General features: G+C 38.2%; 4 protein-coding genes across 4 annotated transcripts; 2 read left to right on the forward strand and 2 right to left on the reverse strand.

Annotated features, from left to right (window-relative positions):
- Positions 1-926: 926 nt before the first annotated feature.
- On the reverse strand, positions 927-11,204 carry LOC139116115 (uncharacterized). The gene is made up of 2 exons (XM_070678663.1): positions 11,079-11,204; positions 927-4,688 (listed from the first exon to the last, which is right to left on the reverse strand). The coding sequence occupies exon 2, from the start codon at positions 4,644-4,646 to the stop codon at positions 2,358-2,360; it is 2,289 nt and encodes a 762-aa protein (XP_070534764.1). The 5' UTR covers positions 4,647-4,688; positions 11,079-11,204; the 3' UTR covers positions 927-2,357.
- Positions 11,205-16,899: 5,695 nt separating this feature from the next.
- On the forward strand, positions 16,900-36,017 carry LOC139116126 (uncharacterized). Its single transcript, XM_070678673.1, has 4 exons — positions 16,900-17,008; positions 17,793-17,857; positions 28,542-28,606; positions 29,958-36,017. The coding sequence occupies exons 3-4, from the start codon at positions 28,604-28,606 to the stop codon at positions 33,693-33,695; spliced, it is 3,741 nt and encodes a 1,246-aa protein (XP_070534774.1). The 5' UTR covers positions 16,900-17,008; positions 17,793-17,857; positions 28,542-28,603; the 3' UTR covers positions 33,696-36,017.
- Positions 36,018-42,184: 6,167 nt separating this feature from the next.
- On the reverse strand, positions 42,185-50,275 carry LOC139147369 (uncharacterized). Its single transcript, XM_070718442.1, has 2 exons — positions 50,165-50,275; positions 42,185-45,704 (listed from the first exon to the last, which is right to left on the reverse strand). Exon 2 carries the CDS (start codon positions 45,662-45,664, stop codon positions 44,045-44,047), a length of 1,620 nt encoding a protein of 539 aa, XP_070574543.1. The 5' UTR covers positions 45,665-45,704; positions 50,165-50,275; the 3' UTR covers positions 42,185-44,044.
- A 10,763-nt stretch (positions 50,276-61,038) lies between these two features.
- On the forward strand, positions 61,039-90,590 carry LOC139116138 (uncharacterized). The gene is made up of 3 exons (XM_070678683.1): positions 61,039-61,112; positions 84,004-84,068; positions 84,503-90,590. The coding sequence occupies exons 2-3, from the start codon at positions 84,066-84,068 to the stop codon at positions 88,229-88,231; spliced, it is 3,732 nt and encodes a 1,243-aa protein (XP_070534784.1). The 5' UTR covers positions 61,039-61,112; positions 84,004-84,065; the 3' UTR covers positions 88,232-90,590.
- Positions 90,591-106,682: the final 16,092 nt, after the last annotated feature.

The raw sequence follows: 106,682 nt of genomic DNA on the forward strand, positions 1-106,682 counted from the left end.
TTTGACTCACAGTATCATTACGCCATAATGTTTCCATAGGATTCGATTTTTCATTAATTGTCACTCTAAAACAGAAGTCGACCTCATTCTTTTATCTCCAGCTGAATTTACATATCGTTAAAATCAAGAACTGAATATACGTATCATTCATTTCTCTATTAGATTGGACGAAATCTTTGGAATTCTGTGGAAAGCCTACATGACGAAATGATAATGAATACAGGACAAATCGATAATGAATGGAACAGAAATTAACCGTAATGATAAGCAGCTGGCTATTTGAAATATGTCTTATTGGCCTTAAAGTAGAATGCGCCTCGGGGCAGATATTCGGACTCTAAAATTTCTAAAATTCTTTCCTAATCTATCACTTTGAGGGAGGGGATCATTTTAAAGCTCGAGAATGAAAACTTTTCACAGTCTTAGTTTTTGAAAATCTCAAATATATTTTTCCCCATAGAATTAACACAAGGATGGCGACCGTTTTGAATTCAAAATATTGAGAAATTTTAGATGATGTGTTTCCCTATTTCCAAACTTTGCACAGTGGCCCCTGATTTTTTATTCTTGACTTGGGAAGAGAAAGGTTGACGGTTTCACTGTGGAAAGATTGAGCAAAAGTTTAAGTCTTTCTCTTTCGATGCCCGTACTACCTTATGTATTAAAAAAGATGACAAATACTGAAGACAGTATTTGCTCAACAAAAGAATGAAATGGCGTCGCCGTGGTTCGCTTTGAGGAATTTCTATTTCATCTTCTGCAGCATTTCAACTGTTATGGCGGTAAAATTCGATTCTTAGTTGATTCCCTTTCCCAAATCCCAAAGTAGTGTCTCTTTTGTCCTTGTGTTTGCATATTCGGTCTAACGTCACAAAAAACGGCTTTTATCAAAGGCGTGTAGATGAAATATGTATCCAAACTGTATTCGTGAATAGATTTGAATAATATCTTTAATTTTGTCATATCAATAATTGATGGCGGCAATACTGTAATCTGATAGGTCGAGATTTGAAATAACGGTTGTATGTCAGCATATAGAACGGTCGGGGCAGGCAATAGCTTTCAGTCAGAGAAAAATTTCCTTTTTGAAGTTTCAAACCAGAAAATAAATTTAATATTATGATATAATAGCAGTAAACCACGTCAGCAAAGGGGACATCACTCAGTTTTGAACAGTTTACTCCATAATGCACTCGCTATTGGGTGTGCACATATGTCCTGAACTGGTCAAAATCTCGTGGCATACCGTCGAAAAGTGTGATTTATTGCTTAAATATCTTGAGAACAATACGCACAAATGCATATAAGAATTTTGCATTACAATTTTGAAATTCCTTTGGTTAAAATGTTTACGTGAAAGTGTTTACAAATACAGACTATTTTGAAATTCGTACATTAAAGATGTTTACAAGTACAGCGGGCACCAAACGCCAAGTTTGTCACGTTTGGCATAAGAACACTATTATACGGACGAAGACCATGTATATTAATCATGTCAAAACAAAATGGAAAAGAAATCGACACTATAATGGAACACGACAAAGTCGTGATATATTTTTACATTAAGCAGAAAAAACAAGTCTCTACAAAACAGTCTATAGCTAACGCATAAAAACCAAAAACTACATACCAAAACTGGATATAAACTTTGCATTCGGTAGATTACTAGAATCATTTTAAAGGTAGAATGCACCTCGGGGACAGATATTTGGACCCTCAAGCTTTTCCAATTCTTTTCTGAAAACCATTTGTGGTGGTTCATTTTAAAGCTCTTTGTATAAGAAAACTTTTTTACCGCCTTAGTGTTTCCAAAATCGAAAAGTTTATGTTTCTCCATAGAGTTAACACAGAGATGGCGGCCATTTTGAATTTCAAATATCGGCAAATCTTGGGAAATCTGTTTCTCTAGTACCAAAATTTGCCCGGTTACCACCAATTTTTATTCTTGATTTTGAAAGGGAATTGTCGAAAGATTCCTTGAATAAAATTTCGACAAAAGTTTAAGTCTTGCACTTTCGAGGCACATACTACCTTTAAGTGATTTCGCCTCTGCACATTTAATCACTGTACCTATTTATCGATTATTACTAGATTATATTACTTATTGGTTAGTCTATTGGTTAGTCTTTTGCAATTTACTTGTTTTTATAGCTAATTTGTAATATTGCAACTTTAAACTGTTTGGCACCAAACACTTTGATAAATATGAACAATCAAAAGATATTATTTTAATAAATTAGTTCCAATTTTGTTCCTTGTAAGCTATGCGATTCATGATACCGACTGGAGCCACAGCATAAACCGGAGTAGTATGACGATTGTGCGGTAGCCAAATTCTTACTTTGTCAGTAAAATATCTAGGCAAGACCAATGCTTTGCCGACACAAAATCGACAGCAATTTTCCACCAGATATCGCAAACTGTTTAGCAAGCACCTTTTGAGCATTTTCATTCCAAGTATGGAAATTTTCCTTCTCGATTTGGATGAGAGGATTGGCGAGCTGTCTCACGTCAACATGTATGTAACCTACTTCAGATTTATCGATTGTAAATAATGGCAGGCGGTAATAGTTATAGAAATGATGCATGGGTAGACTGATATTCTTTGAAGCACTGAGGAATATTGTCCCGTTTCGTGGTGCCCTGACATGGACTTTGACGTCGTAGTTGCCCTCTTCCAAATTATTCATGGCAACGTAAAATATTCTATGCATCCTGCCACCAAAAGGTGTCCACACACTCTCTACCTTCGCATGACAAGGTGAGTGACCTTCGACTTTGACCGTTATGTTTGGATTTGGAGGTATGGAAGAAGAAGGAGATGAGATGACCTGAAGGTCAAGCAGAGATATGGAAAGTATATCGTCTTGTGAATGGTCAGGAATGACACGAAAACCAAGCTGAAGGCAAGATGATATCTCAGAAAACAGTTTGCGCATCAAGAAATCAAATGCTACTCCTGTTGCCACATTGTAACCCATGTTCTGATTCGTAAAGATCTGGGTGGATGCCACAACTTTCTGAATCAGGGGTATCTCTTCCTCACCTTCAACCTCAATCTCAAATCCTTCTGATTTATGTTGGTTAGAGGAACTTGCAAAGAGAATGAGTGATTCTTCTACCCTCCGAACAATCGTGCTCAGTTTTGCCAGGTAAGTATCGTAGTCGGATGATTGAAACAGGCGTTCTAAATCAAGTGAAGAATCCTGTATCATCTTTGTAATGACATCAAATGCAAGAGCCTCAACATCTGTCTTGACGTTCATTATTGGCAGCTCTGATGCAACGACAAAGAGCGCCCTCTCGTCGCCAGCTATGTACTCAAATGTACCGCTTTCTTCGTTTGGTTCAAGAACAAGGTCGAAAAGAAGCTCATCTTTATCGTTGGGGGCGTACTTTTGCACGGACTTAACTTGCATTTGATGCATATTACTTTCAAGCACCTTGGAACCAACTTTAAGTTCCCCGATGCCAACATAGCCAATTATTGGTACATTATGAATCACTTGAAGCGGAGAAATTGACAAATATTCTGACGGGGAATAGGACGTTCCTCTCTCACCATTGGCTAATGGATGACCGCTTGTAAAAGAAAATCTATGGTCATTGAACCCGTACAGAAATCGATCCCCTCTGTAAGGTGTTGACACTATCAAAACCTTACGAGGTCCTGATGGTGTCTTGACAACATCTCCTGGTTTGATATGTTTGATTTCTCTCAGAGAACCATCATTCATTAAAATTTTTGTATCTGATGATACGCAGGAGCTGGAAGGGAGCTCTCTATAGGGACTCCCTGGCTGTGTATTAGCTGTGAATTCATAGCAATTTTCTTCATTCATGCAGGAGGGTCTTGTTGAGCCCATTACAGGAGTGCACACCCTTTCTAATTCACCCGGTCGTGCGCTATTATCTATATCATCGTGAGAAATGTGATCTGGTCGATACCAGACCATGTATTGATACCATGAATTAGGGCCGACATTGTCGGGTATATGAAGGCCCTTGCCTTTGAGAGAATTGATCACATGATAAATTTCATCGTTACCAGCTCCAAGAGCACTGAGCTTAACCCAATGATGGTATAGCTCCCAGTCAGCATTGTCCCAAGTCCCCTCAGTGTACTGTTTCATTTTATACGTGACCCAATACACATTGTCAATTTGACTGATGTAAACATTCTTTGCATGCATCAGATCACCGGAAAACTTCATGAAATCATGAAAGATGACATACGTGTACAATTTCAATATGTTGCCTCTTATAGTGTTATTAAAGTAATCTACATTACTTGATATCTTATCAATCACCAACTGCTGGCGGATGTCAGAGGTCTGGTAATACATGGACTGACACAACACGGCAACAGAAAAATCTGACCAAAATCCATCAGGAATCCCCGTCACTGATGCTACGTTATCTGTGTAGGGTGCGTTCCAGTAGCTCGGGAAGAAAATCTGACGAAATGACTTCCCTTCGGGCCTTGGCCATGGTTCTGTATGTCGACCTGGTGTACTGCCTGCCATCTTGCTGACCAACGCTGCTCGTGCAACGGAACCGACAGGATTGGTGTAGAAGTCTGGAATATTCGTTATCAGTTTGTACAGCGGATCGCCCGGATCGAGTGTTAACCCCATAGTATCCATCGTATTTCTTTTGGCGATCAAGTGTGATAAGCCAGATATGATCTGCAAACATACGAATAAGCTACATTGATCAAAAGTGCAGGCCATGTGCCGTTCAAAAATCAATAAATATTTTCAAAATTTAAGATATCGATTATTAAATTGTGACGTATGCAAATTGTGCGTGCGCATTGTCTTTATTATGTGACTGACTGCCATCTTTTCTCTCTTTGGAGCTGATGTTGAGCTCCGCGTAAACTTTAAATCTGAGCCATCCTCTATGGTCAGACACCATCAGAGTTTAATCGATGTGAAGATATCTTTGGTAAGATGTCAAGCTTTAACCTATTGCAATTTTGGAGTTTATTTCTCAGAGGGTTTGGTGATATTTACACTTGTTCATGCTGGTTTACTTTGACCAGTGGTACTCTCATAGAGTTATACATAGCGTCTGTGGACCACGTGAGTTCCTACACATCGTCTGCTATACAACTAACTCATAATTTTCCAGTTTGACATTAGAGAGTATTTCAGAATTCGCTCTTACATTGATCCATTCAAGAGAGTCTTGTCGAGTTGACAAAGCTTGTCAAATCTAGTTTATCTGAGTTAATGTAATACTGATTTTTATATGTAACTGTGTTTACTGTTCGATTTAGGTAAGACATACAGTCGATTAACAGTAGAATTGCTGCCACTCGAAGCCTTATCTGTTTCAGTCAGGGCGGGTGTCTGTTAGACTAAATGTATGTTTGCTGTTTTAAGTATTTTTCAGTGATGACAATTGTCTGCATGTGTATAGAGGTATTATTGTGCTGTGGCGGGTACATATCGACTAGCTACCGCGCACACCCACTTCTCTGCTTGTCAGTGTAGCGTAGGCTTATTAACCTGATGTTTGACTTTGTATTGTAAATTTCCTGTATGAAACACTTGCTGCTATGTAGAATTATTGTTCGACTGTATATCATACTCTGTAATGATGTGAGAGTAATGCAGATTTTCCTTTCTGCTTGTCCTTCACGGTTGTTTGTTATGTTGGAACAAATATCGTAACGTGCGATTGTCTATCACATTTGGAGTTTGAAATAAACGGACGTTTTGGATTCAGTTTGGCCGTTGTTAGCTGTGGAAACGCAGCTATCTGTTGGCGGGGCCGGGGTAGCGTGCGTCGCTATGCGGGTCATCAAAGGTCAACCCGGGGTTGACCTTTTGATGACCCGCATAGCGACGCACGCTACCCCGCTAACAGACAGCTGCGTTTCCACAGCTAGACCCACGCGTGAGCTTGGCCGTTGTCTGTGTCCAATAATTCTGCGTTACATAATATCACATGCCTTTGGTAAGAAATTGATGTGATCGAACATTAGCGTGCAGAGGTTGAGTAATTATTAAGAAAAGTTGATATTGAGTACAGAGAAGATATGATATGCATTTCGCCATATGGATAAAGCGTCAGGCATGCTATTGCCACCTATCTCAGCTACTTTGGGCTATGATTCTGACATTACATCTGAAGTTATCGTACCCAAAACATTCAATCGCAGAAACGTTTTCGCCTATGTATAATTAGAGTGATCGAATTCAAGATACAATATGACATAAATGATAAATTCGTTGTATCGTGGCTGTAAAAAAATATAATCAGCTTTGGGAATATTAATTATACCCTCTCCAATACTTCAATTTTTTGTTACAGAAAGCTACCGTATGTTTTTCTTGTAGTCAAATTGCTCTCTTATATCGGACCAGCTTCTTCGACTCGTACAATGTCACTGGTAATGTCGCGGGATTATCTGAATATATAAAACCAAGTAAGAGAAACACGGTTTTGCAAACCTTTCATCCTGCCCGCTCACGTGAGAAAAATGGAGGAGTGCAATTAGCAGGTTCGATTACACAAGTACTTCGAAGTTACCTCTATGATTTCAGCGGAGATGAAAGCGAACATTAAATGATGGCTGGTATATGGTTATTTAAAAAAATGTGTAAGCTTACTGGCGGTAGGCCCATTAATGTATGCCCTTTCATCGACTCACTGAGCCTTCTTTCTTCAGAAAAAATAGGTTTACCAATAGCTTCTAGCGGCGGCTATCGATATGTAAGCAAATGAATCTATGACAGACAGAGCGCTTCCTTGACACAACATCGTCAACAATCTGCTCCGATACATGTCAAGTTCCCCCACTTCCTTGGGTCAAATGACGCTCATGACAGTGAAACATACTTGTACACAAGATCAGGCCAGAAAGCAACACATGGAAGAACACATAAAATTTTTTGAATTCTGGCATATGAGAATAATTAAATATTGAAGAAAAAAGATGGGGGTCACCATGCTTGATTTTCTAAATTTTCACATTCTTGTTATAAAATGATACAGAAGTAAAACTTTGAACAGTAAAGACTAAAAGAAAAAATATGTGACCAAATGGAATTATTTATTTTTTAACCAAATTTGCAATTATTACACCCAAAAAGAGATTAAAACATTTATTTGATGGAATATTTTAACCTTCCAGTATTGCCAATTTTGAGAAGCATCTAATTCATGTATGTCTTGTAGTTTTGAAACAAATTTTTGTAGGTCACTTTGCAATATGGCAATTAGCCAGAATTCACAATTTGCCTACTCTCATGATTGTCATTTTGTGTGCTCTTCAGCAGGAGCAATTGACCTGGCCAGAGTTGGATTAACTTTAGTTGGCTTTTAGACCAATAAATCTAAAACATTAACTGATGCATTTACAGAACTTGCCTTTGGAATATGACAATACAAAGTGCTCATACAGGTAGTGTTGAACACCTGTGAATAGAACGGCGCAATACAAACTGTACATGTTTATTTTTCTGCGCTCACATCCTTTACAAATATGCGGGTCTGTGATAGTTTGGGGGGACTTGAAACATTTTGACCATATAGAGGGGGGGGCATTTGAAAATTTTGTAGGCTACTTAGGGAGGGATCTCAAAATAAAAAGATTTCACTCGAGATTCCTCCAGTCCCCCCCCCCTCTAATCGTTATTTGTGAACGCAGCCTAAGTACTTGAACATTTGTTATATCGATGCCAGTCGCATGGAAATCGGACTCTTTTTTAATGAGAGAGCTAAAGGATCACCCCCTTGATTTTTTGCAGTTCGTGAAATGCTCACGGAAAAATCGGGATACCAAGAACCCCTAACTTTTATTTTGTCCTCCCACTCCACAAATTTTGTGTAGTAGCGACCTCTATCTTCATTTTTCCCACCAAACAAGTACTCCACATTTTCAACAAGCACGGCTCGTTTTTTTTCTCAGGATCCTTTTATATCTCTTCTTTTTTTCTGACATTCATAAAGCTACTGAAGTTTTGCATCATGATACACTCGCATTTTTCCTAAAGTGAATGGTGATAACCTCCGTTTTTTCTCTTCCCAGCGTTTTTTTTCTGGATCTTCCCAATTTTATTTGCCCAATCCCTTTTCCCGAATAACCACAAATATCTAAAATAATTTTGAAACTCTATTCTCTCACCCTTCACTTTTTCTGGATCCTCACAAATATCTAACCAGCCCATATTTTATTTACACCAGCGTTACCCCTCCCCCCTCGTTTTTTATTTTTTTTATATTTACGATTTTCTTTAATTTGGATCTACCACTACAATAGCACCCCCTCCCTGTTTTTTTACCCCAGCGATTTTTTTCTCTGGATGTTACCCCCTTCGTTTTTTCAATACCCCAGATTTTTTCTGGATGTAATCCCCCTTTTTTTTAACCCCGGCGACTTTTTCTCTATCTACCAGAGTATCCTCTTCCTTTCTATTTACCCCTAGCGAGTTTTTTTTATCTTGGATGACCCCCCCCTTTCGTTTTTTTTAATCCCAGCAGCTATTTTTTTCTGGATCCTCACAAATATTTAAAATAATTTTGGAACAACCGGCGCGCCGTAGGCCTACTTTAAAGAAATAATTGATTGATTGACTGGTTGAATTAATCTATGCACAGAGAGTATGGTCCAACGATAACGTCGGGATGCATAGTCGACACCTGTGTGAAATTGTTTTGTGCAGCACGTACGTTTGAGTTCAAGGGATGGGGAAATAGCTTTATCATTAGAGCTACTTTGAACTACGTAAGTACTACAATAATAAAGTGTATCAGTGGGTGGACAAGTAACAACTAGTTCAAGTAGTTAGCGATGCGCTTTGAGTATACGCATACGCCGTGATGCAAACATACAAAGATTAATTCAGGTTGTGATATAGCCGGTTTTGTGGGAATGAACAGACATGTGTTTGACATTGGTTGGTTTGAGATGAATAACGTCAGAAAGGTTAGAAATATGCGTAAACATAGGATATTAGCAAGGAACTGACAAGAAGGCAATCTATCTTCGTTTTCATGGAATTAAGAATCTATCTCTAAATAACTTATCTCAACGTCATCAGTCAGTGTGCAAAGAGAAAAATGAAAGCTTAGACCAATAAAAATTAAAAGTTCGTTTCTCATCCTCGCGCGAGTCAATTCCAAGCCGCAATGTCAACCTTTTTTCTGCTCATGAGGAATGATAAAATGAAAACAAAACGCAAAGATACACGACAATAGTGAGTAACACGGTGCTGTATAAAACAGAACTGTTAACAAAATAACTGACACTAACACTAACATTCCATTCAGAACTGTACACATATGTCACTGTTATATTAAGCTCTCAAAACTGTGCATTGCTGCACTTAAAGTCAAACCACGGAACGGTGCGATAAAAAATATTAAAGCAACGCTGCTGTGCGTTTCTCTCCTATGTTGTTTTCATGCTTTTTGCACGTTTTTGTCGGTTGAAGACTAAAAAAAATTGAGAAGAAAAAAATGCCCGCGCCACCGCATCATTTTTGCAGGGTGTCTAGGATGAGAAACAAACTTTTTAGTTTTCTTGGCCTTAAAGATCGTGTTTCAAAAGCCTCGAAGCTCGCTTTTGCCTTTTCGGTTTTTGTATCACGAAACTTACAGCAAAATTCAGGGCGTTTCGTCGACCATATGTTCAGCACACGATATTGGATAATCCATTATTGACAACGTGCGGGTGTACAGCTACCGCCCATTGTACACAGTGCTTACCTATCGATGTCACTCTAGGGTTTTAGAACGGCATACTGAACACTGACACAGGTATTTGCAGGAAAGAAACTAATTTGTAACATATCAATTGCTTTAAATCAAAATCTCCTACTCGCATTATTCAACCTTTAATCTTCTGTTTGGAAGAGGAATGTTGTGTTTAGATTTATTTGAGGAAGTTGCGTTTTTCCGAAAACGTATGGAATTATTCGAAATCCCAAGACAATGTCGGTTTTGGTAAAGCATTTTTTATCTGCGTACCAACAAAGTTGTAAGCCATACCCACCGATTGATCGTAATAGTGAATGACATGTGCTTGTAATAACGGGAAGAATGGGTGTCTTACTTATAAGCCACGCTAAGGCCAAACAGATACATTTAATACGGGTATTCTGCGAATGGCAAATCGATACTGCGGTGCGATATTTCTTTAATTCACTTGCGAGTTTTTCTAAATATTTGGGTTTAAGACAATCAAATTTGATTGTCTTTTTAACCGACTTCAAAATGCATTTCCTTGAACTCTTAACGCGTTTGAAGCACATCGAGTCTCATAATTTTAGTGATACTTTACTGTGAATCGTTTAGGCCGCGTGTGAATCATTTACCTCGCAGACGTTATGATCAGAATTCTGTCGAAGTGAAGGTCTCAGGACGATGCCCATGCTGACCAGATACACATCTGATTTACTTAATGTTCATTAACCAGAAATAATTACGATATAAAGCGCATTAGTTATACATGTTGAAAATATCAGGATATTCTCTTGACTGCGTGATTTCGCAAATTGCGCATTTCGAGCCATCGTCTGCCCTGAGAAAGTTACTGAAACTTCCAGGAAAGTTCCAGCTTTAGCATTGTGTAGGCACGCGTATCGCAATGCAACACAATCGTTTGATCGGCGCGCGGGGATCGGTGCATATTTTCATGGATTTAGACCCCAAAATTCGGACCGAATAGTGTCCAAGGGAACAAATATGTCAAATCCTGAGTCGGGGAAACTTGTGGGTGACAAATCGGCAGGAGATCGAGAGCAGCCGAGCACATCACAAGCTGACAATGTTAGTACGGGTGCTGCATGCTACATAGACGACGCAACTGAACTGGGTGACGATTGTAGTGATATCGGGGAAGCGCTTCTGGGAAGGTAATTTCAACATCAAAAGTGATTGCCCCTAAAATGTCAAGTCTGCCCCCTAATTTTGATGAATGGGACAGAAAGTGCCCATTTCAATGAACATACAGAGAAAACACTGAAGTATATATTCAGTAGACGACGACAGTGGCCAGTTGCTAATACCTTACTTGCTATGATCTATGCCTACATTGATACTTCAAAGATAGTTCAACTTACCAACAACTGTGAAATAATGTGCGTTGAGAAATCAAACTGGGTACTCTTGCCACTGCCCTGTGAAACCAGTGGATAAGGAATACGCTTGGTGATACGATACAGCTGATCGATGCGAATGGATTGTGATGTTGTACTGCGGGCGTGTTATATGTACGAACTTGATGACGTTGGTGTAATTTGAATTACGAAGACAAACATGCATATGGGATAGGCATTCGTTGAATTTCAGATCATAATTACCAAAAGGTATCAAAACGTTTTTGTCATACCAACTGGTCTATTATAGCTCGAAAGTTGCTATGAACATCTTCCTTTTGAAGAGGTGATCTGTAGAATGTATTATATAGGGATTGTAATGTACTTTAAGCTTCGGGGAATAGTCATTTGTAGTGAACTGTTAGCCATGCTATTAACCTCTTTGTTTGTATGTGATCTGGTCATTTATTTAATGGCAGTCGTTGTAGCGATGCTAAGTCCTTGGTGAGCGACAAAACACATTCGCATAACCATCCGTCCGTCCGTGCATGCATGCATGCACGCACTCATACATATATATATACATACATACATACATACATACATACATACATACATACATACATACATAGATACATACATACATACATACATACATACATACATACATACATACATACATACATACATACATACATACATACATACATACATACATACATACGCTTGTACTTACGTGCGTACGCGCTTGCATACATATCTACCTAATTACCCAACCGTCCACCACCCGCCTCTATGTACGCCCGCCTACCTCTCTCCTTCTCTCCCTGCCTCCTTCCCTCCCTCCGTCCATTAATCAATCAATCCATCCATCCGTCCGCCCATGCATAAATCCATACATTCATTCATATTTCTAACCAAACTTCCAATGTATGTTCAAATACAAAGTATGCGTTTCCGTATCTTAGTGTGTTCAAGATGCAATGTTTTTGTCTCTAATGAGTTCCAAAGCGGACGAAAAGTCAATCAACAACACTTACAGAAAATACTGCATTACTAGTAAAAATATTGGACATGTGGAGCACTCGGCATTTCTATCTTAGTTTTAGAGTGGAACGAGATATTGTTCTTAGTGAAAAAAAGAAATCATTGAAATCTCATAAATTGTTGAAGCTAATACAGATATAATCCCTGAACCTTAGATTATTGACAGAAAGCCAGAGTGACAAAAATAACGTTACGATTACAAATTGTTTTCACAAAAGCAAGAACTTTAGTTCCCCATGTATGCACGTCTGTAACGCGATATAGGCGTATGAACTGACACTGACTTCAAAACAAGTGTCATTCTATCCATAATTCACAGGGAGCATTCTACCTAAAGTGCAGAAAGACTTAAATTTCACAAGTGAAACTTGAACAGCGTGTACATTGAGAAAAAAGTCATAAACTTTGATATTATTCACGAAGGAGAAATATTTTGAGTTCTAACATGAAGTAAACTTTGGCCTGGTTTTGGTAATGGGAACAAGGACATGTCCTTGTTTACCCCGGTATTTAGGAGATATGAAAGGAGTGTCTATCATTACCAAAGAAACGATGATAAAACTAGCAATTTCAGTATTATTAAAATAAGCCTTGAAAGACCTGCTATTTAGCTTGCCAACACAGTGTCTATATGTGTAAAATGCATGTCAGTGTTTACGTTATAATCCTGGTTGATACCAGAGTCCACTTGGCAACAATGATTCATATTTGAATCACACTGACGAATTAAAAATCAAACTGTGATAAAGAGTGGTAGGAGCGTAAATTGACAATCTAGGAGATACTGAGTTTTTGTTTTCGGTAAAATTCCATGTTCTCACTGTTATCCTGCGACTCTAAAGAATATGGCATTTAACTCTATGGATATGCCAAGCTGTCTTTCTTAAAGTTTTTATTCTGCCAGGTTTTTGTTTTTGTACTGCATCAAGATATATCAACACTCTTGGGGTATTTCGGCAATGTCTCGTGCACGATATTGTCCGATTTTTGCTTTTGCTTTTTGCGTTCCATTCGCCCCACAAAGTGAAGATCGATTTTGGGTGTCTGGAGTACATACTTTCTCACCGTCCCTGAATCTGTTTGCAATATTGTCGGTGTCAAACGTTCGATCTTTGTTACTTAGAATGTACCGCACGCCCCTTCGATTTGCCAGGGGAGAACCCTTTTGCCTTTTTATCGATTTCGCGTGCGCCATACGTAAGTGCAAGACGTACTGCATTCGACACCGATTCCACCATCGCACCGTCACCACACGCGAGCGGCAACTCCTCTATTGGAACGTCAGGCTACAGGTTACTCGTACGAATCAACCTTGGTCAAAAACGCGCAAGGCGATCAGATCATACATTCAAAGTAAATCTGCAAAGTATTAAGTCATTCACAGTTGAATACTCTCCACACGTAAAACGTTGGATGAGGATGGAACATAAAGCATGATGGGTAGTTGCTGTCTAGGATACAGACAGATAAAAGAGTTTTTCCCCCTTTAGGGTCAGTATCTTTAATTTCGATGATTTTTCAATATTTACGTTTTCAAGATCATTTGCGATTTCTTGCTGTTCTCCTAATAGCATGCTGAGATAAACAGCATTCAGCTTATCAATCCAGCCTGTACATGTGTAGACTGCATTGTTACAGTTGCCAAGTAGATTCCGGTGGAAAACAAAATTCAAACGTAAACACTGACGGTGCATTTTACATGTGTTGGCAATCCATATAGTTGGTGTTTCAACATGCTTTAGGGAAAAGAAAAAAGAAACTGTACTGGACGTTACAGCTAACGGCTCTTAAAACAACTAACCATGAGAATGGACTTGGTTTTGTCTGTGTTTTGTCTGTCTTTCGTGGCAATCCAATCAGAAATTTTGTAAACTATCAAGATGTGTCTTTGATTCGCGCCTTTGCATGACTTAACTTTTGCTGGTAAAGTTGATCAACTGTTTACATGTGGAAAGAGGAAAAGTCGACAGATGAAGAAAACTAGTGAACGGGGGTCGAAACTTTAACGTTTCGGAATACCAGAGGGGTGTTTGAGGGATGTTTGATAATATGATAATTTGATAAGTTGGATAATATGCGTTGCCTCGAATGTGATGTCTAAATCAAGTAATCTTTTTTGTCTCAAAGAAATTACAGTTACCATCTCATCCATGACATGTCACAGGCAGACTAGATTGCTTTGACATATCAAGTGATATTGAACTATAAGTATTTTCTATCAATTTTGTGGGAACCGGGCTCGAAAGAAATATTTGAAAGAAAATATCGCGGTGTAGAATTAGAGCCATCTTAAACTGTTTTTACGACCGAAAGCCGATTCAAGCTCAGAGTCGGAATGACCAGATGGTATTACATTGTCGTGTTTTGATCTTTGCATGACTGTGAGATATGTTGACACGTCATGACCTTGTCTCACGCAGAGGATGGATAAGAACTTCAAACCTTGAAAGGCGATACCATTGTGCCAGAGCTTCCGCGCAGAATAATAAAGTCACGATCACTGCTTGTGATTGAAGCATTTCGGTTTTAAGTTACAACTGAAAACGTCTTTCAAAGTTATATCACCAATAACTACATTTCTATATCCACAGGCTGGGGGGGTCGGTTCAACACGAATCTTCGTCCCAATTTTTTTCAAGTTCATAGTACATAAAATACGGCAATGCCCTTCTGAGCCGTTTACGACACCCCTGGAAGACATCTGTTCTGATCTTATAGCTCTTAAAGATGGAATATAGTATGACACGAGTTTAAAACTACTCTGTCTTGCTGTCTGTCCGGTGTTTGACCTTAAAAGAAATAATAATCGATTGCTGAGAACATCACCATCGTCAAGTTTTACGTTAAAGCATATCGGTACTTTGACAGTATTAATTCCGTCAAACGCTAAATTGTTTCACATAACCATAAAATTTCCTGTAAACAGACATAAATATCTGTCAAAATAACTGTTTCAAATAGACAAGGATTTCAGCCCTTGTGAAGACCCACACTGGTATGTGTCATCGGGCTGTCGAATCTTTAAGAACTAAAATATTATAGTGGTTGTTGTTTGACCATATGGAAAATAACTAAAAACTTAAGGTAGAAAGCGCCTCGGGGTCAGACATTCGGACTTTCAAATTTTTATCAATTCTATTCTGATCTACCACTTGTTGAGGCTCATTTTAAAGCCCTTGGAGTGAGAAACAGTTTCACAATCTTAGTTTTTTCGCGAATCGACAATTCTATTTTCTCTTCAGAGTTTACACGGGGAAGGCGGCCATTGTAAATTTCAAATATCTGGAAATCTTAAGGGAGGAGGTCATAGGTCACTTGGCCACGTATGAGTGCCTGTAAGAAGGAGGAATTTTGCAGCTAAATTTTCCCGAAATCTTAAGTAATTTGTCTCTCCTGTACCACATTTTGCACGGTGATCTCTGATTGATATTCTCGATTTGGTAAGAGAATGGTCGGAAGTTTAATTGAGGAAAGTTTGAGTACAGGTTTAAGTAATTCACTTTCAAGGCGCATACTACCTCAATTCCTACAAACCTTTATTTGCATGAAAGTGAAAAAATCGGTCCATTTATGAACGACTAAATAAAGTTAATGACATCGCCTAAGGTGGACGCATGTCTGTTAATTTTGTCATTGAAGTTGAAAATACGACTCAGATCTCAAGCAAATGTGGTCATATAATATTTACACAATTTTACGGAGTTACAGGTAGGATATAGGGCAAAGCGACCTCTGGAATAACACCAATATCAGAATTACTTTACAACAATGGCGTCAAAGGGCAAATTTCAAAGATTTGGATTTAGCGAACGGTTTTCGGAGTCAGTGTCTTCACTTTTCTGTTGTTGAGGAAAGTGACAAGTCACCTTCATACCATAGCACGTACTCTAAAGGTTAATGATACTGGTTCAGGTCCCTGCTTTGACTTTATTCTGTCGTAATGTGACATTAAACTGGTCCAATAATCATTTCCATTCAAGGTAATATATTACCAGGTCCATGGGACAATTGTGATTTACAAATTTAAATAGGACCATCCTGAACCACTGATAGTTAGTGGTGGTAGCAGATGTCAGTAATGGGTAAGCGTAACCTGCTAGCATGCTACACCCGTCAGGATTGGTCCCAAAATTGTCTAAATATTGTATGAAAAGATACAGGATATGAATCACTGTAATAAGTCAAAGCCGGGAATGCTGTCGTTAATCATTTGAGTGACCGAGGTGTCATATTTGGCAAGAATGTCGTCACATCGACCGTAGAACTTTTTGAAAGTCCTAACGAGTCTTTTAGTTGTAAAAAGTGAATTTAGAAATGCAATTACGATTGACGTTTCTCAGCAGTATACTTGACGTTTCTCAGCAGTATACCGGTATACCAGTAAACTGGTGCTGTTTGCAAAGGTTTCGTTCCCAATGTGAGACAAATAACAACCTTGATTTGATCTCAGGCTTGATGAGGAGTAACAAAATCACGGACAGCAGGACGACAGTGTTTTCATTACTTTTTTGCCAAGGTTGTTTTCACCGTAAAGCGACTTCTCAGCGACATATAACCATACCATGGATTTCACATGACCTCTTTACCGGGCATCCAGGCGCCCTAGATTATTTAAGCTGCAAGAAAAAATGGCAAGGCCACTTACAAAATAGCGTGATATAAATTGAGTAGACATATAACGTTAAACAAAACCTATAATAAATTCTCAACCCTTGGAGTTGTGTAAACATTACTGTGATACAAATCACGTGACTCCGACTGCTAAAGTGTTATAAGTGGAGAACCCACTATAGATGTTACAACATTTTCATTCTTCTCTGAGAGACGCCATCTGCAACTTCGTCTGTCCGTGCCGACGGGACCCTACCGACTTTGAACGATTGACTTTGTTCGTGCACTGGTACGAGGTAAGCCAACTTAACGCTATCAGCCAAGCAAAGCAGTTTCGTAAAGACAAAAAACAATAGGTTTGTTTCTCTATCCAAATATGTAAAATGATGTGCTGACGCGGTATTTTACTTAATTTATATATACAAAATGAGATACGTTATGCATACCATAGAACCTGGAGGGCCATCTATTGATAATTATGACATGGTGAAATGACGGTATAAGTTCTCTGTTCATCGACGCACAAAACGTCTATAAAAATCTACTCATGGTTTCTACCAGCCGAAGAGCACTGTCATTTTTTGAACTAAATTTAGCTCGCTTCTCGAAAATGGACGAGTTAAGCCTTTGCTCAAACTTTCCTCAAGGAATCTTTCAACCATTCTTTTCAAATCAAGTATATAATATAATATTTGGATCCGTTCAAATTTTGGTACTAGAGAAACAAATTACCTTAAATTTTGAAATTCGATAACACCATTTCCCAAGTTCACAAAACTAAGCCGGTGAATACTATTTTTTTCTTCACAAGCTTCACAACGAGTCTCCTAAAGTGGTAGGCCAAAAAGACATTGTAAAAGTTCTCGAGTCCATCCGTCTGTCACTGAGGCGCATTTTATTTCAAGCCAACGTAAGAAAAAAGACAGACGCAGCTAGTCTAGAATGACTCGCACGAGGATTAGAAACGTTTTTGCCTGAATGGTTGTTCATAGCAACCATCAACTGTGGCAGTCAATTGCTTTTCACGCAAAAAGCCTATTCGATACGTTTATCTAATCACAATTTATTTAATCTACACAGGGCCTCAGGTTGTCGCCGAGGAAAGAGAGAAGAAACCATATTCCTCTGCTGCAAGTTTGATTAAGGTACCTCAATTTAATATTTTCATTACGCTTGTTCGATCAATCTTGTTTTCCTTGATGTAATAAGTAACATTAGCTACACTTCAATTAGGCAACTATAAGATATATTTATTTGAAGTATGAGGACTCTGATAGATTGGTGCTTACAATTAAAAACTTATAAATGTCTGTATGACGATGAATATTGTGAACATATTTTTAGATGCCAATTGTTAATTTTTCCCATCAGTTTGTGTTATCTTTGATTCATATTTCACGTTTAATTTGGAGAAACATATTCCTATTAAATTCGTTGGTTATAATTTTAATTTTCTCCTCGCTCAGTGTGAGCTCGTACTTTTAAATTCTGAAAAAAGTGCACTGAGATTTTCTTTCTTAGCGCCGTTATCTTTTCTCCAGTCATTTCATTGATAAGAAGATGAGATATCGATTTCATATTGAAGGGTTTTTTGGTAGGACGGTCGTGACCACCTCCCCGTGGATGAGCTAAGGACAGCCATCTAAAAGTCCTTGTACTGTAAGGAGATGGTCACCTCTCGAACTCACACCACCTGAATTCTATTAGTTGGGCTTTATACGGAACGCCGTAGTTGTCATAAAAACATATAAAACAAAACATCTTCTCCATTTTAAGAACATATTTCGTATTTTTGAAACACTTTATAGGCATTCCTCTTATGTCATTAGGTATTGATATGGCTACTTTAGGCATTTTGCAATAACACCCTTGGCATTTAGGTGATCTTGTTGGGCAATTTTAGTACTTTTGTTAGCATTCAGTTAAGTTTATGTGGCATTTTCGTTAATGTTGTTGGCAATTCAGGTGATTGCTAAAGCATTTAGTTTTTATTTTAGGCTTTTAAATCGCTGATATAGCCATTTCATAAGGTTTTGAGCATTCCATTTATTGATATATCGGTGTGGCTTATATTTAAGCCATTTGTTTTGTCATATAAAGAACATCTTGCTAGCCATCAATGTGCCAGTTTTAAGGAGGAATGACCTCTAACCTCAAATGATTTTATTATTAGTCATGGGGAAAATTGTCTGAAAGATCAAACAACTACTTAAAACACTTGGCTAATCAAAATTAAAAGGAACGGTAGCTCTAATGTGTTAACTTTCATTTATAGGTTGGCTTTTAAATGTTTTCATTCTACTGTTTTTCTAGAAACTTAGTACAGCCTAAAGGTTAAAATTTTTACTACATACACATTTACATGCACAGATATAGCAAGTTTTGTTGGGAAAATGTTTAATAGTTTACCCAGACCACCTTATTTTTCTATGAAATTCCAAGATCTTATTTGTTGGTCACGTCTGCTCTTTCAAACACCCTATTCTCACCACCTACATCTATATCAATTGTCGAATATGTATAAAAGCACATATTTCGCTTATTTTGAATTGTAAAAATCATTTATAATTTCCTCATGAACTACAATCTAAAGTGAAACAACATTTCGGTGAAATCCCAAAATCAAATTTTCTGAACACATATGCACTTGTAACCACCACATTCTTACATTTTTACATTTGTATCAACTATCGAACATCAATACACGCAGAGATTTTGCTGGCATTGTGTTGTGAACAAATTATTCATAGTTTCATGGAAGACTGCAATGTACAATGAATCAACATTTCGGTTAAATTCGAAAATAGAAATTTCTCTTACATATACGAGTTGTAGCCATCCGTTTCGAGTTTGGTAGATTTATATCAATAATCATGCGTGTATAAATGCACAGATGCTGCTTGTTTTACATTGAAAAAAGTGCATAGTTTTCTCGTAGACTAACTTATTTAGTGAATCAACATTTTTTATGGAATCCAAGAATTAAATTTTTTGTACACATATGCACTTTATATCTTCCGCTTCAATTAAAGTATATTTACATAAATTATCAAACACATATTAATGAAAAGAGATACCTTGCTTTGTAGGAAAATTTTAATAGTGTACCTAAAAAACTACAATGTATTGTGATTTGATACTTTTGGATGAAATACTATATCAGCCATATCTTGTTTTAGTCGTGATAGTTGCTCAAAAATGCATGAACGGAAAATGGCGATCCAACCAAAGACAGCGGCCCACTCCACCCCACCGCCCTGTAATTTCTGTCCAGTCCCTGCGCCAACGCAGTGCGTAATATAGGTTTGCGAGTGGACTGTACGACCGTTCGTGTACCGTGCTCATGTATCTTTGTCCAATGAGTGGTGCCAAATCCCATTCTCGTGACTTGGAAGAAGCGCGGGACCGATTCGCCCTGCTTCAAAATTTGAAGCCAAAGTACCGAAGGACATTTGTTCGAGAATTCGTTTCGTGACCATATCAAAATTCGAGCTCAGCCCTATAATGTGAAGCGAGTGGGCATCGAACACGGCAGTGGCAAACTAGTTATAGCAGGTATACGAAGTACGTGGGAATGATGAATGCCATTGTTTGGTTCTACCACGCAGGCTTGAAGTTGAGAACAGCGCCCGGACAAATGGGCACTATAACGATGAAAGTGCGCAGACTAACGAGCCGAATTACTTCCATTACCATAAATATGGTAATTACTCGGTCAATCTAAATTTACAGAGCAGCGCCACACAGTACGTTGCAGGGCAATGTGAATGACAAGTGAAGCAATGACAGAGGATTTGATAATCGAAACAACTGCAAAATAAATAATGAAAAAATGCTTTCTTGCGAAGATAAGGAGCAGATCAACATGTTTTAAGCGAAAAGATAAGATAAACAATTCGGAATAGGAAATAGAGGAGGAGCAACACAAATGACAACAATTTTTTTGACAAATACTCCTAAATTTTAGGAAATGACCGTTCTATTTTGTTAAGGTGGAGCTGCATGTTGCAAACGCAGTTTTTTTTCAAAGGAATTTTCCCATCTAGATGACAAGGAAACCTTCTCACACTATACATTTTCAAAAAGGCAGGGAATCCTAAAGTTTACTATGGTAGCAAAAGTTTACTCGAAGGATGAAGGGGTTTAGATTTGGAGTAAAAAGCTCAATTTTGGTATGAATGATAAAAATTAATTTAAGTTAAAAACTTGATACTATTTTCGGAAATGCAATGAAACAAAAATATATGCAAAATATCCGACTGTTTTATTTTCCATTATCTATCCTCATTCTAAAATGGCAGGGTTGAATACCTGACACTCAGGAAAAGTGATTAAATATGATAAGCAAAATTAAAATGCCTCTAATTCAAAATGTAAGAACTCTTTTGCCAAACAAAATAGTCGTTTTGCTGTGTGTAAAGGACATAGAGTTAAAATTTCAGAAAATTTGACCCAGACAGCGTGGAAGCCAGGAAATCCGATGATTTACATACATTTGTATAATTATCACTTCTTTATCACGCAACCTATGACTGCTAGACAAGCTAAAAGGTGAAACCAACCAATATTTTTAATCTTTGGTTAACAAATTAACCAAAATTGAATTAATATTTGCAAAAAGGTGATTTTGAGCAAAATACCCTGTGATGGGTGCAGCACCCCCTTAAATAATACTACTTTATAACGATTTCATTAAGAACACGATTGGAACTAATTTGGGATAATTGGATGGTGAAGTAATGTCGATTTAATCTACAAATGTAATCTCATCTGCTTTTCTCTTTTGCATTACACACTTTTTTATGAGTAATTTGCGATATTGCAACATTTAACTATCTAGCACCTAACACTTTTGAGAAATTTGTAAAATATGAAAATCCAATTATCCCAAATTAGTTCCAATCGTGTTTAAGATTGATATATGCTGGTAACAAAGTACTAAACATAAATGAAACGATTTATATATATGGGAAGACATTATAAAAAATCTTTAATTATATAGCCAGTGCATATACAGATCTGCAAAGTGGTTAAAAAGTTACACTTCCAATAAAGTTCCTAGTGAGAAATACACTGACACGAACGATTGACGTGGCATTATTTTTTGAAGAGTAAAATGTTATGATTGCAAATGTCAAGCCTACTACTCTCAGTAACTAAACTGACAAAATAATTAAATTACATAACGTTTGTTTAACTTGATATAATGAATGCCTAGAATACTTCACAGTCCGTAACAATATTCTGCCAACCATGTTTTCAGCCTAAAATCAAAGAATGGCAGTCGGAATATGAGAAAATTTCATTATTTCTTCGGTTGAAATGAACATTTACATTGAAAGTATTCCAAATTTCGATCATGAATGTTCTTTCTAAGCGCTGCATTTAGCAATTTAGAATAACATGTTCAGTGAGGTCAACCTTATTTGTAATCAATAAATGCGAATAGGAATTAGGAATTGTGTAAAATGCTATATTATTGTTGGTTTTCCTGAGTACTAATGGCGACGATAATGACGAAACTTCTAGTTATGCAATGTTAAACAGCACATTGATATTAGAAAGTAGAAATTGGCTCCAAACGATTTCAATTTTTAGGAAGACTTCATATTTACGGGGGGGTTGGGGTGGAAATGGGTTTTGAAACATACAAGAACAGTAAAACTGTCTACAACTATACAGAGTCATCTGTGCAGACATAGTGTATCCTTGTCGCTAGGAACTTTGTACTACATCTGAGAATAATTTTCTATCCAGAGCTTCCGACAACTATCCAGCCGTTTCCATCTATGGTGCTATCCCAGGTTCAAGATAGATAGATAGTTCGAGATAGTTGATAACTTCTCCTGCTGCGCCCTCAACGACAACAGCAGGGAAAACCCTGTTGTAACCAAACGCAGAGGAAATGATTGACAGGTGAAGTGGGTCGTACGTAAGCCGGTCAGGCCACGGCCAGCTGGAAATAGTACCGCAACATGGCGACAGTGAAGGAGCTTTACTACTATCGCAACACCTTGGAATACCTCGGATATTCGTACTGCAAAGACTTCAGAGACAAGTTATTGACGGTTATGCTGCAGGAAAAGATGTCTGAATTACTGTCGACGCTATTAATATAAGCACGGGATCGAACCTGCGCAATCTTGCGGGAAATGTTTAAGTCTTTACTGAATTACATGCATACATTAGTGGATACAGCGCGCATTTAAAATACAGCCACTGTTCTCAGACTCAAGACAAGTCGACACGACATATATGTTTACTGTATAATCCCACTTGCACTTATGAACTCTATGCAAATTTCTTCCTCTGCCCTGTTTTCGACGATAATTAATAGCAACCTAAAGCCTACAAGAGAGGACAGTCCCTAGTGTCAATGCTTGCTTTCGCTTCCGGTAACCCACTGTCATAGATGAGATACTACACCAATAAGAGACAGATAAGACACAAGGGACTGTCGACAGTCTATCAATATTGAACAACTACAGGTTTCATCAGTAACGTTGCTTTTCTTATTCAGGAAAACCAACACCTATTTAACATTTTACTCAATTCATAATTCCTTTTTGCATTTATTGATTACAAAGAAGGTTTGCCGATAAAGATAACCACGTTGTGTTGTTCTTAATTCAGAAATACAATAATAGTAATTATGGTTTATTTCACCTCAAAATGGTGACCCTGGAGTCAAATTACAAGAGAACACGATTGGAACTAATTTGGGATAATTGGATTTCCCTATTTTACAAATTTCTCAAAAGTGTTAGGTGCTAGATAGTTGAATGTTCATTAATACAAATTACTCATAAAAACAAGTGTGTAATGTAAAAAGAAAAGCAGATGAGATTACATTTGTAGATTAAATTGGCATTACTCCACCATCCAATTATCCCAAATTAATGCCAATCGTGTTAGAGGTACTACGATTCAAAAAAAAATCAAAATACAAAAGTACACTTCAGCAAAATGTTACGAGTACTATCAACAACAACAATAACATTAAAAATGACCAAAAAAACCACATTCAATAGCGTAATAAATTAACACAATACACAACGAGGCTGGAATCCTTGCGCTTGGTTCGTGATTGAAAACTTCTAACGTCGCAATTTCTCGTGGGATACCTATGGTTTACTTTAGGTTGACAAAGTAATTTAATTTTATGGTCTGGCTATAAGATACTTTCACCAAATTTCTTACAACTATCTTGCCTTCTTTCTTCTAATGGTTTTAGTTAAAGCATATTTTGTGCTTCTCTATATGAAGCAAATGGGTATATAATTTTGAAGACCCTCTTCTTGATTTTTTTCTAACTGATCTTTTTGTTTTTCCGTCAACCAACCCTGCCAGGCCACACAAGTCTATTCTAATATTGATCTTATAAGTGAGACATAAATACTTTTCAGATCTCGAACAGGTGCACCGAATCCACTGAATACATGTAAGATGTGCAGTCTTTGTGAGGCCTTGCTGATAAACTCATTAACATGACTACACCACTTCAATTTATTATTTATAGTCGACCCTAGGCATTTAAAATTGTCTACTTCACCCAGTTCAATGTTAGATAAAGACAGGGGTTGAGGCTTGGTGAACTGTTTTGCAAAACATATCATGATTTTTTACATTTTTTTATTTAATTTCATGTTATTTTTGTCTGACTATGCACTTACATCATCGAGAACTCATTGCGTAGACGAATGAGCAGATGTTTTTGAATGCAAACCTTCAGACAATGTAGTATCATCTATGAATATGTAATTAGAGCATCGCATACTCTCTTGAATATCAATGATCGTTATTGTAAAAAGTAAAGGTCCCAATTTCGTACCCTGTAGCACACCAGCCCGAATACCTTGCCAACTAGACAAATGGTCACCAACATTAACCTGTTGGTTACGATTGCACAAAAAGAGTGCTACCCATTTAACTAACGTTGGTATTTATGCCAAGTTTCAATAGTTTGACATCAAGATATTGTGATCTATTTTGTCAAATGATTTACTAAAGTCTAAAAAGCACGCTCTAGCCAAATTTTCCTGCCCTTCTAATTGTTCTATCCAATTTTGCAACATATCTACCGGGGCGAATGTTGATGATGACTTTTTTACAGATGCATATTGTTTTTCATCAATTTTACCTCTAATTTCTTATTTTATCCACTTCTCAACAATGCATTCTAACACCTTTGCAATACAATTTGTTAGTGAAATCGGCCGAAAGTTATCAAAAGATGATGGGTTACTGGTCTTTGGAATGCGGACTATAATTGCTTCCTTCAGTTGCGATGGCACAAGTACTACTATTGCAAATGCCAAAAGCAACTGCCACAATGACCAGTGACGTGTGAGTAATGCCTGGCATGTTCTGAAAATGGAAAAGAAAATATTATTACCGGTAAGATGCACTTATGATAGCTACGGCGCTCTATAGCTTAGGCTATGTATCTGTTGGGGAAATGCCAAGGGGTGATTGTCTTAGAATGCGAATGCAAATAGCTAAACAAAAAGTGATGTAGAGTTTAGGGATGGTTACCCATGGAGATTTACAAGTGTGATTCACTTGGCTTTGGTTAGGTCATGTGTCTAAAGCATTAATACCCAGGGCTTGACTGTTCTAGAATGCTACTGGCTGTTGTACGATGTGTGGATGATAACCCCTCCAGTATTTACAACCCAGATTGCATCGTCTTGGGTCGGCTATATGTCTGGTGATGAAAGTTCGCAAGTTCCTGCGGGTGACTTTCCTAGAAGCCACTAGCTTACCCAAAACCGAGAGGATGGTTACCCGGATGAATATTTATCACCTGTATTCATATTTGCTCAGGTTAGGCTATGTGTTTGGAGGATAAATGCCCAGGAAATGACTGTCCCAGAATGTCGTTAGCTACCCCCAAACTGTTGTATAGTATGAGGATGGTTAACCCCTGAACATTCTATGGGTTTGGGTAGGTGTATGTGTCTTGTTGGTAAATATCAAGGGATGACTCTCCTATAAAGCCACTTGCTAGCCCCAAACTGTTGTATAGTATGAGGATATTTAACTCCCTCACCATTTACAACCTGGATTGAATGATCTGGGGTTAGGCTGTATGTCTAGTTGGTAAATATCAAGGAGATGACTGTCACAGAAAGCCACAAGCCCAGGGGTTTTTATTAAGAGCCTCCAGCCGGCAAAATTGACCGGTTACTCTCTCGATTTCGCCGGCTACTTTTTTTTGAAATTTGAACTCTTTCATAGCTAAAATATTTTTACCTTCTGAAATGATACAGACAAGTTTCACAAGCTGTGTAATTAAACTTTTCAACGGCTTTTATGTGAAACAAAATTTAGAAGACGAACGACTACTACGATCGCCTTGTACTACGATGCAGCACGGTCTCGCGTATACTGCCTCAATAAAAATCAGAATTGCAATTGACGATTCTATTGGCTACCTGAATTGCTGATTTCTATTTGGTGACCTTTATATACGCTAATGAAAACTTGCATACTACACCTGTCGGCCGTCGTTAGCTCAACTCAAAATGGTCGATGAACAAATGAAAACGGAAGCGATCGCAAGGTCAAGCTTCGCTGTACGATCCTCGGTTTTGAAGTGGACCAAGAAACAAGAGAAGGATAATTACGTGGATTTAAACTGTTTTCGAAGGCAATGACCTGATTTTTTTCTCACGAAAAACTTTCCGATTACCGTCGGAATTTTAGTAAGCCGACGTGCGTTGCACTGCGGTAGGCGTAATTGTGAAGGAGTATGATATGTACGTATGATATGTACTGCTCTTCGGTCTATCGACGCCAATAAGAACGTCGCCAAGAGTGGTTACAATACGATCAGACCTCTAAATTCACTTCAAAAGCGATCGTCAGGTTAAATCCAAATGTGCGTTTCTGAACGTACAAATTTTTATATCCTATATCAAGGTTCTTACTTTGCATACCCATATAGTCAAATAACCTTGAGGATCTTTAAATTCTTTTGCGAAATATGGTAATGATTGTCATTTTTTATCATTATTCGTTATATAAATTATCCTTTTTACCTCCCCAGTGGTATCAACGTTCTTCATCTACAGATTTCCATACCAAACATCAGGGTTCTTAATTTTAAGCATAACATTATTAGTGTTTCTTCCAGGATGGCATCAACAAGGGGAATTTTCCCCCTTTACCAGAAAATTTCGGGGGCATTTCACCAGTTCATGTGTTCTACTTGTACCTCTACGGTGTGACTGGCACCATTTCATGGAAGGGGGGAGTGGTCCCCTTGACAAATTAATTGGGGTGCCAACATTTCAACACAGGGGGAATCCCCTATCCCCCTGTCTAGATGTAACACTGTATAATATCATCTACATATCAAATTTATATCATTAATAATGGTGAATTATTATAGTTTACCTCCTAAAAGCATAGAGGCTCTAAAGACTTGTTTTCTTTGTTCAAATTAGTCAACATCACCACATTTTATCATCTTTAATTATGAATTATAATATTTAGGCCTAATCTCCCAGCAAAATGGCTTTTATGATATGAACATAAATTGCCCTGGAACACTGATGACTATTCCCCTGAAAATACTAGAAATTCAAGTGACCTTAAGCTTTAAAAAGTAAATTTTAGCTAATTTTTCAGGGTTTCCGGCCTTTGGACCCTCCCCCGACGACGACCCCTTGTGGTCATGGCAGCTGCAAGCCGCCTACTTTTCTATTCTAGCCCCTACTTCAAAACTTAATGAAACCCCTGCAAGCTAACCAAAAATTGTTGAACGATATGAGGATGGTAACCCACATTAAGATTTCACCTGGATTCGTTCAGCGTATGTTAGGCTATGTGTTTTGTGAGTACATGTCTGGTACGAGGTTCTGGCTTAAATGGGCTTGGCTTAGACTATGTGTCTGATAGGTAAATGTCGAGGGAGGTGACTGCCGTAGAACCATTTTTCACCTTCAGATGAGAGACCCCTCTTCCGCAGATCACCTAATATCCCCTTCTCATATGTTATCAAGGTATTTCTCAGTATGGAAGTAACTGGTTCTCATAAAAGCTTTAGCTAAGACTTTTGCGCAAAACTCTACCCATGGCCAGTCTGACGGCTGAATTGATCGACAGTAACATACGAAATAAATGAGAATGGACCTGTAGGCTAGGAAGTGTGATTAGTGAGTAATTTTTAAGTGTATGAGTAAGGTAGTACAGGCCTCAAAACTGGAAGACGTATACTTTTGCTCAAACTTTCTCGAGAAAATTTTTTGTACTTGTTTATTTCAGAGTCAGGAATAATATCAGTGTCACACATGCAAACTTTTGTACAAGTGAAACAAAGTACTTTAAAGTTACCGAAATTTTAATTTTAAAATGGCCACCATGCCAAAGTTAACTTTATGGAGAAATTGAATTTTTGATAATGACAGTCATAAGATTGCAAGGACAGCATTTACTTCAAGGTCTTCAAATTAAGCCTACACAAGATGTAGACAAGGAAAATCTCGTAAAAATCTGAGAGTCTGAATATATTTATCTATGAGGCGCATTCTACGTTCATATTTGTCAGAATTTACCAAGGAACTTAAATAAAACACTTCTAAAATTGCGTTCTTAGTTCGCTAGCACACTCCTTCGACATGTACAGAGCTATGTGCAGAGAACGCACGAACGAGCCAGTCCCTTATTACTTTAATTGTATTACAATACCGCTTTGGATTGACATCACCGTGAAAATGTTCAGTCCATGCTTAACAATACTTCCAATGCAATACTAACTTTATCGATCAAATTTAATTTGATATGCAATCAGTGTTTTAATTACGTTGAAAATTTTCTTAACAGGTCGCCAGAGATCGCAACCATCTACCACTGAACACATTTAACTACAAGTTGGAGTGTTAATTATGGTAAGGTATACAGTTCATCTCTTTCACAAAACCTTGTTGATGGTGTCTTAAACTATAAAGGAAATGGTCGTTAATTACGTATGAGCTGATTGATGTAACGGCAATTTTGACATATAGCAAAATTGAAATTGATGAAAACGACAGACAATCCAGATCTCATAATGGTTATCATAAGATAGTTTTACAAAACTTATCTAACTACGACAATTTTTAGTTGTTACATTACCAATCTACAAAACGTCTATAGTAATGCAGAAGATGAGCTGTTTCTTTCCTTTTCCTGCCTCTTTCCATTTCAAAGTAATTTCTAGGAGGCAACATTCGAAAATTCTTCAAACCATTAGTTGGAAAAAGCTATTCCAAATCTGAGACCTTAAAGAGGCACTCCCATTTGGTAACATTTTTAAAACATATTTTTTTAATGCCAACGGTCGATATTTGACGTGGCGACTGCGCGCGGATCGCGAGATATCGATAAAAACATGTCGTTTCCCGAGCGTATTTTTCACATCCCGAAGTTTTACGATCGTTTCTGTTTATGACGCGAAACCCCCCGAAGGTTTGTTGTTGTGCTGATTGACGATATTCTAGGGAGTCAATAATAAGTTCGAACGACGCAATTTTACCTCCAACTGCGAAGACTTTATATACAGCATTATGCCTTTACCACAGGCCAGTTTTTGAAAACTTCTTCTTAGCTTTTGTCGTTTTCATTATTCTAAATCAGTTGTATTATATTCTTAACCAATACAACATAAACATCAGTTTTTACGTGTTAAATATTAGCCGCCTCCGATGACTACATTTTGTCGTCTGCCACACAGTACGCGTGGTTCGCCGTGCGCGTGGTATGCGTCTATGCATACCATGCGGTGGCCGCTATGTATCAACCGCACGTAACTGGGCTAGTCACCTATGCGAACTCTTGTGGAATCAGCAAAAATTGTTTTTCGTTTTATCACCAAGTCAGAAAGACTCAGCTTTCTCCTACGGGGCCTGACCGATCACCCAGGCAAGTGGTACTGTGGCGTAAAGCAGCGTCAGTGTAGACTCGTACTCCATAGCTTAGTTGACAATGGCCCCAGTGCCGAACGTTCAACGTTCGGAAGTTGAATTTAGGTGGGCCACCGGAATTCAAACTTTTACTTTTTTGAAGACATGTTTTTATCGATATCTCGCGATCCGCGCGCAGTCGCCACATCAAATATCGACCGTTGGCACTAAAAAAATGTGTTTTAAAAATGTTACCAAGTGGGAGTGCCACTTTAATATGATGTGAATGGACAATCTCCTTTACTCTACCACAAATATGAGCTGAGAAATCTTAATTTAGGAATTTAATTTTTTACAGATTAACATAAAATCAAATGCGTCCAAGTCGTATTTAGTAAGGCATCTAGATCGAAACAGCCCATCTAAAGCCCATGATCCAAATAGTTGGCATGATAAGGGACACACTATTACCATAATACGAGGGGAAGATGGGCCAAACGACACTCGAGATCTTCTCTACGTCGACCATGTGCACATACATCGTGACAACTGGCAGTGGATTCACAAACGAAACGAGCTAGTATGGAAACAACGACAACGTCCCCTTAAAACGGCAGGCCATATTGGCTTCAGTGATGATGCAAGAGTTGGTGCTGGCTCCATGCAAATTGGTGATGAAGATCAAATGGGTGCAGTACAATTAGGTTACTTACATCCATCGTACGCGATGGCATTATCTAGTAATGCTGGGGCCTATGTCGCTGGTGAGAATGAGCTCACTTTGAAGTGGGATACCAATTCAGAAAAATGGAGAAACGCCGTATGGGATGATAGGGCAATGAAGTTTACCTATTGGTTGGAAGATATGGGGAAAATTGGAGACGACACAATATGGCAAACTGCTGTTGTCTTCCGTGACAACCATCGGGATGTAGACTGGGATGTTCAACCCCGGGGACCTGGAGGTGCATTTTCCGTTGAGCTTGAAGGCTCTGGTAAATTTATATTTTCCTTAAATGGTGGCTACCAACCTCCAGACATGGGTATCAAAGACAACATTTTCCCTTTCAAGATGGTCTTTGACTTTGATGAATTAGCCCAAAATATCGAAGGGGGTGCAATGCTTTGTGATGAACGATCCCTGAAGGGGAAAGTATATGCCATAAAAGGTACAGCTCAGAATCATTTTATTGCTGGTACATACAAAGTCTATCATTCAGGTACATTTCATACTTTACTAACAACACACCGACAAAGGCTTGTGATAGATGGTGTAATGGCAAATAAATCTGGCATCTCTGGTGACAAACTTTGGTGGCAAGATCTCACTGCAGATGAGTCCACAAAGGCAAATTTACCTCAGACAGGTTTTGTTGAATTTTCTCCAGATGGCACAGTTGTCACACATTCTAGTTTTGGTGTTGAAGGTTTTCGCGTTCATGCCAAACCTGAACCACAATCCTCTTTGTCAATATACGACCTTTTGAGCATGAATCCTTACCAGCCTTCGAAAGATGGTGTTCTGGATGTCATTCAACAGTCTGCGATGGAAGGATTCTATAAAGTCCTTCAATACTACATGCCTCTCGACTACCTGCATGATTTCATCGCAGCTAACCCACCTGATCTCGGTGACATAAAAGATATAGCTGAAGATAATAAAGCCAACGCAGAATGGTATTCAAAGCTATCTGTCCCTTATCTAGTCAATGCTTTAAAGACCTCCGACAGGGACAAAGTAAAACATCTTAATGCTCGAAGAGCTCAGGCAGTGATGAAAGAATACACTGGTACAGCAAAGATCTACAATGACCAGACAACCAAGTTGTACTCTCATGAGTGGCAAAAGAAGTTCTCTCTCATGACACAGTTTATGTACGACCAGTCCCAAAATACTGAACACCATCGAGACTTAATCAATCAATCAAGTGACGAATGGAAGAAACAAATACAGGAAGGTCTCAGTGAAGCAACTGATGAAGATGAGCAGAAGGAATTACAACAAATGTTGGATTTAGTTGAGAACTCACGTAAAAGAGGTCTACAGGGGCAGTACTGGTCCTATATGCTTTTCAAGTATTTGGCTTCCCCGAGTTACCTTTCTATGCTCAGACTAAGTATGACACAAGGCAACACTTCATCCCAACAAATAACACAGAATCTACAACGCTATGGGAGTATCTTGAGTATTCTTGATCCCTCTGGCTATTTCATGCAGGAGTTTGTCGACCTTATGCAAATTTTCCACTTTACTTCCCTGCTGCCATCATTTATTGATCTTTCAAACGATTTTGAAGAGATAAGTATGTTTGTGCCAATGATCAAACAGCAGTTCCTAGATACTTATGTCAACGGCACAGATCCAAAAATGAGGGACTACGCTAAAAAGGTAAAAGAGGCGCTAGCAAAAAACAACTTGAAAGAGTACTTAAAAATTTTGTATGATGTAGGATCTACCATAGGATCTAGCAGCTGGATAAATGTGTGTAGGGAATTTACAAATAAAGTTGTACAAAAATTTGGTCAGGCAGCTTCCTTCATGGGTAATTTCATACTCCTAGGTAGTGCTGCATCTGCTATTGTGCAGCTGTCGACTGGCCTCATCAGTTTCAACGATATGTCCCCAGCTCAGCGAGCAGATTTCATTGCGTCTTGTATAAAGGTAACTGCACTCTTCATACGAAAAGGAATCCAAGCAGTTTTTGCCTTCCAAACAGGTGAGAGCTTATGGGTTTCCTTTAGAGTATTCTTCGGATCAGAGATAAAAATGTCCATAAATTCTATGACTTCTAACTTTGGCCGCTGGGTTCTCCGCAACAGCTCTACTCCACCAACGTCCGTAGCTGTCGATGCAGAAGTAGCCATGAATATGGCAGAAGGAGCATTTACAGAAGACTTTATCTTTGAGGTACAATATCCCAGACTTTGTAAATTATTTGGAAGAAATCTTGGTGAGTTCATGGCGACTCGGTTTGCAGCAGCCATGGCAATCTTTGGTATTGTACTCAGCGGCATTGCTTTGGGAGAGTCTCATGATCCTATGTCAATAGCAATGAATTCCCTCTTTCTAGCATCTGCTGTCCTAAATTTGGTATCTGTTGCCGCTGGATGGGCAGTGACTGAAGGAATAACAACTGTTGGAGGATTTGGTCTTGCCACCATGTGTAGTGTTGCCAGTGCTTTTTCGATATTTGCAGCAATTGCTGGTGTTGTCATCATGTTTGTTTTCTTGTTCACCCACAAGCAGCCTCCTAACCCCATTGATGAATTTGTTGACAGCGAGGTAGTAAAGAACGGAGGCTATTTCATGGAATTTTTTAGTGCAGTTGACTATTTTCAGGTTATATTTGATGAAGATGGAAAGCCACGCGATGTTGGTGTGGCATTGGCTCCAGGTACTGAAAATAAATCACCTTGTCTCACCGTACGTTCTGATGGTTCACTTGTCATCAGTCCTCTCTCCCATGGGTTTGATACTGTCTTAAGTGTGTCTACAGATTATGAAGGCCATTCGATATTCGCTAGTAGGGTATTTGATCAGGACAACATTGCGAAGGTCCTTGTTCTTACTCTTGATGATTCTGCGAAAATAATGATGCAAAAACCTGAAACTGACAAGGATAAACAGAAGCAGCAACGTTGGACTGTGACTTGTGTTAATAAGGTCGAGTTTGATTCAGATGATCATCTCGTTAGTGGACCGTTCACCATCGAGAATGTAGGAAGGCCAGGGTTCTTTTTGGATTCTGATGGATATTCAGTTTCTGCATCAAATGGCGCAATTCCTTGGACACTAAGCATGCAGGGTATGAAACCTGAAAGACTCACTTTTCCAAATATTTTTCTATCCAAGTATGATAAAGATCGAAAGTTCTATCCTTGTCTTGGTCAGGTAGGCAGTATCAGTGGGCAGATATGGTTTGTTGCGCCACAACTCCCTGAGTTTCTCGAGCTGAATGACGCTAATGGGCTCATTACCCAAAAATCAGGCCAAGAACCGCCTGAATTCCCGACACAAACATTTCAAATCAGGGTAAGAAATACCTATGGTGAGGCTCAAGCGACGTTTGAAATTACAGTAGCAGGCCCTATGTAGATTCTCTATAGAATCACTAAAATATAAAAGAAAGGCAAAGACTTCCAACGTATACCAATTGTAAAACCAAATGAATTTAATTCCATAATACACTTGTCACAATCATTTCTTCCATGCGGCATGAACCTTTTTTTAGTTAGTCATAGATGAAAAAAGCAACAACTTTAAATAAAGTCCTTCAGTAAAGCAGTTTATTAAACCACCCTTGCACCTCCTTTGATATATGATTTTGTAAAGTATCATGTGATGTGTTTTAAAAGGTTTGTGCTTTGATAGAGTTTGTGTACGAGTGTGAGTGCTTCGTGAACTCTGCAGCGTGTGGAGGGGCCGTAGTCAGAAAAATTGTAACAACTTGGCTCGGTCAGAGAACCATTCTTTATTAAAAGAGGGGATTGTGCTGAGAAGTTTTGTCTGTCACTTCTCCGCTAGGTGACTGGGCGCCGTACGTTTTGAGTTCTTATCCGATCGAAAATTTACTGTATTTCATTACGTATGGTACTTCAACTTTGAACAATGTTCACCTCAATTCTTCACATCTGCTATTATTGACTTTCTTAACATTGAAATTTTTAAAACGTCACTTGCCAACCGTTTTATCACGGTCATGTTTTCTTTTCTTTAAAAAGCCTAGAATTAAGCGATACAAGACAAATAATTTTTTTACAACTACTATTGTATTCGTTATTTTTTATTCTTATTGTTGTTTAATACCAGCTGCAAAAACTGAAGTGCTACTTTTATGCAGCACTGTGGTATTATGATTATAATGTTCAGGTCGCTGAAGGTATGGTAGCAAATACTTCCCTTAAATTGGATTGTCAGACTTTTAAACTAATAAACAGAGAAAGCACTTTTAAATGCAAGCATTCCGGCTTACACTTCCCAAGACTTCTTCACAAGGCTTCTGCACTTCCCATTCTAAATCTGATAGTATTATTCCGTATGCTGATATTTCATAATGAAGGATCCTAATCTCTTTACTGAATGTCAGTTTGTCGCGAAAAACGGCCGCCCTATACGATTGCAAATTGTTGATGTAGAAAGGCCCTAATACAAATTATAAGATACAATTTGTCTATGCTTCAATGTGCGCTCATTCATTGCTATATTAACAATATAGTTCACATGTTCCTGTAGTGTCATTTGATTTTTGGAACGTTGATTAATCACTGTTCTGTGACTTGTGTTTTACATTTAGTCGAAGAGTAATGTGTTACATTTATCACAACATTGTTATTCTATTGAGATGTACACGTAGTTGAAAACAATGTATCATATGTAACTTTTAACGACAAAGGCTTTACGTCCTTGGTTTTTTTTTTAAAGTTTGTATTTTAAATTACTTAGAAACATATTTCGTCTTCATATTACTTTAAAGTGTATATCCGAGATTAACTCTTTATTTGTGATATCTTACCCATCACGGCAAAAAAAAACCACGAGATTTTGACCATTTCACAACATACTCGTTACAGCTCGTGCACATGTCGTGAACTGGTCAAAATCGAGTGGTATACCCGTTGCTGAAGTGGCTTATTGCTACTATATCAAAATATCCAATTGAAATTCTGGCATGAAACATCAAAAAGCGAAATTCCTCTAGCTGAGAGCTCGTGCCGGTTCGAACCGTACTATAATGCGAATATAGACATGGTTATATTCAAGCTGATTTGATATAATACGTGTTATCACATATTATCGATATTATTATCCGATTGCGAATGATTATTATTTCTACACAACAAGTAGCAGCCATTCGTTCTATATTTGATTCCTACTCTTTTGTTAATTTCTACGTTTTTCGTAATCAGATTAAGTTTCATCTTCATGGAATACCAATTGACCGAGTAAACATTCGTCACTTTATATCAAAAGATGTGACCCGGTGTAATATTTCAGCATAAAGCACACCCAGTGACGGTATACCACAAGATTTTGACCAGTTCACGACATATATGCACGAGTTATAGCGAGTGCATATATGAAGTGAACTGGTCAAAATCGAGTGGTATACCGTCGCTGGGTGTGGTTTATTGCTATTATATCATAACAGTATATTGAAATTCTGGCGTGGAACGTCAAAAACGGACTTTTGCTCAAGCTAAGAGCTCGCTCGTATACCTGCCGTGGTGTATCGCCGATGTACCATGGTTCTTTTCGCGTCACGACCAATCAGATCGCTGTATTTGTGCCATTAATATATTGGTAGGATATAATACGTAATCTATGCCGATTGAAATTAACAAGTGGAATTAGACAGGATTTTTTTTTAATGTAATCATTACTTATTTGCTTCCTAAATAAAAACCTAGATTAAAGATATATGCTGTCTCCATTACTTTACCTATGCGTATCTGATAACACCGACTGAAAATATGTCTCTTCGTGGGACTGCATGGTTCTGCCCTGCTATGTGAGCTTGCGTTCTCAGATTATATTCGTTCTTACACTACATGATAAATTAAAAGAAGAATGGTAAGTTATGTTTGTACACATTTCCACGGATCTGTTGTGTGGTGGGATTAATGAAGAAGGAAACTTTGACGTCATCCTTTCAGATATTCGCAATCTCCGTGGATAGTAAAGTCACTTAAGATGTAAAAGGAATACTCGCACTTTAAACACAACTAAGATGAAAAGGTTTGCGGTCAGTTACAGCCTATATTATCGTGCGGTATCATTTATACCCTTTGGTCAGGTGGAGGGCTCTTTTTAATTTGATGACTCTTTCAAAAGAAATCTTTCATTGTGATTTTTTAAAGATTTTTGGCCATCTTTGTCTAAAGATCTGATGAACCGGTCCTGCATTACGTATTTGGTAGTTTCTCTGATGTCTCCAACGTAAATGTTTAAGAAATATTTATATAATGAGGCTTCGATCAAAGTTTCTGTATTATGGCATAATGTAACAATCTATAAGATGGATATGGAATCATGATTATAAACACAAGAAAGTACTACGCGAGAGCGAAACTGAGCGCAGTATTTTCAAATAATGACATTAAAGGTATACTGTCACCTGTTCAAATTTTGCCACAGTTACCATGGAAAGAGAAAATCTAACCAATCACAAATTTTAAGCGGGTGGCCGCTTTTTAAAAACAGCGCCCTCACATGAACATTTTGAATACCAAGGAACGCCCCTTTGACCATATATGGGCATATTTAGATTACAGGTGACTGTATACCTTTAAGGTAAAATGCGCCTCGGGTAGAAATACTCGGACTCTCATTTTTCCGAAATGACTTTGAGAGTGAAAGTAGTAAATGCTGTTACATACAATAAACAAGTCGGCAAATTGACCTTTAACGTACGACTAAAATGCATCATGGGAAAGCAGAGGCAGGTTTAAACTTTCTCTCAATAGCTTCGCGCAGTAATGCTATGTCACGATGTATGATAGTTCACGGTATAGGTCTAGTCTCAGAGCACAACCCTGCGATTTTATACTTAGCACAGTCTTCTGTAATTTTGAGCCGTTATGCCGTGATATCAATCAAGTCCAGGAAAAGTCAAAAACTGTTCCCCGGAATCGCCGCTTCTAATTTTGCGAATGGGGATTTTTGAAATACTCTGAAAAAGCCTCTAGTCCTTCACCAACCATGAGTATAAATTTCATTGTAACATTGACAAGCCGTGTAACGCCGCCTTTTGGTTTGTCAGTGCAATCTGTCCATATATATATAATATATTTCTCAATGAGTGATTATGTAATGGACCTGGTTTAGTTGAGATGTCACAAATGCAACACTTGATGTGCGTGCATTTACAGACTGTGGGCATTTTAACAGGATACAGAGACTGAGGAGAAGAAAATAGCTGAAAAGATAAATAAACTTGTCACAAAGTTTGCAGTTCGTGTATTAACTGTCACTCTAGCGACGTAGGAAAGGTCGCAGTCGGGGAAATGTACCAACTTAGCCCAGTCATTGAGCCACTCTTTTTTTGAGAGTGGGGATTTGGCCGAGCTGTTGCTTCTCCGCTGGTGAGTTGATGCCGTATGTTGTGAGTTCGAACCAGATTGAAAACACCGTATTTATTGTTTTTTTATTCGTAATCTTTCCCGAAAAGTTGGCCTGAGGGGGCGCTGAAATATGATGAAGTGAAACATGGGGCCCGGGGGCACCGACGTCCTTTGGATGACAACGTGTAGAAAATAAGTACAAAGGAGTTGTACAGGACCGGAAATAATGATGGTCTGCCTATGATGGACAGGTGCATTGAGTTTTAGTAGTCAAAGTGGACAGGTGGAATTGTAAGGCCTCAAGAAGCAAGTTTTTGTTCATAGTATATTGCAAGCTTCATCAGATGGTCTATTATTAAGTTTGCTAGTGTGATGTTCATTAGGACATTGTTCATCACATAATTCATTGGCAATATCATTTTGTGCAGGTGCACTTATGCTGAGTGCATAATGAGGTTCATTAATGGTGTGTTTTATATGAGATTTATTGAGATGGAGTTCAGTATGAGTGTTACTTGTGAAATTACATAAAGTAGTTTCAATTTGGTGACTTTTGTTCATAAGTGAGGTCAGTCTCCTCAAGGTTAAGTTTTTATGGTGACTGTTTTGTTCATAAGTGAGGTCAGTCTCCTCAAGAATGGTATAGTTTTTACGGTCACTGTTTTGTTCCAAAGTGAAGTCAGTCTTGTCAACAACTGTGGTGTTGTCATTAGCATTGATGTTTTCACACATAGGGTCAGCTTCCCTAATATTGGTCCTGTCTGTGATGACACAAGGTGTTTCACTAGTGACCTTCTCAGGACTGTTCGCCACCTGCAACACAGTCTCATTCCTACAGTGCATTCTCTGAAGTGATAAGAATATTAATATTATCACAATGTAGCAGTCTGTAGTGATCAAGTTTGTGTTTACTATGTGTTAAAGAATGTAGCAATCTTACAGTGGATGATATAAAAGATTCTTTACAAGTACAATTTTCACTTCAAACTATATTCATATGGACCTGCACATTAAGTTGTGCCATTTCTAACACGCTAAAATGCAATGACCTGTCACTAATGCACTATCAAATGAACAGTTGCTTAAAGGTATACGGTCACCTGTTCCAATTTTGCCACAGTTACCATGGAAAGAAAATCTAACCAATCACAGATTTTAAGCGGGTGGCCGCTTTTTAAAAACAACACCCTCACATGGGCATTTTGAATACCAAGGAATGCCCCTTTGACCATATATGGGCATATTTCAATTTCAGGTGACTGTATACCTTTAAAGATCATACAGTTACCTTGGCTAAAGCACTTGCTCTTGCAAGAGATGACTTTTTCTTTCTTCCCATCTTGCAAAAAGATAGACGAAACAGTAAATGAATATAAAATACAAACACGTTTGACAAATCTTGTGAGGCACACCTTTTCTCACCTTCCTCAAAGTATATCTATGCATCTTCCACCATTGATTAAAAACCAATAAGATCTCAGGCAAGAAATCGTATTTCATACGACGTTTATTCAAATACCTACTAAGAATAGTTACAAAAAAATCAGGAGCATCGACAACGATCGACAGCCAGAATGACCTGTTTTCAGGCCAAGCAATGGGCCGATATTATAGTGAAACAAGAGTGCGCTCCCTGTATTCAATTTACATTACAACTTCACCTATAACTACGACATGTTTGCCGTTGCGCGGCTCTGTTCAACTACTGAACGTGCTCCAACGGACCGTTAAACATTCTAAAGTCATCACCGCGTTGACGGCTCCAATACAGTACGACAATAGACGTAACAACAGAGGAATAAACTGACCATGCTGGGTACCAGCTAACTCGTACCGTGTCATAGTCGCCAAAAACTAAATTGTGATTTGTATGACTACCTCGTACTGACAAATCATCGACTCCAAAGAGCGTCCGACCACAGCGTCCATGTGCATATATGTGGTCTGTCAGACACGAGCCATTCCACCCTGCTAGTGCTACGTGTCATCGATCATTTTCATTCTGTTGTGTAAGGTCTCTGCCTGATAATGATACGTTAGTACCGTTCCTACGAAAATCCATCAAAATAGGCGCACAACTTCTCTTCAGTCGTCGGAGTCAATAATTACAACAAAATAAACACACAACTTACGATATTAATGGAATAAACGACGAAATATTTAAGTTCTGGCAGTGCCAAAACAATTCCACGTTACCAGCTGACATGACAATGGAGACGCAAACAACACATACTGTCACAAGGCCAATACGCATGCGCATACTAAATGTGGCCGGCCTCGCTGTTGCCCAGCTCAACGCTGTGCACCTACAGCATGTACAGGGCAGTGTGGATTGCCTTGCTCGGTAGCCCTGATAAGTCTGCCGCCAAAAAAACGAATCGCCGATACCCAGTGAGTAGAGTCTACGGAGGCCATCATTCTTCGGTCGATCGAAGGAGCCTTTCATACAAAAAATGCGCAACAACCGCCAAAGTACCATCAGTGTCAGGTTCATATTCATAAGACACATTGAAAGACAAGCGGAAAAATTTAAAAGTAATAAATCGCACAAGACCGAGAAACAAGATGGCGTCGATTTTTATTCTTCAACATGTCACATCCTTGCAGCCAGCTTATTACAGCCCTACTTACGGGTTAGTGGCATTGCTTCCTCGGTAGAACTGACACTCTGCCCCGCCGGCATGACATGGATTTGCCGGTACCCGGTGAGTTGGGTCTACGGAGCCGATCGTTGTTCTGTTTATTGAAGGAGCCTTTCGTACCAAAAATGCGCGACGGCACCAAAGTACCATCACTGTCAACTTCATATTAACCAGACACATTTTAATACACGTCAAAAGTTTAAAACGTAATAAATCTGACGAACCCGAGAAACAAGATGGCGTTGGTTCTTCTTCAACTCAATATCTGTTCTTGTATTCAGCGCATGCGCACATGGTAGCTTTATCGAACTTGACTGAAAATCAACTAAAATTCAAGTACAAATTCATTAAAATATTATTTAAAAATAAATTAAGGCATACCTCACCACAATTTCAACATTTCTGACCCCACTTTAAATATACGAACACCCATGCCAAACAAAGACATGATCAAATCAGTGGTTTCGAGGAAAAATTGAAAATACTGATTTTCACAAAAATGCTAAAAAAGTGACTTTAAAATGATTCAATCGAAAAAAGAAAAAAGACCGTTTGAGATAAGTGCCCGAGTGACCATCAGACCAAATTTCAGAAAAAGTTACTGAAGCGTTTCTGAGATACCTGCGTCCACAGCATACGGCCCACTGTATGCGAAAACAGACGCCGCGTCATCACATTAGTACTTTGGGCCAAAGGCCCAAAGGACTAAAAACTGTGCATGAAGAGCTTCGCCGAAAACGAAAGAGTTAAGTGCTGAGGGTGGTGTTTTCTCGCTTTCTTTTCTTCGTTTGCCTTTTCTTCATCGGCATTCCAACTTTTTTCGAACTTTTTGTGTACCTATTAAGGAGGTACGCTACCATTCCAAAAAATGTTGGGACATTCTTGAAGTTGACTTTTCTGAAATAATCGTTATGTGTACATTGCAAAAATATGAAAAAAATATGGGATACCCATGCAAACTTTTTGAAAAAATACACGCCAAAATTGTCAGAAAACCACTAAATATCCCATTTTGCGAAGTTTGCACTTACCAGCAGAATCTTTATTTTATCGCAAACGATTAACAGATCCCAGTGAGCATACCACATTTCTGCATTACCGGGACACCTGAATTAGGACAATCAACTAAAATTTGTGATGTCTTGTCTTAAAAATTAAATATTAGGCCCTAAATTTATCATTTAACTGTAAAATTAGTCTTTTTTAAAAATATAAACTTCATATAAATGCACAAAATAATTTTCAAAATGTTAAAAAGTACAGCAATATCTATCAAACAGACAGTGTTCTTTGATTTAGAAGCAAAAAAAGTTGGGGTCCCCACGCAAATTTTCTTACTAAACAGCAAAAAGTGATAAAAAAGGTGAATTTTGTTAGGCCTGAGATTTGACCCTCTAGCCTACTGATATTATGTCAGAGCTACAATTGTTAATTATTCTCTACTGATCTTTCAAAATAAAAATAACTGTCGATTTTTCAGTGCAAAAATATAATTTCGGTTGTTTTGATTCATAAAAACTTCTGAAAGAAATATTATAAGGTCACTAGCATGATTTTTTGTCATTTTGTCCTGTAATTCACGCTCACCAGGTTAAGTAATCTAAAAGGAACATGTACATCTTCTGGACAAAAGAGGGCACTCTCCTATATAGAATGGTAGCATACAACCTTAAGACAGTGTTCTATTCATAAAACAATGAAATTACCTTGGCAGTGATGTGCTGGGAGATTTGTTTTCCATTTCAACTCATGCAGCATTTTCTAACTTTTATGATTCTTGTTTTACTCTTTACAATATTCTAAAAACCATGTCTCTTTATCCTAATTTTGTACATACCTCTAACGTAAGTAACAAGAAAGGCTCGTATCAAACACATGCGGATAAAATGTTTCCAAAGATTTTATTTATTTCTCAACTGTTCAATGTCAAATGTTAATATATTTGAACAATATCTTCAAGTATCTTCACATCCTTTGAGTATGAAATGTTCTAATTCTATTCAAAACTTTGCATCACTATTTTGAAATTCATACAATGAAATTGTTTACAATATAGTGGTTACCAAAAGTCAAGTTCACATTTGGCATAAGAAAATTAACTGAGGAAGGCCGTGTGTATCGATTATGTCAACGCAAAATGGAAAAAACATCGACGTGACATGGTCAGGGTACATGACAAAGTCGTGATAATTTCCAAATCAACCAAAAAAAGCAAAATACTATTCTATAATACAATCTTTAGCTAACGGATGAGAACGAAACGAAAATTTTATAACAGTAAGTAATCTATATAAGAGTTTTCCAGTTTAAGGTTCTTCATCGTATCATAGCAACAAATCTCTTCCTTTTCAAAAATAAAATAAGAACTGATAATACTTGTAAACATTGTAGCCAGATTGAAACTGTAGAGCATCTTATTGGCATTGTGAAATTGCACAAAGTTGTGGAAAACTGTAGAAAATTTTTTGAAGGTCTATGTAAGTGTGACATTTTCATGTAAGACCATTATATTAGGTTCTCCAAGTGATTCTAATGTACTGAACCATACTTATTGGGAAATATCTATTGTATGCAAGCAGATATACAAAAATTACACCATCTTTAATATCCTTCACTAAGAAAGTAAAAGAAATAATGGCCATTGAACAGAAAGTTTTAAGTGAAACGAAAGATAATACGAAATGGGGTATGTTTGTGCCCCTAGTAATGTAAGCTTCTTTACCTCGTACACCTGTGTTTTTCTGTGTTATGTATTGTTTTGTTGTCGTTTTGTGCCTTTTTTTTTCTTCAAAGTTAATAAAATTTAAAAAAAAAAAAAGAAAGTAATCTATATAATAGTTTAATGTGTATTATGTATGAATAATGAGAGGACCGAATTTTAATAGCGTCTCACCTCACACATTTGATTCATGTACCTATTTATCGAGTATAAGTAGATATTACTTGTTTATTAACCTGAAAATCTATGCCACTTTATCATTGATACTGACAAGAGCCTCTGTGCACACATGAGCAGTATCGAGTCATTACCTTGTCCCGACTGAGTTCTAACTTCCTTGGTGTAAGTAAAACACCTAGGCATGGCTGATGCTTTGCTGACACAAAATGGACAGTAATTTTCCTCCCGACGTCGTCAGCTGCTTAGCGAGCACTTTTTGAGCATTTGCATTCCAACCCAAGTAATTTGCCCTTTCGGTGTGGACAAGGGGCTTGGAGAGCTGTCTCACGTCAACATGTATGTAACCTACTTCAGATTTATCAGTTGTGAATAATGGTAGGCGGTAATAGTTATAAAAATGATGCATAGGCAGACTGATATTCTTTGAAGCACTGAACATTATTGTCCCGTTTTGTGGTGCCCTGACATGGACTTTGACGTCGTAGTTGCCCTCTTCCAAATTATTCATGGCAACGTAAAATATTCTATGCATCCTGCCACCAAAAGGTGTCCACACACTCTCTACCTTCGCATGACAAGGTGAGTGACCTTCGACTTTGACCGTTATGTTTGGATTTGGAGGTATGGAAGAAAAAGGAGATGAGATGACCTGAAGGTCAAGCAGAGATATGGAAAGTATATCGTCTTGTGAATGGTCAGGAATGACACGAAAACCAAGCTGAAGGCAAGACGATATCTCAGGAAACAGTTTGCGCATCAAGAAATCAAATGCTACTCCTGTTGCCACGTTATAAGTCATGTTCTGATTCGTAAAGATTTGGGTGGATGCCACAACTCTGTGAATCAGGGGTATCTCTTCCTCACCTTCAACCTCAATCTCAAACCCTCTGATTTATGTTGGTTAGAGGAATTTGCAAAGAGAATGAGTGATTCTTCTACCCTCCGAACAATCGTGCTCAGTTTTGCCAGGTAAGTATCGTAATCAGATGATTGAAACAGGCGTTCTAAATCACTTGAAGAATATTCTATCATCTTTGTAATGACATCAAATGCAAGGACCTCAACATCTGTCTTGACTTTCATTATTGGCAACTCTGATGCTATGACAAAGAGCGCCCTCTCATCCCCAGCTATGTACTCAAATGTACCGCTTTCTTCATGTGGCTCAAGAATAAGGTCGAAAAGAAGCTCATCCCTGTCGTCAGGGGCGTTTACTTGCACTGAATTAACTTGTACTGAATGCATATGAACATCTAGCAACTTGGAACCCACTTTAAGTGTCCCAATGCCAACATAGCCAATTATTGGTACATTATGAATGAGTTGCAGCGGAGAGATGGACAGATACTTTGGCTGGGAAAAAGACGTTCCTCTCTCACCGTTTGCAAATGGATGACCACTAGTAAAATAAAAGTTATGGCCATTGAACCCATAGAGAACTCGATCGCCTCTGTAAGGTGTTGACACTATCAAAACCTTACGAGGTCCTGATGGTGTTTTGACAATATCTCCTGGCTTTATCAGCTTAATTTCTCTCACAGAATCATCATTCATTAAAATTTTTGTATCTGATGATACGCAGGAGCTTGAAGGGAGCTCTCTATAAGGACTCCCTGGCTGTGAATTAGCTGTAAATTCATAGCAATTTTCTTCATTCATGCATGAGGGCATTGATGAGCCCATTACAGGTGTGCACACCCTTTCTAATTCACCTGGTATCGCACTATTATCTATATCATTATGAGAAATGTGATCTGGTCGATACCAGACCATGTATCGATGCCATGAATTCGGGCCGACATCGTCGGGTACATGAAGACCCTTTGCTTTTAGAGAATTGATCACCTGGTCAATTTCACCGTTAGTAGCTCCAAGAGCACTGAGCTTCACCCAATGATGGTATAGCTCCCAGTCAGGATTGTCCCAAGTCCCCTCAGTGTACTGTGTCATTTTGTACGTGATCCAATACTCATTGTCAATTTGACTAATGTACACATTCTTAGCATGTAAACGGTCACCGGAAAACTTCATGAAATCATGAAAGATGACATAGGTGTACCACTTCAGCATATTGCCTCTTAAAGTATTATTGAAATCATCTACATTAATTGATATCCTTTCGTTCACCAACTGCTGGCGGATGTCAGAGGTCTGGTAATACATGGACTGACATAATACGGCGACGGAAAAGTCGGACCAAAATGGATCGGGAAGTCCCATCACTGATGCTATGTTATCTGTGTACGGTGCATTCCAGTACCTTGGGAAGAAAATTTGTCGAAATGACTTCCCATCGGGCATCGGCCATGGTTCTGTGTGTCTTCCTGGTGTACTGCCTGCCATCTTGCTGACCAATGCTGCTCGTGCAACAGAACCGACAGGATTGGTGTAGAAGTCTGGAATATTCGTTATCAGTTTGTACAGCGGATCGCCGGGACTGAGTGTTAACCCCATGGTATCCATAGTATTTGTTGGCGGGTGAGTGTGAGGAACCAGATATAATCTGCAAACGTACGAAGAAGCTGTATGAAAAGTGCAGTCCATGTACCGTTCAGAAATCAATCAAAAGTTTCAAAAAATTAAGATATCAGTTATTAAATATCACATGCCCTTGGTAAAGAAACCAATGTGATCGAAAATTAGAATGCAGAGGTCGAGTAATTAATAAGAAAAGTCAATATTGAGTACAGAGAAGATATGATATGAATTTTGCCATATGGATAAAGCTTAAGCACGCTCATGCCACCTGTATTACCCCTAGTTGTACCAATCAACCCTATTTGTAACAAAACCTAATTTTCAAAAAAACTTTTCCGTATTTGTTGAAATCTTGATTAAATATCCATATTTGTATTTTTGGGAACGATTTTCTTTTTTTTCCTTGTCGAAACTTATTTTTTTCTGAAACTGCTCGTTAGATTAAATTTCGTTATGCAGGTTGCTAGGGATAAGAGGCCTACTCGTAAGATATAATTAAGTCGTGCAGATACATGCCAACAGTTTGTCTCGGGGCAATTTTCACCAATTTCGGTCAACAATGTCAAAAAATCTTGTTTTCTGACAGAAATCATACTAACCCTATATGAGGTTAACTTTTGTTACAAATAGAGTTGATTGTTACAAAAAGGGTTGACATACGACCGAGATCATAGTGAAAGATTGGATTTGGATAAACTAGGTATCGTAAAAGACATAAAATTTGAACGAGTACATAGAATCACCGGCAATATGAAAAGCGAAGCTGTTTAGGGAGACATTCTGGTGGTGTATCTATTTTTTATAATTATTTAGCTCCGTGCGTGAAAAGACTTCTAAAGCGATCACAAAATTATGTTCTGGTCACCAATGATAACATAATTCTGAGGATGAAAAACGATATTCTGTTATGTGCTGTGTGTGTACCGCCTGAGCGTTCACCTATCTATTGATATGATTCCTATCAAGGAATTGACAATTTAGAGCACATTATACTTTATGCATATGCTAGGTTCGATGACTTTTTTATTACAGCTGGCGACTTTGATGCCCGTACAGGTGAATGCATGGTTACACAGTGCAAGATAGTGATGTGTTTTTACGACCAGGATATGAGTCTTACAACTTTGACTTGCAACGTAGGTCGAAGGATAAATGTGAAAATTTATTTTGGAGACAGCTGCTAGAGATTTGTAAGTCAACAGATTTGCATTTTGTAAATGGACGTTTCCCAGGTGACAAAGATGGTGGTTGTACTTGTATGTACAAATAATGGAACAAGTGTCATAGATTATATAATTTTGTTACTGCTGCAGAAGACTTTTCTAGTTTTCTTGTAGACATTTCTGACCACCTACCGGTTTGCTGAAAATTTAGAGAAACTTTGTATACCTTACGCATAGGAAACTCTGAACTAATACGTAATATTCAATCCTGGCACTGTTTAAAATGGAAGCCATCATATTCAAATCTGTTTTTGTTGAGAATGAGCGATCAACATACGAGTGATCTTCTTACTGGTGCGTATGATCAAATCGCAAATAACATAGCTGATCAAACTAACCAAACTGTTAACGACATGTTAAGTTATGTAGCACCTTAAATTAAATTTATGAAAAGACCAGAAAACCATGGTCAGTCGCAACCAGTTTGGTTGGATTCACACTGTCAATATGCCAAAAATGAAAAGTATAGATTTGTCAATAATATTAGACTCACGAATAGTAACGATGACTTGCTTTCATATAGATCTTCAAAAAGTAAATTTCAGGCTATATGTAGACAAAAGAAATCGGTGTTTCAGGAGAAGCAGAAGCAAACGTTGTTAGAAGCAAAAAAGACCCTGTGTGCAGTTTTGGGGCCATCTTCTAAATTTGATGCGTAAGTGTATCAGTGGGCGGATAAGCGACAACTAGATCAAGCAATGAGTGAAGCAATCTGATTACACGCATACGCCGTGATGCAAACACACAGTATAGTAAAGAGATTAATTCAGATTGTGATATAGCCGATTTTGTGGGAATGAACAGTCGTGTTTTGATATTGGTTGGTTTGAGATGAATAACGTCAGAAAGGATTGAAAGGTTGATATAGGATATTAGGAGGGAAGTGACAAGTTGGCAGTCTGTCTTCATTGTCAAGGAATTAAGAAGCTGTCTTTACATAGCATATTTCAACAACATCAGTCAGCGTGCAGAGCTTCGGGATCGTGTTATACCGTAAAGGCGTCGATGCTGGTATTTGCCTTTCCAGTTTGTGTGTCACAAAACTACAGCAAAATTCAGGGCGTTTCGTAGACCCAATGTTTAGCACATAAGTGGAGAATCCAATATTGGCGACGTGCAGGTGTACACTCCCTCCGCCTGTTCTCGGCCAGCACCTATTCTCGTCCAGGGCACGAAAAAGAGTTCCGTAGTTCGTTGTTATTATATTTTTTCGTCAATTCCGAGGTCCTAAGGATTGTAGATGTAATCAACAATCTCGGCACTAAATTTTAGGATTCCATTACACATCAGCAAGTCGATATCGGCCATAAAAAGAAGAGATGCTCTTGTCGATTCTCACCGTCACTGTGCATTTTATGGTCGCTACGATTTTGACCAATTTTTCTTACAACATTTTTGGAAGTCGAAAATACTTTTTTAACTACCAAATACTCATAAATGTTCTCTGGTAGTATGTCTATGTTACGATGTGTGTTTTTTGTCTATTATTGACACATTTCGTGCCGGTTGACATGGTTGAAAAAAAAAATGTAATTTCCCAGAAATCGGCCATACTTCACGCTCACAGGTTCACTCACATTTTTGCAATCGGTCTGCCTGATGCTTTGCATTGAATTGTTCCTGTGTACATACGGATATATTCTTGTATTCAATAAAGGGAAAGCAATTCCAGGCCACACATCGTTCATACCTAATTTCATATTTACATTTGTATGTATACGATCTAGTAGTTTTATGTAACCTTGTGGATTTGCCTTGACGTCTACCGGTTATAATAGTCACTGCGTAGTTTATGTCTTGCTGTCTTTCTTTATGTATCACTTCATATTTATTTGTTCAATATGTATTAACATTTGATATAAATCTGGGCAGATATTGATAATAAATGCTATGGAAAATCAGACAAACAATGGTTGATTTGAACGCGAACTCTGTATCCCATCGTTGTTACAAAGCACCAGCACTGCATGCATGCATGAACTAACTATCAACTTCAAGACAGCGCAGACCCAGGACGAAGCTACCTCTGCAAACTGTTATTTTTACGGGATTTAAGTGCGGTTTCACTGTTTCTGTGATCAGTTCAGCCCTTAAACATTTTAAGATAACAAATCTTCAAAAGCATGTGTGAAATTGCTCTATATTTGGCCACGGTCACGCTACAAACGCCAGGTCAACACCGTGGATGGAAATGGGGCGAAGTGGCCGATAACGGGAAGAGCGGTAGAGCGCACATTTGTTGTTGTTGCTCTTTAACCTTTTGCCCTTTGACCTATGTTTGTAATTGGTTGTGAAGGCATAACTCTTGCCTACACTCAAAGCACGTTAGACTGGCAACTGCCGCTGGCGGCCGATCGTGAATATCGGTTTTCATTCAAGTGGCCGAGAACTGGCAGAGGGAGTGTACAGCTGACGCCTATTGTACATAGTTCTTTCCTACTGAGGTCATTCTAGGGTTCCACGACGGCATACTGAACGTTGACACAGGTATTCGCAGAAATTAAAGAAACTGCTTTGTAAGATATCAAGCGCTTCAAATCAAAACCTCGTACTAATTATTTCACCTTTATCTTGTGTTTAGAGGAGGAAAGCGGGTTTAGATTTATTTGAGGAAGTTGCGTTTTTCAGAAAACTGATGGAGTTATTCGAAGTTCTAAGACAATGTCTATATTCAGTAAAGCATTTCTTATCTGCGTACCCACAAAGTTGCTAAGCCATACCCTCCGATGCATCATGATTGTGCATGACATGTGCTTGTAATAAAGGAAAGAATGGAGGTCTGCCTTATAATATGAGCCACGCTAAGACCAAAAAGATACATTTAATACTGGTACTCTGTGATGGGCAAATCGATATTTCTGTTTGTAGTTTCCTTTAACTTGCTGCTTTTTCCCACATATTTTTGTTTGAGACAATCACCGCAACATATATCTTTGTTTTTTAACTGACTTCAAAATACTTTTCCTTGACTTCATAAAGCGTTTGAAGCACATCGAGTCTCGTAACACTTTACTGTGAATCGTTCAGGAAACGAGTGAGTCATCTGCCTTGAAGACGCTATGACAAGAATTTTGTCGAAGCGAAGGTCTCAGAACGATGCCTGTGCTGACCAAAAACACATCCGATTTGCTCGGTCTTCATTAACTAGAAACACTTATGATATACAACACATGTTGGAAATATGTTTTCGGTGGCCATTCAGTAATATCTTACTTGCTATGATCTATGCCTACATTGATACTTCAAAAATAGTTTAACTCACCTATAACTGTATAATAATGTGTGTTGAGAAACCAGAGTACTCTTGTCACTACTCTGTGAAACCAGTGGATAACGAATACGCTTGATGATACCGTACAACTTACCGATGCGAATGGACTAAGATTTTGTAAAGTGGGCGTGTTATATGTTCTAACTTGATGACGTAGGTGTAATTCGAATAACGAAGACAAACCTATGGGATAGGCATTCATTGAATTTTAAATGATAATTTGGAAAAGATATCAAAACATTTTGTCTCACCGAGTTGTCTATTTTACACTGAGATTTGCGATGAACACCATCCTTTTGAAGCGTAATCTGTAGAATGTATTAAAAAGAAATTGTAATAAATTTATACTGTAAGCTCGGGGGAATATAAACGAGTAAACGAGTTTGCCATCATAGTAAGTACTTTGTTGGAATGAGATCTGATTGTCTATTTAAGGACAGTCGTTGTAGCGATGCTACGTCCATGGTGAGCGACAAACACATACATACGTACGTACATACGTACGTATATATATACATACATACATACATACATACATACATACATACATACATACATACATACATACATACATACATACGCGTGCGTATTCATGTGCGTGCGTGCGTGCGTGCGTACCTACCTACCTACCTACCCATCCATCCATCAACCCATCCGCCTTCATGTATGCCTGCCTACCTCCCCTTCTCTCCCTCCAGGTTTTCCTTCCTTCTTCCATCCATCAACCCATCCAGCCATCCATTGATCAATCCATCTATCATCGATCCATTCATCCATCCGTCCATCGATCCATATATTGATTCATACTTTCTAGCCCAACTTCCTTTGTATGTTAAAATACAAAATATTTGTTTTCCAATCTTAGTGTGCTCAAGATGCAATGTTTTTGTTGCTAATGGCTTCCAAAGCAGACGACAACGCTAACACTCACAGCAAACAGTGCATTTGGACATGTTGAGCACTCGGTATTTCTATTTATGAAGAAAGAACTTGTTCTGTATAAACAAATTAATCATGGAAAATTCATAGATTGTTGGCGCTAATACAGAAAATACAGATTGAATCCCTGAACCTTCGAGACATCATTATTTATAGGTGATATAATTATAAAAAATTATATACATGAAAAATGTCAGATTGACAAAAATAACGTTACGATTACAAATTGGTTTTTTTGAAAGCACGAAGTTTAGTTCCTGATGTATGTACGTCTGTAACTCGACACAGGGGTTTGAACTGACACTAACTTCAAAACAAGTGTCATTCTATCCATAATTCACAGGGAGCATTCTACCTAAAGTGCTGAAAGACTTAAATTTCACAAGTGAAACTTGAACAGCGTGTACACAGACAGAAATCTCAGAAACTTCGATATTATAACTAAGGGGAGAAATATTTTGCGTTCCAACATTAAGTAATCTTTGCTCTAGTTTCTGTAATGAGAAAAAGTACGTGTCCTAATTCTTCCCCTAGTACTATGGCAAATAACAAAAGGAATGTTTATCATTAACCAATCCCCCCCAAATAAGGCTAAAACTCATGATTGTTGACTTCAACCTTGAAACACCTGCTATTTAGCTCGTCAACACAGCGTCTATATGTGTAAAATGCATATCAGTGATTACGTTCTCATTCTTGTTTCTACCAGAATCCACTTGGCAACAATGATTCATTTTTGACTCACAGTAGTGAATTAAATCACATTGTAATAAAAAGTGGTAGGAGCGTATGTATATGTACACGAAAGAGAGCTTATCTTATACGGTGAAGCAGTCTCATTGGCATCTCATTTGTATTTATGTATATATCTATCTATCTATCTATCTATCTATCTATCTATCTATCTATCTATCTAGCACTGTGAATGTATGCCCGTCCATATCAAAAACCGCAATAAACCGCAGCACCTACCATTCTAGTATTTGGTGTACGATGCACTAAGGGTTGGCTACGTGAATTAGTCCAAATTAACTTGTCAGTCTCAAAAGTAAGCAAAGAGGGTAAACAAAGGAACAATCTTGCAAATAGTTAAAATTCTATGACCGTAGGTAGGATTCGGTTGAAACTTGGTTTACAGGTTCCTTTAGGCATTCTAAATTAGGTGCATACAAATTGTGGTGACATCTGCAATTTTGTATTTTGAAGGTAATTTATATCTGTTTTTCGTCAAAAATTATTCTTCTCTAAAATGTCTAGCCCTTTTCCTGTGAAAGTCGGTATCCATGTTCCTTGGGATGACATCGGTCAGGTTAATTAAATTTGTGGAGAAATTTTCATATCTGTAATTTTGAGCAATATTTCCTTTTTTAGCCAAATTTTGTTTTCTCCATAAACCATTTGTCTGATCGCTTTGATGCTCAATCATGCAAGGTCGGGCCATTAATCATCAAATCTTACACCTGTAGATGTAAATATGACAATTTTGTATTTAAAAAGTGCTTGGAAATTTGGTTTGCAAGGTTTCCATCGTCATTCTGTACATTTATGTAATTGTTTCTATATGATAATGGCTTCTCCACAAATCCCTGATTTGGTGCTATTAAATTTGGTTAGAAGTGTTTAAAAATAGATGTACATATCTGGAGACACAGGCACATTGGAAGATGAAGGTTTGTGTTTGGAAGTTTCCCCATTTGTCTATGATACTGCAATGCTTGTTTAACTGGGTGGCATATGGGAAAAAACCATTATCATGCTGTTATGGTAGCAAGGTTATCAGCGGCAGCCCTACGGAATGTTTACTTTTACATGTCACCTTAGTCTTCGTTTTGCAACCATAGATAGAGAGATTATATATTGTCTAAATTAATTCCATGCAATAGAATATTACAGAAGGATGACTTTACTTTGCCATAATAGATTGTAAAACTAATTATGATGTACTACGTTGCATGGTGTTGTATAAGTGTGTGTCATCAACGGTTGCAACATCACCAACCATTTCAGTGGACAGTGCATCAAAATTTGTTCAAATGCACTTAACATTATATATATATATATTACAAGCAAAGGCCCATTGAAGCTATCTTATATCAAATGTACATCCACACCAAATCTGGCATTTCGACAAATTCGGAGAAATCTTACTTGATTCCCCTACTCCCCTTTTTTTTCATTCAGAATATGACTCATGAGTACATGTATATTCAAGACAGAAAGGGTGCATTGAAGCCACGCTAATGAATATCTAATTCTCATTTACTTTCATATCTATGTCACGTAACTATCAAGAGGCTGCGGCCATTTCAACATCATAGGTAAATTCAACGTATTCTGAAGATTGACGACATTGTGACTGCAACTTGCCTGGCGTGTGAAGAAATCCTTCAAATTGGCAAAGTCAGGAAGACTCAGCATATTTGTTTCTCATTATACCATTTTGTACGATAAGTGCAACTATTAGGCACCTGTCAATTATTTGCATGTAAGTGAATAGTGAAATATCTAACTATTTTTAGCAAACAGAACATACCCCTCCTTCCCTTAGTCTGTTCTCTTTGATCATTGCAAGATAGGATTGTGTGATTATGCTGACTACATATGTTGCTTGGTCACTGTTAAAGTTTGTGAACGTTTAGCAACTTGTACGTTCTTTTAGTAAAGAGATATTCATTTTCCATATTTACAGTGAGGATGACTATATTCAAACCATTGTTATATATTTTTATAGTAATATTTCTCAGTTATCTCTATTTTCTTGAGACTAATAGTTGATTGTATTTGAAATGACCTCTTACTTTGTGATTTGTTTTCCATTTAAATCAAACAATGTTGAAGAATTTCCTTTGGAAATCGTAGTATTTTGGATCAGTACTAGCAAGCATTTAGCTTTGGACTAATTGAAGTATTCAATGAGTTCAATAAAAAGTGCAATCGATGTAATTTTCCGTGACCTTTTAACTTCCCCCAGGACCTGACACTATAATTTCGATGTCTTATGTGTTGCAGAAAGTCTGGTACTGCTTGAAATATCTGCCAACTTGCGTGTATTTCAAGCAGTACTAGATCCAATTGGCAGGAGTCTGGCACAGCTTGAAATCCCTGCCAATTTGTAGACTTAGGCTGGACTGAATATCTCGCAAATCGGCGAGAATCTGGCAGAGCTTGAAATCACTGCAAATTGGTAGGGATTTCAAACAGTACCAGGTCCTTACCAATTTGCGAGATATTCAGTACACCTCAAACCTTACCTATTGGCAAATGTCCATACCATTATCCTAATGTACATGCAAATTTTTCCAAAATCAATATTTTAAATAGCAATATTGACAAACCCAGGTTTTTCTGATACAAAGGCCATACCAAAATGAGCATCACTTAAAATCAGATGTTTTCATGAAAGTAATTGGAACTCAATTCAAAATATCCCTTTTTTACGTTTTTTCCTAAAAATATATCAATTAAAAATTGCTTTCTTCCAGTTTTTTTTCTCAGAAATTTCATGGTTTTTGTTTTCCCAAATTTTAGTTTTGGGAATTTCCAAAGAAAAAGCTGAATTTCTCTTGGTTATCGTTTCGTTGTGTTATATAGTCAAACTGCAACACCTATAACACTTTACTGCATTAAGGTTAAACAGCCCGATGGCAATCACCAGTGCAGCTCTTCACAATGGCTGAAATCTGTGTCTATTTGGACAAGCTCCTTTGACAGATTCTTATTGATTTATATGTTTACAGAAAATGTTGTTTATATGAGACAATAAGCGTTTGACGGTAGTAATACTTCCAAAGAACCGATATGCTTTAACGTAAAATTTGACGATTGTAATGTTCTCTACAATGGATTATTATTTCTTTTAAGGTCAAACATCGGACAGACAGTGAGACAAAGTGGCGTTAAACTCGTGTGATACGATATTCTAGTTTGAGGTCTTGAGCTTTACAATCATATGAGAAGTCTTCAAGGGGTGTCGTAAACAACTCATCACGCCACTTGCTGTTATTTTCTGTCTCAGTATGAAATCGAAAAACTTTGGGACAAAGATTCTTGGTGAGCCGATGACAAAACCTGTTGATATAGAAATGTTGTAATTGGTAACATAACTTCCAAAGATGTTTAAATTGTTATTTAACACCGACATACTGCAGTCACAAGCAGTGATTCTCACTTTGTTATTCTGCGCTGAAACTCTGGCACAATAGTATCACCTTTCAAAGTGGATGAGATTGTAACTTCAATTTCTTTCAGACAAGGTGATTACTTTCTGTACATTTTGAAGCGGAGAATATCATTATCATCTGACTTGTAAGAGGCCCTTCTGGTATTTAAAAATGTTAAAGTCTTGACCCTCGTTCGCTTTAGTATATTCTTCATCTGTTGACATTCCCTCGTCGCGCATGCATACAGTTAATCAACTTTACCAGCAAGAACGATATACACCAAGAGCGCGAATCAAAGACCCGTTTTGCTATTTAACAAAAACTCTGAATGGATTGCCACAAAACTCCATAAGCATTTGTGCAGACAAAACAAAGTGCATTCTCTCGGTATTCGTAGCTGTAACTGTTGGTGCCCTTTGCACCGTCTTTTCAAGTAGAGTACAGTATCTTCTTCTTCTCCCCAAAACATGTTGAAACACCTGCTATTCCGCTGACCAACAACATCATATAATAGTCAGATTTTAGCGTTTGCATCCTGGTCTCTACCTGAATCTACTTGTCAACAATAACAATGCGGTCTACACATGTAGAGGCTGGGTTGATGTAGAGGCTGTGTATCTCAATATGCTATTGGAAGAATAGCGAGAGAAGTTGCAGATGATAGTAAAAGCAAAAATAGTCAAAAACCATTAAAAATTACAGCTTGTCCGTGCTTGTCCTAGTTTTCATCGTCATCCAACGTTTGACATGTGGGGAGTATTAAACTGTGACCAACTTAATACTTTGGAAATTTACTTTGAAAGGTGCGCGATTTTGACTATTATATCATTGATTCGTTCGCTTTACCTGTAGCGAGACGTTCCTATATAGAAGTTAACGTTCGCGTGTAGTGACAATGTGATGATGAAATCAGTGGTGACTGCAGTACATTGCAAACGCGACGTACACTTGGCATATTCTGACTGTGGCATTTTTTAAGAATGTTATTTTCACACAAACAGTCCATGCTTAGTCTCGGACTTACGTGCGTATCACGCGAAACCGGGAGTTCGTACATCGAAGGCCTATGCACTACATTTTACTATGTATCAGAGGCCGAAAGTTTGTCACCGGCAATATTACAAACAGATAAGGGACGGTGTGAAAGCATGTACTCCAGATACCTAAAATCGATCTTGACATTGTGGGGCGTATGAACGCAAAAGCAAAAGCAAAAAAAATGGAACATATTACGCACAAGAGATTATCGAAATTCTGCGCCGGGAAAGAGTCGATATGTCTTCATGCGATACTAAAAACTGACAGAACTGAAAGACAAGGCAGTTAGATTTACATATGCATGGAATTCTGATGTCATATTATTTAAAGTTGAGTCGCAGGAGAACAGTGGAACAAATAACAATCTCAAAAATTTTTACTGAAAATGAAATCTCATTCTCTCCCAGCTTCGCAATTTCAGCTTTTACCACTGTTTATCAAAATGTTTGATTTCGTCGAATTAAAAGTGTGTAAATTAATTTATCACTGTGATTCATGTTATCAAGTCACCATGAAATGTAAACCTTTAAAACTGCCAAAAATGTAAAAAATTAAATTGACCAACCTTAAGGGTGAATACAAGTGATTAAAGAGACACTCCCACTTGGTAACATTTTTAAATCATGTTTTTTTAATGCCAACGGTCGATATTTGACGTGGCGACTGCGCGCGGATCGTGAGACATCGATGAAAACATGTCATTTCCCGATCGTATTTTTCACATCCCGAAGTTTTACGATCGTTTCTGATTATGACCCTAAATCCCCCGAATGTTTGTTGTTGTGCTGATTGACCATATTCTAGGGAGTCCATAATAAGTTCGACAACGCAATTTTACCTACAACTGCGAAGACTTTATATACAGCATTATGCATTCACTTCAGGTAAGTTTTTTTTTAACGTCTCCATAGTATTTGTCGTTTTCATTTTTCTCAGTCAGTACTATTATATTTTTACCAATACCTCATAGATATCAGTTTTTACGTGTAAAATAGTAGTCGCCTCTGATGACTACATTTTGTCGTCTGCCACACGGTTACGCGTGGTTCGATACATAGCGGCCGCCGCGTGGTGTGCGTGCATAACACACGGCGGCCGCTAAGTATCAACCGCACGTATCTGTGCTAGTCACCTATGCGAATTTTGGTGGAGTCAGCAAACTTTGTTTTCCGTTTTTTTCTCCGAGTCAGTAAGACTCGGCTTTCCGCCCACGGGGCATGACCGATCACCGACGCCAGTGGTACTGTGGCGTAAAGCTGCGTTAGCGTAGACTCGTACTCCATAGCTTAGTTGACAATGGCCCTAGTGCCGAAAGTTCGATGTTCGGAAGCTGAATTTAGGTGGGCCACCGGAATTCAAACTTTTACTTTTTTTTAGAACATGTTTTTATCAATATCTCGTGATCCGCGCGCAGTCGCCACGGCAAATATCGACCGTTGGCATTAAAAAAATGTGTTTTAAAAATGTTACCAAGTGGAAGTGCCACTTTAATAATGACAATTGCTAGTTTTGCCTCCATTTTTTATAATAATTCACATACTTTTATGATAATTCATTAAGTACTGGGGAAAACCTTGGACACGTCCTTATTCTCAATATCAAAACTAGGCCAAGGTTTACTTAATGTCAGAGTACAAAATATTTCTCCGCTTTGTTGATAATATCAAGGTTTGACTTTACTATAATATATGCACACAGTGTTAAAGTTTCAGTGGTGAAATTAAAATCTTTCTGCACCTCAGGGAGAAAGCTGCCTCTGAAAAATGGCTTAGAAACGACAAAAGCTTTGAAGTTTTTTGTCAGTTCAAACGCCCCAGTGTGTGGTTACAGACGTATTTATGCAAGGCAGCAAATATCTTGCGTTCGCGAAAACAATTTGTAATCATGTTAATATTGTCAATCCGAATTTCTTGTTAATCAAACAACGGTACAATGATAACAAGGGTAAGAGAATGTATAATTTTTTATCTGACGCAATGTCTTACACGGAATTTATATTACGTCGTGTTATAAATGGCCTTGAGATAGTTCCTTGAAGCTAGATTAATTTAGGTCGCTTGAATGCCGGGTAAAGCGGTCGTGTGAAAGCCACAGTAGGTACATATGCTGCAGGGAAGTGTCCTCCTGCTGTCCATGCTCTTTCTCTTCCTCATCAAGCCAGAGGTTAAATCAATGTCGTCATTTGTCTCACATTAGGAACGAAACCTTCGCAAACAGCACCGGTATACTACTGAGAGAAGTCTTTCATAATTAAATTTCTGAAATTCACTTATTACAATAGAATAAACACAAAATGGGCAGCTACACCCGTATCAGTGACATTTGGACTTCATGTTAAGGTACCATGGTGACGTCCTATAGACTTTCAAATTTTATCAATTCTATTCCGATCTACCACTTCAGGAGTTTATTATAAAGCTCTTGGTATGAGAAAAATTTTACCCTCTTTGTTTTTCGAAAATCTGAAACTTTGTTTGTAGAGTAAACACAGGAATGGCGGCCATTTTGAATTTTAAGTATAGGGAAATATTAGGTAATTTGTTTCTCTACTTCCAAAATTTGTACAGTGAGTGACTGTCAGTGACCCCTGATTTTTATTCTTGTAAGAGAATGCTTAGAAGTTTAATTGAGGAAACTTTGAGCAAAAGTTTAAGTATTTGACTTTTGAGGCACATACTTCCTTAAGTCCTCAAACATTATTTGCGTAAAGTGAAAAAAATCGGTCAAATTTTGAAAGACTCAATCAAACAGTTAATACAAAAGCCTGATGTAGAAGCGTCTTTAAGTTTTATCATGAACACGATTGGAACGATTTTTGGATAATTGGATGGTGAAGTAAAGTTGATTTAATCTACAAATGTGATCTCATCTACTTGTGTGTTTACATTACACACTTGTTATCATAAGTACTTTGTATTATTGCAACATTAAACTATCTGGCACCTAAAACATTTGAGAAATTTAAAGATTATGAAAATCCAATTATCCCAAATTAGTTCCAATCGTGTTCATTGACATTTCTAGTACGATTCAGATTTCAAGCAAATGTGGTCACTTACCATTTACATAATTTGACGGAGTTACAGGTAAAAGTGGAACAGATTACCTCTGGAATAACACCAATATTAGCATTATTTTAGTAGTGTGGTTGCAATGGGTATATTTCAAAGATTGGGATTTTGGCAAATGGATTTCGTAGTCAGTGTCTTCACTTTCCTGTTCTTCAAGAAGGAGAAAAATAAAGTCACCACGATATCTTAACATGAAGTCTAAATGTTAGAGATACGGGTGCAGCTCCCCGTTTTGTGCTTATTCTGGAATTTCAAAAAATGGATTATGAAAGACGTTTCTCAGCAGAATACCGGTGCTGTTTGCGAAGGTTTTGTTCCCAATGTGAGACGAATAACGACCTCGACTTGTCCTCCGGCTTGATGAGGAGGAGCAGAAGCATGGGCAGCAGGAATACCATCATTAGATGTGGTATTAAATTACTTTTGCACTAAGCTTGTTGTCACCTTAAAGCGACTTCTCAGCAGCTTACGTACATACTGTGGCTTTCTCACGACCGCTTTCCCAGGCATTCAAGTGACCTAAGGCCATATATCATATGGCGTAATATAAATTCCGTGGAAGACATTGCGTCAGATGAAATGTATTATACATTGCCTTACCCTTGTTAGAGTTTAATGAACTTTTCGACAATACATATCACGTGACTCCGAACACTAAAGCTTTATAAGTTGAGAACCAACTGGTTATTAGCTCATACTTCAACATTTTCACTCTTCTCTGGAAAACGTCATCTGCAACTTCTTCTGTCCCTGCCGCAAGGACTCTCCGGACTTTTGAACGATTGATTTCGTCAGTGCATTAGTACCAGATACGTGGTAAATATGAGTTTATAAAACGCTATCAGCTTAGCAAAGCAGTTTCGTTAAGCGCTGACAACTATAGGTTTTTAATCTACCAAGATATTGTAAAATGATTCAGCGCCGCAGTATTTTATTTAATTTTTGGTCCTTTTTAAGACCCGACCACTGATATGCAGAACAAAATACAAAACAATTTTTACGTATGCCACAGACCCTGGAGCGAGAGGGTCTATGCTTGCATTGGTTATTGTGACACGGTGAAATGAGGGGATACGTTCACTTTTCATCACTGCACATTATGTGAATATAACCCTCCTGATCATTTCTACCATTTGAAGGGTACTATCATTTTTTTCACTTAATGTAGTTCGCGCCTCGAAAATGAAGGAATTAAACTTTTGATTTCCTATATCAAAATTTTAGAATAAAAATTAAGGGTCGCCATGCAAATTTTGGTACTACAGAAACAAATTACCTAACCTTTACCGATATTTGAAATCAAAAATATCCGCCATCCCTGTGTATCTCAATGAGGAAAGCAAAACTCCGGATTCTCACAAAGCCAAGTCAAAGAAAACTTTATTTACTCCATAAGCTTCACAATAAACCACTGCAAGTGGTACGCCAAAAGAATATTGTAAAAGTTTGAGTGTCCGCATATCTGTCCGCGAGCCGCATTCCAATTAAGTCTACGTTACACGGCTTGTCTAGATCGACACGCACGAGGATTGGAAATAAAAACTTTTTATCATTACGCCTAAATGGTCGTCCATAGCAACCATCTACGGCCGCAGTTAGTTTTTGTTCACGCGAAAAGCCTATTTGATACTTCTACCTACTCAAAATTTCCTTTATCTACACAGGGGCACAGGTGATCGTCCAGCAACAAAAGAAGGAAAATTTTAAACCTCCGGTGCAAGTTTGGCTAAGGTACCCCTTTATAATATTTTCATTACATTTTTGCAATAAAACACACTTTCTATTATTTTCACCGAATTATGCAAAATACAAAATAACATCACCGCAAAGTATGTAAGTATGCAGTGCTGTTGGAGACATATTATCACTTCGGACGAAAATTTAGTTGCCAAAATTAGGCATCACACACAGGCATGCCAGTTCACAGTTCTTACTATGCTGTTGATAGGCAGTATAGATGACGTCTTTGTTCAAGTTTTTTTATCTTTCAAGATATGATTCTAGCGAAAATTTCACCGGCTTGTCTCTTCTGCGTACAGGGGTTGTGTTATCAGTGTGATTTGTAATATAGATATAAAATATTGTATCAGATAAGCTTGGAAATCATCGCTGAGTTTTGCTCTCTTTTGCCTATGGTTGTCTATCGGTATGTATTTGATCGTGGCATGCCAGTTCATGAGATAGTGAGAATAAACATCTTGTCAGTAATTTAGTCCTTCACAAATTTTCTGGATGTAAGTTGATTCATTGAAAGTTCAAATGTTGTTCAATAAGCATGCATAAATAAACATTATTTTTAAACATAAATTATGCATGTTTACCAAATAAAATAAGTACAATCAGTTAAGTGTTGTCGAACTTGGAGCTTATAGTCAGACGAGTACGGAACTGCTAGGCATTTGCAATAACGTCAAACATGTTGGCAATTTGGCACATCGTCTACAGGCATTTTGTTGATGAGTTCTGGGCATGTTATGGGTCATCTCAGGCACATCAATATCGTTATAGGAGTAAAGTGTATCATGTTGGGCATTTACATTAGAATTATAGGTACGGAATAAATTATCTGTGGCATTTGCAATTATGCGAGCTCGAGAGATATTTATTCAACATCTGGTAGTGGCAACGGTATATCATTACTTAATAATCGAAGGCCTTGGCAATAGCTTCGCCTATACGGAATTTAGTATCACATCATGCTAGCCTTTTTAACATTCAGTTTAAGGATCAATTTTCAAGGAGGAATGACCTCTAACCTCAGATAATTATCAGATAAGTACTAGAGAAAATTGTCTAGAAAATCAAACGTCTGAAATCCACGACCATACGACCAGTCAAAGAGAGAAATCACAGAAAAAAGGCAAAAAGAGAGAGCCATGACCAGACGACCGGTCATCAAAATATAATAAAGCTCAAACCCAATAGCCACCAAAGCATTAGTCATGTTAAGAGAAAGTGGGAAATTAGAAGAGGAAATTTGAACGGACTCAATGAGGGGAGAAAAAGTGAAAACTGTTCATTGCATGCACTGTGATTCTGAATATTTTTTTTTAATCTGGGGACCTAGCTTCTAGGCTCTACCTCGACGATATTATGTGTTGCTGCCGTTGATTTGCAAGCAGGATGAGTGATATGAATGGTGGTGTACTGCTTAACAACAACATTCTGGGAATGAAGTCACGTGACCTATACTATCAGTACAAAATGTAAGCAAGCACAGTTCGCAAGCGATTTTCGCCACTGGAAAGCGTTCATGTAAAACGTTGGTTCTTTTGGAGCCTTGTATCTACGGAGCTGGAGACTCATGATGCCAATCCCATGACTTGGCTTATACAACAAGCACCAGATCATTCGCTCAGCTTCAACATTTGAAGTCAAATTGCTGAGAGACATTTTGTGTCTAAGTTTACAATTGTTGTATTATGAATTTAGACCTAGTGTTATCGGATTATTGATGGGTATGATTGCGATTATTTTAGTGAATATTTTGTTGTTTTCGTAATATTTGATACTTCAGTCGTCCTACATAAACTGCTCCGCCATTTGCTTCAAGTTTGTTATTAGACGTTCCGTGTGATAAAGTGAATAAGCTTGCAAAACAATATAGTGAAAATTTTAAGACAGAAGTTTGGAACATTCTTTCAATTTTTGTTCAAAATATTTTCCTTTGGAAGTATATGTCTGATCATTTTTCAAGTTTACATATAGGTCCTTTAAGATGATATCAATTTATTTTTTTTAACTATGTTGTCAGCGAGCTTATCAAGTAGGCCGATTGTCCCTCGTCCGTCCGTCCGTCCGTAACCTCGTCCGTCGGTCATTCGTCAATAATTGCCTTCTTCTCTAAAACCGCATGTCCGATTGCTTTGAAATTTAAAATGCAGTTCATTCATTTGTGGTCACTTCACTTAGGCTTGTTTGTTTTGTACGTTTGTTTTGTTTTGCTTGATTTGTTTGTGGTGAAATTTGCATATTTGTATTTTAAAGGCAATTTTTGTCGTTTTCGGTCAAAAAATCTTTAAAGATATTCTTGAATACTGCTGGTCAGACAGCTTTGATATTTAAGATATAGGTCCCTAGGGATGACCTATTTCAGCTTTGTTCAAATTTTCCAGAAATATGCTAATTTGTATTTTAAGGCAATTTTTGGTTTAAGAAATTTTTGGTTTAAATTTATTTCACCTGAAATGCTTGTCTGACTGACGTGATATTTGGTATACAGATTATTAGGATGATAATGATGTGATATATCAAAATCGTGATGAAATCTAAAATTTTGTATTTTTGCAGAAGTTTTTTCAATTTTTTTCTCAGCATCTACTCGTCTGAAAGCTTTGATATCTGGTATACAGGTTCCTACAGATATGTGATATATTGAAATAATGATGAGATCCACAATTTTTTATTTTTCGGATAATTTTTGCCATTTCGATCAAAATATTTGTTTCTAAAAACTATTAGACTGAAAGGCTTTATGTTTGGTGTACCTGTACCTAAGGGTTATTTAAAAATTGTGTATTGAAATTATGATGAAATCTGCGATTTTGTATTTTAGGGCAATTTTGGCATTTTTCGGTCAAATTCGTTGTTTCTCAAATGACTAGACGATTATAGTTTTGGATGACATGTTCTTAGGGATATTTTAATGTGATTTGTTCAAAATATGATGAAATCTTCAATTGTCTATTTTGCAGCTAGTTTTTTCGTTTTTGTCTGGCCACTGAAATCAGCTATCAGAGATTTCTACCTTCTTCATTAACACATGCGTCACAAATAGTTCTTCTCTGCATTCACATTGGAGGTGTATCGACCGTTAGGTTGCTCGTTTTGAAAATTATGATAATATTAGAGAACAGAAATGCTGGAATCGAGCATGTTTGGCGCAAGCTTCAATAGAGGGTGTGTTTTACTTTGCCCAAAGTTTTATTTGGGGATTGCATATTACCTGGGGTCCCTTTCATTAGGTCAAATTTGTTAAGTCGGCGGCGTCTTTATATACGTATATATGTGCGGGTGTATGTCTGTCCACATCAACAATTCCAAAACCGCTGCACCGACCCGTCTTGTATATTTATTGTACAGGTGCACCCTTGGGTGGAGATACAAAGTTATTTCAAAAGAACATGTAAGTGTCAAAAATATGCAAATAAGTTAAATAGTGAAAATCATGCAAATTGCTAGAATAATGTAACTGAGGCCAGATCTGGTTGAAACTTGGTATGCAGGTTCTTATCAGATTTTAGCTAGATTTGATCAAATTTTGGTGAAATTTTTATTGTTTTTTTGTGCAAAGTTTGGTCAATAAACTCTTATTTTCAGAAACCGTTCATCCCATAACAGCCAGATAGCCAAGGGCTCATTTGCATGCAAGATATCTTTAAGAGTGTAGACCGTTAATATTTGAATACGGCCGTCGTGCAGTGAATGTACACTTTTTTACGGCAATACTTAAAGCGTGTTGTGATCTGTCATTTAGCATTAAACAAGCAAAAAATAAAAGGTGAGATATCTAACTTAGTTTTCGTTCGGTAATTACTGGAAATGACGGCGTTTTACGAGCATATGAGCAAATCAAAACTAAGTGTCTCGCACCACTCGACTAACCAACTGCCGAAAAAATCGAGTTTTTTACACTAAAAAAATGAGGGCGGACGTGAAACTTTCACTTGGGATAGATTTTACCTCAGTGCTTATGATGAATCGTATTCTAGATTTTTTAATCCGTAGTTAATGGTCAGTTTAAAAATTAAAGTTTGATTTCAGCCGCCGAGCGGCATAAGTGCCCTTTGACCCCGGAAGATGTCATTCTGTGATATCTGTGAATAGTAGGTCACTGCGCTTTGCGGAGTTTTCGAGAGTATTGCTCACTGTGAAACCACCTAGTTTGGTGGAGATTGGAAGGATTAGTCAAGTTCACCATAGTGAAAATGCTCAAGTTAATCTTAATGTCATCACCTTTGTGTAATTGGTTTTGCAAGTTGCTCCAAAAGTGGATACACAAGTTGTACTGGAATAAAATAATGATCACTTTTCCCTGTAGAGTTTCTGAGTTAATAGTCGCATGTAGAAATCTCTCCATGTATCTGGTGTATGGACAAAATGTAAACAGTCATTCAGTGTTAGGTATTTCAGTCAAGGTCGTCTATTGTTCATGAAAAGTCAAGAAAAGTTACCTGTCTGCCTGAAAACACATAAACTGCCATGCCTGTTTATTGTCTTAACAATTATCACATAAGTAGAGAGAGGACAACAAAATAATCAAATTTAAGTAACATAGTCATTCTGAGTGCCTGCATTTATCATTATATCCAACTGAATCTTTACAGATTTGACACCCTCTATGGGCAAAAGAATACTAGGGGCCAGTGTCATCACTCTGTCAGTCTGTGTATATGTCAGTGTGTCTGTATGCCTATCCATCCATCAGTTTTAATCCCCGTGGACATCGTCTGGGGGACTTATAGGTTTGGTCATGTCCGTCTGTACTTGCGTCCGTCAGTTCATCTGTTTGTGCATCCATCCATTGACAAAAATTTCTGAGAAATGCCAGGAGAGACTTCATCCGAACTAGATACAAGGATAACTCCTTATATCTTACATATGCACGTTAATTTGTTTTGTGATACGGTCCAATATGGCGGCTACGTTGCCATTTTGTTACAATGTTTTCATGTCCTGAACAATAACTCAGGCATGTCTCAACCGATTTTATTCAAAGGTGGTACAAGGACATTGACCTATGTCATACATATGCACGTTGATTTGTTTTACGAAGCGATTCAATATGGCCTCTTTGTAGCCATTTTGTTACGATTTTTTGATATTCGGAGCCTTAATCCAGATGTGTCTCAGTCGATTTTATTCTAAGTTGGTTCAAGGACATTAATCTATACCATACATATGAACTTCGCTTTGTTTTACAATACGATTCAACATTGCCTCTTGGCGGCCACTTTGTCTCTATTTTTCATGTCCGGAGCCATAACTCAGACATGTCTCTACCGATTTTATTAAAAGTTTGTACAAGGACATGGACCTATGTCATACATATGTATGTCAATTTATTTCGCAATGCAATCCAATATGGCTGCGCGGAGACCATTTTGTTACAATTTAGACAGGTAACAACCGATTTTATTGAAAGTTGGTAGAAGGACACTGACCTACATCACACATATGAATATCAATGTTTTTCATGATGTGAAGCAGTGTCATGTCTATTAAATGCTGATATGCGTATTTATTGAATTTTCGTAATTAGGCTGATTATGTCAAGAAATAGTACATCAAATTTTATGAAACTTGGTACAGATTTTAAGTTCAAATTGCTTTTACAGAGAACAACGACATTTATAAGTGTCATGTTAATTCATTATTAATTGCATATTTAATAAACTTTCCTAATTAAATTGTCCACAAATACTGCATCAAATATGATGAAACTTGGTACAGATGTTGATCTCACAGTGTTGTAAATACAATTCAATGGTATCGCTTGATTTAATTGCTTATTAGCATATACATACTGAATTTTTGTTTTTAGGGTGAATGTCTAGAAGGACTGCCTCAGACTTCATGAAATATGGTACAGGTGATAATCTGTCATTGTAATGATAGGATGCAAATATGTTTGGCAACATCCTGTCAATTAATTCTAATTGACTTATTTAATGACATTTTGTAATTAGGGTGGCAGCGCTGATTGGTTTTACGCTTTCGCCACCATGGAACTCATCCTCGACCATTAAGCCTTATCTACATTGCAGTATTTTTAATCGCATACCCAACTACTTAACAGGACTCTATCCTCTCCAAGGACTTGTAATGAAAGTACCCATTTACAAGTAGGGACTGTGTCATCAACGATGACTTGCTTACTTCAAATATGACCATCTTCGAAATGTGGAATGCTTAGATGGTTATCTAAAACAAAATGGAATCTTGTAGATGTTGATAGCAGAATAAGAAAAAAAAATTATGATTTTTCATAAACTGCAATATTTGAATAGATTAGAGAGTTCTCACTTCGATATGTGGTACATATGTTGGTAGGGACAATGTACGCGATAATTTGGTTGAATAGCATAATTTTGGTATCTATGTATTTTTGAATTAAATATTCTGATTTTTCGTCAAAAGTGTTGTGTTCAGGAATCACATGTTTGATACCAGGTAGCAGTTTATATTTTAAAGTCTTAAGGATCATCTGATTACCATATATCCAAATGTTGATGGGTTTGGATGAGTAAATATGAGCGAATTGAAAGACAGAAGTTTGTTATTGTTGATATTGAACCAGTGCAACTGAACACTATACTTTACAAAAACCCTAGCACGGAAATATCTATATGTTGTTTTTAAAAGAAGATTGGGGTACAGATCTAGTAATTGGGGCCAGGGCTGCCTGTTTTAGTGAAAAAATGACATTCTTGAAGTCCGCGGTCCAATTGCACAAACGTTGGAATTGCTGTACATTTCACTTGTTTATTGGAGGTAGATGCATGCTCAACTGTAAATGAGTATTTTTCAAATGAAGTTAATATTACTAAAAAATCCTAATGAGCGACAACAAGTTATAGTATATAATATATAGCTTGAGGGTTTAACTTCCACATTGCCCCGCGTCAATGTACTTCACCATAGGCAAACCAAACTTGGCATAGCTATAGCCTATTACCAAGCTTAGCATAGCTTTAGCCTATCACGTAGAGCCTGTGAAAAGCCCTATTTAAGCATCTGCTGAAGACACCTTAGCTTCTGTACCGTTTCTCAAACATGAACATTGACAATCAGAACATTGTACGATCGAGTCACAGCCACGTCGCAAGTATAACAGGGTTTCAAAATAATGTATTAAAGCTACAACGAACTGCATAGAGCGTACGATAACACTATTCAAACAATAATTGATGGAAAACATACCCTGTCATCCAAAATTAAAGTGTAAATGGGGCTCTCTGTTGTAAGGTTTCCAGGAATTTCCATAGGAAGAGATCAGAGTGCAGGGGGTGTTTGGTCAAATTATGCATTGCATCAAAGTCAAATGTAAACGACACGCGAAATTTGCTACTTCTGAAGGACGCCTGCAGGCACCTGGCAAGGCTTGGTCGGTTGAGCCTCTGAAGCCAGCTGAGGTATTTGCATACGGGTGTTTGTAAATCCGGTAACTAGACATAACGAACAATAACGATCAGAAATGAACAGTAACGAGCAAAAACGACCTAGATCTAGACAGAGCGAGCCAATTACGAGCCATAACGAGCCCAAAAATATGATCTGTAGGCTATCTGTCCATAAATTAATCTGCAGACGCAGTTCCCGCCAATCCTGGAAATACCGTCCTCTTTGGCATGTTTGGGCATGATGCAGCCCGTTACCAGTAACGAGCTGCAGCATAGCAATTACGGCCAATAACGACCAGAAACAAGCAGTAACGAGCAATAAAGAACAATAAGGGGCCAGAATGAGATAGATTGAGCCAATAAGGAGCAGTAAAGAGCAAACAAATATGATCTTTTCCTCTAATGGTTTAGTCATGCTAAGGGACAGAAAAGAAATTGTTGTGGTACATCCTTAATAGATTCTATACGACTGAGTATCCAAGGCCCTTCTGTGCTACCTGTCCGCCTTTCTTTCCGGTGTAGGGATCTAGGCTCAGACATTATCCGGTACGGGGACAAGCAAGCATCCACACCTTGAAACCCCATTTGACTGGCTTGGCTGGCATATACTGGATCATGTAGCGATGGCCTTTGAATTTGACCATAGCCTCATCGATCGACAGCTCGAGAAATGGCACATAAAAAAATGAACCAGGTCAAGGAGAGGTTGAACCTTGAACATGCGATCACGGTTGGGGTCACCGGCGGGCAGATCGAGTTCGTTGTTGTTGATGTGAAAATACTGCGACAGCTTCTTGTACCGGTTCTTCGGCAGTACTTTTGCGATCCCCGGTACTTGCAATCTTTCATCAGTTGACCAGTAGTCGTTTACGTCTGGGAGGATGTGGATTCCCATCATAATATTCAGTTCGTGTTCTCTCTTAATTTAGAGATGTATTATGCGCACTCGCAGTATAGTTTTGACCCGTTGACCCTTTGTTGCGCGTGCGTAGAGCAGGAAGTTGATCGTACCTAAATGTCAGAGGTCAGAGCTAGCTCCGATCGCGCGGATCGCGCTAAGTTTTCTGCCTGACTGTCTACACCGTGTGAACTCCTTCGGAAGCTTCTGCTGTATACGGTACACTTGCCGAATCAGGTCCACAGTTACAATGGATCAGCAATCAACAGTAAATATACCTCTTTACAGTGATCCCATGATAAATTTGTGGAACCAGCGCTTCATTTTTAACTTTCCTGGGAGCACGATGCAAGGCCTGCGTGGCAGGGCTGTGTGTGTTACCGGCGTTGAGGCCACATAACGCCGGTACCCTGCGACGCAGAGCCCGCTGCCCGGACTTGTATTTCATGTTTGCATGCACGGCAGTTGTATTTCTTTTGGTGTTAAACTTCGCCATTGTACCGTCGACTGTTTGTCCCTCCCTGCCTGTCGTTGTTGATCATTTCGAATATATTGCCATGGGGCTGTATGATGCTGCATGGAGGTAGAAACTTCTTCCGCCATCGCCACGGTGAACGTACGTTGATGCTCCGATGGACGACTGTACTCAAGTCTGCAGAGGTACGTCAAAGGTGATCGTCAAAAACCTAAGCTTCCGCAATGACCCTCGGGGGCTAGGCTTCCATAACTGACGTAGGTTTCTAAAACTATATTTAATTTCCCTTCCCCTCAGTCTTTTGCTACACGCCAACGACGCCAAAGGAGTCTCGCCATAAAGAGGTTGGGAGGATCCGGACTAATGGAAGGAAACCAATTGAAGAGGAATTTTAGTCAGACGTACGACACCAGGATGATAAAATTTGCCTAAATAAAATTTGCTTCATGTGCATTATAACGTTTGTCTAGTCAAGCTTATAGGCTGATTTTCAGGTTGTTTTGATTTTGCTCTTGTTTTGGGGAAAACTATGTCCTCCAAAACCCTAGTTTGAGGGTTTTCTTTCGGTTTTGTTCTTATTTTTTATCATCATTATATTTTTTGCACAGTGCAATGAAAGCATTTGTTCTTAGGTTAATATAAAAGACACATGTCAGCAGCATATCACTCATAGTTAGTTACTCAACAGGACTCTCCATGCAGCTCTATAAAGTACAACAAAAACAAGACAGAGAAACATTTATTTACTGCAAGAGTATTTATTTGAAAATTATAATACTTATATTGTTATACATGTTCATGGTGTTGTGAAATATAATAAAGATACTGCAATTTGACTTAGTAGTGTCTTTTTAGTGTCTTTTTTAATTCAGATCCTCAGTCATGAAAAGCAATACAGAATTACTGGAATGACAAGTCAATACTGACTAAATTCAAGGTATCTCTTGTAGAAATACCCAAACTGCAGACTTCTAAGACGCATCACCAAATTGACTAATCACAGGGCCAGGTTACTTACCCATGTGACCCCATACATATACCATCTCAAAAACAAAAACTTATTATAAATGCTTGGCAACCCTAACATCAAAATTCTTTGACTCTCTAGAACACAATTTGTTATTGTACTCTACGATATCTGATACATGCAACATTTATTTTAAAAAGGGATCAAAATCCTAAATATTTTTGATGATGTATTTCCCCTCTTATCACTTAATGTCGAACTCAGTTTAAGTTTGAACCCATCTAAAGTGCGGTACGTACCCACTGACTTGATTCAATCACGGTCCCTCCACACCGTGATTCAATTCGTATACTGCCACTTGACGTAGCCGGCCCTGCGTACAACGCTGTATGTTCCTGGCGTTACACGGATGGGAGGCTGTAGGCTATAGCGCCGGGAACACACACCATTGTACGCAGGGCTACCACTTGACGCAGCTGAACACTGGGATGAAACTGTGGACAATTGAAGGCTGTATTTTTTTCACTAAAAGAATTCCTTCGCGGGCTGTTCTATAAGTCGCCATGCATAAGATCGTTAAATTCTTGGTACGTATACAAAGCTAAACGTCGGAATTTCCCAAAATAGAAGTAGGCCGCGATGCATGTAAGGAAATGTCGAGTGTCCCCCGATGTCCCCCATGGCGCAACGGCCATAAAATGCTGGCCTTTGTGTCCACCAATTGTTCATCGACAGTGTTGTTCACGTGGGATGAAAAAATCGGCCGAAAAAGACACTGTACGATGGATTTGAATATAGCTGAATGAAATCATGGATATTCTGACAGAAACAACATGGCGGAAACCCTGAGAGGACCGCTGAAAGTATTGCATAAAATCTACCGGAAATCCGAACTTTCCACCCTTGCTGGTAGCTATGACGTTAAATGAAAGTCCGAACTGTTTCTGCTTCCAAGCTTGACCCGAATATGTCTCTCCATCGCCTTTACACAAGAGCCGAAAGCACCCGGTGCGGGACGCGTGCCCTGAGAAAAATCCATTTTCGTGTTGAACGGGTCGCTTATGCAAATATGAATCTGAGCATGCGCAATGCTCCAAAATACATCTCTAAATTAAGAGAGAACACGAACTGATACACGGCGATGAAAGCCCGCATTTCCTCTACCTTCGTCTCATACCAGTACGGGTCGGCGCCATTGATGCGTTGACTCTGAGTTGCGTAGCGGTTGGTCTTATAGACACCCGTTGAAGAAAAGAAGGCGGAATTAACAGAAAAAATAATCTAACGGCTGAGCTCCGACACCTTAACGATGATTTGGACCAGATTCAGCGACCAGAAAATTCGGAGGATCGAAATTTCCAAGATCGGCCGACCAAGGAATCCCACGCAAGTTATCAGGCGCTTCCGGTTGTAGGTCGCCGTCCTCAAACTCCAGTACTTGCCGTAGTGCCGCATCGATTTCTCCTACGTCGATGTCACTCGCTGTTTCTACGTCTGGGAAGCCTAAAATTCCTCCTCATCGTCGTCTTCCATGAAAATTCTCATGACTTCGGCATTTGCCCGACTAGGATCATGATTCTTCATTGACGGTAAACTACCAGGCGCCAAATGTAAAATAATTATTTTACATATTAGAAGAACATATTCATACGAAAAGGGTGTATTTGCATGCATTTATCAATAAAAAACTACTATAGCATAAGTATGTATAAATAAATCAATACAGACATAAGTAAATACATATATGAGTGAAAAACATACATATATGTGAACCAATTCACACAAGACATATGAAGACAGACACATACATACATACGTGCATACGTACGTGCATACATACATACATACATACGTGCATACATACATACATACATACATACATACATACATACATACATACATACATACATACATACATACATACATACATACATACATACATGCACTCACGCACGCACATACATACATAAATACATACATACATACATACATACATACATACATACATACATACATACATACATACATACATACATATATACATACATACATACATACATACATACATACATACATGCACTCACGCACGCACATACATACATACATACATACATACATACATACATACATACATACATACACAAGCCCATATGCACTCATGCACGCACGCACATACACACACACCCACACACTCATATACATACATACCTACATACATACATACATACATACATACATACATACATACATACATACATACATACATACATACATACATACATACATACATACATATACACACATACAGGATCGAAAGTTTACATGAGGGGGAACGAAATACGCATGCGTATATCTACTCGCACACACACACACACACACACACACACACACACACCACACTGATCTGAAAAGTTTACATGAGGGGGAACGAAGTACGCATGCGTATATCCACTCTGAGGACAAAGCAGCGTTTGGCAGTGCAGAGCAGAGACGAGAGTATAAGCTGATCTCCATGGAGACGAGTGGCCCCGATCCAAGGACATGTAATGGCGATACAGAAATGCCTGAGGTGGCCTCAATTGCCGGTAGTAGATTCACTTCCCCGAAAGAGAGTCTACTGCAGCTGACTCTGGACCTGCTAGAAAGAGTGACTGAAGTACAAGAAGTGATTGTTTGAACTTTTATTGGACCGTATTTAGTGGACATTTAAGACTTTTTTGTGTTTGAGTTTTGTTTTTGTATTACGGTTAACTTTGATACTTTCTGTGGTGAAAGTATTTGATACTGAGTAGAATGACTTTTAAATTTTAGCAGACATATGTTTCATTGAGGTAGAGTTGACTTTTCAGATCCTCAGATTCAGATCCTCAGATTCAGATCCTCAGATCTCAGACCGCAGATCCTATAACTTCAGACGCAGATTCGTAATTAAAATTTCACAATTTTCATAGTTTAATGAAATATACTGATCAATAAAATATAATTTACATTTGAAAAGGCTTTAGAAATTATTTTATTTCTATTTTGAATCTTGAACTTAAAAACTTCGATCTCAGAATCAGAACGTCATCCGTCGAAGACAGGGTGCGCAATGATTCCACTTGTTATGTCATCACGTGAACGTTCCCTCATAGAGATAAACACACCCGCGCGCGATCGAACGATCAAGACCGCGACGATCATGTAAATGCTGGCTATCGACAGTCCGTATTTTACCATCGTTCGTAATATTGATGGCGAGGGAATATCACTAATCCATGTTGGAGGCCAGTGACCCCGGATAAATCAGAATTCAGGGGTAGGAAGAAGCAAGTTAGCTAATCTGTAATTGTAGACCCGTGTTCGTTGAAACTTGTTGAGCGAAAACGTTTACGTAGACTTGGTTTTTTTTCATAACTGCTTTGTACATGTCATATTCAAATTATTAAATTTAATATTGCAATCATACTATTAATACGGGTATTGTAAAAGGCTTGTAAATTCGAATCTGCATCTGAAGTTATAGGATCTGAAATCTGAGATCTGAGGATCTGAATCTGAGGATCTGAGGATCTGAATCTGAGGATCTGAAAAGTCAACTCTACCGAGCTACGTACGATCCTGAGTATAGCAGAGAGTTTAGAGAGCAGAGAGTTTAGCAGTAAAGCTGTTGCTTTAGTTCCAGAAAGCTGTTGCCGTAGTTCCTGTTGAATGCTGTATTTAACCATTAAAGAATATAAGCCGAATGGCAGAGAGCTGTAATACACGACTCCCAGTGTTTTATTGGCCTGGGTTGGGCCGTTAACCCCAGTAGAACTTCGCCGGCAGGTACCATTAAGTCAGAAACCCTTACGGGGCCTCTAAGCAGTGTAGTATTACTCAGGCCGGCTACAACTGTGTAAAGCCCTGTACGAACCCGACTCACGACACAAAGGCCAGAAAGAGACAAAGTGTCGCACATCTTTGTCATCGTCACTAGCCTTCGACGCCGCGAGGTACGTAGAGTCCGAGTTAGGAGTGAGCTCCCCGGTGTGGCACTTCCGGGCCTGTAGATCGTCGCGTCAGTGTGTGTATCTCAGAGAGAGTAGCAGTGTGTGTGTTGTGTTTCTTGTGTGTGTGTGTGCGAGTGGATATACGCATGCGTACTTCGTTCCCCCTCATGCAAACTTTTCAGAGCAGTGTGTGTGCGAGTAGATATACGCATGCGTATTTCGTTCCCCCTCATGTAAACTTTTCCGAGTAGCAGTGTGTGTGTGTGTGTGTGTGAGTGTGTGTGTGTGTGTGTGCGAGTGGATATACGCATGCGTACTTCGTTCCCCTCATGTAAACTTTTCGATCCTGTATGTGTGTATATGTATGTATGTATGTATGTATGTATGTATGTATGTATGTATGTATGTATGTATATGAGTGTGTGGGTGTGTGTGTGTGTGTGTGCGTGCGTGCGTGCATGAGTGCATATGGGCTTGTGTATGTATGTATGTATGTATGTATGTATGTATGTATGTATGTATGTGCGTGCGTGCGTGAGTGCATGTATGTATGAATGTATGTATGTATGTATGTATGTATGTATGTATGTATGTATGTATGTATGTATGTATGTATGCACGTACGTATGTATGTATGTATGCACGTACGTATGCACGTATGTATGTGCGTGCGTGAGTGCATGTATGTATGTATGTATGTATGTATGTATGTATGTATGTATGTATGTATGTATGTATGTATGTATGTATGTATGTATGTATGTATGTATGTATGTATGTATGCACGTACGTATGTATGTATGTATGCACGTACGTATGCACGTATGTATGTATGTGTCTGTCTTCATATGTCTTGTGTGAATTGGTTCACATATATGTTTTTTCACTCATATGTATTTACTTATGTCTGTATTGATTTATTTATACTTATGCTATAGTAGTTTTTTTTATTGATAAATGCATGCAAATACACCCTTTTCGTATGAATATGTTCTTCTAATGTGTAAAATAATTATTTTACATTTGGCGCCTGGTAGTAAACGCCACGGAAAGACGTAAACAAGAATTTAAAATTCAACTTGGCGACGCATCCCAGGAAACGCAGATCGATTTTATTCAAAATCTTTTAATGGCAACCTGAATATTTATGAGCGGGATAATATATAGCCTCACATTTGCTTAGTACGTCACCAGAAACTGATGATACGTTCATCAGGGAAAACCGTAACGTTTCCCGCATTTTCAAATCAAACCGGAAGTCTGAAATGTTCGGGCGCTTTCGGGCGCTTTGGCCTCCCCCCATAGGACGTTTGAGGGCGCTCTGGACTGCAAAGGGCGCGCTGAAAAATATTAAACATACAGGTATCTCAGATATATATATGTCTAATATCAAAGTTTCGGGCTCGGAAGGTGCTCTGAAAAATATGTCTTATTATTATGAAAGTTATGCGCCCGAAGGGCGTATTGAAAAATGCAACTGAATGATGACTTTGTGGATCCCCAAATGTATTTGGCCAAAGAACCATTGTTTTTTGACACAGTCTTCAGTTTGCGCCCGAAGGGCGCAATGAAAATAAAAAACTGTGTTCAAGAAAGTAACTTTTGATGGATTTTTTCTTTCACCTTAGTGAGCCATCTTTTTTTCCTTAGCCCCCTCTGGCTCATTTTTTTTTCAATGAAATTCACTGGTAATATTTTTTTTTAAATCTTCCAGGATATCAAATGGTCCACCCCTTACTTTGAAGTTTTGGTCCATGTATTACTTGTCGTGCCACTGGATAACATTTTGCGCGTGCAACGAAAAAGGCTGTTTATCATAAAATCAGAGCTCGTGTAATATCTACTGTAGAGTGTGGTACGATATCTGAGAGTGTGGGATCGATTTTTCTCACACCGTCGATCCCGCACTCCCAGCGGCCAGGAATGTGAGAAATTAGTTTCTGCTCACTGAGATCGAGTCCGTGGTCATAATGCTGGAGGCCAGCCCATTCTTGATGACCTGTCAGCTTCGCAATTTTATGAGCAACACCGGCAGACGATAAACGCACAAGTTTTACGCACTGAGTGTTTTTCGACCCGATATACAAGCTTCATTTGCCATCAAATTTCCGAGAGTGTTCTTACCTCATGGCCTTGCATGAATTCAAACGTCAGACGTGATCATGTGAGGTAAAAGTCAAACTCGGATTTAAACTTTCTTGCAGTCGATGTTTCACGTACTCACGATAAAGCGCTACGGGGATCTCGCTTAGGATTTCCTGGCGTGGCAAACATTTTTGGGGCGAATTCTCGTGCAGTTGTTGTAGTTCCATCCCTTGTTTTTGTGCATCTCTCGTGAAACTCTAGATATTCATTGCCTTCGGTATCGCGGCCGGTCACGATGTCGCCAAACTTTAGTTGCCGATGCTCGTGTCGCGCTCGTATTTAGGGGAATTACGAGTTGAGGTACCGGTCTGAATCGTAATGTTTTCAGTAACTGAAGCTGACACACCAAGATGTAGATCGTAACACAACCTTGTACTTTATTTCAAGATGGCGACCGTGTCGTTCACTGTCATTGTGTCAAAGGTCTGATCTCTAGTCCATCAAGTCCAAGTTATCTACAAAGTTAAATACATCTCAAGACTTACATAATTAAAAAAGTTATCACGTGGTAATTTTCCCGCCAGTCTTTGATTGTTTCTTAAAGCCGCACTTTTCAATCCCAGGTTCTCTCATTAGTGGAGTTCTCCTCCCAGTCAAACACATGGCCAGTACGATGTTTGATTTTTATAACATTAATTACACAAACTGGTCTCAATCTTTTGTCACCTTTTGCTAATCCTGCAAACAGAGCTTATATAACCGTTTGATTGACGGTCGGTTCAAATTGCCAACGGTCATTTATTCCTCAGCACCACACTCCAATTTCCTTAAAAAACGTTGTCCTGTCAAGTTAGAATTTGAATATAACCACAGGGTTTGATCGGCAGCAGCTTTGTGCTGACCGCTCGGCCGTCTGTCAGCGTTTTTGCGGTCGGAAAAAACTAAAAAGTGGCATTTTCTGGAGCGTGTGCCCTCGTGTTACCTGTTTGATGTCCACTTACACAATGAACGCCGCCATAGGTTGGCGCCCTTTTAAAGGGAGGCTCCGCCTTTAAGATTAAATAAGATCACACCATGGAATGTCCCGTTCTAAATTGTTCTCATTGAAATCTTAATCAATAATTAATTAAACTATCACACTATCTCTTATCTGCTTCTCGTACGATCTGAGTCAATGAACTTTACACGCCTTGGCCACGTGAGGGACGCTTAAAGATAAAATCTCTACAGGGTTAGGGCGTTACACTCGTTTCTACCTCTCATTCCAAAGTGTTTTCCGAATAAAAAGAACATGGTGAAATTCGTGCTCTGCGGATTATTTATTCCAATAGTTTCTTCCTCCTCTGTGAAATTTCTTCCGACTTCAACTCCTGTCTTCCTTTACCATGGCCTTTCAAATCAACCTGTTTCGCTCTTATCGCTTGGTTCAGTTAATGAAATAGGTCGTTCAAAGTTGCTGAGTAATTCGTACTACGAAGGTATCTCTCTAGGCTGCACTTCATGTTGGTCAGGGTCGAGGGTTCATATTCTTTGCCATCCATCTTTCTTATCGAAATGAAAAACTTGCTAAGTAATTCATTTAGATTGGTCTGTTCCATGCACTCCAGCTGGCGTGTCTCACTGCATTCGGTACATCTACGGACATCACGTTCAGTAAACTTAACCGTATTCTTCCTTCTGATTCGCTCGTATAAAAATCGTCAACTTCATCGGGTACACTATTTCGGGCACTGGTCCCAAAAGTTCGTCGAGCTTAGCCACTAGACATTAGCCACTCGATCATTTCACCAACGTGATTGTCTTCTACAATGTTGTCAGCCATGACGGAAATACCTTCAGTTACGATAGGCGCTTCACGCTAGTTGTAAAATATCAATACGCGCATGGGTATTTTGACTTTCGTTAAAATCTGTTTGATGCTGGTTGATAATGTTAAAATCGTTTGAGAATACCTAGCATGGAACCAAATGTCATATAGCGTTAACTGTGAAGAGGCATGTAATGAAAATATTATTGCCTTAATACATGGGTTTATGTGTCCTCGCAGCAGAAGACAATTTGTCCTCCTGGTGTCGGGTAAATTGTCACCTGCTCTCGAACACATAAACCCATGCATTCACACAATAATAAGTAATAATGAAGCTATGCGTCCGGGTGCGTGGCAAAAAGTGTATGTCTAATATATTAAAGTTACGCGCCCGGAGGACGCACCTTAAATATACGTCTGATATAAAACTTATGTGCCCGAAGGGCGCACCGAAAAATGCAACTGAACGATGAAATTCGTGGCTGGTACGATGCATTTTAGGCAAGTATGACTCCGTATAGTAATTCAGAAACAAACTGACCCCCACCTTTTGATATGAAATGAGCATTTCAAAAAACATGATGACCCCCATCACCAATGTAAAAACCAGGGTGACCCCCTCCCATGAATCCCCCTTCCCCAGGTGAAGAAACTGCCCAGTCCCTTGCAGATTAAGAACAAGGGCGGACATGATGGGATGTTAAATTTCATTGGATATCAGATAGGCGATCGGGCTTGTTTATAAGATATTAGGAAAGAATACACGTAAAAGGATATTGGGCCCGGCAGGCGGCAGAACTTGCAACTGAAAAATGACCTGAGGGCAACGCTGCCATCAGGGCATCTCAGAGCGGAGTATACATTTGCACAAAATTCATTGACGTCACTGCACTATGCAGCATGCAATGATATGTAAGAATAGGAACTGTATGTCTGCCCTGAGGGCAGCTCAGATATACTGCTGCCCTTAGGGCAGATTGGTAAATATACACTATGCAATGCTGTAAGGATAGGAACTGTATGTCTGCCCTGAGGGCAGCTCAGATATATTGCTGCCCTCAGGGCAGATTGGTAGATATACACTATGCAATGCTGAAAAATAGGAAATGTATGTTTGCCCTGATGGCAGCCCTGATATATTGCTGCCCTCAGGGCGGATTGGTAGCTTTTCACTATGCAATGATGTAATGATAGGATAGATATGTCTGCCCTGAGGGCAGCTCAGAACTATTGCTGCCCTGAGGGCAGATTGGTAGATATACGCTATGCAATACTTTAAGGATAGGAAATGTATATATGTATGCCCTGAGGGCAGCAATATATCTGAGCTGTCCTCAGGGCAGACATACATTTCCTATTCTTACAGCATTGCATAGTGTATATTTACCAATCTGCCCTGAGAGCAGCAATATACCATAGCTGCCCTCAAGGCAGACATACATTTCCTATCCTTAAAGTATTGCACAGTGTATATCTACCAATCTGCCCTGAGGGCAGCAATATACCAGAGCTGCCCTCAGGGCAGACATACATTTCCTATTCTATCTGCCAATCTGCCATGAGGGCAGCAATATATCTGAGCTGCCCTAAAGGCAGACATACAATTCCTCAGTGACGTCACTGAATGTTGTGCTCGTGTTTACTCCTCTCTGAACTGCCCTGAGGGCAGCGTTGCCCTCAGGTCATTTTTCAGTTGCAACTTCTGCCGCCTGCATCGGGCCCGGCCTACTTCGCAAAACAGACTTTCAATTTTCAAAAGTCCAAATATCACTGATATATGTCTGATATACTGAAGGTACGCGCCCCAAGGCACGCTGAAAAATATGTGTATGATTTATTGAAGTTATGAGCGCCGAAAACTGCTACTAAATGATGAAATTCGTGACTGGTACAATGCATTTTAGGCAATATGACTCCGTGTAGTAATTCAAAAAACACTGACACTTCGCTATTGAGCATTTCAAAAACGTGGTGATACCCTATCACCAACGTCAAATGCAGAGTGAAACCGATTAATTTACAGATCCCCACCTACGACAAAAGAAACCGCCAAGTCCCTCACGGATAAAGAACAAGGGCAGACATGAAAAAACTTGAGTAAGGGATGTTAAATTTCATTTGATATCAGATAGGTTATCGGTCTGATTGATAAGATATCGGCTAAAACACGATCGAAATCTTTCAAGCTGCAGAACCTCATTGACCAAGGAGTCGTTTTAATCGATGTATATCGCAGGCACTCTGTTGTTCTGAAATGGTGGCCTGAATAAATTAAGCTTATATGAAAGTACGAACTTTTATGTTAACATTTTACTGTGTAAGACATTTATAACAGAATGCCGTTCAGATTGAAATGCCGACTTCATCACCAGATTAAGAGTTATATTAGTATTATAAACCTGAAATAACTGCACCAAATTGGATGAAATCTGCTGCAGATACTGATCCGACACATATCTGACTGTGTTGTGAAGCATTTAAATGTGTGTAGTTAATTGAAAATTCATTTGCATATATAACGAACTTTGTAATAGGTGAGATAATTCTAAAATTATGGCATCAAATATAGTGAAACCTGCTACAGATATTGATCTGTTAAACAGCTAATTGTCGCGTGAAGCACTGATCAGTGTCAAGTTACTTAAGGATTCATTTGCATATTTAATGAAATTTAGTGATATTACTCCGAAATTACTGCATTAAATTTGATGAAACATGTTATAGATGTTGAACGCTAGAAATATAATCGTCCCATGAAGAATTGAGCAGTGTCTAGTTGAAAAACAGCTCATTTAAGTGAAGTGAAGTGAAGTGAAGAGTACTGTGCAAAAGTTGATAAAACCTGGTACATATAATGATCTGACAGATATCTGATTTTTCAGTGAAGCGTACTACCATGTAATGAACCTGTTGTAAACCACGTGAGCACATTCAGTTCATATCTGGTGTTTGAGTGTTATGATTAAGGTAGTACTTGCCTCGAACTTACAGGACGTTTACTTTTGCTCAAACTTTTCTCGAGGAAACTTTGACTAATTTATTTCAAAATCCAGAATAAATATCAGGGTCACGGATGGAAATTTTGGTATAAGAGGAACAAAGTGCTTTAAATTTACCGATTTGAAATTCATTATGGCCTCTATCCCCATGTTAACTCTATGGATTTTTTTTATATTAACAAAACATAATTTATTTATTTATTTATTTATTTCGAACTCCAACACAGATATGATACAGTTAAAAACCATATACATCCGCACTTACAGGAGGATTTTAGTAAAAAATACAAATAACATGATGTTACAGGACAAGAAAGCAAGTTAAAACAAATGACATGCACAACAAGGACAAAGTAAAAATTCAAAAGCAAATGCTTTTAGCTTTTCTTTAAAACTCGAAACAGGAATGTTAAAAATTGGTAGACATTGATAAAAACTATTATATAGCTTTGGAATGCGATTAAAAAGTGAATTGCTAGTAAATTTAACTCTACCACCAGGTTCATGAAATGTCCGTTTCTGTCTAGTTGATCGCCCAGGAATGTGTAAATTAAAAATTGGTTGGCAATCAAGAAGGGCATTAATTGATTTGTGAAGAAAAACAAGGTCAAAATACGTGCGCCGTTTAGACAGCATTGGTAAATTAAACATAACACACATATCATCATATGAATAATCATCAAACCTTACATTTACAAGATAACACAAATATTTAACAAAGTTACGCTGTACAGCTTCCAGTTTGTCTGAGTACACTTTGTCAATACTATTCCAAACAACTGATGCATACTCGAGTTTAGTTCTAATGAATGTTTTGTAAACCACGAGCAATGCATCCACTGACAACCGTTTGCCAAACCTTTTTAGCATGCCAAGTAGTCTTCGAGCATCAGTGACAATTGAAACAACGTGAGTTGAAAAAGTTAACTTTGTGTCCTAGTGTCACGCCTAGGTCACTGTAACTATAAACAGTCTTCAAGTTGTGAGCATCAATATTATAATCCCTCTCAATTGGCAATCTTTTCAATGAAAGACGAAGTACTACACATTTGTCATAATTAAGGTGCATTTTCCATTTCTCAGACCATGTGGACAAGTAATTGATATCTTCTTGTAACATTGAACAGTCATTCACACTACGTATTATCTTAAACAACTTCAGATCGTCTGCAAAGCCTAAGGAGCCACATTTAAAATTACCAAATATATCATTTAAATAAAGAATGAAACACAGTGGTCCCAGTTGTGACCCCTGCGGAACCCCGGACTTAACTAAGACAGGGTCTGATCTACACCCTTTAACATTAACTACCTGGGATCTATTAGTTAGGTAGCTACTAACCAGTCAAGGAGGGCGTCTTGTATTCCATACTTACTAAGTTTGTAACTAAATATTTATGATTTACTTTGTCGAAAGCTTTGGAGAAATCTGTATATATAACATCCAACTGTCTTGTCTCATTAACAGCAATACGAGCTTCATTAAGCAAGACAGATAGATTAGATTCACATGATCGCCCAGGCAAAAAACCATGCTGTTGTTCAGACAAAACACACTTTACATGGTTATATACATGCCTTGAAATCATTTTCTCACACATTTTCGAAACAATTGACAAAAGGGACACTGGGCGATAATTTCTAACGTTAGTTTTTATACCCTTCTTGTGTATAGGTACAACCAAAGCTTTCTTCCACTTTGTAGGGAAAACTCCCTCATGGATAGACCGATTATATATGAAAGTTAGTGGAATGGAAAGTGCACCAGCACATTTTTTTTTAAACTATCGTTGGCAAATTATCATCACCCATTGCCTTATGTTCATTTAGGGCTAAAAGTTCCAACTTCACCTCTGACACAGATATAGTGAACTTACGCAAATAAGATTATTTACTCCAAAAGCTTCAAAAAGAGCCCACATGAGCTGTAGATTAGGAAAGTGTTGTAAAACTTGGGGATTCCGAATACCTATGGAGCTCATTCTACCTTTATATTGGTAAGAAACTTAACTAGGAAATAAAGTAAACAACGTTAAAAATTGCAGCCATACTTCGCTGACACTCTCCTTGGACACATACGGAGCTCAATGCAGAGACAGCATGTGAGGGAATCCCCTATTATTTCACTTTTACTTCATCACCGCTGTGAACAGACACCTGTTTCCATCGATTGATCGACCTCACTATAGAAAAGTTAAGTTCATGCTTGTTAATACTTACAATGTAATACTAACTTAATAATGGTACCTCATTTGATATGCAACTGGTTTTTTAATGAAATTGAAAATTTCTCTACAGATCACTGGAGACCGCAACCATCTACTCCTGAACATCTTTGACTATAAGTTGCAGTGTTCAGTATGGTAAGCTATAAATTTCGTATCTTTCATATCTTGTCCACGATGTCTTAAACTTTAAAGAACGTAGTCGTGTATTTTGTATGAGCTGACAGGTGTCATGGCAATTTTGTAAGATAGCGAAATCGAACTCCGAAGCTACAAACGGAACTTTTATGAAAATAACTCATAGAATGGTTACAATAAGGAAGTTTGTAAAACCTCTCTGACTAAACTACAGCAATTTTAAATCTACAAAGGATCTTTAATTTTGCAGAAAGTGAGCTGCCTCATTCCGAAAAGTAATTTCTAGCTGGCAATTTTCAAAACTTTCTTCCAACATCAGTTGGAAAAAGCTATTCTAAATCTGAGAGCTTGTTGTGGTGTGGATGACCCATCTCCTGTTATATTACACAAAAATGAGCTAAGGGAACTTACTTTTAGTATTTAATTGTTTTCAGATTAACATCAAATCAAATGCGTCCAAGTCGTACTCAGTGAGGCATCTAGATTTAAACAATAAATCTGAAGCCCATGATCCAAATAATTGGCATGACCAGGGACACACTGTTACCATAATACGAGGGGAAGATGGGCCAAACGACACCAAAGATCTTCTCTTTGTCGACCATGTGCACATACACCATGCCAACTGGCAATGGATTCACAAACGAAACGAGCTGGTATGGAAACAACGACAACGAGATCATTACATGGCAGGCCATATTGGCTTCAGTGATGATGCAAGAGTTGGTGCTGGCTCCATGCAGATCGGTGATGAAGTTCAAATGGGTGCCGTGCAACTAGATTACTTACATCCCTCGTACTCGTTGGCATTATCTAGTAATGCTGGGGCCTATGTTGCCAATGGGTTTGAGCTCACTTTGAAATGGAACACTGATTCAGAACAATGGAGAAACGCAACATGGGATGAAGATGCAATGACGTTTACCTATTGGTTTAAAGATAATGGGAAAAGTGGAGACGACACAATATGGAAAACTGCTGTTCTCTTCCATGACAACCATCAGGAAAAGGATTGGTATGTTCAACCTGATACTGCATTTTCTGCTAAGCTTGAAGGCTCTGGTAAATTTATTTTTTCGTTAAATGGTGGCTACCAACCTCCAGACATGGGTATCAAAAATAATATCTTTCCTTTCAAGATGGTATTTGACTTTGATGAATTAGCTCAAAACATCAAAGGAGGTGCAATGCTATGTGATGAACGATCCCTGAAGGGGAAAGTATATGCCATAAAAGGTACAGCTCAGAATCATTTTATTGCTGGTACATACAAAGTCTATCATTCAGGTTCATTTCATACTTTACTAACAACACACCGACAAAGGCTTGTGATAGATGGTGCAATGCCAAAAAAATCTGGAATCTCCGGTGACAAACTTTGGTGGCAAGATCTCACTCAAGAAGAGTCCTCAAAGGCGAATTTACCTCAGACAGGTTTTGTTGAATTTTCTCCAGATGGCACTGTTGTAACACATTCTAGTTTTGGAGTTGAAGGATTTCGTGTTCATGCCAGTCCTGAATCACAATACGATTTGTCAATATACGACCTTTTGAATATGCGTCCTCACGCGAATTCGAAAGATGGTCGTGTGGATGTCATTCAACAGGCCGCAATGGAAGGATTCTATAAAATCCTTCAATACTACATGCCTCGGGATTACCTGAACGATTTCATAGCAAAAGACCCACCGGATCTCGGTGAAATACAAGACATAGCTGAAGATAATGTGGCCAACGCAGAATGGTATGCAAAGCTATCCGTCCCTTATCTAGTCAGTGCCTTAAACACCTCTGACAGGGACAGTGCAAAACATCTAAATGCACGAAGAGCGCAGGCAGTGATGAAAGAATACACTGGTACAGCAGAGATCTACAGTGACCAGACAACCAGGTTATACTCTTATGAGTGGCAAAACATGTTCCCTCTCATGAAAGATTTTTTACGAGACCAATCCCTTAATACTGAACACCATCGAGACAATATCAATAAAGCAAGTGACAAATGGATGCAACAAATAAAGGAAGGTTTCGGTGAACCAACTGATGAGGATGAAAAGAAACAATTACAACAAATGTTGGGTATAGTTGAGAACACACGTCAAAGAGGTCTACAGGGGCAGTATTGGTCCCACACGCTTTTCACCTATTTGGCGTCCCCAAACTACCTTTCCATGCTCAGAATGAGTATGATAGAAGGCAGGAATAATTCCCAAAGTATAACAGAGGATCTCCAACGCTATGCAAGTATCTTGAGTATTCTTGATCCCTCTGGTTTTTTCATGCAGGAGTTCATCGACCTCATGCACATTTTCGACCTTACTTCCCTGCTTCCATCATTTATTGATGTTTCAAACGATTTTGAAGAGATAAGTATGTTTGTTCCACTAATCACAAAGCAGTTCGTAGATACTTATGTCAATAGCACAAATCCAAAAATGAAGGAATACGCTCAAAAAATAGAAAAAGAGCTGGCAAAAAACAACATCAAAGAATACTTAAAAGTTTTGTATGATGTAGGATCTACCATTGGGTCTAGCAGCTGGATAAATGTGTGTACGACATTTACAAATAAAGTTGTAGAAAAATTTGGTCAGGCAGCTGCCTTCATGGGTAATTTCATTCTCCTAGGTAGTGCTGCATCTACTATTGTGCAGCTTGCGACTGGCCTCGTCAGTTTCGATGACATGTCCCCAGCTCAGCGAGCAGATTTCATCGCCTCTTGTATAAAGGTTACTGCACTCTTCATACGAAAAGGAATCCAAGCAGTTTTTGCCTTCCAAGCAGGTGAGAGCTTATGGGTCTCCTTTAAAGTATTCTTTGGAGCAGAGATAAAATTGTCCATAAATTCTGTGACTTCTAACTTTGGCCGCTGGATTCTCCGTAACAGCTCTACTCCAACAACGTCAGTAGCTGTTGATGCAGAAGTAGCCATGAATATGGCAGAAGGATTGATAACACAGGACTTAGCCTTGGAGGTACAATATCCTAGACTTTGTAAAATATTTGGAAGGAATCTTGGTGAGTTCATGGCGACTCGATTCGCAGCAGCCATGGCAATCTTTGGTATTGTACTCAGCGGCATTGCTTTGGGAGAGTCTCATGATCCTATGTCAATAGCAATGAATTCCCTCTTTCTAGCATCTGCTGTCCTAAATTTGGTATCTGTTGCCGCTGGATGGGCAGTGACTGAAGGAATAACAACTGTTGGAGGATTTGGTCTTGCCACCATGTGTAGTGTTGCCAGTGCTTTTTCGATATTTGCAGCAATTGCTGGTGTTGTCGTCATGTTTGTTGTCTTGTTCACCCACAAGCAGCCTCCTAACCCCATTGATGAATTTGTTGACAGCGAGGCAGTAAAGAGTGGAGGTTATTTTATGGAATTTTTAAGTGCTGTTGACTATTTCCAAGTCATTTTTGATGAAGATGGAAAGCCACGAGATGTTGGTGTGGCATTGGCTCCAGGTACTGAAAATAAATCACAGTCTCTAACCATACGTTCTGATGGTTCACTTATCATTGGTCCACTCTCCTATGGGTATGATACTGTGTTAAGTGTGTCTACAGATTATAAAGGCGATTCGTTATTTGCTAGTAGAGTATTTGATTCGGACAACATTGCGAAGGTCCTTGTTCTTACCCTTGATGATTCTGCGAAAATAATGATGCAAAAACCTGAAACTGACAAGGATAAACAGAAACAGCAACGTTGGACTGTGACTTGTGTTAATAAGGTCGAGTTTGATTCAGAAGATCATCTCGTGAGTGGACCGTTCACCATCGAGAATGTAGGAAGGCGAGGCTTCTTTTTGTATTCTGATGGATATTCAGTTTCTGCATCAAACGTCGCAATTCCTTGGACACTAAGCATGGAGGGTATGAAACCTGAAAGACTCACTTTTCCAAATATCTTTCTAACCAAAAATGACAGAGATCGAAAGTTCTATCCTTATCTTAGGCAGATAGGCAGTGTCAGTGGGCAGATATGGTTGGTTACGCCTGAACTTCCTGATTTTCTCGAGTTGAGGGACGACAAGGGGACCATTGCCCAAAAATTAGGCCAAGAAGCGCCTAAGTATCCCACACGAACATTTCAACTCATTGTAAGGAATAAATATGGTGAAGCTCGAGCAACGTTTGAGGTAACAGTAGCAGACAATATGTAGATTCTCTATAGTGAATCATTAAGATATATAGAAGGCAGAAGACTTCCAACTGAAATCGTTAGTAAAACCAAATGAATTTGATTCCACTATGTGCTTGTCACGATCTTTTCATCCATGCGGCAAGAGCCTTTTACAGTTTGTTAGAGTTGAAAAAAGCAACTACTTTACTTTGAGTAAATTCCTTCTGTAAAGCAGTTAATGAAACCACCCTTGCACCTCCTTTGGTATATGTTTTTTAAGTACCACGTGATATTTTTAAAACGTTTGTGTGCTTCGATAAAGTTTTGTGTGGTGTGTGAGATTGTGAGAGTGCAAGAGTGTGAATGCTTCCTGAACTGGGGCCGTAGTCAGGAAAATTTTAACAACTTAGCTATGTTATAGAATCACTCTTTATTGACAGAGGGGATTTAGCCGAACGGTTTGTCTTTGACTCCGCTAGATGACTGGGTGCTGTATGTTGTGAGTTCGAACGTGATCGAAAATTTACTGTATTTGAATAGGCATAAGGTCATTTCATTACTTATTATTATACTAAAACTTTGAACAATGTTCACCTCAAATCTTCACATCTGCTATTATTGGTTTCTTGAAATTGAGTTTTTTAAAACTCACCTGCTAACCGTTTTATCATGGTCATTCGTCTATGTCTTCTTTCTTTTTTCAAGGCCTTGAGATCAATGATGCTAGCCGGATAATTTTAAGTACAACTATTATTGTATTCATTCTTTTATTCTTATTTAATTGTTACCAGCTGTAGAAACTGAAGTACTACTTTCATGCAGAACTGTGGTATTATGATTAAAATGTTGAGGTCGTTGAAGGTACAGAAGCAAATACTTCCCTGAAATTAGACTGTCAGATTTCAGAACCGATAAAAATAGTTTAAATGCAGGCATCTGGCCTACACTTCCCAAGACTTCTTCACAAGGCTTCTGCACTTCCCATTCCAAATCAGATAGTATTTTCCGTATGCTGATATTTCATAATGAAGGTTCCTAATCTCTTTACTGAATATTAGTTGGTTGCGAAAAACGGCCGTCCCATACGATTGCAAATTGTTGATGTAGAAAGACCCTAGTACAAGTTATAAGATACAATTTGTGGATGTTTCAACGTGCGCTCATTCATTGCTACATTAACAATAGTTCACATGGGAATGTCATGTTGCTGTAGTGTCATTTGAGGTTTTGGAACGCTGAAAAATCACTGTTCTGTGCCTTGTGTTGCACATTTATTCGAAGGGTAATGTGTTACATTTATCACAACATTGTTATTCTATTGAGATGTACACGTAGTGAAAAACTATGTATCTTATGTCACTTTTAACGACAAAGGCTTTACGTCCTTGTTTTTTCTGATATAGTTTGTATTTTAAAGTACTTAGAAACATATTTAGTCTTCATATTACTTTGAAGTGTATATCCGAGATTAACTCTTTATTTGTGATATCTCACCCCACACAGCCACGGCAAAATAACCAAGAGATTTTGACAATTTCACAACGTACTCGTTACCGCTCGTGCACATGTCGTGAAGTGTTCAAAATCGAGTGGTATACCCGTTGCTGAATTGGTTTATTGCTACTATATCAAAATATGCAATTGAAATTCTGGCATGAAACATCAAAAAGCGAAATTCCTCTAGCTGAGAGCTCGTGCCTGTTCGAACCGTACTATAATGCGAATATAGACATGGTTATATTCCAGCTGATTCGATATAATACGTGTTATCACATATTATCGATATTATTATCCGATTACGATTGATTATTATTTCTACAAAACAAGTAGCAACCATTCGCTTGATATTTAATTCCTACTCTTTTGTTAATTTCTACGTTTTTCGTAATCAGATTAAGTTTCATCTTCATGGAATACCAATTGACCGAGTAAACATTCGTCACTTCATGTCTAAAGATGTGACCGCTGTAATATTTCAGCATAAAGCACACCCAGCTACGGTATACCACGAGATTTGAACAGTTAACGACATATATGCACGAGTGATAGCGAGTGCATAAATGAAGTGAACTGGTCAAAATCGAGTGGTATACCGTCGCTGGGTGTGATTTTTGCTATTATATCATAACAGTATATTGAAATTCTGGCGTGGAACGTCAAAAACGGACTTTTGCTCAAGCTCAGAGCTCGCTCGTATGCCTGCCGTGGTGTATCGCCAATGTACCATGGTTCTTTTCGCGTCTCGACCAATCAGATCGCTGTATTTGTGCCATCAATATACTGGTATGATATAATACGTAATCTATGCCGATTGAAATTAACAAGTGGAATTAGACAGGATGTTTTTTTTCCAATGTAATCATTACTTATTTGCTTCCTAAATAAAAACGTAGATTAAAGATATATGCTGTCTCCATTACTTTACCTATGAGTATCTGATAACACCGACTGAAAATATGTCTCTTCGTGGGACTGCATGGTTCTGCCCTGATATGTGAGCTTGCGTTCTCAGATTATATTCGTTCTTACACTACACGATAAATTAAAAGAAGAATGGTAAGTTATGTTTGTACACATTTCCACGGATCTGTAGTGTGGTGGGATTAACGAAGAAGGAAACTTTGACGTCATCCTTTCAGATATTCGCAATCTCCGTGGATAGTAAAGTCACTTAAGAAGTAAAAGGAATACTTGCACTTTAAACAAAACTAAGATGAAAAGGTTTGCGTTCAGTTACAGCCTATATTATCGTGCGGTATCATTTATACCCTTTGGTCAGGTGGAGGGCTCTTTTTAATTTGATGACTCTTTCAAAAGAAATCTTTCATTGTGATTTTTTAAAGATTTTTGGCCATCTTTGTCTAAAGATCTGATGATCCGGTCCTGTATTACGTATTTGGTGGTTTCTCTGATGTCTCCAACGTAAACGTTGACAAAATGTTTGCACTCTTTAGATATAATGAGGCTTCGATCAAATGTTCTGTATTTGGGCATAATGTAACAAACTATAAGATGGATATGGAATTATGCTTACAAACACAAGAAAGTACTGCGCAAGAGCTACACTGAGCGCAGTATTTTCAAATAATGACATGAGGGTAAAATGCGCCTCCGGTAGAAATACTCGGACTCTCAATTTTCCGAAAATATGCGGGTCTATGATTTGTAGGGCTTATTCTGAAGTGCTCGAAGTAAGACCAATTTTCCCAATCTGCGAATTTTTGTTTTTTCCCTGTAGAGCTAACACTTTGATGGCGGTCGGTTTGATTTTCAAATGTCTGCAATTTATTTCTCTGGCACAATACTTTGCATAGGGACCCCCGATTTTTATTCTTGATTTGGTACGAGAATGATTGAAAGCTTCGATAAGCAATTTTCGAGCAAACGTGTATAACTTAATTTCGAGACATTTACACACTGCACACGTACAGGTTATATTGACCAGTTTAACCATACACAGTGGGGCTGTCTTCCACCCCGATGTCTATGGTTGAACACAGAACCCCTCGAAATGACTTTGAGAGTGAAAGTAGTAAACTCTGTTACATACAATAAACGTGTCGGCAAATTGACCTTTAACCTACGATTAAAATGCATCATGGGAAAGCAGAGGCAGGTTTAAACTTTCTCTCAATAGCTTCGCGCAGTAATGCTATGTCACGATGTATGATAGTTCATGGTATAGGTCTAGTCTTAGAGCACAACCCTGAGATTTTATACTTAGCACAATCTTCTGTAATTTTCAGGCAATATGCTGGGATATAAAGATCAGGGAACGTAGATGTTCCTCGGAATTGCATCTTTTGTTAAAAACTGTCCGGTTTACTAGTAAATCGGACACTTTTAAACAAAAGAACTTGTAAAATGGACACTTTTTAAACAAAAGAAAATCACGTGGCGACGAGTAAAAAAACAAATGCGAGACATTAACCAGAAGGAATTTATTTCACCATCAAGTACAGAGTAAAGACACTTTAAAAGAATCACCGGACTGAATTAATTTTGCATGACTGTACATCTCAAAATCAATTACAGGTCACCGTGAAATAACGGTATTGATTGCAAATATCACTTCTGTGTTAGGGTTATTGTTATCATGATCATTCGAAGCTGTAATTTAAGACTTCAAAGTCAGTTGCCAACACTGAATGTGGAGATTTCAGTCGCCTTTGGTAAAGTTAAATCTAGCTATAGGAAACACACACGCAGTACCACAGTCATAGTGGATCTAGACATATTGTTTTTTTGTACTTGCAGTTTCTGTTGCGCCTTTCTCTGACGTGGGTGTGTAGCTTGGTCTTCCGATTGTGGCCGTTAGCACTGGCGTGACAGGGGACTTTTCTTTTCCATCTTTGGCTTTGGTAGTTGAAGTGCACCGGATACAGCTTTCATTTGTACTTCATCCGCCATATCGTAGAGCGACTCGGCAATTGCATGTATGCTGCTCAAAGTTTTCGACCCAAATGAGCAAAGCGTGACTCTAACGTCGATCTGCAAACACCTTTTCACTTCATTCAACCAACCAACCAACCAATCAAGCAAATTCATACAATTCAAATAAAACCAGGTGCTCAACCACGTCATCGCACTACAATAGCAACACATGTCAACTTTGTTTTATCCAATCATGGGTTGCTTTTTTATACTTTCGTTCAACAAGGTGTCAAAACGCGTCAATGTTTTCCTGCCAAAGTTTCAACGTGCACTGCACTAACATTACAAATAAAAACTTTAGGCGTGCAAACAAGGCTCTAAAACTCGGCAAATTCGTGGTATAACACGGTAAGCGAACTCGTAGTCGGCGGTTTACGGAATTTATCGGTACAGTTTGCCATAAAACTCCTCGGCCCTGCGGGCCTCGGAGTTTTACTGGCAAACTGTACCGTTAAATTCCGTAAACCGCCTCCTACTCGTCCGCTTACCTATAGTAAAGGACCTTGTTTAATTGAAAACAAATACAACACGCGATATGCGTGCATTAGAGGCTATGGGCATTTAAACAGGATATAGAGGCCGAGGAGAAGAAAATAGCTGAAGACATGAATAAACTTGTCATAAAGTTTACAATTATTGTATTTACTGTCTCTTTATTATGTTTCGCATTCGTAATCTTTTCAGAAAAGTTGGCCTGACAGAGCGCTGAAATGATATGATGCGAAAACACTGGGCGTGCAGGTGTTTTCTGGTTAGCTTCTATTCTTTTGCGTTTTCTACATCAGCATTCAATATTTTTCCGTTGTCTATTGCCATGGCACCCATTTTCTCTTGTTCCGATGATTCAAATGACAGTATTCATCTATAAGCCGATATCTGTCAAGACCAGCTGGCGCATAATGGACCTGTCAGTGAGGACAGCGCAATCACTGGTTGACTGACTCAGAACAGGACAAGATTAGCCTTCAGTCAACATATAGAGCAGGAGGGTAAACTATAGCTCATCGACATATTGGTTCACTGAGTTGCACCCACATCACCCATTCAGTGTTTCCTATGTCACGAAAACTCCCCTGTTGTCCATTCCAGCAAAACTACTGAATACCCTGAACTCTATCTTGTAAAGGACCTATTTTTATGATTAGATTCATTATTAATTCACTCGTAAGAATACACTTAAATGGTAAAATTAAACAAACACGACTAGATGTTACCAGCATTTAAAGGTCGTTAAATTATTGGCCCCGCATTGATTCAGGGTTGTAAGTATGATATAACAACCCTGACTTTGAAACTTGGGTTCAAAAAGGTCAATTTTTGTAAGAGTACAATCAGACAAGACAACAGCCGGAATAACCATAAAGCTATTTTATGATGAGTTCCTAAACTTTCAATCTTCTCTTGATTCAAAATGATTTAAGTGCTAAAGTGGCTTCGTGTAATTTTTGATAGAAGTTAACCGTGTAGATTTGATGCCAACGATAAATATTAGATCTTGTAGTAATTTTTCGCAATAAAATATAAAAACATTATTCCATTTCGGCGAAGGGCATTTATTTAACCCTTGAGCGCCAAAGTCAATTTTTGTCGCCTTTACAAAGTATACTCCAGTCAAATTTCTTTCCGATTTTTGCTAAAATTTTGATAAGAAACTGTAGCCATTGAAATGTGATGTCTATTTGCTTCAAAATTACAAAAGTACAGAAAAATACATATTAATTGGAAAATGTGTTACACTAAATTTTTTTGCGAGAAAAGTTACAGCACTTAAAAGGTTAAAAAAGTGATGGCTGTTTCTGCAGACAATAGACAAGTATCTCGATGAATTTTAGGTTCGTTACCGGCATTCCAGCAATTTGAAGTAAAGGGGACGCACAGGTTCGAAACTCAGTGAATATGCGGTGTGGCACAGGATTTTGCGTTTGGGCGCACGCCTTGCTTTTTTGTCAACTCTCTAGCAAAGAATACATTAGAACGACAACGCATAAACCGAGATTCTGAGACTTGCGTCCTCAAATCATTCTTTTCTTCTCAATTTCTCGCAGTCTGCCCATTTCCGTAGGCTCAAATGTTGCCGATTGGCGTGAATATGATTTGCAGAAAAATGTTACAAACAGACACAGCCGGATCGGTATGAAAGTTGTTGTTTCGGGCTGCCAAATAGATGTAACGGAAATTGCGTAAAATGGATTTATTATTTCAAAATTTGCACAAAGAATGCAAAGCTGTTTGTTTTCAGTAAAATAGAAACCACAATACATCTGTCAGTTATCCCAAAGGTGACTAATTTTTTTTCGAGCGTTGTCTATAATTGTCTGTTTCTCTATAGCTTCAGTCAGACCATTTTTGTATTACGTCAAACTGATGCAGAAATCATGTTTTAATGATTTTTTTCTTCTTCTACAATCCACAGCCCGATTCCTATCTATGATAGGTTAACTAACCTTTTCTCGCACACGCGTGCCGATTAGTTATGTTCTACAGCTATACACAGAACTCTCGCTGCTAATCAGCTGACAGTATAGATTGCTGTTGAATATCTCAGCTGAAATCATAGATTGCTGAAAGATATCCCAGCTGACATTATAAATTGCTGACAAAGTGTCTCAGCTTACATGATAGATTGCCGAAAACATCTCAGCTTACAATATACATTGCTGAAGAATATCTCTTCTGTGATGATAGGGTGCTAAAATATCTCAGCTGAAAAGATAGATTGCCGAAAAAAATCTCAGCTGACAATTACAATATACATTGCTGAATAATATCTCTTTTGAGATAATAGGTTGCGAAAAAATATCTGTGCTGACATTATAGATTGCTGAAGAATATTTCAGCTAGTATTATACAGATTGCCGAAAATGTCTCAACTGACATGAAAGATTGCCCAAAATATCTCAGATTGCTGAAAGATATTTCAGCTGACATTATAGGTTGCTGAAGAATATTTCAGCTGGCATTATAGATTGCTGAAGAATATCTCAGCTGGCATTATAGATTGCTGAAGAATATCTCAACTGACATTATCATTGCTGAAGAATATCTCAGCTGACATGACTGATTGCTGAAAGATATCTCAGCTTACATGATAGATTACTGAAAAAATATCTCAGCTGACATTATAGATTGCTGAAGAATATCTCATTATATTGGAGAAATTTCTGTTCAGCATAAAGGTCGTTTGACATCTCTCGGTGTTGGTAATTACAATCATGTTGTTTTGTCACATTACAACTGACCTTGCACCAAGGTCCGGTGAGGTGTATGTTGGAAAATAGTCAGTGAGATACCAGATCTATCCTATTTTGGGTCCATCATACTTTCAAGCGTTATCACGTTCTCAGAACTGAATCGAGGAGGTATGGTGAGAAGAAAAGTTAAAGAAATAAAGTTTCCTATGGACCTATTGTAGATCATTATGAGGTTATCCCACGATATCAGCGCTTGGTTGGGACGTATTGCCACGAGTGAGGGTGCGAACCTCATCACACGTGTCGAAGACGAGTGTGATGCGGCGTGCACCCTCACGAGTGGCAATACGTCCCAACCAAGCGCTGATATCGTTGGATAACCGATTTATCATATTCCCATGACCGTATATTTATGTAAAAGGTAATTAAAAATAAAGAAATTTTATTAGTTTTGTCAGTATTTCGAAGGGACTATGTTTTTATATTCTGCCGCTGGTCTGGGCGCATTGATACATGTTTGTTTACAACAGCTGATCAAGTCGTCGATCGCATCGTGTCGAGTGCATAGAGTCTGAACAGGATTATTTCAGCGCAATTTACCGCAGTTGAGAAATGGAATGGAGCCAATTTACTTATTCTGGTGGATAATTATTACACGGACACTATTGTAAGTTTGAATTCACTTTAATAACTCTTGCTGAATTCTTGCTGAAACATGGCTAACGTAAACAGGAACGACGAAGTAGCGCGAAATACAATAGATTGTAAACATCAACTTTATCACATGAATTTTCTACAACAACCTGTCCTCTCTCTAGATCTGAAATAAAGGAACGTTTAATTCATATGTACTAGTTGTATGTTTCGTTTTATAGAGATAAATTTTGATTGAAGTGAAAAGGATGGATTTGCTCGTTAAATGGCAAGATGAACATCATAACATCAAATTCAATCATGACCAAAACACATTCAAACAAATGATCAGAAATTGTCAATCGTTAATGTTGCTGAACACATAGCATGTATGAGTTCTACTGCTGGGAATTGTCCGAGCTTGACGTGTCATAAATGACTGCCCTACGATGTTTTCTTGTTATGCTATGCCGACGTGCATACGGCCATCTCTCTGCCCATAAGGTAACCGCATATCTCGTAAATCTGATTTCTCAACTTATTCTAAGTGTCCGTTTGCGGTTGACGCTAACAACTTTAGGGAGCCGTCATTATTTATGGCCTGGGGGTCGGAGGAATCTGAGGGGGGACAGTCAAAAATCGATAGCTAAAAGGGGGGTTGCTCAAAAGTGGAGAACAAGAAGCGGGGCTACTCAATTTTGTTGATATGTACTGGAGCATTTAGTGCAGTTATGAAATAATACAACAATAATAGTAAAGAACAGCAATATGTATGATTGAGATATGTATGTTCATACCAGGTATATGGACACACACACACTCTCACACACACATAATATATATATATATATATATATATATATATATATATATATATATATATATATATATATATATATATATATATATCACAATACAGGTGGTTTCAAGTAGAAACTAAAATCTAAAATCTCATTACACTATGTGTTTCACGTTATTGTCATCTTCAGACGAGAATGATCAGCTATTCGACGTGGCAAGCCGTATGTTAGAGGCTAGTACTGAGCACATTTTTCAGTATTTCCTGATTAAAGATTGGTATACTTGCCTGATCATTCATGAGAAACGTCTGCTTTCTATATTCTACATTGTATAGGTAACCGATAGGGGAAAATGTGTAAAGCAAGCTAATTCTGATTCTATAAAGTTTAAAACCAGTGGAATGCCTTGACAACAAACCCATCTTTTATAACAGGAAAATAATAATAAATGATAAATGTGAATAAATGTATGTCTGTCGCTATTTTTTCGTTTTCAATGTAATCTTCATTGAAATCAGAGAACTGGAATATAAGTTTTGGAAAACTGTCTCAGATTTCTGTTCCTTTTAGTTTTTTATACGAAAAAAATCTGAAAAAATACTCCCCAAGTGCCACCAAATAACACCATTTTAATCTCTATTTTTCGAAATCTCCAACTGCAGGAGGGGGCATCTGCTGTCCTCCCCCCGCGAACGCTTCCGCGGTCGCTTGTGGTGCTTTTGCACAAAATCTTCACCCTCTTGTAAAATAATCCTACAGACAACACTGCATGTCATCAGAACACTGGATACAGACCTATACATCAGCCCTTGTCACAGCAATGGAACCTCTTTCCGACACAGACCTGTACCACAGGGTTTAATCAGGGTCTGTACAGGGCCTGTCGCAGCAGCAATCCAGATATTAAGCTTTCCCAATTGTTTTTCTTTTCTGGGGGAGCACTCAAACTTTCTGTAGCAGAGAGGGGGGTTACTCAAACACGTCATGTTTTGCAGGGGGGGTACTCGAAATTTTAGAGTTTCTACAGCAATTCCTCCGACCCCCCCCCAGGCCGTAAATAATGACGGCTCCCTTAGACACTCGAATTTAGCCTCACACAGTCAGTCAGAGGTTCATAAAATCGCCGTGGAACACGCTAAGAACAGCTAAGGTAACACTGCAAAGAATGAACACTGCGGTCTTCATTAAACTGCTATCTCAGTATCTGTTCCGTAATGATCATGCCATCCATCAAAAGACTTTGTCTGGATGGCTTTACTAGACGCAAAATAGGAGTTGCTGACAGATGATGTGACAGTCACTGAATCTACATCTACTCAGGAACAGGAAACTATGTAAAAGGAGGCAGATGCTGCAAATGCAGTTGCTACTGAGTGTGCTGATCAGGACACTGATTTAGAATCAGACTATATATCTGACTTTGAGTTTGGAGACTCTAGCTGCTCTGAGGATGATGATGCCCATGATCTGTTTGAAATAGCTGATGGTGTAAATGAAAACCTGTTTAGAGCCCCCAGCATGGATTAGATTATCTGTTCAAGTACAAACGATTTTTGAACAGGAAAATATCTACTGTGTCATTTTGTGAAATTTTGAAGGGTTTTACGGTGATATCTCATAAACGGTCCGGAAATTTTAGAAACGCATGCTTATCTATATTCTCATGTATGACTTCAATAATCCTACCATAAGTCAGCTAAACTAGTTTACAACTGAGAGAGTTGAAAGATTTTGAGCATTTTCAAAATACTAGGGTCGAAAATCCATAGAAAACCCAGGAAGGGTAAGATATTGTACGTGCAAATGTGCGCGTTTGGAACGTTGCCAGCGATAGCAGCCAACGAGAGCTTTGAATCATTCGGTATCGCCTTAAAGATTCAACTAACCTTTCAGTAACAATTTGGGAGATATAACTTAATAATATCATTCTCCCGTCACAATACATTGGGTCTTGGTCATTGTCAAATATTCCTGTCGCCGTATGTACATTTTTTGTTATTTTTTGAGGACTTTGACAGAATACAAACTATTTTGAATAGTGCATACTGTCATCAATAACGATTGGAAGTTTCAGGTCAAACAACCTTTTGGTGATGATAACCTATGTGCTATTCGTAGTTTCCTCATAGACTACAATGTATAGTGGATCAACATTTTACAAAATCAATTTTTGTACACATATGCACTTGCAGCCACCCTCTTCAAATCGAGTACAATTATGTCAATTATTCAGAGTCAAAATATGCACAAATATAGCAAGTTTTAAATTGGGATAAAAATTATTCAGAGTTTTGTCATAGACTCCAACGTATAGTGGATCAACATTTTCGGCTAAATTCCAAAATTAAATTTCTTGCACACATGTGCACTTGTAAGTACTCCCTGCTAATCAAGTATATTTTTATCAGTTATCAAACGTCTATACATGAAACGATATTGCAAGTTTTATATCGGAAAATACGTGCCCATAGTTTTCTTAGAGACTAACATGTATGGTGAATCAACATTATCGATGAAATCCAAAAATCAAAGTTTTTGTACATACATACACTTTTTACCTGCCACTTCAAGCAAAGTACATTTACATGAATCATTACACACATATTAATGTAGAGACATAGCTTGTTTTTATGGGGAAAATGTTGATAGCTTGCCCAACAGACTCCATGTATTATGATTTGTTATTTTTGGAAGAAGCGCTATATCGGTCACATTTTGCCTTCCTTTTAGGGGCACTTCAACATTATAGCAAGTCAGAAGGGGGACTTGAATACATTGCGAGTTTGTTAGGGGATATTTGAAAAAAATCTGAGAATCTTTTGGAAATCCCCTAAGGTGTTTGTGAATGCAGCCTAAGTGATATCGATCACAGCATGATTCGGAGCAGACTCCAATTTAAGGTAGTATGCACCTCGAAAGTGAAAGACTTAAACTTTTGCTCTAACTTTCCTCAAGGAATCTTTCAATCATTCTCTTTCAAAATCAAGATTAAAAATAGGGGGTCACCGTGCAAATTTTGGTACGAGAGAAACAAATTACCCAAGATTTACCGATATGAGAAATTCAAAATGGCCGCCATCCCTGTGTTAACTCTATGGAGAAAAATAAAAATTTTCGAATTTCGAAAAACTAAGCCGGTGAAAAGTTTTCTTTCACCAAGAGCTTTAAAATGAACCCCCACATGTGGTATATCAGAAGAGAATTGCAAAAGTTTGAGAGTCCGAATGTCTGTCCCCGAGGTGCGTTCTACCTTAAGAGAGCGCAGAACATACATCAACAGGCCAACCTTCCCGTCAAACAGCCTGAATGACACATGAAAGGGGAAAACCAATCACCAACGCAGAATATATAATGAGTCGATATTAACCATTATCTGATCTACGACGGAGACATTTTGTTAAATAGCTGCATAGTCGTAGTGCAAGAGGAGTGAAAGAGTACATAAGACTTAGTGGTTGGTCCGAATCGATGAGGCGAAAATTCATAATAATGTACTTTCCAGACAACGCAATGTGCTTGTTACCATTGTAGCAGAATGGCAGGGGATTAAAAGAGTTTTATATTATTTTTACGGGATTTTGCAATTTCTGCAGGCGCGCAAAACACCAAAAAATAACAAGTTGCCGTTCAATAGAATTTTTCGTACGAAAAACTAACGGAAACGTGGGTAGAAATGTGACAGAACAGCCATATTGGGCGGTTTTTTAATCGGTTTTGGGAGCAGCAGATGGAGATACGTCACCAGAGGACGACATGACACAGGGCACTGGAAGGTTAGTCATCGACAGTAAACGTCAGAAATGTGTAACTCGTGAGATTAAGTACTTCATGAACTTTGCCGCAATATTCATAAATCCCAGCATGTAAAAAGAATGTGTCGACTTCAACAATACGTAACAAAGAAATACACTTAATGTTTAATTAACAGTAATGATTTACTGAATACTAGTTAATATTAAGAAGGTAACCCCTGGAAAAATTCATCAAACAATTTGGAATTTGCTTGCCCGGCAACTAGAACTGCGAAAACCACATTTGCTTATTTTGTTACTTGTTTCCGTGATTATTTAGTCTGTACTTATTTTTTATTCTGTGTGTGTCTCGTTGTACTGAATCTTCGTTTTGTACAATACTTCCTAACATTATGTACACCTTAAGTTTTTTTTCAGAATTGAAGTGGTCATTCCCAGAATATTTCCTATAGGCCTAAATACTGCTGTATTATGTACAAAGAAATTTATGCTAACTTGCTAAATATCTGATTGGAAGCAAGGAAAATGAGCTAGAGAGCTATTGTGAATGGCACGAGAACAAAATATTGGTCACTATTTCCCCTACCAAATCGCAATAACCAACTAAACAACTGTGAAATTATGAAAATGGATATGGGGAGATAATTCTTGAACGGGGAAAAGGTTGCTCGGCTTTTGCTTTAGGTACACGGGAACTTCAATGTAATCCCTTGCGCATGTACATGGTAGTAGAACTAGGTATTAAGTTCAATTTGAGACTTACAGTAAGAGCGAGACTCCAGGATGGGACTAATGATTAATATGTGAACTACGAACTACGTGAAACTAAGATAATAAAGTGTTGTCCAGGACTTAACGTTAGCATGTAGCCTCTAGGCTAGGAATAATGATTACCACCTTGAGTAGAATGTCTGATCCGTTTTAATTGTATTTGTAGGGGTATTTGACATGTGTTCGAAGCTGAGCATGCCCTTTAGAGTGAGAACAAGTCATGCCAGACTACCAATCCCTTATAATGTATCTTGTGGCGCCACCTTTGAATAGGGTTCCCTTACGGCTATCATTTTAATATAAAAGAGAAAATATGTGGGTCTAAGTAATGCAGGAAATTAGAAAGTGTCTTATACCAACAGTATAAAAGAAAGAAACATGACATTGCATAGTCTCCCGTAAGACTGGTCTTCTAGCCTTTATCAAAGTCTCCAAATAATGTTATACAGCAACAGAAAGATTAAGTGGTGCCATTACAAATTAATTGAAGCTTCTCTCGCCGTGCATGTGAAGTTCGGTCTTAGTTGATGGCCTTCATTGGGGTCAATTGCTTGTATTCGCGCTAGCTCAGTCAAATAGTATCACAAGCAAATAACGCCATAAGAAAGAAATTAAATGTTTCCCTGGCATACAATACAAATCAAGTGTAGTCTAAGGCCATAGGCAGAGTTGAAATCGTGTACAAATAATACAAAACTTATTGAAAACTTATTACGAATGTGCCTCTCCGCTATGGTTTGCTTTGTGTCGGGGGTAATTCGACATTTAGCAATATTTTTGGTAGATCGGAATCAATTTTTCAGTGGAAGTAATTTGTGTTTTCGTTTCAAAAGCCTTTTACAACTTTTGTAGTTGTCTAAAAGTGGGGAGATGAATGGCAGTGTAGTTTTAGGGTAAGAGCATTATGTTAAAAAAATGTGATAAAACTGTATTAGAGAATGGCAAATCCATCGGAATGGGCTTTTTAGAATATAGAATATCCTTAATATTGAAAGAAGTGTGATAACATGGGGTAATGTAATGAGCAGACGAGACTATCTGAACCAGGTTAAGGATTTAAAGTGGCTTTTGTAGGAGTTTCCTACCAGATCAATGATGGAGGATCTTTTCGCGGAATCAATGATGCTTACAATCCAAATTGCTAAAAGGATTAATGTGTTTAATCTGATTAAGGAGCGTACGAAATTTAAAATAGAAATACATATAAAACAGTAGAGTGATGTAAACTAAATTCCTAACCTGGCCAATACAAGTCTTTAAGTGAGATCGATCATAGCATGATTCGGAGCATGCTTCAATTTAACACAGCGTAGAACATTCATCGACAGCCCAACCTTCACGTCGAACAGTCTGAATGACAAATGAAAGGGGGAAACCAATCACCGATGGAGAATATACAGTGAATCAATAATCTGATCTATGACGGAATCGTCTGACTCGTCCCCGGAGAAATTTTGGGAAAGAAGCTGTACCGTTCTTGTGCAAGAGGAGTGGAAGAGGACATAAGACTAAGTGGTTGGTCCGAATCGACGAGGCGAAAATTCACAATTATGGCTGGCAGCTTGAAAGAGTCTGTGACAGCTGTAAATGTACTTTTTGCGAATGTGTACCATTCCAGAGAATGAAATGAGCATATTTCCATTACAGCAGAATGACAGGGGATTAAACTAGCTTTATATTTTTGCGGGATTTAGGAATTTCTGTAGGCTCGCAAAACGCAAAAACAATAACAAGTTGTATCTTCACTAGGATTTTCCGTACAAAAAAAAACGTAAACGTGGATGGGTGTGAGAGAATAGCCATATTGGACGTTTTTTTATGGGTTTAGGGAGCCACAGATGGAGATCACGTCACCAGAGGACGAAAATACACATTGAGGTCAGTCTATGACAGTAAACAGAAATGTGTAACCTATGAAGGCAAGTCGTCAGATTAAGTACTTCATGAACGTTGCTGTAATGTTCATAAATATGCGTAATTTTCAAGTAGAAAAGAAATACACCTAATGCTTAATTAACAGTAATGATTACTGAATAACGTAGTTAATCAAGGTAACTCCTGAAAAAGTTCATCAAAAAATTTGCAATTTGCTTGATCAGCAACTAAGATTGCGAAAACCACATGTTTTTATATATATATATATATATATATATATATATATATATATATATATATATATATATATATATATATATTTAGAGGTTATAAACGGCGAGCGAGGGTATTTGGTTGCGGATATAAGACCTCTGGGGTGAAAATTAGCATATTTGGCGGGAAATAATCACCGAGCGAAGCCAAAGTTGGAACGAGAGTTGAGGAGCGCCCAGCCTCATACAAACTCTAAAAAGAACATTTCAGAACGCGCGCGCGTTCACAGTTGAATATTCATAAAAAATACGGTTACGCAACGCATCGATATCGCGATTAGACATCGAACCTGAAGAATTTTACTACCAAAAAAACGCTCAAAAAACTTTAAAAAATTATGTTGTTGTTACATAGCCTCCGCCGCGGCTGCTTACAGTAACTCTTCATTTGTTGGTTCGTCAAGCTGCACAAGACTAAAATTCAACAATCAAAATCAATCTGACGCCATAGATTTGTTCGACATTATGGCGCGTTTAGCTCTCAAGTTGGCGTTCGAATCTTGCCGGAGCTCAAAAATGTTACGCGGCGCGCAGGCCTTCTTGTTGAGAATATAAACCCCGGCTCCAGCCAATCAGATTGCCGGATTCCAGCTAAGCATATTATAATTTTATATATATATATATATATATATAATATATATATATATATATATATATATATATATATATATATATATATATATATATATATATATATATATATAAACTATATATATATATAAACTATAAATAAACTATATATATATAACCACAACATGGGGAACCTGTCATATTTTCAAAACACGTTTCTAGATAGATAGATAGATATATATATATATATATATATATATAATCGTTTTTTAGATATTTATTTTACATCGTTTATTTTGCCTTTGTTACTTGTTTCCGTGATTATTTAGTCGGTACTTATTTTTTTATTTTTATTCTGTATGTGTCTCCTTGTACTGAATCTTCGTTTTGTACAATACTTCCTAACATTATGTACACCTTAAGTACTTTTTTCAGAATGTAAGTTGTCATCCTCAGAATCGGGTATCGGTTTTTCAGCATGCTGTAGAGACACACCAAGAAACTGTATTTGATGCATTGCATAGAAATATTGAAAACATTATCAACAGTTGCAGCACCTGCACCATTACAAGGGCAACTTTTTGTTTTTAGGAAAATTTAATTGCATTCATACATTTTTAGCTTTTCTCGAGATTAAGTCATAAAATGCGGCTAAACGGTTCTAGATTTGTTTAATTATCACTAACATGAGAACCATTGGACGATATTAAAATGCTGGGAGGCATAATATTTTCAGGTCCACGATAGGCAGAGCATAACTTTCAAGTCCCCCCTCGACTACCCCCCCCCCCCAAAAAAAAAATTGCGAACCGCCCTGAATTCCTCCACTAACCCCCCCCCCCTCGCCATTTTTTGAACGAGGTCTAATTTTTGTGTACTTGTTTGGTGTTGAGGGAACACAGGGTTGATACTGTATCTCTCTCTTTTGATCATGTGTTGGCCTTTAATATTAATCTTTGAGGCCCTGATACGGCTTTTGCTGCTCGAGGTCGTACGGCGGAAGGGCCCGAGAGCGTGCGAGGGCCCGTACGCCGTACGACCAAGGCCCGCAAAAGCTGTATCAGAGCCGTAAAGGTTTTATCATATACCTTATGGAATGATAAATATGTAGTTTACATAATATTCACCATTGTTTAGGAGATGAAATGCGTGCGATATTAAAAATTCATCGCCATTTGTGTCAAGTTTTCAGAAAAGTAGTGGCCGCTTCCCGTCGCGGATTGACATACATAATGACGTCATTTGTTTACCCGCAGAATTCTTAAACGCGCAAAGCAATATGCGTACTAATACATGACCACAGAGATCCAGGCTGAAATCGAGGTGTAAGAAGGACAAAGGCGTGATGTCAATTTATTTACTGAACAGGCACGCACTTAGAATACATAGGATTTCATAGGTATTTAGAAATATAAGACGATGTCACCGTCGCGGCTCCACTGTCGCCGAGCGCAACTACGATCTGACGTTTTCCTAATCTCGCGCTGGCTTTGTGTACGAATGGAACGTTTGCGGATAGCAACGCGCGTAGCAACCAGAATCGAGGTAGTTCATGAAACGCACGCGATTGCCAATATTTGGGCACCGGACCAGGGCATGATACGTAAAAAAATGCACGGATGTGAGGGCGCTTTCCCCCATAGCTTTGCACAGGGACGTGAATGTAGGTATATGATAAGACTGTTTGGTATTGTGATTCTTGTTTGGCCCATCTTGTATCCAGCTATGTACGTTGTTCACAATGCTTGCTGTTAACACAATTCGAACTAATTTGGGATAATTGGACCTTCATATTTTTCAAATTTCTCAAAAGTGTTAGGTGCCGTATAGCTAAATGTTGCAATATTACAAATTACTCATAAAAACAAGTGCATAACTTAAAAAGAAAAGCAGATAAGCTTACATTTGAAGATTAAACCGACATTACATCACTATCCACTTATCCAAAAGTAGTTCCAATCGTGTTTGTTGCTTTGAGTGTTGTATAGTTTCTTGTAGATTCACTGTTTTAGGTATCCATCGTCATATAGATACAAGCGTAAATTGTCCCAACAATTATGTACGGATTAGGCAAGACACAGCTCAATCCACAGAAAATAAAAACATCAATGTCTGCAGAAAACAAAACATTACAGTGCTAAATTAACAGCGAATAAAATGCGACTAGAAGGAAAACTAACCAAACAACATGAA

The sequence above is a fragment of the Ptychodera flava genome, chromosome 2 (assembly GCF_041260155.1).
Source record: "Ptychodera flava strain L36383 chromosome 2, AS_Pfla_20210202, whole genome shotgun sequence".
NCBI classification, from domain to species: domain Eukaryota; kingdom Metazoa; phylum Hemichordata; class Enteropneusta; family Ptychoderidae; genus Ptychodera; species Ptychodera flava.

Coding starts and splice junctions, on each gene's coding strand:
- LOC139147369 (XM_070718442.1), bottom strand. CDS start 45,664: ATGGATACCATGGGGTTAACACTCAGTCCCGGCGATCCGCTGTACAAA.
- LOC139116115 (XM_070678663.1), bottom strand. CDS start 4,646: ATGGATACTATGGGGTTAACACTCGATCCGGGCGATCCGCTGTACAAA.